The sequence below is a fragment of the Malus sylvestris genome, chromosome 4 (assembly GCF_916048215.2).
Source record: "Malus sylvestris chromosome 4, drMalSylv7.2, whole genome shotgun sequence".
Classification (NCBI taxonomy): domain Eukaryota; kingdom Viridiplantae; phylum Streptophyta; class Magnoliopsida; order Rosales; family Rosaceae; genus Malus; species Malus sylvestris.
The window spans coordinates 19,267,643-19,411,821 of record NC_062263.1 but is presented as its reverse complement, the minus strand read 5'-3'; the positions used below and the strand labels follow the sequence as shown (position 1 = coordinate 19,411,821).

The following is a 144,179-nucleotide window of genomic DNA, read 5'->3' as shown; positions in this document are numbered from 1 at the left end:
TCATCTATAAGTATGATTTTCATTTTTGAATCACTTGATTGTGTTGAGTATTGAAGAAGTTATGAACGTTTAAAGTTTACCCAGTTTCCAGTGAGTTTTCCAGTTTTCCCTCGGACCAGTCAACTTTGAGGCTATTTTCCGGCCATCTCTGAAATCCATTAGGCTTCCAAATAGGTATAATCTTATTCTATACTTTCCTATCTTCATTTTGATATATTATGGGTCGAATATGGTAAAGAAACGATTGAGTTACGAAGCTTTGAAAATTGCCCAAACTTCTGACCAAGAGCTCCGGGACACTTATTGGAGTTTTTAACGGAAGGACCAAAATGATGAATGGTGGATAATCTCAGAGACCACTTTTATCAATTTGAAATGTTAGGGACTAAAGTGATGAGTTATGCAAATCTCAGGGACCATTTTGGCTATTTAGCCTATTTCCAATGTATGACATTAGACTTCCTCTTGAGCAAAAAGTAACCAAACAGATGAATTTTGGAGTGACTCTAATTGGAGGATGTTTGTGAGTCTGTTGACTTGTTCGTGTCAAATTTTCAAAAGTTTCTACTAAGCCGTTTGACCATGGCAAAGAAAAGACGGCCCAGTGTGCAGCTTTCTCGAATTGATGTTTCTGGATGTTTTGGGTATTTTGAAGGTCAATATGGCATATTTTGAGGAAGATTCCTTTTATGGATTTGTTACAGACGTCTCAAGATTTAAAAAGATATATTTTGGGACCAAATCGGAGTTGATTTGGTTGGTCAAAAGATAGATTTTCTCTGCTGTCCGAATTTCAGTTTAAATAGGAAACCTTTTATTTCCTAGTTATCTTATTCTATTACGTTTCCTAGTTTTTAGAAGACCTTTTCTAGGTAGGATTTTATTTTGTAGTAGTATAAATAAGGCTTATTAGCTATTAGGGGAGGGAACACATCAATTTTGGAGAACTTAGTAAGGCTTTGACGATTTGTATTTCAAGGTGTTTTCTATCTTTTTTCTATTTCAATAAAATTCCTTTTGTTGTATGGTTGTTCATAACTATTTTCCGTTTGCTAGGGCGATGCCTTGAGCCTGAGCATGAATATGTAGTTTTATTTAATTTCTTATGATAGTATGCATGCATACTTTGAATTATTAATCACTGTGTTTAAACGGTCTCTATATCTTAATGCTTAGCTACCATTAGGATGTTTAGATAAGTAATTGGGTGCAATTCGGTTGGAATACCATTGGAGGCTTGAGTATTGCTTCTTGTGATTGATAGTTGTAATTTTGCCTAGGGTGAATGCCATGTCTTAGGGGTTGCATGGTTTTCAAAGGGTTTTCACAAAGCGTAATTAGTTATGCATGTTTATATTCGACAAGAATGCCATAGACGAATTGCATGTTTGATATACATTCTAGCTTGAATGCCACGAGTAGAATATGCATTAGGGAAACCTAACCTAATGTCCTTTAATAAGTAGAATATGCATCAACTAAATATAATTCATAAGTAATTGGTAAAACTACATAGGATTGTTAAGCTAGCGGCAGATCCCTAGTGTTTTTTTATCATTATCTTTTCCCTTTCAAATCAGTTTCTTGAATTAGTTTTTATTTATTTATTAAAATTCATTTTTGTTATTTTAAAATCCAGAATCTGTTGCAGTCATATTTAGAATAGGAATATGATTGTCTAAATCCTAGTGTATCTAGAGATATCTTGGAATATTCTTTTTAGTAGTTATTATCCTATTGGAGTTGTAATCCTATTAGGGTAAGGATTTAACCTATCCTACTACTATAAATAAAGGCACAATGGGGTGAAATACAATACACCTCACAATTAAATCTCTCTTCTCTCTCTTATTACCGCTGGCCTCCCCCTCTTTATTCCCTTAGAATAGTTCAATCAATTAGGCCTACAACATATTATGAGCACGCTCTTACCAGAAGCTAAGGAACTGAAGGATCGTAGGAGGAGGCTTTCTTCTACAAAATTCAAAGGCTTTTATTTGTTTTTTGCCAATCAGGTACACGTAAAATAAAGTAAGATATTTAAAACGTACATGAAGCATGAAAAAATTCCTTATGATGCATGAACGGGATATATATATATATATATATATATATATATATATATATATATATATATATTGTATATGTTGCATATATTTGTCAATATATATACGTTTCATGCATTACGCAATTATTATTTTGCTATGTGGAATTTTTTAGTCAAAGCATATAAATAAATAAGAAGTAATTTAGGGTTTTTTCAAACCCTATAGATGTCGAAAAAAGAAGAAGAAGAAAAAACTAGGAAATATGTGGCATGGTTGCGGCTCGCCGTCATACCACTGCTGGCGCCACCGCTAAGCACCGCACTAGCCTACAACCCAGCTGCATCGAGCACACTGCAACCCTTTGGGCTTTGCTGTACCTATACGGACACAAGGCCATCAGCCTGGGAAGGGTTACCTTGGGCATGCAGCCTCTCTAACCTAAACCCAACAACTTTTGAGTTGCTAGGCTTTGTCCCGAGTCCTTGATCCACACCTGCAGCAAGCTTGTTGCTTGCTGGGTCTAACCCGTGCACAAGCCTGCCTTCAGCAAGTCCGTGTTGCTTGCTGGGCTTTGCCACCCCTCGGTCCAACTCGCCATCAGCCCTTTGCGTTGTTGGGCTTGACCTGCACAGACCTTAAACCCAGATGTCATCCTCGGTTGGGATTCCCCGCACTAACCCGTAAGTTTGATGGAAAATTTCAAATATATCAAAAACATTGTTTGGAATAGTTGTGTATTAGCGAGCAATTGTGAGTGAAAAGGTATATCCATCACCGAATGGGTGTATAGATTCTTAAAGGTTGCTATTAAATTATGAAGTGATGCATCCTTCTACTCATATAACTGATTGAGTATAGAATTGGAGGGTGACAACTGTTGATGAAACATCGTCTAAAGTTCTATAAATACAACATGAATTCAACAATCAAAATATATCTTTACTTCTTTCTTTCTTGTCTCTAAATTTCAGATTATTTCTTAAGTTGTGCAAATCTTAAGAAATAATATCAAGTAAGTTTGAGTCCATAGTATCCTGGAGACAATTTGTTTTACAACTCTTTTTGCACTAATAAAGAGCGACAAATTAGTCTTAAAGAAAGCAAATTCAATTCGTGCTTTGGCTCAATGTTCTTATTTTTCTTCTTCACTACCATCATTAAATTCATATTATTTTTTTCTAACAATTTTAAGACTAATTTGATCAATGGAGGCATTAGCAACTACCGTTCAATCAATTCAAGACATGAATCAAGATTTGGTTCGTCTCGATCGCTTCAATGGTCAATTTTTCCAACAGTGGCAACAAAAGGTTTTGTTCTTCTTTACTACCTTGAAGTTGGCCTACATTATTCAAAATGATTTTCCAACAATTCCAGAAGAAACTACGGATAAGTCGATTGCTTTGAAGGATCAAAGGAATAAGAGGAAGGAAGATGATTTTTTATGCAAAGGACACATTCTCAATGCTTTGTCAACCGCTCTCTACAATGTGTATCAAAATGCTCCATAGGCAAAAGAGCTTTGGATGCGGTTGGAAAACAAGTACAAAACTGATGAGGTTAGTGCTCGTAAATTTCTTATCGATAATTATGTGCATTTCAAAATGATAGATAATAAGCCTATCCTTCCCCAAGTTGAGGAACTACAACTCCTTATGGATGATATTGCCATTGGAGGAATAATGGTCAATGAGGAATTCCAAGTTGGTGTAATTATAGCAAAATTACCACCAAAATGGAATGATTATAAAAAGAAACTCAAACACCAAGGGACGAAATTCTCTAGAAGAGATAACTCGACACCTTCGTATATAAGAAGAATCTTGTAAGCGAGACGGCGAATTAACTGAGATAACAAGTGAACTTTCTAGAGCAAATTTGATTGAAGGAGTGTGAAGTGACAAAAATAAAAAGTATGTTATTCCTTCTAAGGGAAAAAGTTTCAAAAAGAAAGGGAAGAGCATTAGTGATGTGAAGAAATGATGCTTCTTTTGTCAAAAAACCTGATCATATTATGAAAAATTGTCGAGGTTACAAGAAACATCTTAAGTCACAAGTAAATATAATCGAAGTGATAGAGGAGGTGAATACTTTCTGGAGCAATTAAAAAAATTTTGTGAAACTCATGGAATTAGACATGAGGTTTCAGTTGTCATATCCGGGCCCGGGCCCCCACCACATCCCGGGCTCAACTCAGCCGTAGCACGATATTGTTCGCTTTGGGTCTTGACCACACCCTCACGATTTTGTTTCTAGGAACTCACATGAGAACTTCCCAGTGGGTCACCCATCATGGGATTGCTCTCGCGCGAACCCACTTAACTTCGAAGTTCCAATGGAACCCGAAACCAGTGAGCTCCCAAAAGGCCTCATGCTAGGTAGGGATGAGAATATACATATAAGGATCACTCCCCTGGGCGATGTGGGATCTTACATCAGCCCCCTCACTCCACAACAAAATGGACTTGCTGAAAGGAAAAATAGAACCTTAACAGAAATGGTTAACTCATTATTAATAAGTTCAGGACTCCCAAATAATTTATTGGGAGAAGCTTTACTGACTTCATGTTATATTCTTAATAGAATACCACACAAGAAGTCCAACATGACTTCATATGAGTTATGGTTTAATAAGAAACCTAAATTGAATTATTTTAGAATATGGGGATGTCTTGCTTATGTAAGAATACCATATATTAAAAGATTCAGATTAGGGCCTAAGACCTTGTTGACCCTAAAAACTATCAAGCCTACGTGGCACGCAGGCCGAGTAATCTATAAGCTAACTATGTCCTTCGGTGAATGCAGGGCGTGCCAACTCGTCGGCCGAGCTCGGCCGAGGAGTAAATTTTGTTGATGTTGCGTTGGGTGCGCGGCTGACTTCTGCGTCTTGCGATTGCGGCCGAGAAAGGAACACGTCTCGGCCTCTTGGGCTCTCGAACCTGAAGACAAGGTTACTATTCTTACGAAGTTCAATATCAAATTCGGCTTTCAATATGCCGAATGTAATAACTTGTAACACCTCACTTCGCCGAGAAGGCTGATGAGATGACCTCGACCAATAAGGATTCAGGAATCCTTCTCGACCGAGACTTGGATAGGTAATCAACCGTCCTCGCCGCAGTGCTGTTGATGCCAACGGAAGATGCTGCGAGACCGACTGATTCTACGGTGACAGAGCTATCTATGTCGACTTAAGATATCACCGGTTGCTTTCACAGTGCTGTTGATGCCAACGGAAGATGTGTCAGTGAAAAGAGAAAATAAAAAATCTCAAAGTTGTTGAGAGGGTTTGCGCAGGGCAGTTTTGTGTTGAATTGGAGGGGCTTGAATGATGCACAGTCTATTCTATTTATAGCAACGGCCTACCCCAAGAAAGAATGCAGCAAAAGTGGACATCATGCGCCAGATCACCACAAAAAAGTAGCCGACCTTCTAGTTATTATAAAGGGAATGTGACGTCCGAACTTCTTTCTTTTTTTCTTTTTTTTATTTTTTATTATTTTTACAATTCGGTCAAAAGCTGCTTATATATATATGTATATCTATTTCGGCCGAGGCCGAGGCTTTTGTAAAGTAGCCAAGGCCGAGGCTAAAGCTGAAATTTTTTCTTCTCAGCCATCTCGGCCAACTAATATATATAAGCCTGGATTGCTTCTTCGACCAACTAATATATATATATATATATATATATATATATATATATTTGGATTGTTGCCCCCCTTATTTTCTTATGCATCGGCTTAATTAGCCAGATGATTAAGAAAATAATTTATTCTTTTTATTTTTTCTAAATGGAAATAAAAGTAGCCGAACCATGGTCAGGAGGAGGCCAACGATGCTTTATGCCAAGCCAAGATCTTGCAATAACAAAATTTTGAAATTGATTTTGCTCTAGGCCGAATAAAGAATCATCTCCAAATACTTTTGACTCGGCGAAATATTTTTCATTTTTGGCTGCCGAATGTATTGAACAATTATTATGCCCCCCAGGCATAACAATTTCGTCAATTTCGGCTTTTAACTCGAACAACTTAGCCGAACGGGATTTCCCCATATCAGCTTTGTCGCCAATAATCATATCAATTGGCGTAGTTTCTTGGGCTAGGCCAATATCTCGGCCTTGTTCGTCATTGGAGCATTCCTTTGACAAATCATTTTCCAAGTCAATTTTTGTATCTAGCTCAGGGACTTGAATTTTTTCTTCTAGGCCTACCATACTTTCAATATCGACCAAAACAACAAGTGGCCTAGGTTTTTCTTCGGCCGTCTCGACAATTTTCTTAGGTCGAATGTTGATTGTGGCCGGAGTGGAAATTTGCCCCCCGGCCTCTTGCTTTTTAGGAATTCTTCTCAAACTCTCAAGGAGTTGTTTTTGCTTCTTTAATAGGAGATGACACTCTTCCCATGAAGCCTGATCGAGATAGATCATGTGAACTTCGTAGTTTTAGCACTAGGTCCCACTGGGCGTGCCAAAATGTTGACCCTAAAAACTACCAAGCCTACGTGGCGCGCAGGCCGAGTAATCTATAAGCTAACTACGTCCTTCGGTGAATGCGGGGCGTGCCAACTCGTCGGCCGAGCTCGGCCGAGGAGTAAATTTGTTGATGTTGCGTTGGGTGAGCGGCTGACTTCTGCGTCTTGCGATTGCGGCCGAGAAAGGAACACGTCTCGGCCTCTTGGGCTCTCGAACCTGAAGACAAGGTTACTATTCTTACGAAGTTCAATATCAAATTCGGCTTTCAATATGCCGAATGTAATAACTTGTAACACCTCACTTTGCCGAGAAGGCTGATGAGATGACCTCGACCAATAAGGATTCAGGAATCCTTCTCGACCGAGACTTAGATAGGTAATCAACCATCCTCGCCGCAGTGCTGTTGATGCCAACGGAAGATGCTGCGAGACCGACTGATTCTACGGTGACAGAGCTATCTATACCGACTTAAGATATCACCGGTTGCTTTCACAGTGCTATTGATGCCAACGGAAGATGTGTCAGCGAAAAGAGAAAATAAAACATCTCAAAGTTGTTGAGAGGGTTTGCGCAGGGCAGTTTTGTGTTGAATTGGAGGGGCTTGAATGATGCGCAGTCTCTTCTATTTATAGCAACGGCCCCCCCAAGGTCGAGTTAAAAACCTACTCGGACTAGGTCTTCTTCTCCTGATCAGTACCAACTCGACCTGTCCTACTTTCACTAGGATTGTGAACCTAGTTTTTAACCGAGCCGGATTCGCTTCCGGGTCTTGCCGAGACTCCTCATTGCATTAGGACTCGACTTCTTGCGTTATGACTTAGCCGACCTAGGTTTGGAGGCCCACGTACTAAACGATCCATGGTATTCTTGTCGCAAGGCCTTCCGGGCCGAGAATGATTCTATTCTCGGCCCAAACTATTATTTTGGACCCAAACAGAAACTTTGCTCATTCAACGGCCTTGATTACACGGGTCGATGGTGTAAATTTGGGTCCAAACAGACCTATAAATGTGCATTCATAGGATATGCAAAAAATAGTAAAGCTTATAGATTTCTTAATCTTGGAACAAACGAGGTTATAGAATCAAGAGATGTGGAATTCTTTGAGCATATAAATGCTAAAGATAAACTAAAACAAAATGAGTTAAACATTGATGAGCCCTTTAGTTCGTATGATGATAGTACTAGTCTACATGAAAATTCAAACAATAATGAATCTATTTCACAAGATGATAATCCTAGATATCCTAAAAGAGCGAGAGTCACAAACTATTCATTTGGCTCAGATTTCTAACTTTATATTGTTGAAGGTTATATAGAAAAAATAACAAAGGAAATAAATTTTGTGATGAATACGGAAGGAGATCCATCATCTTTCCATGAAGCAATGGCTCCATCAGATGCTTTTTTCTGGACGGAAGCAATTGAAGATGAATTAGATTTTATTACATCTAATAGGACTTGGAAGTTATTGGATTTATCACAAGGCTCTAAACCAATAGGTTGGAAATGGGTATTTAAAAGAAAATTAAATATAGATGGATCAATAAATAGGTTTAAAGCTATGTTGGTGGCCAAAGGCTTTAGAAAAAATGAAGGAATTGATTTCTTTGACAGATATGCACTAGTGGCACGGATTAGTTCAATCTGATTACTAATTTCTCTTGCTTCAGTTCATAACCTAGTGATCCATCAAATGGATGTGAATACAGCCTTTTTGAATGGAGATCTGGACGAAGAAATTTATATGGAACAACCAGAAGGGTATGTTAAACCGGGTAAAGAACATAAAGCTTGTAAACTTATTAAATCATTATATGGTTTAAAGCAACCACCCAAGTAATGGCTTGAAAATTTTGATAGTGTCATTTGGTCGAATGGTTGTAGTGTCAATAATGCAGACAAATGAATATATAGTAAATTTGACACCAAAGGAGGAGTCATCATTTCTTATATGTAGACATGTTAATTTTTGGAATCAACTAGTATGTAATGAAAGCCAAAAAGCTTTTATCCACTAGTTTTGACATGAAAGAGATGGGGGAGGCAGATGTGATTTTGGGAATTAAAATTAAAAGAAACAATGTTTCAATAATGCTAGTACAATCTCACTACGTTGAGAATATACTAAAGGATTTTGATTATTTTAATCAAAAACCAGTTTCAACCCCGTATGACTCTAGTGTTAAACTAGTAAAGAATAATGGTAGATACATAGATCAATTATAATATTCAAGGATTGTAGGTAGTCTTATGTATCTAATGAATTGTATAAGACCGATATAGCGTTTGCCGTTGGGATGTTGAGCATATTCACTAGTAATCCAAACAATACGCATTGGGAAGGGATTTCTCGAGTATTAAGATACTTGAAAGGAACGATTGATTATGGATTACATTATCATGGTTATCCTTTTGTTTTAGAAAGATATAGTGATGCTAGCTAGAACATCGATATGGAGTCCAAATCAACAAGTGGGTGAATATTTACTCTTGGTGAAGGAGCAATCTCTTGGGGATCCAAGAAACAAGTATGTATTTCACACTCGACAATGGAGTCTGAGTTGATTGCATTAGGAGCAGCCTGTAAAGAAGGTGAATGGATTAGAGATATGGTGATGGAAATTCCTTTATGGAAGAAGCCAACTCCTTTAATTACTATCTATTGTGATAGTCAAGCAACTCTTGCTCGTGCAACGAGTAAGACGTATAATGGAAAGTCTAGACATATTGGTCTAAGACACAATTATATAAAACAACTCTTTCGTTGTGGAGTAATAAGTTTGACATATGTTAAATCAATTGAGAATTTGGCGGATTCTTTGATGAAATGGCTCGCACGAGACATGGATTATAAATATCAAATGTGATGGGACTAAGGTTTATTAAACGACAATCACTTCGACAAAAACCCAATCAAACTCTTGAAATATAGACTGTGGTTCAACGGGTAAAAACAAATCAAATGTGTGATTACGTAAGAATGCTAGACAATATTTGTAGTTCCATCTATATATGTTATATTAAGTTCTAGCAACATAAGGACACTTATCTGTTGGAGGTTGAGTATGGTATTATACTCTTAATAAATCTTTAAACGGATAGCGAGGATGTAAAGGTAAGGACATCCTAGATAGAATTACCTATATAAGTAAGGAAGTTTGGCTGCTTCCAAAAGAGATTAAATGACCTTTCTCTAGTATTACTTATGAAATAGGGTATGCGCACAGCCATAAAGCATGAATTACAGAATTGTAGAGACATCCATAATAAGTATGTTTAATATATCCGACTAAGTCATATAAGGTCCTTGGTTCAAAGTTGCGACTACCACAACACCTGACGAAGCTTTGATATATTTGGACTAACTAGAGGTTCAAGTCTAAGGACACCTCATAGACTATGTACTTATTTTGAAGCATCATAGAAGTACTACATATATTTGAAATTTGGGGGGAGCTGTTCGAAAATTTCAAATATATTAGAAACATTGTTTGGAATGGTTGTGTATTAGTGAGCAGTTGTAAGTGAAAAGGTATATCCATCACTGAATGGGTGTATATGATTCTTAAAGGTTGCAATGAAATTATGCATCCTTTTACTCATATAACCGATTGAGTATAGAATTAGAGGGTTACAATTGTTGATGAAACATCATCTAGAGTTCTATAAATACAACAATCAGAAAATATCTTTACCTCTTTCTTTCTTTCTTGTCTCTAAATTTCAGATTATTTCTTAAGTTGTGCAAATCTTAAGAAATAATATCAAGTGAGCTTGAGTCCAAAGTATCTTGGAGACAATTTGTTTTACAACTCTTTTTGCACTAAGAAAGAGCGACAAATTAGTCTTAAAGAAAGCGAATTCAATTCGCGCTTTGGCTCAACGTTCTCATTTTTCTTCTTCACTACTGCCATCATTAAATTCATATTATTTTTTTCTAACAAAGCCAGCCTTGGGCTGGGCTTGCTCCCGTGCCTGTTTTTGGCCCAAACCAGTAGCTTTTGCTGTCATGCTACAAGGTCCGTCCTCACATCGTAGCTAACCCATTTTTGGCTGGGCCGCGTTATTTTTTTTACCCAATGCCAATGTTTGGCATCCCTACATTATAAATCATGCCTAAATATTTTCTTAGGGTACTTTGGTTTACGCTAATTAATTCTATTTTAATTATCACTTGGTTTATCTCCAACCAAAGCTAATATGACTCATCTGTCATTATTTTGCTTCCACGATCAACCTCATTTGGTCTAGATCTTTTGAATTAATTAAAGTGACCAGCAGTCCATTAATCTGATAATTAATCTAAAATTATTGACCTGAAGACCACTTTTGGACATTAACGATTCAACAATTTATTTTTATACTTTGAACCATTTGACATCCTTTCATTGTCCCGAAACTCTCACACTTGAGCTCCCGAAGTAAGGTTGACAATGCCTTGGTAGAGGATTTAGGATGGAAACCTGAAGAGGTAGTTGAGCATATCATTCTTGACCCCCACCAGCCGGAGAAGACGACTAGGATTGTCAACTAATGTATACCCGAAAGGAGGAGAAGACGTGCTATGTTAGATTTAGGTGCTTCTATTAATGTCATGCCCTATTCCATTTATGAATCTATGAATCTAGGAGAGCTTAAAAATGATGGTGTTATTATTCAATTAGTTGATCGATCTAATGCATACATGAAAGAAGTTTTGGAAGATGTTTTGGTAGAGGTTAACCACTTGATCTTTCTAGCAGATTTTTATGTGCTTGAGATGGAGGATTTAGCCCACTCTACACCATTGCCAATATTACTTGGAAGACCTTTTATGAAAACAGCCCGAACCAAGATAGATGTGTTCAAGAGGATGTTAACAATGGAATTTGATGGCGAAGTTATTGATTTTAATATTTCTGAAGCTATGAGGTATCTTATTGATGACCATTCTTGTTTTTCTATTGATGTAGTTAATTCTTTGGCACAACAATATCTTGAATTCTAAATAGCGATGCACTTGAGACAACCATTGTCGAAGGAATTAGACTCAAAACCAATATGGCCGAGCCTAATCTTAGAGAAATTTTTGATATTGTGGCTGCCTTTGAGTCTTTGCCACAACATATTGGTAAGCCCCTTCATCCAGTTCCAATTTCCGTTTCTACTAACAAGTTGTTACCTTCAGTGATTCAGGCACTCATTCTTGAGCTTAAACCATTACCGAATCATTTGAAGTATGTTTTCTTGAGAGACAAAGAGACTTTGCCAGTCATAGTCACTTAATTACTCACGGCATTAGAGAAGGAGAAACTGGTTAGGGTGTTGAAAGAGTACAAAATAGCCATTGGATGGACTTTGGCCGACATTAGGGGAATAAATCCTACAACCTGCATGCATCGCATACTTCTAGAGGAGGGGGCTAAACCAAAGTGGCTCAATGCCGACTCAACCCTCCAATGATGAAAGTTGTGAAGAAGGAGATCATCAAGCTTCTTGATTGTGGAGTCATTTATCCAATTTCGGATAGTCGTTGGGTTTCACTAGTTCAAGTAATACCAAAGAAATTTGGAGCCATTGTGGTAAATAATGCAAAGAATGAACTTGTGCCCACTCGTATCCAAACAGGTTGGAGAGTTTGCATTGACTATAGGAAGCTCAATGCCACCACAAGGCAAAACCACTTTTCTCTACCGTTCATTGATCAAATGCTTGAAAGGTTAGCTGGTCAATCTTTTTATTGCTTTCTTGATGGTTATTCAGGATATAATTAGATTGTTATAGCTCCAGATGATCAGGAAAAGACTTCTTTTACTTGTCTATTTGGTACTTTTGCTTATCGTCGAATGTCATTTGGTTTATGTAATGTACCAGCCACCTTTCACAGATGCATGGTAAGTATCTTTTTAGATTTTGTTGAGAAGATTATTGAAGTTTTCATGGATGATTTTAGTATCTTTGGTGATTCTTTTGATGATTGCCTAACTAATCTCACTTTGATATTGAAACGTTGCATCAAAACTAACCTTGTTTTAAACTAGCAAAAGTGTCACTTTATGGTAAAACAAGGCATCGTTTTAGGTCATATAGTTTTGGAAAAGGGAATCGAAGTTGATAAATCTAAAATAGATCTTGTACACTACTAACCCTCTCCCATTTCAATGAGAAAGGTTCGTTCTTTTCTTGGACATGCAAGATTCTATAAATTATTTATCAAAGATTTCAATACCCTTGTGCTGACTTCTACAAAAGGACGTGCCATTTGTGTTTAATGAGGGATGTGAGAAGGCATTCAATCACCTCAAAGAGATGTTAATTTCAGCCCCTATCATTGTTCCACCAGATTGGAGTCTTCCATTCGAGCTTATGTGCGATGCTTCAAATTATGCTTTAGGGGCTATTTTGGGACAAAGAAAGGACAAGAAGCCACATGTCATCTATTATGCTTCTCGGACCTTGAATGATGCTCAATTGAATTACTCCACTACTAAAAAGGAACTCCTTGCTGGTGTGTTTGCTTTATATAAGTTTCGTTCTTATTTACTTGGAACTAAAGTTATAATTTACTCTGACCATGCAGCTTTGAAGTACTTACTTACGAAGAAGGAAGCCAAGCCAAGGCTTATTCGCTGGATGCTTCTTCTCCAAGAGTTTGATGTGGAAATTCGAGACAAAAAAGAAGCGAGAATGTAGTAGTTGACCATTTGAGTCATTTGGTACATGAAGAAGACCCATTACCTATCCTAGAGGTATTTCCTAATGAACAACTACTGACCATTAAGGTAAGTGAGCCATGGTATGCTGATATTGTGAATTATATAATGTCTAAACAAGTTCTAAACACCATAAACTGACACCAACGTGATAAACTTAAAAAAGAAGCATGTTTTTATGTGTAGGATGACCCTTATTTGTGGAAATATTGCCCTGATCAAATTATTCGTAGGTGTGTGCATGATTCTGAATTCAATTCAAATTTAACTTTCTGTCACACTTATGCTTGTGTAGGTCATTTTGGTACTCAAAGAACATCACTTAAAGTTCTAGAATGTGGATTTTATTGGCCTACTATATTTAAGGATGCTAGAATTTTTTGCATGACATGTGATTGTTGTCAAAGAATAGGGAGAGACCAAATGCCACAGACTCCTATATTTTCTGTTGAGATTTTTTATGTTTGGGGCATTGACTTCATGGGTCCTTTTCCTTCCTCTCATGGTTTCATTTATATTTTACTTGTTGTAGATTATGTTTCGAAATGGATGATGGGAGCATATTTATGCGCCTTAGTTTAGCTTGTTCTTGTGCATTTATAGTGTTTTTCCTTAGTAAAGTAGTCTTTTAAGCTAGTTTTATGTGTTTTCAGGTTCTAAGGGCAAAGTATGCAAAATGATGCATTTTGGAGTCTTTTGGAGCAATTTAGAGCTTGGAATGGACATCATATGCTTGGAGCCAAGAGGATGGACGAAATTGAAGATTTGAAGATGATGTTTCCTACTTGAAAAAGGTTTCCTAGTCGAAGTAGGAAAGCGCCTAATTAAAAGATGAAATCCTAATCAACAAAGGATTTCTAATTGAAGAAGGATTCCTAATCTACGAGGGATTCCTAGTTGGAGATGGATTCCTAGAAGAATGAAGATTCCTATTCAAACAAGGTTTCCTACTCGAAGTAGGAAAGTTAAATCCAAATGGCATCAAGTTGCAGCTACAAAGAAGATTTCCAAGTCCAAGAAGGAAAGGAATCCAGAATGAAGAAGGAATGACAAAGACAAGGTTTCCTAATCCCCGTAGGCAAAGTTTCCAAGTGCAATGAGGAGTCCTTATCCATTTAGGATACCTTATCCTTGTTCTAGAAACCTTATCCATCATTGCCGTGAGTTTTCCTTGCATTAGAGGGTTTTTAGAAGCCTTAATCTGCCCTATCCTTTAGTGCCGCACCTATCCCTTCTAGAAACCTGATTTCCTTGCCTTACAAGGCCATCTAGAAGCCTTATCCTTCTAATCCATTCCTGCCGCACCTAGGAGGACTTTTCCTACCCAAAATCTGATTGTTTTAAGCCCTTTCCTGATGGGATTTAATCCTCCAAGTCCTAATCTGATTTGCTAGACTTTTAGGACCCTATAAATACATGATGCCGCACCCCTTCACATTCACCACTCACCACAATTCACCATTCACTCCAAAAATTCGTCCAACCCTCTCCACACTCTTGCCGCAGCCACCAACCACCATTCCCCCTAGTTTTAAGTTCTTGCCGCACCATTCCCATCCCCTAAACACTACTACATTCCTCCATAACCATGCATCCATACACCTAAGGTCCTAAACCTGTCCCTAGACCCTTTACCGCACCAAGGAGGAGGAGAAGGAAGCTCGGAAGTTCATGCCATTCAAGTTCGCGTCGTTGGAATTTCTAGGTGTTTCTTTTCCTTTGATTTCAATGTTTAAATTCAATTCTCTTTGTTTTGTGCATATGAGGAACTAAACCCCCCCTTGGCTAGGGGGGGATTCGAAATACATGTTTATGCTTGCGTTATGATTTGATTACTTCTAATTGCGTTTCATAAGTTGTGAATTCAATTTACTTATCTATGTGAATTACATTGATTTGTGTGTGTTGGTTGAGAGTGCACGCTTAATTATCATGCATAAATTGAATGCTAGGATATAAGGAAATTTCACCTAATCGTTATGGAATTATATTCACAAGTAGTAAAGGTTGATGATCTCAATCGCGTTAAGTAAATTCTTGGCATAAGTTTCATGCAATCATAGTAACAAGTGCTTCGTCAATGCTTATGGTTTTCATAGAACTTAATGATTCTTGCTTGTATCTCTATTATGCAATCATGTAGGGGACTTGTAGGGAATGTTTTGGGTTGTCGTATGCAATCATCCAATTCAATAACGTGAGGAAAATCTGAAGGTTAATTTAAGCGGACCTAATTAACTTGGGGCATTGAGAATTCATGGTTTATTGAAAAGCAATTGGAAATCGTTTTGTATGCAAGTATAACATGTGTGGAGATGAACCCCTTAGCTAGCCTTCCATTCACCCATTTAACTCAAATTCGTTTTTACAATCTGTTCTAATTTACAAAGTTTGTTTTGTTTTTAAATTCGTCCAAAACCAATCCCCCTTTGTTTTAAAGTGTCAAATTAGTTAGTAAGTGTTTTAGTTTGTGTTTTTAAGTGTCTTAGGTCAAGTTAAAACCAATTTTCGTCCAATTTTGTGTCTAGTGTTCAAAACTGCCCAGATTGTGTTTTTAAGGCAGTTTTGAGTGTTTTGGGGCTGTTTTGAGTCTTTTGGTTTGTTTTGGTGTTTTAGAGTTTAGTTTTGCATTCTTTGAGTGTAGTTTAGTATTTTAAACTTGTTTTTACGTATTTGAGTCAATTCCAAGTGATTTTGCAATCCCTCATAATCCCCGGTCTAGAACGATCCCTACTTACATACATTGCTACAATTGATAAAAAGAGGGTTTAATTTGAGTGCTAGTTAATATCATATCAATGGATGGAAGCAAAAGCCACCCGTACTAATGATTCCAAAGTGGTTGCAGATTTTGTCAAAACTAACATATTTGCAAGGTTTGGAATGCCGCGAGTAATTATAAGTGATGGGGGTTCTCACTTTTGTAATCGAACCATAGAGGCGCTGTTCAAAAAGTACAATGTCACACATAAGGTTTCGACACCTTATCATCCTTAAACAAGTGGACAAGCCGAAGTTTCTAACCGGGAAATCAAGCAAATCTTGGAGAAGACAGTTGGACCAACTCGAAAGGATTGGAGCTTGCGTTTGAATGATGTATTGTGGGTATATCATACTGCCTACCAAACACCAATTGGAATGTCTCCTTTACGGCTAATTTATGGGAAACCATGTCATCTTCCAGCTGAGTTAGAGCATTGTGCACATTGGGCAGTCAAGACTTTCAACATGGACATTTGTGCTGCTGGCTTTCATAAGAAGTTACAATTGAATGAGCTTGAGGAAATTCGAAATGAGGCCTATGAGAAAGCTCGGATTTACAAGGAAAAAATAAAGGCTTTCCATGACAAGATGATCTGTAGTAAGACATTTTTTGTAGGGCAAAAAGTGTTACTCTTCAACTCCCGCCTTCAATTGTTTCTAGGTAAGTTGCGTTCTAAATGGATTGGTCCTTTTGTTGTTACTAATAATTTTCCTCATGGTGCAGTTCAAATTCAAAGTATAAAGACTAGAAATGAATTCACAGTGAATGGACACCGATTGAAGCCTTACTATGAGTGTTTTGAGGAGCATGTCATAGAGGATGTACCCCTCCATGCTGCAGGCCATAGTGAACCTTAAATGGAGGTATCGTCTGGCTGGAAGATTTTAAAGCAAGCGCTTATTGGGAGGTAACCCATGTATTCAAACAAAAAGACATTGGAATTTTCGGCTCCTACAACCAAATTTGCTCTCTTTTACCCTTCTCTTTATTGTTTTTACTTTGCCATGATAGTCTTGTTCGCTAGTTACCTTTTATTGCTTTCTTGTTTAAGTTTATTTTTGAAACATTGAGGACAATGTTTGGTTTAAGTTAGGGGGGGTAAACATAATGCTTTTCATGATTTCTCTTCGAATTTCACCACCTATCACTACTATGTTGTTATTCACTGTTTTAAAGTGTTTTATTGTGGGTCATAAAACAATTGAAGAAAAAAAATCGAAAAAGCTTGAGAAAAAAAATAAAAGAGTGATTTTTGTTGTTTGTTTGTGTCTTAGGGTACCTTCCAACATAATGATGAGGATTTGGTTTTTAAATGCATGACTGTTAAAGAAAGTTACAAACATGGGTGGAAGTTTGATTTGTTCTTTAGTTAACACTTAGTTGTAGTTGTCATTTATGAATTCACATGGAATCACAAGAAAAAAAATCAGTTTTTGTAACATGCTTGAAGGAAGAAACTCAAACTAACGCTACAACCCTATGAGACTTGAGCCTATTCTTTATTTGGAGAGTTATTAATCTGTGATATTCTTGTTTTCTAAAGTCGTTGCATGATCTCATTATTTCTTTACTTGGTTGCTACTTAGAATGCCTTTTCATCATTTTAGTTCCAAATACTAGAACTCATGTCCGTTTCATTCAAAGCATAAAATTGATTGCATAACAAATAACAAGATGAACGTGTTTAGTTACCACTAGAGCCACAAAGTCTTATCCCTTGCATATGTATTGTAGGTTTAACCCCTTTGAGCCTTATTTAGCCTATTTTCTTTGTTAGCCTGCATTATCCCTACCTAGCCTAGTATAGGAATATCCATACCCTTGTTCTTAAAGAATAGTGAAGCATGACTTGTTGGGAATTCCTTTTGATCTACGATTTGCAGAAAAACAAGTGTTGGGTAAGGATTTGTTCTTTTGAATCCGATGAAGTAGTGTTTATGCTTTATGTCAAAAAAAAAAAGGAAAAAAAGGTTAAAAAGAAGGGAGAATGAGTTCCTAAGTGTTGGTTGTTGAAGAAGGGTCCACAAATGTGAATCTGACCCTAAAGTTGTATGAATCTCCCCTTTGTGTTCATAGTTTGGTGCTGCAATCAAAAGTTGAAATCTAAGTGTTGAGTTCATTACTTTGCTTACTATCACTTTAGGAACCTTTGTTTATCCTTAACCTTTCTTTGTTAGCCAATACCGTAGCCCCATTACCACCCTTAGACTTTTATCTTGATTGTTATGTGTTTCAATATGTGGAGTTCGAAATTGGTATGAGCATATGGAATCCCTGGTTCTCGCTTCTAAGTAGTGGCATGCCGTTCATGAGATCATATACATGTTTGTATTAATAATTCTAGAAAGTGCCTTCTTTATTATAACATATGTGAGTGCTAGTCTACATGTTTACATCAATCTTCTCACATATACTTAGTATAGGGAGTGTAGTCAAAAAATCTGTGTGAAAATAGAGAGTATATCCAGTGAGGAATTGAGTGAATTCTCTAAGGCATGTTACTACATTCAAATGTTGTTTTAATTGATTAAATGTGAGCTGGTGGGTGGTTATTGCGGTTAAGTATAAGGTCAAGAGTAAGGATGGCTAAAATCTATGTGAGTAGCGATTTTTAACATGTCATGTTTCATTGGAAATCCCTGAGGCAATTGTTGGAAGGTTTAGGTTTTGTTTTGTTTTCTTTGTTTTGCTCGAGGACTAGCAAAAACTAAGTGTGGGGGAATTTGATAGGAGCATATTTATGCGACTTTGTTATCTTATTTCTTTGCATTTACTTAGTTAATTTCCATTTATTATAGTAATTTAAGTTATTTTCGTATTATTGTAGGTCCAGTTGGTAAAGAGGACAATAAATAGTAAAATGGAGCAATTTGGAGCAGTTTTGGATTTGGATTGGATAGCAGGCGTGGATAGCATATGGGCTGGACATTTTGGTGTTTAAAAGGTGTTAAACATGTGCTAAAATTTGAAGAAATTAAAGTTGAGGCTTGGAAGGCAAGGAATTATATAAGAAAGAGGAATCCTAGTTAGATAGAAGACCAAATAAAGAATCAAAGATGAATCTGGCTTGTTAAAAGACCAGGAACATAATGGGAAAGGAATTGGGATGTCTAGTCTGATTTGGAGGTGCCAAATAAGGCAAAAACGTGCAAAATAAAGGCTAAGTTGCTGGGATCACTTTGGAATATCTTGCAGCCTCTTTTACCCCATAAAAACTTGCCTTTTTGCCACTTTTACATGCCCTTTTTATTCTAGGCGAATTACCCAATTCTGATTACCTATTTTTCCTCTCTTTTCATACACAAACATGAGATATCTGATGAATGTAGTTAGATGTGTGAGTGCAAACATACCTGAATAAGTATCTCATTTACGTAACTTCCTTGTGATCGAAAATGTGAGAGAACCTTAGACTTCCTTGTGATCGAAAATGTCAGTATACCAGCTATATAAAGGCATGATTTGTGATGTTGCCTTTGTCAAGTTTGCTACAATACTCACCACCACCATAACTTTGAGAATTGAGTAAGCAAGAAAGCATGAAACTGCACAAATGTTTGAAACATGTCACTTTTATTCATTACTGGAAATATCCAGGTAAACCTGGTACATTCTTCAATAAAAGTAACATAAAACTTGAAACCCTTTATGGACAATGTAGGAGATGGTCCCCATACATCACTGTGAATGATTTCCAAGGGTTTTACAGTTTTATTTGTAGGAAAAGGAAATGGTGACTTGGTTATTTTGCCTTCTAAACAAGACACACACATGCCTAGATTGATCTAATAAAAAAGGAACCTGAGATTGGTTCAACATTCTTGCAGCAACAATATTAGAAGGATGGCTTAATCTGTTATGCTAAAGAGATGTGTTGACTTGATGACTAATAAGGCAGTGTTGTTGTTTAGGTAAGTGAGATGATTGATATGCTTGCTTAAGTATGAATGGATGTATGTGAAATGGAATCGGATACAATCCAACTCTATACAGTCCTTGAAGAAGTATTATCTCTATGATCTTGTCCAGAATCCAAAAACAAAACTTATCACATATAAACCTACAATGGTTGTCTTTACATAGCTGGTATACTGACAACAAATGTTGTGACAATTTTGGAACATGCAAGATTTCTGTCAATTGAAAAGCATATTTAGGAGCTCTTAAAGTGGATGATCCAATCTGAGATATTTGCAAACCTGAACCACTAGCTGTGGTTATAGTATCAGTGCTTGTAAATGAAGTTGCAAGATTGAGATTTGCCAATTCTTATGTCATGTAAGAAGTAACTCTTAAGTCAACTATCCAAAATTGCTCATGTGGGGCAAAAGGCTGATAATTGGCATTCATTGCAGAAAGATTTGTTGATGGTGACCTACCTTGATATGAAAAATTAGCCTTGTGGTAGCATTGAATTGCAGAATGCCCAAATTTCCAACAAATTTGTCACTACATAGGTGAAGATGAAACTGTTGTAGGAGAGTGTCTTTGAAAGCAATCAAAAGCAATATGACCTCTTTTTTTGTAGATCTGACAAGTTGGCACATCATTACCATGCTCAAAGCATGTAGAAACATAAGGTTTTGTAGGTCCAAGAATATCAAGACTATTGTTGAAATTGTTCCCAGGGAACCTTGAATTCCCAAAATTATTCTTGCCTCTAGTTCTACCTCTAAAATTAAAGCCCCTATATCTTCCAGAGTTATAATTATTGCTAGCATTATTATACCCTCCAAAATTGTAGTTGTTTCCACCATTGTCAAACCCTCAAGAATTACCATTGGAATATGAAGGATTTCCAGTTTGATACTGAGATGATTGATTTTCATTTGTATTAGAGGACGCCTCTACAAGTAGCAACCCCTTTCCTTTGGAGTCATTTCCTTGAGCCAACATAGCAGTTATAAAAGAACTGGATAACTGAGAGTTTTCAAATGTAGCTTCCTCAGCAAGCAACTAAGCTTGAAAATCTTTTAGTGAAATAACATTGTCTCTTCCTTGAATCAATGTCATCACCATCAAATGGCACTCCAACAACATCCAAATGATCACGGGCATCCTTGACCCTTTGCAGATACTGAGAAACTGACTCAGTGTCCTTCTTAATGTTGTGAAGCTCAATTTTCAATTGGACGATACTAGCTTTTCTAACAGTAGAAAACCTATCTTTGAGATTCATCCACATTTCACTTGCATTGGTGCAGCCAATTATATAAGACATGCCAGTAACAGATAAAGTTGCAATGATAAGTTGCATTAAAGCACGATCATGCATTTTCCATATTTGATATGCTTCAGTTTCTACACCCTCAACATCAGAATTATTAATAAACCGAGTTGGTCATTTTTTAGAACAATCCACAAAGCCAAGAATTCCATGGCTTTCAAGAGGCAATTGTATTTGATAATGCCAAACTAGGTAATTTGTATCATCTACTTTTACAGTCACAGAAGTGGACACATTAGGAATCAAATTCGTGATTAGAGATTGCACAATTTGTAGCTATGTAGCAGTAACCATATCTTCTTAAATCTTGTAAGCAAAGAGAGAGCAGAAATTAGGGTTTTAAGAACTTTCTTGATTGATTTTGAAGAAGAGATTACTTTCAATTTCACAGAGAAGATTATCACAGAAGAAGAATGCACATACACATTTCATCAAACATCTGATGTGCAGGAATCAAGATTCGAAATAGACTGAATTGTCATACATTTTAGCAATCAAGAAGACGAATCGCATACCACAAGGTTACAGATGTGAACGCGGAAAGCAGAGAAGATCAGGATCGAAGGAAAAAAGCCATCGCCGACGAGGATACCATGTTGAAGTGAGCAATCTTGAGCTTGAAGATCATCAATGGTGTTTTAGAGAAAGAAACTGTAAATAGAGAGAGATCGAAGAGAATGAAAGAATACTTCACTGATATTATTGCTTAATTGTCTGAATGAATACAAGGATTCCCTATTTATACTAGTTACATTCCTTACACAATAAGTAAACTAACTCTTAACAAACTAACAACTTTATCAACTAATCTCTTGATAGATGGCATCTTCTTGACCATTGGACTGAGCTTGCCTTTCTATAGCTTTACAGTTCAAAGATGGTCCAACCATTCACCAATTCACAACCATGGCATTGCCTGACCATACATTGGAGTTGACCCTTCATTGCTAACTAAACGAGAATATGAGGATGCTGATGGTGATAGATACAGTAATGACATGCAGTGGCAAACCCATGATTTTAGCTTGGAAAGGGCCCAAAAAATTCAATCTAAAATGCTCTCCTAATCTTACAAAAAATACTTTGTCATGTGGTGAGCAATCAACTCCCGTTGTTTGGGTCTACTATTTGTCATCCTTATCATCCTCTTCCTCAAACCTAAAACCCAAGCCTCTTTAACCTTATTCCTCTCTCTTTCCTCTTCAAAGCTCACGAGCAGAGAATTGTTTGAACTCCATAGGAGCCACCAATCTCAAATCAAACCCAAAGAAAGAAATTAACTAAAATCCTTGAAAATCATAAGCATATCACTAACTTTTTTGTGTGAAAAAACAATTCAAGATGGCCTTGGGACCATCATGGTCCCTTCATGGCTCCGCCTCTGATGACAAGCAAGAAAGGCCAATTACGAGATATCAGGTTGCTGGCCGCCCAGTCCAAGGAAGAAGATTGGAGCAATGCTTGGTTTCGGTGCTGCAAATAGGACTCTCATGCTTTGCAATATCACCATCAAAGCGGATGCTGATGGATGTTGTTGTCAACAAAATGAAGGCAACTAGAGAATCACTAGTTTAAGAATAAATCGAACCAAACCGGAATCGGCCGTCCCCAGTCACAACAACATAGACCAATACCATATTTTGGTGCCTTTACCTCTGAAAACGTTTGGCAGAAATGATGTCGATGTCCATGCTAAGCCTTCATGTTTGTTACTGAAATAACGTCCCCACATGTAACGTCTCCAACGCAATTGTCAATGATGTTTATGGATCTTGTTTCCTTTGGCCTTATCATCACTTCTGCAATCACCTCATACACTCTTATATGCAGGGCGATCTCTAAGATTTCGGAAGGTTAGTGAAAAATTTATATAGGGGTTTTCTTTAAGAGAGTCTTTCAATTTTTTTTTTCTTAAAATATATTGATGGTAGAAAGCAATAATCAAAACTGAAACAAATTTTAGAATTCACGCTAATTATCAGCTTTCCAATAGCATTACATAATCAGTAAAGAAACCTTAAAAAATAACCATTACTAAATAAAGTACAACATTAAAGTTTTACTTAAAGATGATTCTTCGTACATTCTTTGTTGCAACATCATCAATTAAATTGTACTTGTAAAGGCAACTAAATTATATTTAAATTGATGGGTTGAATGCATTGGCATCTACTTGCAGATTCTGCACATCAGCTTGTTAGTCTTTAATGCTCTTGCGATAAAGGGCGTTTCAGCTCTCTGGTGGCAGTCGATCAGTGATTTCCAAGAAAGAAAATGTCAATGCAGTTCTCCTTGTTGCAAGCCAGGTGAGACATATGTACATCTATCCTCTCAAAACCTTGCACATTTCTTTTTCTTTCTAAAGTTTACTTTCTCTGACCACTATGAAATATGTTTGCCCTCCAACTGTTGAACTTGCCATCCTTGGTGACAACGTGACTTGGTTTGCGATCTCTTGTAGGCCAAAATGACATTAATTAGGATAATTATCAACTTTTGTTGCTGTAAGTAGCAACTTACTACAAAGAAGTATCAACTTTTGTTTTGCTTATCCACTTACTGATGTCCAGAATTTCAAGGTACGGTGATGTTCTTATAGTGGAAAAACTTATATTTCAATTGTATATTGTTGGAGGTTCTATTCCTATGTATTAAGATTATCTTGTTTTACATTACTATTGTTGTTGAATAGTGGTTCTTGGGCGGAGGAGGAGGTGGGGAGAAGTAGTGAAACACGAAGGATTTACGCAGGGAGAAAAGCACAAAAACAGAGAGGAAGAGAAAGGGAAAAACGATGGAAGAAAATGGAAGAGCCTTCGAGCACCTTCCCCACCAAAAAACGAAAAGGGAGGATGGAGAACCGTTGGAATCAGATTAACATGTCGACATCGCTTAGAAGCAAATGGACACGTGGGTACCAATAAGGGAAAAGAATGAGAAGGCTGAACAGCACAAACGAAACGCGTGGCCAGAAAGGGTAAATCCGCCACTTCGCTGTACAGAAACGGAAAAAATAAGAACTCCAAAGAGTAATTGGAGGACAATTTCGGTAGTTCACTGTTAATGAACAATGTTTTTATGTTGGGTTTTAGTATATGTATAATATCTCGATTCAAGAAGAAGAAGATTGTTAGGGTAAAATTGGCTATTCCTAAACAAAACGCCTAAGTCTGTAATCTTAGACTAGTGCTTGTTTTCAGTTGTAATTATTTTAGTTTAAGTTTGTCTCACGTGCTCTCAATCACAAAATGGCAAGTGTTTTCAAAGACATCCACTCAGGTAAATTTGGCATGCATATTCATATAGTCTAAGTTTGCATTCAATGGGCCATTTAGTTTAACTATGCTTTAGTTTAAGCCCATAATTTTAAGTCAGCTTAAAAAACCCTAGCATATATACACACATATAAATAGGGGTCCTAATTACTTGGTTTAGCACGGCTGTAGAGATTAGAAAGGTTTTTTTTAAGTTTTGGTGTTGCCGTCGCATTCCGATATTGCTGCATGTTTTGAAAGACAAACAAAAGAGTTTTTGTGTTGCTGCCTTTGCGTTTTCGTGAAAGTGAAAAGGATGCTGCTGCTATATGAGAATAAGGTTTTTTAGTCTTGGATTGCTGCTGCACTTTCATTGTTTAAGTCATATATATATATACTTGCTGCATGTTTTAGAATACATATATATTCTTATATATTGCTGCATGCTCGGAAGGTATGTATTGTAGTTTTCATTTGATGCAGCACCATGCACTGAATGCATCGTCATTCATATAACAGCAGAAAGTTTGTTTTCCATGTCGGTCAGCAGCCTGTGTTTTCAAAAGAAAAATCGTATTTTTCCCGTGAGGTTTATGGTAGAAAAAAATCAGTTTGTATCCACGTATTTTTTCTTTTAAAGAAAAATTTAGTTTTGTTCACTGGTTTTTCATTGTGCTTCAATTGAAATCAATTATGAAAATGTGCCTTGTGATTTTCATAATTGATTGATTTTCAAAATCATTTCATTTCATACATTCTGCATGATCGCGTTAGTATCTGCAAAGTTCGAGGCGACAGTGATTGACGGGCCGCGTTAGTGTCGTGCCACTTCCACTCGAAGGCTGAAGAGAGATCGAGTAGCAAAGTGCGGAGACAAAATTGCCTACTAGTATGCGTGTCTAGTTGATGAGTTTTGTAAGTCTTTCTGTACTCATTTCTCTTAGTGTTTGTCCTGGCTTGGGAGCCCGAGGATTTTCCCAGTGGTGGGTTTTGCCTCGTTAAATCCTACATCTTGTGTGCACATTTTATTTATCTTTATAATTGCATATGTGTAGGATAGTTTATATGTGATGTGAATGTGGAATTAATTTGAGAACTGAAAATTAAATTGAAAATTGAATTGGATTTTTAAATTGGAACCTATTCACCCCCTCTAGGTTAAACTAGTACCATCCTAGAACTTTCAATTGGCACCAGAGCAGGTCACTAAAAATACCTAGTGAGATCCGTGGGTAGTCTAGGATGAATCGTGCTATGGGTTCAGTTTCTCATCCACCACATTTTGATGGTGACAACTATGCTGCGTGGAAGTAAAAAATGAAATCGTTTTTATGGGCGCAAGATGACAAGGTGTGGCTTGCTGTTGAAGAAGGTTGGGAACCTCCAACGATTGAAGAAACTAAAGATAAAGGAGAATCCTCTGTGTCGATATCTAAGCTTAAGCCTAGGAAAGAATGGAGCAATGATGAGCGTAGCTCTAGCACTTTTAACCAAAGGGCTTTGAATTCTTTATTCACAGCCGTTTCGCCTGAACAATTCAATTACATAAGTAAGTGTACAACGGCGAAAGAAGCTTGGGACATTCTTGAAGTTACTCATGAGGGTAACTCAACTGTTAAAGAATCCAAACTTCAACATCTCATCACAAAATTCGAAAATATCACAATGTCTGATGATGAAAGTTTCTCTGACTTTTATGCTAAGCTTAGCGTAATTGTCAATGGCTGTCACAATCTTGGTGACAGTATTCCTGAGCATAGGATTGTGAAAAAGATCTTAAGATCACTTCCTATGAGGTTTCATGCTAAGAGGACAGCGATTGAGGAATCGAAAGATCTAAACACCTACAAGCTTGAGCAATTGATTGGGTCTCTGCAAACGTACGAGTTAGAGCTTCCTGATTCTAAGAAGATGAAAAGCATTGCTCTCAAAGCTGTTAAAGAAGAAGAAAGTGATGGCTCAATTGAAGACTTGTCCGAAGATGAATTGGTTGAATTAACCATGCAAATTAGAAGGCTTCTCAAGTCTCAAAATTCCAAGGGTCGTGAGCAACGAACCAACTCAGGTTCGAACTCAAAAAACTTTCGTTCTCTAGATGTCTCACATGACAAAGCCTCTAGATCATCTAGAACTAGTGAACATAGGAGTTCTAACAATAGGATTCAGTGCCATGAGTGTCAAGGCTATGGACACATTGCTTATGAGTGTGCAAACACTATCAAGAGAAAAGAGAAAAAGAATAGGGCAATGAAGGTCACTTGGAGCGATAGTGATTCAGGGGATGCATCTACGTCGGAATCTGAGAAGGATACGATTGCGTTTATAGGAACTGTTGATGGATATGACACAGAAGGTTCATTTGTTGAAGAACCTGACTTGGAAGAAGTCTTGAGAAAATATTCTGATCTCTATGATATCAGTGTGCAAGTAAAAAAGGATAACTCTAACTTGAAGAAGAAACTTGCATTTGTTGAAAGTGAAAAGAAAGAAGCTGAAGTTGAGCATCAATCTCAGTTGGACAATGGAGAGAAACTGCGAGAGTCGCTGTTAGAGAAGATTCACATTCTACAAACCACAATTAACACTCTCTCGTCTGATAAGAAAGCTCTTGAGGACGAAGTGGTTGAGATGAGAAGAAAAGTTCATGAGTTGAGCATAGGTTCGGGGAAAATTGACAAGATGCTTAGCTATGGAAAAAGTTTTGGAGACAAAGGAGGTCTAGGATTCGAGTCTACAAAGACTGCAAGTTCTTCTTCTGTCACCAGATTTGTCAAAGCCTCTGATATTCCTAGTTTGAAAGTAGGTGACGATAAATGTTTAGGTCTTACTCCCGAAACATCTACAATCTTTGCACATGTGTCAAATCCTGTCAAGACTTCAATTAATCTTAACAAACCCAAACAATCTAGGAAGTTCATTCCTATATGTCATCTTTGTGGGATTCCTGGTCACATCCGGCCTAAGTGCAATAAGCTTAGAAAGAAAAATTCTTCTCAAGAAAAAGTTTCAAGGAACTTTGAAAAAGAAAATCTTAAGGAACAATTTGTGACTTATTTGAAAGAGATTAATCGGATTGCAAGAATTATATCTGTTCCAAGTACGGTAGTTCCAAAAGTAAGACAAGTTTGGAGAAGAAAAGAGAATCAAAGTGGTGTACTTGTCAATTTATCTCCACTTTCAAGTTGTTTATATTGACTAAGCTCTCTCTTTGCAAATGTTTTCATTAATGCATGCTTGCATGTTCATATAGCATAAATACTGCATTTTTTGTCTTTCTTCTTGTTAAAAAAAAAAAAAAAATTAAAAAAAAAATGTATGAGGAAAAATGGAAAAGTATGATTTCATATGAGTTCTAGCTTTGTTCACTTGATAACATGACCCTAGCATGATATGTTTGACTCTGTTGTGGACAATAGCCTCTTGTTGATAATATATCAATGTTAATGAGTTGAACATGTTTAACTTGAGTAAAACCCGCACCCATGTGAGCTTTTGTGCCTATATATAGTGTGTGCATTTTTCATACACTCTTATTTTTTTCATGTGTGTGATCTTATGTGTTTTGCTTCTTTAGAACTTGCTTTGAGACCTCTCAAAACTTTGTATCATATATTATTCTATTTTGGAGACGATAGTAGGCATTAGGACTTACCATCATTGCCATATATGGCAGTGCCTTATATGTTTTCCCCTAGTTAACCCTTTTGAGCCTATATGTAAGTCTTTTGTTCTTAAACCTACATTTTCCTTACCTAGCCTCTTACATTAAAAATTCCCTACCCTACTAAGAAGCTAGTAGAGTACGTTTTTCAAAGGAGAGAGTTCAATGTTATTTAAAAGTTGAAGATGCAAAATTTTGTGAAGAAAGCCAACAACACATGAAAAGCAAAAGAAGAAAAGAGGAAAAGAAGTCACTATGAATCATAAGTGAGCTGCCAGCATTATAAGAAATCAAGTGTGTTGGTCTAAATGAAGAGCAAGAATCATCTGAAATGAATTGTGCGGTTGTATGTCGTTCATGTCTTAAATCCAACCGGTCAATTGAGTGCTAAGTTACCTGGTTCGTTGTTGTATTTCTCTCTTGGTTTCATTTCCAACTACTCTATTAGTTTCTTAGACTTTGTGTTTCCTATATCCTTCATTTCTTTAACCGAGTACCTGAAGCCCCATTACAACCCTTCACAAAGACCTACTTGATCCAAATAAGGTAATTTTTGATGTGTGGAGATGAGATCAATCTGCAAGCCTATGGTAGAACATTCATGTAATGATCTTTTGAGCGTATACACTTACCCCCAAACACTTTGAATGAAAATTCGAGCGTATATCTTGTGAGTTTAAGGGTTAAAGTTAAGATGGTCCTGTAAGACTTAATTACATTTGTGTAGAATCAACTTTCGGCTATACTTGCAACTACACTCATACATGTTATGTTTTAGGGACAATGTTAGCTTGTGAATGAGGATTCAGAACTACATGTGTTTTTGCACTCTTTCATTCTTGTTGGAACAATTATATGCTTCTCATACAATTTAAAAAAAAGTAAAAAATAAAAAAAATAAAAAATCATATCATTTGTGTGTTGCATTTCATTAATTTTTTTAAGCATTTGTTTAGGGGGAGCTTAACAATATGAAAGATGCATTTCTTTTCATGTTTCTCTTTTCGACTATTGCACTTGCATTCTTTTCCCTCCCAATTTCGTCCCCACTTTTATTCTTCCGAAGAGGTCCTAGTTCATAGAAAGGAAATCTTTCTCCATCATATTTTGTTATGTTCCACTTATCTTCCGCTGACTACACCTGATGGTTACCTCTAAGGCCTTTGACCTTTCTAGACAAAAAGGGGGAGAAGTAGGAAGCTTATATTTAGGGGGAGAAATAGAAATTCGAAAACCTGATTGTTTTTTTGTTGCTTGCTTTCATAGATAAATACTTTTATTTTCAGAAACTTATATCTTTCGTGCGTCACAGGTTTTCTTGTTTGAGTGTGTGCAGGTTACAGACTTTGATGTTATGCATGGTCTTTAATAATATTATATGTCTGTAATATTGTGATTGAGGGTTTTGTCTAGGAAATGCCAAAGGGGGAGATTGTTAGGGTAAAATTGGCTATTCCTAAACAAAACGCCTAAGTCTGTAATCTTAGACTAGTGCTTGTTTTCAGTTGTAATTATTTTAGTTTAAGTTTGTCTCACGTGCTCTCAATCACAAAATGGCAAGTGTTTTCAAAGACATCCACTCAGGTAAATTTGGCATGCATATTCATATAGTCTAAGTTTGCATTCAATGGGCCATTTAGTTTAACTATGCTTTAGTTTAAGCCCATAATTTTAAGTCAGCTTAAAAAACCCTAGCATATATACACACATATAAATAGGGGTCCTAATTACTTGGTTTAGCACGGCTGTAGAGATTAGAAAGGTTTTTTTTAAGTTTTGGTGTTGCCGTCGCATTCCGATATTGCTGCATGTTTTGAAAGACAAACAAAAGAGTTTTTGTGTTGCTGCCTTTGCGTTTTCGTGAAAGTGAAAAGGATGCTGCTGCTATATGAGAATAAGGTTTTTTAGTCTTGGATTGCTGCTGCACTTTCATTGTTTAAGTCATATATATATATACTTGCTGCATGTTTTAGAATACATATATATTCTTATATATTGCTGCATGCTCGGAAGGTATGTATTGTAGTTTTCATTTGATGCAGCACCATGCACTGAATGCATCGTCATTCATATAACAGCAGAAAGTTTGTTTTCCATGTCGGTCAGCAGCCTGTGTTTTCAAAAGAAAAATCGTATTTTTCCCGTGAGGTTTATGGTAGAAAAAAATCAGTTTGTATCCACGTATTTTTTCTTTTAAAGAAAAATTTAGTTTTGTTCACTGGTTTTTCATTGTGCTTCAATTGAAATCAATTATGAAAATGTGCCTTGTGATTTTCATAATTGATTGATTTTCAAAATCATTTCATTTCATACATTCTGCATGATCGCGTTAGTATCTGCAAAGTTCGAGGCGACAGTGATTGACGGGCCGCGTTAGTGTCGTGCCACTTCCACTCGAAGGCTGAAGAGAGATCGAGTAGCAAAGTGCGGAGACAAAATTGCCTACTAGTATGCGTGTCTAGTTGATGAGTTTTGTAAGTCTTTCTGTACTCATTTCTCTTAGTGTTTGTCCTGGCTTGGGAGCCCGAGGATTTTCCCAGTGGTGGGTTTTGCCTCGTTAAATCCTACATCTTGTGTGCACATTTTATTTATCTTTATAATTGCATATGTGTAGGATAGTTTATATGTGATGTGAATGTGGAATTAATTTGAGAACTGAAAATTAAATTGAAAATTGAATTGGATTTTTAAATTGGAACCTATTCACCCCCTCTAGGTTAAACTAGTACCATCCTAGAACTTTCAGCACCTTCCCCACCAAAACGATGGAAGAAAAAGGAAGAGCCTTCGAGCACCTTCCCCACCAAAAAACGAAAAGGAAGAGCCTTCGAGCACCTTCCCCACCAAAAAACGAAAAGGGAGGATGGAGAACCGTTGGAATCAGATTAACATGTCGACATCGCTTAGAAGCAAATGGACACGTGGGTACCAATAAGGGAAAAGAATGAGAAGGCTGAACAGCACAAACGAAACGCGTGGCCAGAAAGGGTAAATCCGCCACTTCGCTGTACAGAAACGGAAAAAATAAGAACTCCAAAGAGTAATTGGAGGACAATTTCGGTAGTTCACTGTTAATGAACAATGTTTTTATGTTGGGTTTTAGTATATGTATAATATCTCGATTCAAGAAGAAGAAGATGATGAGTTTGTGACATATTCTCAGTATCTACATGCAAGAAATTATTTGAATAAGGATACTTCACGTATCAATTAATGTGTGTGATATATAGCATGCTTGTAAGTTTGAACTCCGCATTTTATATAGCAGAAACAAGGAATAATGTTATATTCCGCTTATGCCTGTTCTTCGTAATTGATTTTCCAGTACAAGAGGTCCAGTTCTGTCCATTTTTACCAAAACTATTTTCCACTTCAATCTGTTAGGCTTTCTACAAGTGAAGATCGAACTCGCTACGAAATAAATGTAAACAGATGATTAAAATGGTGGCCTGCTAGTTTGATTTGAAGTATAAATAGTGTGTACGGAACAATAATTAAGTTGTTATTTTTGGTCTGAATCACGATAAATTCTCCAGGATTCAACAATGTGCCATTGTATGTCCATGTTTACCAAACGCTCCCAGCTTTTTTTTATAGTAACTTTTTTTTCAAAATCACCTCAGTATCAAATCAGGATTAGATATAATAGATTGCAATGTCAGAAATTCTTTGTACAAGATTAAGGAACGGGACATGCATCGAGATTATAGAAACAGTGATTATTTCTCAATAAATATTTTAAAGGGAGTTTTAACGAAAAACTCACGGTACTGTTCACTTTAACGAAAAATCACATTTTTACACTAAAAAGTCAAACATGTTACTATTCACTTTACTCTTTATTTTATTCTTATAAATAAAACTCAAAGTTTTCAATCCGTTTTTATTAGTTTTTCTTATTTTAAAAGTAACAATTGTTTCTCAATTAATATTTTGAAAATGGTGACGATTTTTCAATTAATATTTTAAAAAATAGTGATTGTTTCTGAATTAGTGTTTTGAAATTAATGAAGTATGAATATTGTGGGTTTTTAATTTACCACGCTCATGCACTAATTTTTAATTTATACAAAACAAAAAGGTTATTGTGTTGTGGAGTGAGTGACGTGAGAGAGAGATGATTGTGATGGTTAAAAGAGGAGAGAGAGAGGGCTTGATGGGAACGGGTGAGAGAGAGAGAGAGAGAGAGAGTGGTGGGGATGCGCTAGGGATCCGCGCGTCAGATGCCAGGGACCTGTATCTCTTTGTTTTTTTAGGAGGCAGATTGTTTGACCTTCAGGTTGGATGCCGTCTGATCTTCTTTTATTTTATGTGGTCACAATTAAATAATATTAATATTTTATATTAATTTTTTTTATAAAGATAATAAGATAAAAAATAATAAAAATAAAAAATATTGATATAGTTTAGTCATGATCGCACAAATAGAAGGTAATTGGAAAGACATCCAAACAAGAGAGCAGACAATCTGCCTCTTTTTTTTATCCTTACTTTTAATAAAAGTTGAGTTAATGTGTAATTTGAATCTTTCCAATCAAGAAAAAAATTAAGTAAAATCTTTTAGATTTTTTTGATAAACAGAAAAACGATGTTATTAAAGAGAGATTTTTCAATATAACCGGTACAAGGACTGATACACAACGTGTTATTATACAAATTATGGGATATGTGTTCTAAAATGTTAATAACTTAAAAAATAAAATTTCTCACAATTCTTATTAAAACACGTAGTAAGATATATGATTAACTTTCGAATGTGGTGGCCTAGCAGTTTGATCGGAAGTTTAAGGTGTGGGTCTCACTATTCAGTACATGTTTTCCAGTCAAACAGACAATACATGTTTTTGGTCTGAATACAGTAAATGGATGGGGTTTCGACAAATTCTCTCTGTTTTGCATTGTACTAGGGAAGGGACAGATATAGTACAAATAAATACAATTTGTGTGAAAGTCGTGTGATGCCCCCTTGTCTTTCCATTTTATGTTCTATGTCATTTCCCTTTTGTTCATCATCCTACCTATCATCATTTTTAAAAATAAAAAGAGAGAGATGTGTAACTTTAGGCCATGCTTGGATGTGTAACTCTCATCTTCATATCACTAATCGTACGATGAGTTATATGAAGATTAGGAGTCGGCCAAAAAAAAAATCGATGAACTGAAAAACCAAACTAAATCGAGTATAAAAACTAAAGTTGACCAAAACTGGTGAAAAAAGAAATTTGAGATAGCTAACTTCTCCTGTAGAGAATTTTAGCTAATTTTTACAGTACATAGTCTCGTTGATGAGTGATAGAGACCTAAATACATTTTGTAACCCGCATATTCGATGAGTGATAGAAACCTAAGTACACTCTGTTAGACCGCATATTCTCTGCCTTAGGAGGCTCCGTGTACTAACCAATACAATGTTTTCATTTTGAAATAAAGGCATATATATAGTAGATGTGACACATCCCACTTGAAATACTTTTGGGGAGCCAAGGAAGCAAATCATACAACTACAAGGAACGCTCCCTGGAGGAGCTTCTTCTTGAAATCTTTGGTTCCAAATCTTATAGCTTTGAATTCTAGGTCTAATCCATGGATGACCAAGTCCGAAACCTAAGGCCTTTTTTAAATTTGTTTCCCACCATATGATCTTAAGATTCTTTTTCCTGGGTTTTGGTGTTGATGTGAGTGTTACACAACTCACACCCGCTCTTGACCATACATAGTAATGTCATGGCCACTGTTATAAAAATCTCCGTCTAGGCGCTAGGCCCCAGGCCACCACCCCGATTAATGCCTAGGCCCCAGCCCACCGCCTAGACCACCTAGGCACCCACCTAGCCCGCCTAGACCTGCCTAGGTTGCAACTCACTTAAACAGAAAATACATAACTTTCATTTTGCATTTTGTTTTTTTTTCAATAAATTGTAAGAGACTTGTTGCATACTTGAATGAACAAACATTGTAGCCTTATTTCACATGTTTTCATTATGTTCCAATACTTCATGATATATATGCATTCTATTTTGTAGTTTATGATGAAATTATATATATTTCAAGTAGAAGTAGACACTTATTTACATGAAATATGATCGATTTACTTAAATCCGCCTAGTTCGCCTAGGGCCCCGCCTAGTTCGCCTAGGGCCCCGCCTAGCCGCCTTGGAGCTAGGCCCCAACTCGCCGCCCGACTAGCACCTAGTGACTTTTAGAACCTTGGTCATGGCTATGGCTACACCTCATGAAACTTGTAAACATACATAGCTTCTGAGTTTGGCTAATTAAACGAGTCCTGTAGATTCGGTAGAACCTCCCAATTTCATGTCACCCAAATGCCCAGTTCGTATTAATGCTTGTTGTACAAGAAAACTTTATTTTGATGTGTTAGAATATGAAATAAAATCAAGTTGTTAGGACTATATTACGTATACTTTTTTTTCTTCCGTACAACTGATATACAATATATGTGCGAAGACTTGGTAATAATACAGTGATATACTAGCAATGGTTAACTTGCACAAATTTTTGTGTGAAATAATATATGCGGTTTATACATGTTATTTTCTATAACATCAATAAAAATGTAACAACATGTTATTAATGCATTTAAAACAATATCATAATAATATCGTTGCACACCCGATTTTTTTAATTAAAAACGGTCATCCTCAACTGATGGTATACATACAATGAACTACCTACAGTTGCGTGAGCAAATTTGATTTCAGTATTCATGCACTCAAAGATTTGAATTAAATCCTAGCTCGATCGTTTTCTGTACATGATATTCCAATCCAATTAGCACAATGCTGAAGGGTTTGTAAATTAAGGAAGACAAAGACAGGTTTATTGAGGGCTAATCATATACGTGTCTAGTATTTGCAAGCAATATGGGATGAGATTTGATGGTTAATTAATATATGAACAAAATCCTAACTAAGCCTGCAGGCCTGCCTAGGAAGTCCAATTAGTGTTTCGATCTGTTTTTTTTTTCTTCCTATTATTAAGAAGAGAGTCGAAGGTTTGAAATTATTACAATAATTTAAGAAACGAGACAAGTTTCGAACCCAGGACACATGGGTGAAAATTTAACACCATATTTGTTCAAATGTTGAACCACATACTAGTGTTTTAATCTTAGAATCATAGCCAATGTGCTTCTAGCATATGTTCAATTTTAGATTGATTAATTAAGGAATTTGAGATTTGTCAAAGTTTGACAGATAATTGCGGGCTTTCAAAAGCCATGATTGTGGATTTCTACCTATATAATCACACTTTAGTCCAGTCAAGCTGGCTAGTTAATTTTTGCTTTTAACTTTTGCTTTTAATTAATTATCATAGAACACTCCAGTAATTGGTAACTGAGTTCTTCCAATTAAGCATCATAAGAAGGAAAAAACAATCCCCTTCTTGTTTTTCTCTCTTTTACTTGTTAAGCAAACTCATACTTTTGAGGCTTGTGGGGGCTACGAGAGTCATCTCTCTTTTGACATGCTTTCATGAAAACAATTAAGAGTGCTACCACGCACACCGACTTTTTTTATTTTTTCAAGAGTCATAACTGTTATTACATCTATTTATTTGTCATATTTTCTCACTCATTAATTAGTCAAAATATTTAATAAAAATACATATAAAATGAGCAAAACAATACAACAGGCAAGTAAGATTGTCTGTCCTCCCATTTACATACTCTTCTTATCCCCTCCTGTTTTGTGTGGTCACGGTTAAGTCATATCAACATTTTATATTCCTATTACTTTTTGTTTTATTATTTTTATAAAAAAATCAATATAAAATATTGATGTGGCTTAACCGTGACCACACAAACAGAAGGGGATAGGAAGAGTATGGAAATAGGAGGGCAAACAATCCACCTCTAAGCGTAACAACACTAGAAATTTATTGCCCGAATTAAGAAGAAAAAAAGCAAAGGGGTAAAAATATCAAAGAGATAGGAAACGTCTTCATGATCACGCAAAAGGACAAGCAAATGTATAACTAGCTTTATTTGTCAACTAGGGGGGAGGGGAGGGTTTTGGAGACCACAATGATCTCCATGTTATGATGCTTTTTGCTTGGATTCCATATTTACACAGAAATAAAGGTATCAAGAAAAATCATGCAAGTTTTGGGGGACCGCTTGTTGGAGGGTCAGATCATGTATAACATGGCTACTTTGAGTTTTCTTTGTTTACAATTCATGACCATTGACATTTTCTAGCATAAAATTTAAGAAAAACTAAGATCTAAAACTTTGAATCTTAACCAATGCACCTTCATAATTTTATTTAATATTTAGGACAAATCCTTTTTTCTCCTTTCCAATATTAGATTGTTCAAAAGTCTCTCACACAGTAATGAAAATCACGCAAGGTTAAAGGCTACGAGTTTGTATTGACACCCTCTTTCTTCAAATACAAGACGCATACGTTGAAACTCAATGTTTAGGGAGATCAAGCTCTCCAAATGTGACGTTTTTCCGAACATTTTTGCCAATTTTTAACCAAACTTGACATAATTGGTTTTCAGCCCGAGAGAGAAGTTTAATCCTTTCCTTATGGTCTTCTTTTCCATGTAATTGCTTACTCAAAATTGATACTTTCATATTTGGATTTAGAAATAATGGCAGTGTGTAGTTCTATAAATAGTGGCAGTGTTCAATTCTACAAATAGTTGCAGTGTTCATTTCTAAAAACAGGTCAATATTCAATTCTAGAAATAGTGGCAGTCTTCAATTCTAGAAATAGTTGTAGTGTTTCGTTCTAAAAATAGTTGCAATGTTCAGGTCTAAAAATAGTGTCAGTGTTCAGTTCTAGAATTAGTTGTAGTGCTTAGTTTTAGAAATAGTTGGAGTGTTTAGTTTTGAAAATAGTTGCAGTATTTAATTATAGAAACAGTTGCAGTGTTCAATTCTAGAAACAGTTGTAGTGTTCAATTCTTGAAACAATTGCAGTGTTCAACTCTAGAAATAGTTGTAGTGTCAATGTTCAGCTCTAGAACTAGTGGCATTACTCAATTCTAGAAATTGTTGCAGTAGTTTGGAGAAGCCCTTTTCATTAAATTTTTGTGTCCTCTTCATTAAATAAAGTTATTATGGTGCTTTTGATTAAGAAAAACTTTGGAAAATCCCTTTTCATTAGAGCTTTGTGTCATTTTCATTAAATAAAGTTATTAGAATTTTTTTTTATTAATAAAAAGTTTGGAGAAGCCATTTTCATTAAAGCTCCCTAAAATTTAATGTTTGAGTATGCATGGTGAAATAGTAGCTAGCAAAACAAGCCAAAATCAACAATTACGTTATAACTTCATGAATTTTTGTTTTTGTTTTTTAATACATTGGAGGGAACCGACTTTTAACTTACTTAATACTAACTCTTTAAGTTTAAACTCGTTATGCACTAATTTTATATTACATGAATTAATAACATTACATACAATATGTCTGCTGCATTAAGAAACCATATCCTAGTTAATTAGGAAGAAAATTAGCTTTTCCATTTTTTAGTAGATCCGACAAGTGCCTAAGGTTGACAGATGTGGGTCATACCATGAATCTTGTATCAATCGAATTGAAGCAAATTTCTTTATGGGTAAATTATATAATAGCCCATCAGATTTGAGGTATATTACAACCTCATATAACATTTTTAAAACATTTTACTTTCATACCTCACGTACTATTTTATTTCAAAATAATACCTCCGTTACATTTTTCATCCATTGATCCGTTCAGCGCTGATATGGCTGCCACCTGTGTGCCACGTGGCAAAAATAATAATTTTTTAATTTTATTAATTAAAAAAACAAAAAAAACCCAAGCCTGAAAACCTAGAACCCCACCCCTCTTCTCCATCCCGAGCCTCCCAACCACCATCCCACCCCACCCTCACCTCCCCTGCAACCCCCCACCCCCACCTTCCCCGAGCCCTTTCTCCTCTTCACCCCCACCCCTTTTCTCCCTTCTCTCATCTGCAACCCCACCCACCCTTCTATCCTCTGCAACTCGAACCCTTCAAGATACAAAAAAGCACGGAAAAAGACAATCCACCATTAATGGTTTGAGCAGCACCCAAAAAAGCTCAAAAATTCAATCAAATTTTAGGGTTTTCAAGATTCTGAGCTGTGCGTCAATCAAATGGGTTCAACAATCCGGAGACTTATAGATTCGAAGAGCATGCAGTATTGGAATGAGGGCAAATTTTCAGAAGGCTAATCGGAGCCGCCCTGCCTTCGCTTTGAAAAGGGTTTGGGATTCGGATTCAAGTTGGCGGTCGCCATTGTTTAATTGTCAATAAAAGCATCGAATCAGAGAAAATTTGCAGAAGCTCCAATGATGATGATGCAGTCGATGAGAGCTACTGCCATTGAAATCTTCAACTTCTGCGTCTGTCATTGAAATAGGTGGTGCAGCAATCGCAATACCAACTGCTGCGACCTACCAAGCTTTTCGTTGAGTCACCGCTTTCGCTTCCGATCCAAGTCTGTGTCGCCATCATCAGCACCACTAGCTTCCACTTCGTCTCCGTGCTCTCCTTTCCCGTGCTCTTCAAAGCATTGATCATTTGCTTAGCACCCTCTATTGGATCTCAACTGCAGATCCACCCGCCCAGAACCTCTTTCAAGTCCGGCTAGATAGCGCAGCACAATGCTGGCGTGATGGTTGATCTTGATTTCTTTGTTAAGGATGAGGCGCTGGAAAGATCTCAATCTAGTACAACTTACAATCGAAGCTATCTCGTTCGATAAGGCCAAGTTGAGAATTGGGATTCAATGGAGCGATTCTGGGATTCAAGGGTGGGGTTCTAGGCCCTGGGTTTTCATTTTTATTTTTTCTAAGAAGATTCAGATTTAAAAAAAAAATTAAAAAATTATTATTATTGCCACTTGGCATACAGGTGGCAATCATGTCAGCACTTAACGGATCAATGGATGGAAAATGTAACGGAGTTAGTATTTTGAAATAAAATAGTACGTGAGCTATGAAAGTAAAATGTTTTAAAGATGTTGTATGAGGTTGTAATAGACCTCAAACCTGATGGGGTACTATGTAATTTACCCTTTCTTTATTTATTTATTTTAGCAAATGATATTTAAGACTTTTGTATCCATTCAATATTTGTTGGAAAATAATATTTAAATTTATTTTATTGTTTAAGATTTAGGCCCTGCACATTACAGTTAGGTTTTCGTTTTCTTGCTCATTAGGAATTATGGTTAGCTTATTATAAACATGATGTTTTGTTATTTAGTTGTGAACAAGTCAATCACAATGTAGTTCTTTGCTTTGTAGTCGTCTTGACAATTTTGTTTCTTTGTTTTTCACAAGTAAACTTATATTCGTATGTAGTCGATTTGTTTTTCAATTTGGTGGACTTTGATTCTTAACTATATTGAACCATATGTATTAAAATATAGGTCCAATTAAACAACATATGAATGAGATCAAGGTGAGCCATTTTCCATGCCCATATATTTGATAGACACAAGTCCGATGATTGAATGACAATTGTTTGCTACCCACCACAAAAGGGTAGGTAATTGCCTTAACTTCACAAACAAAACAAATTCCACAACCACAAGATTTTACCTCTCCTACACGTCCCTATGGGATAGGTTTGTTTAACGGGTCATGCTTATCGTATTCGTGACGTTTCGTGTCATACTTATTATCTTAACGGGCCGTATCGCCGTCAAACCCATTTTCTTAACTGGTTCTTAACATGTGACTTGATAACGAACTGACTTGTTAATGGGTTGGACCTAAAAACTGTTATTTTCGTGTCTTTTCGTATCAGGTTAATGAGTCGTGCAAGAAATTATCAGCCAACTATGAGTACCCATATCCTTATAATTAGCTCAAATTTTTTAGAATTAAAGATTCCTCTCTTTGTTTGGTTTGTGTCATTTTACATATAATAAAGATGATACAACCACATTCATCAAAAAAATGGAAATAAAATGTACAAAAAAGAAAAGAAAAAGAAAGATGAATTGCTTATGCCAGCACACAACAATATAAGGCCATCTCCAACCGAATGGGCTATGTTTAGCCCCATCCAGATTATAATCCTACAAGAAATTATTTTTTAATGAACAGTGTCATGCCATATTTATACACCATCTCCAACCGAAGAAGCTATTTTTTAGCCCCTCGATAATTTATTATTTTAAGTTTGTTCTTTAATTTTATTGGTTAATTAAATTAAACTACCATATTAAAATAAGGTTTTAGACATATTTTGAGTGCCACTTGTCGCTAAATGAATAAGTCTCCAGACATATTTTGAGTGCCACTTAAAGATGTGGCCATTTGAAAATTATTGAAAAAAAAAATAAAGGAAAGATTATTGGAAGAGGTAAGAGAGGAGTGTGTGTGAAAAGAGTGTTGAGGTAAATAAAATGTGAAGAATTGAAATAAAATGAGGTAGGATAGTATGGAAGAGTGAAAATGATGTGAGAAATGGTGTAGAAATGTCTTAGTGTTGTAGGCATAATTTACTAAACAATTATGGAGGCCATAGAGAGAGGGAAGGTGCGGCATAGAGAAAAGAGCAGAGAGATGTGTAATTGTGAGGTGTGTTCTATTCCACCCCATTGTGCCTTTATTAATAGTAGTAAGGAAGGTTAATTCCTTACCCTTTAGGATTACAACATTTAATAGGTAATCTACTCCTAATAGGAATATAAGATATATTCCCATATCTACTAGGATTTACACAATCACATTCCTAATTTAATAGGACTGCAACAATCCCCCTTGAGTGTGTAAATACTAAAGTAAATGGCGCATCAGGTCTTTAGTGATGAAGTAAGTATAGTTGATGAAGTCGTTGGCACAATGAGCAAATATGAGTCTCAAATCAACGGAAGAATACATAAAAAGTAAAACTCACAAAACCTCACTATGGTAAAACCCAAGGTGGGAGAAAAACCCATAGTCTAAGGAGAAAAGTGAGAATTTGCATTAAGTCAAAACTATACGTCTTTTGGATGCAAGTAGAAGAGCTCACAAGGGTATGATCAGCCCAGGATGGGTGCCTCGTTAAAACCTAGTTAGGTAGCAAAAACCCAGTGGAAAAAATGCTCCTCATCGTAGGAAAAAAAGAGTACATTAAGATCAAGTAAGTATACTTCAGGATACTCCTCCTGAGTTTGACATAACTTCCAAATGAGAACTACAAGCATTGCATATGAATAGTTAGGCATACCAATTCCTCGGACAAGCTTTTGGAAGGTTGACTTCGGCAGTGACGTTGTGTAGAGGTCAGCAAGGTTGTCTGGGATCGGCTTGCATGACTATAATCTCCTGATGATTCGCTAATGTAGATGTGGACGCAATATGTCTTGGTGTTGACTTCGTTGATGTATCATGGCTTGGTTGGGTTAATACATGCGGCATAGTCTTTATGGATCATCGTTGGGACTCAACGATGGATGAAAATAGCAAGTACTTCGAATATGCTCAACAAGAACTCTTAACCATGTCTCACTTGTGGCGTAGTGAAGTGAGGTGAGTCTTGGAACGATTCAAATATTTCACAACTAAGGTCATATTGTGGATATTCCAAGACTTTGCGATATCTCTAATGGTAAAGACATAACCATTCGAGGATTTTGCCTTGTGTGGGTTTGATAAGTAACCTGGGTCAGCATAACAAACAAGGCAAGCATTATTTCGAGGATTAAGGGGGTTGGATTCGTTGAAATACGTTGGGATTTGCCCTCGTAGTACCTTCAGGGTACGTTTTTAATACTAATTCAGTGGTTATGTGTAGAAGCGGTGCTGTATCTTTACCAAAATCAATGGCTAATGAGATGTCTTGTCTAAATACAATGAGCTAAGTACAACGAAGTGCAAAGTTGAACTTAGATATGGAATTTCGGATTCCATAACCTCTTAAAGGGTCTCATTTGCATATAACGTATGGACGATCAAAGGTATACTCAAAGGTGACATATTCAGGGTGTAGTTCGACTAGTAGACCAAAATACCATCAGAACAATGCTTCAACTTCAAGTCAAGGCATAAACGAGTTTTCCTAAGATCCTTCATGTCAAATTTCATCTTCAGGTGTGAGGTAGTTTTCTCCAGCTTTTTCGGAGTCATAGTGAGATTCATGTTAACGACATAAACTATAACTCTAGCAATTCGGAATAAGACTTCATAGTTTAACATGCAAGGACATGATTCATCCCTGACTGATCAAATAATCACTTAGACGGGTATACCACATCCATTAAATTGTAAGTGAACACCTCAAACAAGTTAAGAAGGTGTTCCGTGGTTTGGAACTATTTGAACCAGTCCATGTAATTCTTCGGGAATTTACATGTAAATCTCCGCATTAATATCCCCATGGAGAAAACACTAACCATATTTCATCATGCTGCTATCAATCACATGACATTTTGAGAGAAACCTTGCGCCATAAGGTGTGCATCATATCGCACTATTTCATTCATCTCATAACGTTTCCTTTCCCACTTGTAACACAATAGGGTTACCTTGGGCAGTGTAGAAACGATAGGTCCAAACACACTTTGGTAAGGAATTTGACCTGGATTGTAATTTCCGTTGTCCAATCAGTTCTACGTTGTCACTTAATTAACGGAACACAGTTTGATATCATCACTTTTCATTTATGTCAGTAGCTACCATATAAGTGAAAACATCATCGATGATAATCTCATTTCAATTCCATTTAGCTCGTCCAAACTAGTATACTGGACCAAGAACTTTAAGTCTCAGGAGAAATCCGGATTAATCTCATGAGATGGAAATGATTTGAGACAACAATCGAGTTTAGATTGTGCCATGTCTTCCTCTTCTAAGGAAGTGAATCCTATGAATCGAGTGATCTGGTGTGCTCCAAGCAAATACAGATTGATTGCCTATCTGCCGGTGTACCGGACCGTCCAACGGGGGTATCCAAACTGTCCAACAGGGGTGACACACCCTCTAGTGATGTTGACTTGACGTCCGTTAAGTACGTCTATCCTTGCCAGCATGTTTGTAGCTGGTATATGATCTCGTCACTTTAGCTAGATCACAGGAATGCGTTTGGAACAACATTTTGAAAGCTAGAATTCATTGCACTTACTTATCATACATGTGAGGTACGGGGATTGAGATAAGACATAGTGGGTAACGTCCATGTAAATTTGCGCTGTTCTGTGTTGATGTTCTTATCTCCCTTTAATGGCAGGAAGACTGTCTCATTAAAATGACAACTCACAAATGAGCAGTAAAAAGATCACATGCAAGGGCTTTAAGAGAGCTAGTGTGAATGAGAATCATGATTGACAAAAGATACACATCCTTCTTTGAGGACCCATAGCGGTAAGTTGCGGAGGCGCAACTTAGCACATGGAAAGCACACCTAAATGCTTAAATACGAAAATTGTCAGGTTCGTACCTAGTAACCAACTGTAACGTCATATAAGTTGGGTGGCAATGGGCCTTAAGGCGGACCAACATAGCTACGTACAAGATTGCATAGCCCTAGGCAGAAACCGAAAACTTGGTACGTTTACCAAAATCCGGGCGATCATTTAATTTTTGCTTTATGATCACTAGGCAAGGCTATTTGGGGTGAACATGGGAATTCGATGTTCAATTATAAACCCAAAATACATGCAATACTTTATCGAAAATCTTCATTGTAAACTCTTTGGCATTATCCAGTCTCCCAGATCTTATGGGATAAGGGTGGTGAACCTTTAATCGGCCAGGAGGTTTAGCAGCAATGTGTGTGGACAAACATGTGACCAGTTTGTCAATTCATCAACCAAAACTATAAGTATTTATATGGTCCGCATTTTGGCTGGATTAGTCCACATATATTCCCTTGAATCCACTGTGAAAAGGGTGATTTTGTATCTTTGCGAGAAATGATATAGAAAATCAATTTCTCTAATAAGCAGGCTTGGCAAAGTGTCTTTGTAGGCACAAAATCCTTACTTCGGGTAATGAGATGCGTCGTAGCATCATTGTTCGACCTAAATGTCCTAAAAGGTCGTGTTAAAGCAAGTAAACTGCTCAATCACCTGGCTCCATGCCGGCCACATGTGGTGTATTCCCAGTTGGGAGACAACCCATTGACCCCAAATCAATGCTTCCGGCTTATTTTTGGAGGTGGTGCAAAGATATTTCACTCTATTTTCTTCAGTGATTTCATTTATGATCATTGTCATCTCAAATATCCTTAAAAACTCAACGTCAAGGAGAATTTAAGGTCCCTTAAATGGTGATTCGGTACCATTCAGACAACGAGGAGCGTGCCAATGCTCTTAATCAAGTTGGATAGACATGAAGTCGTTGTTAGAGATGTGATTTAGGTGTAAAGTTAGTGTGCGTAGTACACATTCATCTAGACAACTAACTTTCCCACATTCTTACCTAATCACGTGTTTAATTGAATCGGTCACATGTATTAAGAAACATGATTCAATTAACTCATATTCACGTCCAAGAACATGGAAAAGTGTTCACAAAGTAAATGGTTTACTAAGGGGATTCGGCCAACAAGGCCATCCATGCCAAAACTCTGCTCTTCCAACTGTGTTTGGTGGAGCAAAATTAGTCTCACATATTGACTACTAGAATGGTACATCTTAACAACATTGGTAGGGGCACGAATAGGTGTATAAACAATGATCTATTCCATCGATATGGAAGTAGATGTTGCAGGGTTGAGGTTTGAGAATATTATCCCTTATTCTTGAAGTTTTAGGTCTTAGGTACCAAGGATCACACTTCGAGCATGATGCCACACTTTGGCAGGCCTAATTCTACCATATGTTCGTGGTAGTAATCAAATCTAAGAATTTGGTAAACTTCTGCTTTCTATACTTGTTGCTTCAGGAACAACTTAGAAACAAGGAAGAACGAGAAAAGTAATCTCTAGTCAAAATTCAATCGGATTTATAAACTTTAGAATTGTACTCATTCATGGACATAATCATGGTGTGCTTCAGGCAATGTTTTTCATGATTAGACGGTCCATAGGAGTAAGCCAAAGAGCCAGGAAATCCTTGTTCGGGAGGTAATTCCGTTTGTAATGCTTTGGGCATAAGTCTTTGAATGAAGATCATGGCGGAGGCTTATTTAGCTCTTCCATGCCATTGTTGGCATCATTGGTTTCTTAGCTTCTTGATAGTCAAGTGGAGATTCATGTCTTGTACCCTCCACATAAAGTGGTTTCTATTAGAAACATCCAAATTAGGAAAATCAAACTTGTGATGGTTTGACAATCCACTAAATTGGAGGGAACAAGATTGTGATTGGTGCTTATGGGAATGAATCATCCATAAACATCAAGGTTAGAACATTCGAGTTCTAAGACATGGTTTTCATGAAAAACGTCAGGTTTTCATGGGTGTATTGTTTTATGAAAACTTCGAGTTTCAAAGGCACTAAATTTGAAACTACAGGTTCAATTTAGTTTATGAACGTTTAGTTCATAAAAGAGAGGTTCCTGCAAGAACACAGAATGCAATATGCTGATTTAAATGCAGTGGATTTGGGTTGCTTCAGGAACTCAAGTGTGAGCGTTTCGGGACTACGAAAGCGAGTTAACGGTTTAAAGTATAAAAATAAATTATTGAATCGCTAATGTCCAAAAGTGATCTTCAGGTCAATAATTTTGGATTCATTATCAGATTAATGAACTGCAAGTCACTTTTAATTAATTCAATAGATTGGACCATACATGGTCGATTGTAGAAGCTAAATAATATTTAAATAATATTATTGGATCGAAAAATAGCATAACCCAAAAAAGGCTGGGTGCCATGAGCAAAAAAAAAAACTCTGGTTGGTTGCTAGAAGCAGCCTGCGGGTCTAGGGGGTAAGCCCAAAGGCTTACGAGAATGGGAGAGAAACCCTAGCCAAAGCTGGGTTTCATGTCTGGGCCAAGATAGGGGCACAGGCAAGTCCAACGAAAGCTGGCCTATGGGTTTGGGCACACGAGGGTAAAGCCCAGCTTTGTGGGCTGGTGCGGGCTGTGGGAAAAATCCTAGCCAACTAGGCTGGATTGGATAGGGGGCTACAGGCCGGGGTAACACAAGGCCCAACAAGCATAGGAGCTTGCTGGCAGGCGGGCCAAGGCAGCATGATTGGGCTCGTAGCTTTAGGCCTTGTCGAGATGAATCCCAGGCCAAAGCCTGGTTGCTGCGAGGGTCAGCTGGCTTTTAGGCCAGCAACCTTGCCAACTGTGGTGGTGCAGTGGTGCAGTGGTGTGCCGCACAATGTCCAATTCCCCCTTCTTTTTTTTTTTTTTCAAAATCCTCTAGGGTTTAGGAGACCCTAAATATGCTTCTAATTTAATTTGATACTTTGACTCACATTTTCCACAAAACAATTTAATTGTGCGATGCATGAAACAAATATATATATATATATATATATATACAAATATATGAACATATACAATATATATATCGGAAGGAAAATATAAACATATGGGGTTCATGCATCATGGGGAATGTTTTCATGCTTCATGGTCGTTTCAAAAATCTTACTTTATTTTAAACATACATGATTGGCAGAAAACAATAAAAACCTTTGAATTTGTAGAAGATTATTCTCGGAAAGCCGAAATAGCATCTCCAATGCGTTATATCATGTTCAGCATAGAAAAATTAAATTGAATCAATAGCATGTAGAGCAATTCAACGAAATAATAAATTAATCACAAAAAGAATGATTAAAACGTAATACTCCCCTGATTGAAGATCAAACTCTCTTGTTAGCGCAGCGTCAAGAGCGTGCTGATAACGTGTTGTAGGCATAATTTATTGAACAATTATGGAGGCCATAGAGAGAGGGAAAGTGCGGCATAGAGAGAAGAACAGAGAGATATGTAATTGTGAGGTGTGTTCTATTCCACCCCATTGTGCTTTTATTTATAGTAGTAAGGAAGGTTAATTTCTTACCCTTTAGGATTAGAACATTTAATAAGTAATCTACTCCTAATAGGAATATAAGATATATTCTCATATCTACTAGGATTTACATAATCACATTTCTAATCTAATAGGACTGCAACACTTAGGTATTTATAGAAAAAAAAAATTAGAATTTTAATTTTTTTTTAATTTCGTCTTTAAAAAAAAAAAATATGCTGAGCTCAACTGAAAGGGTTATCTAGCTGACTAAAGATGGTCAGCCCTCTAGCCATATGGCTGAATTTTGGCCCAGTGGATCCCAAGAATTTTTGGCCCAGACCTTCATTAGAGATGAGTTTTATGTAAAAAATGACTATCCTTTAGCCTATAGTCCTATGACCGATCTGGTTGGAGATGACCTAAGTATATAAGCCTCTATGTTAGAAAAAATTTATTTGTTAAAATAAATGATGTGCCACTCAGTACTACAGTCTGGTGATATTTCTTTTTACTTGAAAGTGAGAGGTCTTAGGTTCGAATCTCGTAGATGACGAATTTGATATCAAATTAGGTTGCCCATTGTGTGGCTTACCTGAGCTTTCCCTCCCCTTAATGTAAAAATATTGATGTACTAAAAAAAATGATGTAAATTCAGGTTTGGCGGAATATTCAATATCAGAGTGTGATACATTAGGGTTGGGCACGGGCCGGGTCGGGCCTAAATTTGGAGGAACCTGGCCCTACCCGTTTTAATATGTAACGGGCCGGGCTAGGCCGGGTAGAAGGATTTTGATTTTAGGAACCAGACCTAACTTGGCCCGTTTGAAACGTACCGGTTCGGGATGGGTCCACGGGTCCGATTACTTTTTTTTTCCTTTGTTTTTTTTTCGGTTTTGGAACGGCGCCAATCTGAATGTTATGAAATGCATTTGATCCCCATTTCAGAAAACCAAACCGTTCTTTGTTTCGCTGGAACTCAAGTTTCATATTTGTCTGCACCGCATTTTCTGATCTTGCAACATCTACTTGAAAGCGATCAATGACAAGATCTACTGGGACCTACATTCATTAGAAGCCAACATTGATACCCTTTGAAACAGTTAAAAGAAAAAATAAAATGGCATGCGTGTAATGCAACCGGAAAGACAATCAAGTTATTATAAACAAGAAATGCCAATGTTAAGCAACAATGCACGCATTTTTGTAGCTCACCAATGGGTTAATCTTGTTAGAATCCCCCTTTAGATTGTTCATGGCATCACACATACAAGCTAGATCAAAATCAACGACAGTTGGTACTCTAGTAAAGTCTTGAGAACCAGATAAACAACACATTGATAATCCACGTAACGCTAAACTGCGATAACTTCAAATTTCAAGACTGACAATCCACACACTGATTTACCTGAAGCAGGACTTCAGCTGGTGGATAGTGACTGTACCCATTTAGCGATAAAGATCCGAGCTTTCGGTTTCGATTCAATTTGAACTCGGGCTGACGATTCGAGAAAGTGAAGTGAAGGAGGAAGGGGAAACACTTGACAACGTGATATGTGCTACATGCAGCGCAGAGGTATATTCTTGAGGGTTGTTGAGCTTCGGAGGTGGTGATGGAGGTGAAGCCGACGACTCCGAGTCTGAGTCCGACGACGAGTCTCCGTACGAGGCAATTGGGGCCTCCATTCCAGTGACACTGTGACGGAGTTGAAAAGGAAAGAGATGGAGTGAGAGCGAAAGAGAGGGATAGAGATTAGAGAGGCAGCTGAGACTTGAGAGAGTGATGATTCTGGAACTTGGCTTGGACTCGGGTAGACCTAGGTAGAAATTAATGGTTGAGATTGAATGATAGGTTATCATTCAATCTCAGCCATCCATTATAATTTGAAACGGGTCGGTCAGGGTACCCGTTTTTCTAAGTATTTGGACCCGGCCCGCCCCGACGCGCCCCGTTTGTTTTCTAAAATATTAAGAACCGGCCCGTACCCGTCCCAAACCGTGATTACCCGCTCCGACCCGCGGTTTCTATACCCGTTTGCCCACCCTTATGATACATATTTAAATATTTTTATCAAGTTAGTTTGACAATAACATGGTATTTTTCCACGAGTGCTTCTAATAAACCTTACACTCACCCAACTGTACAAAATTATTTTGTTAAAATTAATGTTCCAAATCCCAAAAATCTGCAATCTTCAAAATATCATATGTACACAAAAGGCTAAAAGGCCTTTAAAAAGTACTATCGTGGATTGGTCTTTTATTTTATTTTAATTTTTTTAAAGCAAATATCATATGTACATCTAAGAAATTCAAGTGTTTTTACCCTCATGAAAGCGTGTCACTTTATACTAGTCCTTGCATTTTTTTTTATTTGTAAACAAGTATAATATTGAACTTAAAAATTATTATGATGTCGTACGGTATAGTTTTTTTTATTTTTATTTTTTATTTTTTAATATATTAGTAAGTGAGACGTGTTAAGTTCAATTTTTATAAATGACGAGTTCGATAACTATAAATTATGGTAAGTCTAATGTGCGGCTTAGCCAAAACACTAATCTCTTTAGTGTAAATAATATTGTTGTATTATAAATAAAATAAGAGTACAATGCTAGCAACTAGTACAACAATCTATTCATGTTGTTCTTCATGTTACAATGCTCAAGTAATACAACATGAAAAAATATGCACAACTCATCTCAATTGCAAAAACCATCCATACAAAGATCAAACATGATACTAAATATGAATAAAACATTTCCCAGTGATCAATCCCCACAATAGGGCAAGATTTATTCATTTATGAGTTTTACTTTATATTATAGAGATCATATACTATGAATGAGTTGATATGATTTAAGATATGGAAGCAATGTCCTAAACTAAGTTAGGGAGGGGGACTTGTATTCCACAATCACTTTGTCCTCCAATAAAGTTCCTAGCTATTTGGAAAGTCAAATGAATATTGACTTTCTGAAAATGCTGATGTATATCGCATTAAGGTTAGCATGGTCTTGTGCTATGCATGTTGGTTATGTGGTGTATATACAGGTGCTTGTATGTTGAACAAGTTCACTGAACACTGACTACCCAAGAATCTTAAACGTATGGATGATAACCTCATGTCAAACATTACAAAGCTTCATGTTATAGTATGCACATAGTTCTCAAACATAAGGCCTCATAGGTATCTTATACTTCTAAATATGAACTTTGATTTTACTTCAAATCCCTCATTGCTTCATAGGGCTCGATAGTTTGATACATGGGTTCATATGTATAAGTATGAAGATACATGAAGCACATTTAGAAATCTATCGCATTATGGCAACTGTTTAATAGAAGGAAATATCCCTCGAAGCCACTAGATCCATCACAGAAATCTCTGGCCCCAAGTAAATTGATCAAGTTATGTTTGTAAGAATTGTTTCAACATGAGATGCATTACAGGGGATCATAGATATCTATATGTGATTTGACATTATTCAATATCACATAAATCTTGATCGCTAATACCGGGATGATACAAGATATGTTGTTGTGGTGTAAGTATACCAAATTTCAGTCATTTTTAGGTTGACAAATTGATCTTTTAAGTACAAAGTAAGAGAAGTGAATCAAATTTTAGCCATTTTCGATCCTGACAAATTGATCTTTTTAGGTAAGTAGAGAGACATGTTTTTAGAAAAGTAGATTTGGTTATTGCCATTTTTGACGCCGACAAAATTGATCATTTAGGCACGTACAAAGTTATGTTGTTGTCAGAGAAGTGAATGAAATTTTAGCCTTTTTCGACGCAAACAAATAGATCATTTTAGGTAAGTAGAGAGAAACACTGTCGTTAGAGAAGTAGATTTGGTTTTTGCCATTTTCGACGCCGACAAAATTGTATCATTTAGGCAAGTACAATGATACGTTGTTTTCAGAGAAGTGAATCAAATTTTAGCCATCTTCGAACTCGACAAATTGATCTTTTAGGAAAGTAGAGAGATTTGCTGTTGTTGGAGAAGTAGATCAAATGGTTGCCATTTTCGATGTTGACAAATTAATCATTTGGACAAATACAAAGATGTGTTGTTGCAAAATAGACCAAATTTTAGTAAATTTCAATGCTAACAGTTTGATCATTCAGGCAAGTTGAGAGATGCAACGTTGTTGGAGATTATTTTTGGTCACGATGTTGACAATTTGGTCACTTAGGTAAGTATAGATCTCTTAGTTGAGTAGACTCAATTTTGGCCACTTTTGAGGACGACGGATCAATGTCAGAAAGGTAGCAAATTTTGGCTATTTCAGGGGCTACAAATCAAGATCTGAGCAAGTTTATAGCTACTTGTAAATAAGTTGTCATCCAAACGACAAATATGATCCGATCAGCTCAAACGTCTATATTACCGATTCATACTAATATTAATAACCCTAAGCCAATTGTAAATATGCAAATCCAAACCACCCGAAAATGCTCTCTCCTAACCCTAACCACTCCCAATTTTCTCCATCAAAGGTAAGATGCACCATGAAATTGTGAAAAAAACCCAAGCAAACAAAGAGTGAAGCCAAGAGGCCACGAAACAGGACAGTGACGTGGCCACATCCCAGGAACGACACCTGGAAAATGGGCAGAGTCATAGTCTGTTTCGCCTCACACCATCCTTACTGTAGTCCATCCACAGTCACACACGCTCAACTTGCCCGCGCAGAGCCTCAGCCCCTCCTGTCAGTATATCGGTATTTGAAAGTTCAAAAATCCCAAAACAAAACAAAACCCCAAAACGAACTTTCTCCCTTCCTCCCTCTCTCTCTCCCCCCCTCTCCCTCTCCCCTCTCTTTCTGTCTCCTCACTTTCTCTCTCTTCACACCCACCACCACACTCCCAGTCACCCCACTCTCTCTCTCTGTCTAGCAGTTCTCAGTAACGGACGCCTCTTTATTACTCTCTCTCTCCGTTTTCTGCTGCTTTCTCTCACTTTCTCTTTCCGTTCAAGATCTGTTTTTTTTTTCTTGATTCTCTCTTCAGAACATGGGGAGCTGAAATTTGGGGTTTTTTTTTTCCTTTTTTTCTCTCTGTAATTTTCTCGGAACATTCGCGTCGCGTGTGTCGCTGCGGAGTTTCCGATCTCCGTTTCTTCCGCTTTTAGTTTTGTTAAATTTTCAATTTTTGGGTTTTTAATGTGTGAAAATGGAGAACTTGCGGCCTCGGAGGTCTAAGGTGACCAGTATTGCTGATAGGAGCTCCGACGGAGGACGATTCACCTCCGCTGAGCGAGCTTACAGAGGTCTGGTTTTTTTTTTTTTTTCTGAATTTCGAAACTTTTTTATTTTTCGGGGTTTTAGTTTTGTGGTTTGTCTGAATTTCTGACCCTGTTTGGTTGCCGAGAAAAATGAAAGAATTGTGGAAGAGAAAATTTCAGATTTTGGCTGAAAGTAGTTATTTTTCTCCGGTGTTCCGAAAACAGAACGATTAAGCTAAATTATTCAGCTCACTTGAAGAAAATTACAAAATTCTGAACTTAGTAACTGGTTTTTATTGTTCTCAAAGTTTTTTCTATCAAATTATCCACTAAGGATAACAATTTATTTTCAATTGGCAGCTCTAATTTTAATTGAGTAATTTTTTTGTTTTTGTTTATTTTACACTAATGCTTATGCAATGCAGGTTAATTTTGGGGTTGTATCTGTAAATTTGGTAAAGTTTGTGACTTTTTCTGTAGTGGTTTTGCCATGATTTGCTTTGTTTCCACTGGAATGATGAGACATAATTCAATTGCTTCTTTTTGATGAGTCAAAGGGAACAATTGAAGCTTCCTCTGTTTTCTGCATGCTATTTTCCAGACATTGATTGCCATGTTTCCTTTACTTTTGATTGAAAGGGTACAGTTGAAATTTCATCTACTTTACTGGGTTGGATTCTAATTCATTTGGTGATTTCTAATCACTTGCAAAATTTTATGGAGTGTATACTTCTCAATTTGTCCATGCTTTGAAATGTTGATCCTGTTGTTGTTTGGGGGTTTTGTTTTCAGGAAACAGGCAGGTTCAGAAACAGAAACACATTCCGAAATTGGCCTCTGATTCGAGTTCTTGCAGTAGTGGCTCTACTGGTGAAGATTCGGTAATCTCTTTTTCTACTCACTAGTTGTGTGTAAGCCCTTCATAACATTGCACTTTAGAGAAAGAACAATTTGAAGCCAATAGTTAAGAAAAATAAACCCAATTGACTTGATGATGGGGGAAGGATTTCATTTGGATGGGGACTTTTCTTTTTCTCCAATTGAGGTAGTGAAGTGTTTTTCTATAAAACTTAGAGTTCTCGGGAGCAGCCTCTCCATAAATGGGGGTAAGGGTAGCCGACATTCACCTCTCCCAGACCTTGCGTAAAGCGGGAGCCTTGTGTACTGGAAACGACCTTTTTGTTTTTTTTGTTTGTTTTGTCAGTTCATTTTATATCTGGAGCAGAGTAGATTCCGCCTTCTTTGTTTTTTTCTAGATTTTCCCCTCCTTCGGATATATGTTGGCATTGAAAATAATGACATGTCAGAAAATAATTACAATGTGACATGCATGATGAAATGTGCCAATTTTGTCGTTGCAGTTCCCCTTTGAATTGGGCTGGAGATCTTCACAGCAAGCTGTTGGAACTCCAATAAAGAAGTTATTAGCTGAGGAGATGGTGAGAGAAATTGAACCCAGAAGGAGATCACCAAGCGTAATTGCCAAATTGATGGGTCTTGATGGGCTGCCACCTCAGCAGCCTGCTCATAGACAACCGAAAGGCATTTCGGAGAATTATTTTCAGAAGTCAAGATCGGAAGAGACAGAGCACAGAAACAGTATGTCTTATGAACGCCGCTCTTCCAGGAAGAACTCAAGGGTGCAGCAAGAATTCAAGGATGTGTTTGAAGTTTATGAAACTTCAAAGGGTTACTCATCACGAGGAACTGCTAACCCAAAGCTCAGTGATGCTGAAATGGCTTTTGTTCGACAGAAGTTCATGGATGCAAAACGCCTTTCAACTGATGAGAGGCTACAGGATTCAAAGGAATTCCATGATGCGCTTGAGGTGCTGGAATCTAACAAGGATCTTCTATTGAAATTCCTTCAGCAACCAGACTCATTGTTTGCTAAACATCTGCATGATCTGCACGGTGTTCCTCAATCCCGTTGTGGTCGCATAGCATCTATGAAGTCATCAGAAGCTCAGAAGTATGAAAACATTGACCTTGGCTTCACATCAGCGAGAGAGCGGAAGCATCGCTCTGAATCTCCGCAGAAGCATCGTGATTCTTTTCCTAGCCACTCTGACAGTAGACATGCTGGTCATAATCCTCCTAAATCATCTCTAAGCCGACCGGAAGTGAAAATTGAATCTGCCATTCATCCTACAAGGATAGTTGTTCTGAAACCAAACCTTGGGAAGGTGCTGAATGCTACCAAAACATCACCTTGTTCTCCTCATGCTTCTATGTTAGATGGAAGCAAACACTCTGAATTTCTGAGCATTAGAGATAGGGAGGCAGAATCACGGGGAAGGAAAAATGTCCAAGATAATGATGGGCATCTGAGGCACAAGTCCAGAGAATCTAGAGAAGTTGCCAAGGAAATCACAAGGAAAATGAGGAATAAATTTAGCAGTAATTCTGTGCGTCTTTCCTCCTCTGGTTTGAAAGGATATGCTGGTGATGAGAGTTGTTGTAGCATGTCTGAGAATGAGTCTGCAACTGAGTCAGAGGTGATGTCGGTGTCTTCCAGGCATTCATTTCACATAAGTAACCACTCCAGGCCTTCATCGTCGTGCTCTACTGAATCATCCGTGAGTAGAGAGGCTAAGAAGAGGCTCTCGGAGAGGTGGAAGATGACTCGCAAGTCCCAAGAAGTGGGACCCGTTAGCAGGGGCAGCACACTTGGTGAAATGCTTGCTGTCCCAGACAAGGAAACGCGAGCTGCTAATTTGAATGCCATGATTGGCGAGGCAGGATTCAGAGATACGTTTTCTACTGAAGATGCACCTGCACGGTGGGGTGGACCTCTGGGTATCAGCAGTAGGGATGGTTGGAAGGATGGATGCATCAATAGTTTATCAAGATCAAAATCTCTTCCTTCTTCATCTACTGCGTTTGCAAGTTTTAAAACAAGTATGTGGTGTGAAACTGTACATGATGACAAGTATCTGATGCCAAAGGAGAGAGTCCTGCACGAAAGACACTGCACAGTAACTGGTCATCTTGATCTTAGAGAAGGTGGCCATAAACTGTCTAGATCTAGCAACAAAATTTCTTATTCGTCTCACTCCTTAAGTAGGGAAGCTATTGACATTTCACCTGAAACTCATACTACTGAGAATAAAGATAGAACTGACTTTGAAGAGAACAATCAACCCCAGCAGAATGTTGCAGTCTTTGAGTCACCGCCTCGTAATGCTATGGATAAAAGTCCAGTTTCTGCAAATTTGATGGATGGGGATGCATCCATGCCTTGTGAAAGTCCCGATGTGTTACTTCCAGAATTATCATCTCATATGTCAGTAGAAGGTGATTATTCTGGTAGTCACCAAGATAACCTAATTCCCCAGGTGCGTGTTTAATTTTTCTGCTGGGCTTTTACTTGTGCAGTATGATATTATCAGTGCTGCAATGATATAGAATTATTGGAGGCCTATTTCTGTAGATATTTCAGGAACTGATTCTTAAAAAATCTTATATAATTTCATCTTTGATGCTCCTGAAAACATGTGTATGTTGCATATTACTCGTTGTCGGATGTTCACTATTTTATCACCATTTATACCAACAAGTGTATGCGTCATACTTTATATGTACGTCGCATCTGAAATTCCTTCCCTGCTCGGTTGAAAGCAGGGCTTTGTATTAAACATTAAAAATTTTCTCTCAAATATTCCATTAAATTTCCAGGAACCATCAATCAGGCCCCCTGATGAACAGGCAGTCCCCTCTAACCATTCCGTGCCTGGAATCGAATCTCCTGCAAGCTCCAAGGAGGCTGAGCAGCCCAGTCCGGTTTCAGTTCTGGAAGTTCCTTTTACTGATGATGTGTCATCTAGTTCTGAATGCTTTGAGAGTGTCAGTGCTGACCTTCAAGGTAATTGCCAGGCCATTTATTTTGATTATTATTTCTTTTGTTTCTAGTGTCAGTTTCCCTATGAATATGTAGGTGCTACAAAAAGCTATTGCCTTCTTCCAGTATCCATAGAATATGTTGGTGCTAATTCGTATCTAGATTATTGTGATGAAGCCTTGATAGTAAGATGATACATGCTAGCCAAGTAAAATGTTGCTATGTTTATATCAATACATCGTGTGCGAGAAGTCAGTTGATTTTTATTTTTTATAATGATTACTCATAAAGCACGCAATTTCAAGTGTAGGTGTTTGGTAAGGATACGCTTTAGTCATTGATGGGAGTTAATTTTTGTTTGAACTGAATCCGTGTTGAGTTTGCTTACAAATATGATTTACTTTTCCTACTGTGTTGTGCATTCCTTTATTTAATTGGCCTATTCCTTTTGTTTGCTTTAGTTTTCATCTTTTTGTTTGGTTTCTAGGGCTTCGGATGCAGCTTCAGCTACTCAAGTTGGAATCAAAACCCCACATGGAAGTCTCGAGTGATGAAGACGGTGATGGATCTACAGCGTGTTCAGATGCAAGAGGGCTTTGCAAAGATGAAGAGAGCTGGGAATCTGTATACTTGGCCGATATTTTAACTGAATCTGGTTTAAACAATGCTGGTCCGGCTACCTTCTTGGCAATATGTCACACTCCAGAATCTCCTATGAGTCCTTTACTATTCGAAGAACTGGAGAAGAAGTACTACGGTCAGACTTCTTGGCCAAAGCCCGAGAGAAAGTTACTGTTTGACCGAGTAAATTCAGGGCTCCTGGAGATTTTTGAGCAATTCACTGATCCACACCCATGGGCGAGGCCTGCGAACAAAAGAATTGGTCCCAAGTGGATTAATACAAGTTCACTTGAAGAGGATCTTCGCAAGTTTCTAGCAAGCCAAGAAGAGAATGCGAGTGAGGACAATCTAGAGAACGAGCTGCAACGTGACTCGCTGTGGATGGATTTTGGAGATGAAATAGACGTAATAGGTGGGGAAGTAGAGAGGAAGTTGATAGATGAGCTAGTAGCAGAGGTAGTGGTTATGTAGTGTAGAAGGCCAAGAATTTCAACTGAAGTTTTTCTTCTGTTCGTTTTTTTGGTCGACGAGTTTAAATAGAATATGTAAATGACGACTTGAAATTGTAGTTTCATGAGAAGATGAATAAATGGGATGGTCTTTGTTAGAGAAAAAAATTGTTGGTGGGTATGACTATAGGGGTAGAAAAGAATGCTCATCGACTACATAATTACCTTTTTTTTTATTTATTTATTTCTCCATATCACAATGGGGTCAATTACAACTGTTTATCGAATTTGCTATATATTCATGTGAGTCGAATTTGATATTTATTTATATACTCATGTGACACTTAAACACTCAGTGCTAACTAATGTGAGCAGCTATACCAGCGAAAGCAAAAACCCTGTGTTGTATTTCCCGCTGGCCACCATAATTTATTGTTGTCATTTGTAGTGATGTTGTCGATTGATGATGTGAATTGGGCGGAAAATTAAAGGCCAATTCATTATAATCTTTTCTCATATACGCCGTAATTCAAGTGAGTTGAAACGTGTACGAATAAACTAAAGGGTAGTTAGTCTTAATATTTTTTATACGCCGCAAATTCAAGTGAGTCGAATCTAGTACAAATAAATTAAAAGCTAGTTGGTCGTATCATTTCCTCCTATCCTTCCATAAGTTGTATATAGTTGGTGAAATTCCAAAGTTGCTAAACCTCAAAAGGAAAATTTTTTAATGGATTCATATGAATATACACACCAAATACAACAGAATACAAATTGATATACCACAAATCTAACATGGATTCAACGTGCTAATAAATAGCAAAAAACCATATAAGGAAAATAAATCTCTTATATGAGCACAACAACATAGCATAACTTTCGTTCAGAAACAGCAAAAACAAAGAGAGAGAGAAAGAGAAGCATTATCATGGGACTATCACTATCCTACCAAAACTTTTCATGGCTGGCCTTGCTCCTTTTGCTATCCCTAGGCTTTGCCTCTTCCTTCTCAGATGGCACCAAAGTGAAGCATAATCAGTTGCTCGGAAGATGGGCTATACCTAGACACATCCTATCGAACGGCTTTCCAATCCCACCATCTGGTCCTAGCAAGGGTAACCCTCTACTTGATCCATTTCCACCAACTTTTGGTGAATTATCAAAAGGCTCTCCAGTTCAACCATCTGATGCAGGAGCTACAGAGCATGGAGTTGGAGTGAGTCAAAACCGTTTTCCCAAAATATCATCGGGAGAATTCCATTTTGTTATGAAGCCAAAGGGTACAATAATCCCACCATCTGCTCCTGGTAAAAGACATAATGCAGCTCCACCTGAGACATAAGTACCAGACAATTAAACTTTTTTATGCTACTACCATTTTGTAGCATAAAATATTATGTTGGATGTTTGAGATATTATCAATAAAATGAATGCATATATTTTAGCTGCTCTGATATATATGACTGCACTAACAGCACTAAAATGAATGCATCAGTTTTAGAATATCTGATATATATGAATGCACTCTGTGCCCACATATAGTTATTTATTTATTTTTTTCAACTCACTAAAGAAAATTGTTAATGGAAGATGCAAAATGTCTTGAAATGTGTATTTTATGTTTTTGGTTGGCTGGAAAACTCTCATATGGAGATATATAAAATATCCATTTTGGCTGGAAAATGTAAACAAAAAACCTAAAGTTATATCTTGCTTTTACATCATTTGGTGCGGATTGATAGGGCGATATTATACTATATATTTTTCCTTATTCTTAGTTATAATTTATTGGTTATTTTGTGAGAATTTTGATACTTTGTTATATATTTTCGATGTAGAACATTCGACTTCCTCTGGAGCAAAGAGTATTCAAACAGATGAATTTTGGAGTGATTCCAATTGGAGGATGTTCGTGTGCCTTTCAAGATGATTGTGTCAAAATTACAGATTTTTCTACCAAGCCGTTTGACCGTGGTGATGAAATTAAGGTCCAGCGGGCAACTTTTCCTGATTGACGTTTCTGAACGTTTTGGGTATTTTGGAGGTCAAGCTGACATATTTTGAGGAAGATTTCTTCTGAGGATTTGTAGGTAACATCTTCAGCTTTCAAAAGAGATCTTTTGAGACCACATTGGAGTTGATTTGATTGGTCAAAAGACTAATTTTCTGACAACTCCGAATTCTAGTTCAAATAGGAAACCTTTTATTTTCTGTTTTATCATTTAATTATGTTTCCTAGTTTTATTCTAAGACCTTTTCAAGGTAGGGTTTTATTTTCTAGTAGTATAAATAAGACTTTTTAGCCATTAGAAGAGGGGAGAACGCACACACTATTTGGAGAATTGTTTTTGACAATTCAAGTTCATTTTCAAGGTGTTTTCTATCCATGTTTTTATTAATATTTTGTTTTATGGTTGTTCGTAACTAGTTTTGTTTGCTAGGGCGATGCTTTTAGCCTTAGCATGGATATGTAGTTTTTATTTAACTGTTTATGATATTATGCATGCATGCTTTGAATTATTAATCACTATGCTTTAAACCGTCTCTATATCTTAATGCTTGGCTACCATTAGGATGTTTAGATATGTAATCAGATGCAATTCGATCAGAATACTACCGGGGAATTGAGTATTGCTTCTTGTGATTAATATTTGTAATTTCACTTAGGATGAATACCACATCTTAGGGGTTGCATGGTTTTTCAAAGGGTTTTCACAAAGCGTAAGCGTAATGAGTTATGCATGTTTATATTTGATTTGAATACCATAGACGGATTGCATGTTTGATATACGTTTTAGCTTGAATACCACGAGTAGAATATGCATTAGGAAAACCTAACCTTCAAAGTTACATGGGTAATTTATAAGTAATTGGTAAATCTACATAGGATTGTTAAAGGGATGGTGGAACCCTAGGCTTTTACAATTTGGTTTTCAAAACGTTTTCCTTTGTTTTATTTACTTTGCTAATTTCTTTAATCGTTTTAATTTAAATTTCGTTTTTAATATTCTAGGTTATTAAATCACCTTTTTTCTAAACTTTGTTTTCAAATAATTAATTAAGATTTGATTTCAAAATAAAGTATTCATTCAATCCCGGCGGAAAACGACCTTGCTTGAGCTGCTATACTACGACAACCTTGTACTCTTGCAAATATTTTTAAGTGTTTTTATCCCTACTTTTGCAGGTGGTAAAAATCCCTATCACGGATCTTGCCAGTCGAAGAGAAATGAAATTGGATTCTAAATTTGCATCTTTGCTATTGTCGTAGAACTCCTATTTACACCTTCCAAAAATTTAATAAAATGGTAAGTAATATAATTTGTGCATCTCAAATTTGTTTCGTCACATTGAAGATGCTCTAAAATATTATGTGTACAAAATGAGGTGGGTAAAGACGTATGTGTGGCTAACAGTGTAGGTGAAAGGCATACTCACCCCCTTAGCCACTGATAAAGTTTTCACTCACCACATTCTTTATAACTAATACTAGTGGTTATTATCCAATTTTCTTGCAGTGAAATCATATGGCTCCATTTCAATTTCTCCTTTTTAAATTTGGCCTTTATTATGTTCTTGTATATCCAGACCTAAACCTATGCTATAAAATATCATACTATGGATCCTATAAAATCACTGATTCATACGATAATGCTCTCGTTTTAGGGAATTCAACAATCATGTTCTAGTGGCATACAGTAATTGTGTGAGCTCACCTGTTTGAGGTCCAATCAATAAAATGAATGCATCAGTTCAGGCATCTTGGTTTCGTTTTCTCTTTGGCCTGGAAAAACAAAGGGAAACTATTAATATTCAAAATCGGGTATCTTGATTAATAATATTCAAACTCACTATCATGATTAATAATATTTGAAGAGAAGTATTATCACTAGGGATGGGCAATGGTTATGCGGGCGGGTAACCGCGGTTAATTTACCCATAACCGTTTATGCTCATACCCGCATAACCGTTTACTCGTTGGGTAATTGCCTAAACGGTTATACCCATACCCATAACCGTTTATAAACGGTTAACCATACCCATAACCGCATACCCATTTAACCGTAACCGTTTAATACCCGTTTATCCATTTATCTTTTATAATCCGTTTATCTTTTTTTTTTACCATTACCCTTTTTTCACCCGTCTACATGTTTTTTAACAACTTGAAAATTAAAAAAAAAATTGTCATAATTTTTTTTTTGACAATTAAACACTGTTATAGGCATAATTTTTTTTTTGACAATTAAACACCGTTATAGGTACATTCATCATACATTTTCCATATTTTAATTTTTGAAGTCCTTATACCATTCCAATAATTGAAATAATAGTTTACGGACAATATTTTTAACTGTTACCAATGAAGGTAAATATAATATTTGCTAAGTATTATTGGGTTACAAAAATTGTTTAGAAGACATTTCTGTCAATTTCACGGTTACCCGCAAGGAATTTAAATTAATTTGACCAATTCCTTGATGATGAGAATCATCATTCCTGTAGTAGTGTTATTGAGAGAATGACCAATGAATTCCTTGCTAATTTATTGGGTGCTAAGTATTATTGGATCGAGAAAATGGTTTGTGTTAGTTTTACATATATAAAATAAATGGGTAAACGGTTACCCGTTTATAACCGTGGTTAATATCCATAACCGCCCATTTAAATTTCGCGGGTAAACGGTTATACCCATAACCGTTTATTTATCTAAACGGTTACCCATAACCGTAACCATTTAATTTAAATGGGCGGGTAACAGCGGTTACCTATAACCAATGGGTATTTGCCCATCCCTAATCATTACTCGTACTTTGGAGTGTATGTATACGCGATATAAAGTGCAACGTTGTTTAATTTTGGTAGTATGTTGTTGACGCAGCAGAAATATAAATATATAATAAAATATATATCAATAGAAGTATGAAGTGAAGTGAAGTGATGTTTTAGGGATTTGGATCCTCTCTTGAGTTAATGGAGAGGACCCTCCTAACCAAACATTATGGGTCGTTGGATTTTCATCTAACGACTATAGTTATTATAACTTTAAAGGGACCTCCCTGTTTGTAGCCATTGGATGAAAATCCAACGGCCCACAATGCTTGGTCAGGAGGATCATCTCCATTGGCTTAGGAGAGGATCCAAATCCATGTTTTAGTAGGATTTGATGATTTATATACTAGTTTTCGGGTTAAAATGAACACTTATACACGTGGCTTGCTCTACATCGTTTAGTGTTAGCAGTCCTACATCGGTGGGGGTAAAGAAAAAGAATGACTTTAAATAGGATTACTCCACATTAATTAATACTGAGGCATTTTGTGGTAAAACCCTACATCTGATGGATTTGATGGTAAAGTTGGGGACAATATCAATGTTGTTAGAGTGGGGCTCCCGGGCTTGTTGATCTAAAAAAAAAGTTGGGGACAATAGCGGTGTCACTAAAGTGGGGCTCCCCTGGGCCCGTCGATCTAAAAAAAAATAATTCAACATGGTATCAGAGTCCACGGTTACGGGCCCGTGCAAGCCAACGTGGTTGTCACCATAAAGTTTGGGCTTGGAAACAGCTTGGACTCTTAACATAAAACCGGCCTTTAAGTTCTTAAGAGTTATTTTCTGAAAAGATTGAAAACAAGTTTGGACTCTATATGGAGTCGATCTCTGAGTTTCAATTGCCAATGTGTGGACCTCCACGTGTGAACCACTAAATGGGGTTACATGTGAGAGGGTGTGTTAATAGTCCCACATCGGTGGGGGTAAAGAAAAGTAATGACTTTAAATAGGATTATCCCACTTTAACCAATACCGATGTCTTTTGTGATAAAACCTCACACCTAATGGATTGGGCAGGGGGCAGTATCAGTGTCATTAAAGTAAGGATCCTGGACCATTGATCTAAAAGAAAAAAAAAAAAAATTTCAACACCAAGTGGATTAATAAAAGTGCACTTGAAGATGTTCTGCGCAAGTTGCTAGCAAGCCAAGAAGAGAATGCGATTGAGGACAATCTGGAGAAAGAGCTGCAACGGGACTCGCTGTGGATGGATTTTGGAGATGAAATAGACGTAATAGGTAGGGAAGTAGAGAGGAAGTTGAAAGATGAGCTAGTAGAAGAGGTAGTGGTAGTGGTTATGTAGTGTAGAAGGCCAAGAATTTCACCTGAAGTTTTTCGTCTGTTCGTTTTTTTTGTCGACAAGTTTAAATAGAATATGTAATGAAGACTTGAAATTGTAGTTTCATGAGAAGATGAATAAATGGGATGGCTGGTATCGAGTTTCTATAGATCCATGTGAGTCGAATCTAATACTATTGCAATCAAATAAGACTACTTATAGCCGGAGACTTGCAGGTCCTTGCCTTGCCACTGCTTGAGTGGTAGCTCTCACTCGAAACTCCTGTGACATGTGAACGCTCAGCACAAACTAATGTGAACTGCTATACCAATGAAAGCAAAAACACTATGCCGTATTTACCGCTGGCCACCAGAATTTAATATTGTGATTTGAAGTGATGTTGTCGATTGATGATATGAATTTGACAGGAAAAATAAAAACTAATTCATTATAATATTTTTATTTATACGCCGCAATTCAAGTGAGTTGAAGCTTGTACCTATAAACTAAAGGCTAGTTAGTTATATTATTTCTTATACGCCACAAATTCAAGTGAGTCGAATCTGGTACAAATAAATTAAAAGCTAGTTGGTTGCAATATTTCCTCCAATCCTTCCATAAGTTGTATATGGTTGGTGAAATTCCATAGTTGGTAAACTTCAAAAGGGAAATTTTTTTATTGCCTTCATATGAATATATAGACCAAATACAACATAACACAAATTTATATACCACAAATCTAACATGGATTCAACGTGCTCATAAATAGCAAAAAAACCGTATAAGTCACAACAATATAGCATAACTTTCACTCAGAAACAGCAAAAACAAAGAGAAAGAAAGAGAAGCATATCATGGGAGTCTCACTGGCCTTGCTCCTTTTGCTAGCCTTAGGCTTTGCCTCTTCGTCCTCAGACGGCACCAAAGATAAGCACAATCAGTTGCTTGGAAGATGGGCTATACCTAGACACATCCTATCGAACGGCTTACCAATCCCACCATCTGGTCCTAGCAAGGGTTACCCTCCACCTGATCCATTTCCATCAAGTTTTGGTGAAATATCAAAAGAACCTCCAGTTCAACCATCTGGTGCAGCAGCTACAGAGCATGGAGTTGGAGTGAGTCAAACCCCTTTTCCCAAAATATCATCGGGAGAATTTCATTTTGTTATGAAGCCGAAGGGTACTATAATCCCACCATCTGCTCCTTGGAAAAGACATAATGCATTTCAAGGTTCTAAAAGACGCTAGGTTCTAGTCAGGCGGCGAGCTGGGACCTAGCGCCTAGGCAGCTAGGCGGGGCATAGGTGGACTAGGCGGATTTAAGCAAATCTATTATATTTTGTGTAAATAAGTGTCTATTTATACTTAAAATATATATAATTTGATTATAAACTACAAAATAGAATGACATATATATTAGGAAGTATTGGAACATAATGAAAACATGAGGAACATGCATATAATGTGTATTCATTTAAGTATTCAACAAGTATCTTACAATTTATTGAAAAAAATAAAATGCAAAATGAAAGTTATCTATTTTCTGTCTAACTGAGTCGCAACCTAGACGGGTGTCTAGGGGATCTGGATGGGCTAGGAGGGTGCCTAAGCGGTCTAGGTGGGCGCTTCAGCAGGTCTAGGTAACATTTCTTAATTTTTAAACGCTTAGACATTAATCGGGGCGGTGACCAACCTGAGACATAAATATTAGACAATTAAACTGTTTTATGTTACAAGACAACTCCTACCATTTTGTAGCTGTTGACCCTAAAAACTACTAAGCTTAGGTGGCGCGCAAGCCAAGTAACTAATGAGCTAACTACGTCATTCGGTTGTATACAGGTGTGCCAACTTGTCGGCCAAGCTCAGCCGAGGAGTAAAATATGCTAATGTTGCATTGGGTGCGTTACTGACTTCTCGATCTTATGATTGCAGTCGAGGAAGGAACACTCTCAGCCTTCGGGTTCTAGAGCCTGAAGACGAGGCTGCTAGTCCTGCGAAGTTCACAGATCGTTGGCACCGGGTTTGGTCATGGTGATTATATTCGTGAGAGTATAAGCACGTTGAACTGGCCCCAAATTGTACGGACACAAGTACTCAAAGGAAATATATGTCTTGATGGTAAACATGGTTTGGCCATCATAATGCAGAACTTTAAACCCTACTTGTGAGTAACCAATCATAAACAACTCTGCATTTAATGTGCCGAGCCCAGTAATTTGTAACACCTCACTTCGCCGAGAAGGCTAATGAGATGACCTCTATCAATAAGGATTCGAAAATCTTTCTCTGCCGAGACTTGGATAGATAACCAGTCGGCCTCGACGCAGTGTTGTTTATCCAAATTGAAGATGTGTTGGCGAAAAAGAAAATAAAAATATCAAGATTGTTGAGAGGTTTCGCGTAGAGCGAGGGTTTGCGCAGGGCAGTTTGTGTGTTGAATTGGAGGGGGCTATTTCGTTGTTTGCTGTTTTGTATTTATAGCAGTCAATCTCCTATTGGCCGTATCAGAACTATACTCGGATTAGGATTCTTTATCCTAATCCAACTAGGCCTCAATCAATCCTAACGTCGCTAGGACTCTGAACCAAACTCCTTATCCGGCCATCTTTACTTCTCAAATCTTAGCATCCTTATCCTACTAAGACTCCTTATCATACTAGGACTCGATCCATTCGCTCTTATCCAGATTAATCCTTCTTGCAATATGACTCGACCGCCCTGACTGGGTAACCTATGACCCTTGGCCGACCCACAATATTTTCGAAAAAGCTTTGGACCGAACTTAAACCTATGCTCAACCCAATAGTATTATTTTGGGCCCAAACATTGCCCCCTCACTTCTGAGGTTTTCGGCTTAGAACTCCTTAGTCGAGTTTCGACCTTGAAGAAGTGAACCCTAGGTATTTGAAAACTTCCCAATATTCCATCCATCAGGTGCATTCATGAAACACAATTGCACGGTCCTAATTTTGTCAGTCATCCTGCCACGTGGTGTCTTCTAGGCAGGTCTGTCCTCTAATGATGACACTTGAAATGTGCATGCATACGCTAAACATCACTTCGTCATTAATTTTGCCACTACACATACCCACGCCACATTGAACCACGAGCTGCTAGGTCACCGAATCGTCCCTTCATCATCAAAACCGTCGCCACACGTTACCATGTTGCCTCAATCCCCGAGTTCTCTGGTCCCTTCACACGGGTTTCCGAATCTCCATAACGATTGAGGAAATTGACTGCTTGATTTTACCATTTCTTTTCAAAATCGAACGATTAACCTCCTTCTAAAACTCTTATAAATTCCCAAAATCCTTTATTTTACCATTTACGCTCTCAGAACTCTTAAACCTTTTATTCCCAGATTAACCTGCAAAAACTCTTTTCCAACTAGAAAATTTCCTCCAAGTCCAAAACTTCTTCAAGCTCTCAACAATGGCTTCCAACACCTTCATCTCCAAACTTTCAGATGAATGCGCTAAGTGAAGGGACTTCATCAACCGGAGCGCCATAAAAACCTGCGATTCTTACTAGATCCTGAGACCACTCTTTAAAGACAATGTCCCAGTGTCCATTACGAACCTCCTCAAAGAAAACTGCCTGAAACCTTTGTTTCAAGGATATGATTGGTCGAAATGGGAATTGACCAAACCCCAAGGAACTTGGCCTTCCACTACTGCGACTTGGGTAGTGTGGGTCGAAAGGATGGAGAAGTTCTTCAACAAAGAATGGAAAGTTGTTGGAATTTATGATGCCATCAAGCTCTCGACCATCAAGATTACCATGGACAAAGAACTTCTCATGGCAGCTCTGGGTTTTTGGTGCTCGACCACCAATACTATGGTCCTTCCACTCGGTCTTATTGGCCCTACTGTTCTCGACATCTCAGCCATCATCAGGACCTCCCTTTTAGGTTTCCCAATTAACATCTCCCTCTCTGGATGTCCCTCCAACCTCGACCTCAAGATACTCTTCGACGAACGTGCGGTCGAGTCGCTAAGGAATAAAAATCAAAAGCCCTTGAAAGAAGAAGTTCAGAAGTTGCATAAGAACTTCTTCAACTACAACACCCTCACTCAACATTTCGCTGGCCGAGGGGAAGAGAGTCTTAGGAAGGGAGAACACGAAGCTTTTCTTTTCTATTGGCACAACAAATTCATTTGCTGTACCAAATCATATAAAAGTTTGGTCGAGAACATGCTGGTCGCTGAAGAGTTAGCCAATGGTCATGTCCTCGCTCTTGGCTCGGCTATCCTTACCAACCTCACACGCTGTCTAGTCGAGGCGACGGTTAACAAGATTGACCTCCACCAGACGGGCCCACTTTGGGTCCTTTAACTCTGGTTACAAGTTTATTTTGCCACCATCTGGTCATAAATCCCTAACTTCATACCCACCGAAGCATTGGGTCTGCAATTGGGCTCTAGACCCGTTCCTCCTCACTCGACTGAAAAAGTTTTTAAATACTTTTTTATCCTAAAAGATCTTTCTGATGACGAGTTTTTGATATGCCGTTGTCAAAAATATCCCCCTTCCATCAAGCTTCCATCTTCGTCTTGGACTGAAGTCGAAGACGCTGTCCTCCGAAAGAGCTGGGGACCGTTTGTGTTGACGTTCGACCTTCCCCTCGGCTGCAATGCCAAATGTGCAAGTTGGGAAGTCTACCATCCCCATTTCACTGCGTGGTAACTTGGCTACCTCCAAGGCTGCCCACTGCCTCTACTTACCTCCCGTTCTCTCCTGAGCCGACGATGCTTCTCTGGTTCTTCAGAAAGGGAATGCAGGGAGGTCGAGCAAGAATTTCAAGAAAGATGTAAAAAATTCCGCCTTCGGCCGAAAGTCCCCGAGACACTCAATACCGCCACCTTTGTTGAATGGTAAGCCGCCTATACTTAAGACTTTTTCGATGCACCAGTCGAAAACGTTATCAAGAAAATTTTTGGTGACCATTCAAAGAAAACTTTTGCCCCGACCCCTAAAGAAATGGCTTAAGGTATTTGTCTGTGTCTATCATTTTATTTTGGCCATTTGTTTAAGCTTGCTGTTTTAATTTTAGCTTTTTCAGGTAGTCATGCAAATGCAGTAGCGACGGCCGTGAGCAAGAAAAAGCTGGCCCCCTCGCTAAAGAAAACTACGACCGCCTCGTCGATTTTACCGAGCAAACGGTCTCGCCCAGAGGCTGAAACGGTTGGCGACACTCCCCTTCCTAAAACATGTGTCAAGAAGTTGGCGAAAAAAGGGGAGTGGGAGATTCATGTCATCTTTAGCTAGACTACAAGAGCCACTGCTGAATCTCCTCGCGTTCCTTCCATTTGAGTCTCGACGGAAATGCAAACGAAACATTCCACCGATCAAGCTCATGAGGTTTGCCCCGTTGAACAAGTCGTGGTCGAGCTGACCGTTGATCTGGTGGTTGAGGAATCTGCAGCTCCAGGGTCGGCCGTTGTTTCTGTCTCGAAGGAAGCGGCCACCTTGGTCGAGAAAATTCTCTCCTTGAATCCAAAACAAAAAACAACGGTCATTTTGGAGGAAGAGGTATGACTATGTTGCTGGTAACTTTTCCTTCCACTAGATTCTGAATCCGAAACAATTCTTATTTCAGGACGATGACAGTGAAGAACTCCTGCTAACGAGTCGCCCTCGACCAACTAGACTTCCTACTAACAATCCTCCACCTGTGGTTGAGGCGACTGACCAGGTTGATCCTCCTGCAGCCGACCGTGGAAAAATGCTCCTTATCGAGCCTGAAGTGACGACGAAGACAACAATCTACCCGCAAGATTAGGATCTTGGCATTCCTCCTCAAGAAGTTACTTCGGCTTTTGTAAGGCTCGATCCATTTCTTTGATTGATTTTACTCTAACAAGTAACCGAGAATAATACTAAATGTCAAGTGCCCGATTATTCATTTCACCGACAATTCTATGTGCCGAAAGATGTTATCTATATTTCCTGGCCACCTCAGTGGCCGTCGAACGTAGATAACCTTCATCAACCGCATGAGTTGAGAAGCAGTCTTAAATACTGGGCTTGGCCATTAAGCTCTCTAGGTTCGAGCAATGAACCAGAGGACCTGGCCGAAGTCTCATCCCAGCAGGTTTAAAGCAAATTCTCTCTATTATATTCTTTACGATTTTCTTTTCAACTAACACATTTTCATGTGCAGCCTTCTTGGGAATGCGAGTTCGACATTCTCCTTTTGAAAACTGTTGGAATAGCCGGATCATTCACTATGTCGACCGAGCCTTCGGCAATCGAGGCCGAATCCAATGCCCTCGCCAAGTTGTAAGAACTCTTATCCTTCTCTACTTCGTAAATCCTTCAATGCAAAGGCCTTGACTTCGTAAGATAATGCCTCAACGCTCTTGTCGCTGGTGGTCTGCTGAGTACCGAGAATGTTGTCCACCTTTTCGATATCTTGGAGCAGACTTGGCAATTCTTTATTATTTTTGAACGGGCTCCCCGGGCTGATGACGACCTAAAGGCTGCCAAGACCACTCACGAAGCCAGTCGGTCGGAGGTTGAGGCCATTAAAGCAAAGAAAACGCAGTTGGCTGACTTTGATCATCAAATCACCAAGCTGCAATGTCGAATCGCCGAACTTTAACGACAAAGGTTAGCCGTTGCTTCGAAATTCGAACAAAATTTTGAAGCAAATAAGGCTCGGTTAATGGACTTCGCGGTTGACACAAGGTAGATCCAGCAACTTCAGCTTAATCTAAGGACGAGGCAAGTTGAAGTCACAATGGGTGAAGTAAGGTGGTTAGAATTGAAGGCTGCTCTTGAATCCTTCCTTCCTCCGACCCCTTAAGATTTTGGTCTAGGAATCATTTGTAACTTCGCTTGTACATTTCTTTGCAAAATCAATAAAATGATCTTTATTCTTGCATTTTCAAAGTGACTGGATAGTATTTCTTTAAAAATTTCCCGTTGAGTGGTAACTTGTGAATTAAACCAGTTCGATCCTTGAGGTGGTATGCCCCATTGCCGAGAACTTTATGAACGATGAACGGTCATTCCTAATTCGGCGACCATTTTCCGAACCTGGGGTCTTTAATTCCTACGGGCAGCACAGTTTGCCAAACTAACTCGCCCTCTCCGAATGTTTTTTGTCTGATTCGCTGATTATAAGCTCGTTTGGCAATCTTTTTCTGTGCCATCAATAAATTATAAGCGTTAAGTCGATTTTCTTCCAAATCATCTAACTCTTGCTGCATGGCCTGACTGTACTCGGCACTGAACAAGCTACTTTGTTCAATCACTCGCAATGAGTTTATACTTAGCTCGAGTAACATAGCGTCGTGGCCATAGGTTAATGCGTATGGAGTCATTTTGGTTGCCGATCGGAGTGAAGTTCGATAAGCCCACAATGCTTCGTTTAACTTTTTAAATGCAACATACCAGGCTTTTCTTTTACCATTTTCTTGAGAATACCGATCAAAACCTTATTACTTGCTTCGGCCTGTCCATTCGCCTGCGCTGCTTGAGTCGAATTTTTAGATTTACCATGTACTCTTGAAACCTGCCAGATGTAAAGATCGTACCATTATCTGTTATGATTGTTTTTGGTACATCGAATCTAGTCACAATGTTTTCTTCTATAAAATTACAAATTTCTTTAGACGTTAACTCGACATATGACTTGGCTTCGACCCATTTGGTGAAGTAATCTGTTGCAACAAGTATCCATGCATGTTTTCCTATCCCGGAAGATGGTGCAATTTTATAGATTACACCCATGGCCCATCCTCTGAACGGCCATGGTTTGGTGATCGAATGAAGTGACTTGGCCGGAACCCTCTGTATAGGCCCATGAATTTGACACTACACACATTCCTTTGCGTACTCGATATAATCCTTCAGAATGCTTGGCCATAAATAACCGTGTCACCGAAGCAGCCAGCGCATCTTTCGTCCAGATTGATGAGCCTTGCAAATTCCTTCGTGTACTTCTGCCATCACTTGAGCGGCTTCTTATGGGCCGAGGCATAACAACAATAGCCCATCCTTACCTTTTCGATACAACTCATTTTGGTATGATACGTAGTTTGTGGAATGAACCCTTGTCCTTCAGTTGTGTTTTTCGCCTGGGTTATTGAGATATCGCATAATCACCATTCTCCAATCGTCTGGTAATGCCTTGACAGTACAAACCTTTATAGGGTTATTCCGCTCTAACAACGACGGTAAAGACATGACTCGTGTACGGATGACGAATCGCGTTTGAGAACTTGCTGATTAACCAAGGTCGAGTGTGCTTGTCATGACACATGTATTTCTCGGCCTAGTTTGTCCCCCATGGGTTGTGCTCCGGAGGCTATTTGAGCTAATTCGTCGGCGTCGGTGTTGTGGACTCGTGAAATGTGTTTGAAACTAATGCCGTCGAAAGATCCATCCAAATAGCTAGCAACCATGTGATAGGGTGCCAGAGTACAACTCATGCAACGAAAGGTCTGATTAAGTTAATTAATCATAAGTTCGAAATCACCAAGAATAAGGACACGAGTGGCCCGTAAATCATGTAAGACATCGAGATCGATGACAAGGGCTTCGTATTCGGTCTGATTATTCGTACAATCAAAATCGACCTTGAGAGAAAAATACCAGCGGCCATGATTTGGGGATTGAATAATGATCCCAACGCCAGCCGAGACTGAAGTACTAGAACCATCAAAATACATCGTCCAGTAATTATCACGTGTGTCTACCATGCCAATTTCAACGTCATGCCCCCAAACTCGTATGACAAGGGATGTTGGGCCAAGAAATCAGCAAACATTTGGCCTTTAACAGCTTTTTGGGGCACATATTGCAAACTAAATTCGGACAGTGCCATTGTCCACTTGCCGATTCAGCCCCTTACTATCGGTTGAGTAAGCATGTAACGAATGACATTGGTCTGGGCGATGACCTGAGTGACCAACGGGAGCATGTAATGTCTGAGTTTTGATGCAGCGAAAAATAAGGTGAGGCAAAGCTTCTTGACGTCGGAATAATTAATTTCTGGTGGGTTAAGATTTCGGCTAAGGTAAAAAATGGCTTGTTCTCACCTAGCATCATTGTCTTGTGCAAGAAGGCATCTGATGGATTCTTTGGTTGTCGAGATGTACAGCTTAAGAGGTCTGCCACGTCATGGTGGAACCAGGACGAGTGGAGTTATGAAGGAAACCTTGATATGCGTAAATGCTTCCTGGTGTTCTGCACGCCATTGAAGGTGTTAGAATCCTTAAGTTTCAATAGCGTGGATAAGGCTTTCATTTTCCCTACCGAATTGGTAATGAATTGACGGAGAAAGTTAATCTTGCCAAGCAATGACTCTAGTTGTTTCTTAGTCGTCGGGGGTGGAGCGTTGATGATTGCTCGAGCCTTATTTTCATCGATCTCAATACCATGACAATGTACAAGGAATCCTAAAAAATTGCCGGCTGATACGCCAAAAGCACATTTGGCGGGATTCATCTTAAGGTTATGCTGGCGCATATGCAGGAAAGCCTGATGAAGGTCATCTAGATGTGTCCGCCGATGTTCTGATTTGATTACAACATCGTCGGTGTAAACATCGACGATGGTACCAATTAAATCATGGAAATAGTATTCATGGCTCGTTAATATGTGGGATTGGCGTTCTTGAGGCCGAATGGCATGACGACCCATTCGTATGTGCCGAGTGCCCCTGGGTAACGAAAAACGGTTTTATGAACATCATCCTCGGCGATGAAAATCTAGTTATAACCAGCATGTCCATCCATAAAGGATAAGATCTTAACAAATCTGAAATTGGCATTGGATACTCGTCTTTAGGAGTTGCCAAGGTTAAATTTCAAAAATCTATACAGATGCGCAAGGCACCACTTTTCTTAAAAACGGGGACAATGTTAGCCAGCCATTCGACATATCAAGCTGTTCGAATAAACCCAACTTTTAAAAGTCAAACGAGTTCGTCTTTTATGCCAAGTTGTACTTCCGTTGAGAATCGTCGAGGTGGTTGGTGGAATAGTTTACACCCAGGTTTGATGCGCAATTCATGTTCAACTAGTGTGCGATTTAAACTAGGCATCTCATGGTAATTCCAAGCAAAACAATCTTTAAATTCTGTGAGCAAGTTACAAAGCTTGATTTTTACATATTGGGGTAATAACGAACTAATGAACAAAGGCCGTCGGTCTTCAACCGTTCCAAAGTTGATTTCCTCCAAAGGATCATTAACCTGAGGTTGATTATCCTCAAGCTCGGCTGGTGCAGCCTGAAACTAAGTTGACACCCGAATTTGGTTGTTTGGAGATAACATACCAATGGGCCAGCAGTCATTCCATGGTAGATGAAACCGTAGCCTGTCGTCTGTCTTGGCAGTCTTCAAACATCAGTATCTGTGATCAGATCGGCCAATCCAAGCTTCACCAAATCTGATGGATAGTTTCAGCGTCTACCTCGATTGCTTTCTATATCGAAATTCGAGTCGGTCATCCTTCCTCGTTCAAACATTGTAATACCATGCTTGAATCATATTGGCTTCAAAAGGTTGATTATCGACCGAATGCACCACAACGGTTTTACCATCCCAAAAAATGAGAACCTGATATAGTGAAGAGGGAATGCAGTTTGTTTGATGGATCTAATCCCAACCGAGCAATGCATTATACTTGGTCTTGGAGTCGACGATAAAGAATGCGGTCATGTGATTGCGACATTCCATGCTTACTTCCAAAGGAATCACTCATTTAGTCTGAGACTTGTTACCGACGAAGTTGCTCATAGTTATTCCTGATGAGATGAGTTCATCGTTGGATCGTCGTAGTGCTTTCATGACAGATACTGGCATGATATTAACCGTAGCCCCATAATCAACAAAGATTTTGGAGATTGGATAACCTTTAATGTAAGCTGTGACATACAACGGCTTCAAATGTTGAAGATTAATCGAAGAAGAGCGGGGAAACAATGTGGCCAGAGCTGCTTTAAGTTTGTCGCCTTCACTCGCTTGCTCATCGTCTTCGGTAGCGATGAAATCAACTTGTGTTGCTTCCTCGGCAACCACATCCCCATCCAAGGAATTTGGTTGGGGTGTAGTTGGTTGAAATTCAGCCGGTAGGACATGGACCATGCAAATTTCCATATTGTCGAGGACTAAAGGGCCCATCAAGTCTTGGTCGTCGTCCGTTGGGTTATCGAGTACAGTATCATGCTTTGGGTACCTGCTTTTGTGATGTGTCAACTGAACATGTTTCATTCTGGCTGTCATATTCGAGCTCGGTCGTTGCTGGGGCTTGGTTTTGTCCTTGCAGTGCTTTATGGGCTCGTTCTTCATAGACAATTCGAGCGTCCCTTATGTCTAGGTAGGTATCTAAACGCGCCATACGATCCTTCTCATCGGCTGTAAGGCGGAAAAGAGATACGGTCGAGAAGACTTCAAAATGATGTCCTAAGTACTAAAGGTCTTCGAAAGAGAAAGGGAGCTCGGCGGTCTCTATGTCCGTATATGGGTCGACCTCGAAGCCGAGGACTCGAGCCTTTCGTATATGCTGGAACCTGGCCTTCATTGCTGGGTTGGTAGTTTTCTGAATAATCTGTTCACCATTAGGGCAAGTGTGTGCCAGGTTGAGGGCTTCTTGTGATGCCTTGGGTAGGTCGTACAAGTCATTGGCAGATGTGTCTTGTGAAATTCTCGCATGTACTCCAATAATTCTCCAAGGAATGGAGGATGTAAATTCCATCGGACTCTTATTAACGGCTCTCGTTGGGGTAGTGGGGGAAGCTTGCTTTTGGCTTCTTATCTGAAATGCTAAAAATAAGCTTTCATCTTCCTGGGCTGAATGAGGAGTTTGATGCACTTTTCGAATTCTTCAATGGTGGTTTCAAAGTCGCGATCAATTACCTTTTTCCCTTGAAGTAATTTGGCCATGATTGCTGGGGTTTTTTGATCATTTCCGTTGCCTGCTGCTTCTTTCAGCTGCCATTTGGTAGTCGAAATAGCTTGTGCTACCTGCCATATAGCCATGCAGTCTATCCGTTGGCGTCGACGTTTATGAGATTTGGATAATGCAGTATACACGCCAGTAGGAGAATTGTAACTATACCAACGTTAGTCGTGTGGCTCACGTGGCTTGAAGGTTTTCTGATTCACCGATGAACTAGAGCTACTAGAGTTATGTGAGTAATAATCCTCATTATAAAATGGCGTGTCGAAATCAAGACGCCGTCTGGATGAGGAAGGGCCGTTCGTTTGTGTTTAAGGGCCGAGCCTATCGAACACCTTTTGGCACTGGCCTTCGCTGAGTTCTTTTGAAGGTGTTGCTGCAGCCTTGGACGATTGTCGTGGTGTCGGAACCTGAGGTAGTTTCTCCTTTGGCTCAGTTAGGACGATGCATGCTTTACAACTGCTACACAAAACCATCGATCCCTCAGTTTCCTCTACACTGGTGTTTGAGATGGATTCGATTATGGCCGATCCCGAAAACTCTGTAGGTGGCTCATTTGAAAATAGATCAATCTTGAGTCGTGGCCGAGAATTTTTCTTTGGGACGTGTCGTATTAGAACAAACTCGGCCTTCCCTTTCCTTTTGTTTTTGGGCAAATAAGCATTTACCATGCGAACTGTTGCCAAAGGAAAAGGATCAACGTCGACAATCATCTTTTTCTTAGGAAATTTTAACTTTCCTTTATCGATCTAACTTTGAATATCATCACAAAACACAACGCAATTGTTTGTGGTATGCTTATTCGAATTATGGTATTTGCAATACGTCTTTCCTTTCAACTCTTCGGCCTTAGGAATGTTGTGTTTTGGCCGAAGTTTGATGATCTTTGTCATCGGCAATTAGTTGAAGATTACATCGGCCTTGGTGATATCGAAAGTGTAAACTTTTGATGTTTTAACCGTCTCTTTAGAAACCAAACGGGTTTTAGCATCCTTGGAGTTAATGTGAGCCAATGCCTTGCAAACGTACTGTTTATCTAACACTATCTCGGCCACGTCTATACTGACATATTGGGGATCCTTGCCTTCGGCCGATGCGTAGCTCACTGTGGGATTTTTATAAATCATTCCCTGAGATGGGGGCTTCAAGATCTTTTCCTCTTGGAGCAAATAATCATATTGCTCAACGTGTTGGGCCAGTTCATACATATCTCAGAAGTTTGCTCCTAGGAATTTCTTTTTGTACTCCACGTCTAGCCCATTTAAGGCAAGCCTAACAAATTCAACTTCGAGTGGAGGGACTCGGCACCAATTCCTGGCCGATTTAAACCTTGTAAGGTAATCCATTGGTGACTCATCAGAGGCTTGAGCCATCCTAACCAATGAAGAAACTGACATTTCCATCCTCGATTGATAGAATTGCTCATCGAATTGCTCGACCAGTTCCTCCTAACTTTGGATAGAATTAGGTGGGAGGTTGATGTACCATGTGCATGCCGAGCCCGTCAATGAAAAGTTGAATAATCGTAGTTTATGAAAGTCACTATTGACATTTCCGCATTACGCAGTGAACCGGGCCACATATTCCAACGAGGACATGGGCGATTCTCCAGCAAAAAGGCTGAAATATGGGATCTTGAAGCCTTTAGGATATTCAAACTTTTCTACATAAGCTGGGTATGGATGGATGAATTTTAGGAACTTCAGCCCTTTTTTCAAGGCTGAATCGATCATTCTTTGGACCTCGATCATATCGACCAATGTTGCTTCCACTTTATGGTTGGATCTGTCTGATCTACTGCTTGATCCTCATTTTTTTCCAAGTCAATCGTTTTAAGCCAAGTAGATCCTGTTTTGACCTGTAGTGGATTACTTTTGGGTGGAAGTTGGCGGGACTAATCAGCAGGCCCCCCCATTCGAAAACTCTGCTCACTAATAATTCGAGTAATTTGGTGTGTGTGTATCACCATTACTTCGTATTACCTCAAGCAAATTGTTCATTTTTTGGATAACTGTTTGTTCAATCTGCCGAGATTGCTCATCAAGTCGTCTTCGAAGAAACGATCTAGTTGGAGGGTCAGAGCCTTCATCACTATCTTCGTTGCAGTCCTCCATTATCCATTCAATGAAAACACATGCGGTTCTGTTAGGGACTTCTGTGTTCCGAGGCTGGGTACCAAGACAAACTTCATTTTCTCGATGTGTCACACTTGCAGCCTCATGTGTCACAGCAACAAGAGGATTTCGTGCATGTGACACTTCTTGTCCAGGACTCTGAACTGGCAGATTAGTCGTTGACTTTCCCATGATCATTTTCTTTTTAACCGATCGTGTCTCGACTGTCATGAACTTTATAGTTTTAGCACTCGGTCCCACTAGGTGTGCCAAAATGTTGACCTTAAAGCTTACCAAGCCTACGTGGCGCGCACGCCTAGTAACTAATGAGTTAACTACGTCATTCGGTTGTATGCGGCGTGCCAACTTGTCGACCGATCTCGGCTGAGAAGTAAAATATACTGATGTTGTGCTAGGTGCGCTGCCGACTTCTCGATCTTACGATTGCAGCCGAGGAAGGAACACTCTCGGCCTTCGGGTTTTAGAGCCTAAAGACAAGGCTGCTAGTCTTGCGAAGTTCACAGATCGTTGGCACCGGGTTCGGTCACGGTGATTATATTCGTGAGAGTATAAGCATGCCAAACTGGCTCCAAATTGTATGGACACAAGTACTCAAAGGAAATATATGTCTTGATGGTAAATGTGGTTTGGCCGTCATAATGCCGAACTCTAAACCCTATTTGTGAGTAACCAATCATAAACAACTCGACGTTCAATGTGCCAAGCCTAGTAATTTGTAACACCTCACTTCGCCGAGAAGGTGAATTAGATGACCTCTACCAATAAGGATTCAAAAATCTTTCTCGGCCGAGACTTAGATAACCAGTCGGCCTCGACGTAATGCTGTTTATCCAAACTGAAGGTGATTCGGGGTCGGCTGATTCTACGGTGGCAGTGCTGTTTATCCAAATTGAAGATGTTCACCGGTTGCCTTCACAGTGCTGTTTATCCAAACTGAAGATGTGTTGGCGAAAAAGAAAATAAAAATCTTAAGGCTGTTGAAAGGTTTTACGTAGAGTGAGGGTTTGTACAAGGCAATTTGTGTGTTGAATTGGATTGTGTTGTACTAATGTATCTGTCCTTTTGTCTACTTCAAGATATTCAAACCAAGGAGATAATTGGGCGTGACACTAAGAGAGAGGGGTTGTACTAAGTGGATGACGTTATTCTTGGCAAAGCTAATTCTATTCAAGCGTCTCGTGCTAGTGATTTACAAAAAGTATGGTTATTGCATCATCGGTTAGGTCATGCATCTTTTAGATATTTAAGTCGTATGTTGCCCAGTTTATTTCATGAAATAAAAGAATCAAACTTACATTGTGAAGTATGTATTCTTGCTAAAAGCCATCATGCTTCGTTTCTTCCTAGTATGAATAAAAATATCTTTACCGTTTGATCCTGTGTACTCTGATGTTTGAGGTCATCTCCAGTTGTTACTTCTTCTAAAATTAAATGGTTTGTTGAGTTCGTGGATGATTGCACTCGTATGACTTGATTATATGTGTTAAAAAATAAAAGTGATGTTATGGTGTTCCGTTCTTTCTCTCAGATGATTAAAACACAATACTTTTCTATTGTTAAAGTTTTTCACTCTAACAATGGAGGTGAATATATTAATTTGGAGTTATTTGAGTTTCTTTGTGATCAAAGAATTTCACACCCCACAACAAAATGGGGCTACTGAGAGAAAGAATCGTCACCTTTTAGAAATTGGCCGTGCCGTACTCCTTGGTGCGGCCATGGCTAAATTTTTTTGGCCTAAAGTAGTCACTTATGTTGTGTATGAAATTAACCGTATGCCGTCCTATGTTGTTGGGTTTCAAACACCTTTACAAGTTCTTACTCAACATGCTCCAGTGATGTCTACTAACACCCTTACCCCTCAAGTATTTGGGTGTGTTGCTTATGTTCATATTTAGAGCATTCATCGTAGTAAGCTTGATCCGTGTGCTCTTCGATGTGTATTTGTTAGTTATGCATCTCACCTAAAAAGGTATATGAGCTTTCATCCTGAAACTCGGCACATATATGTGACAATGGATGTTACTTTTTTCGAATCTGAATATTTCTATGGTCCGTCCCTTCCGACATTAGATCATTAGGGGAGAACACTATTGGTGACCTTGGTTGGTTGGACATGAAAGGAGGTGTGATTCTCGAACCAAGTGTTTAAGGGGGAGAGGAACGAGAAAACCCAATTGCTGCCACCGAGAACCTTGCAGCAGGCATTCAGCCTGCAACTACAGAGAATAACATTGCAAGGCTTCTGCCAACTCCTGTCGAGAACAGGGCAAATACTCGACCAACTCCTGCTGCGAATAGTATTAATCTTCGACTAGTCCTTGCCGAGAATATCGATGACCAGCAGCCATCTGCTGTTGGACCAAGTAATGCCCAACCATGGCAGAGTCTTGCCAAGCTTATTAGTACGTTGCCCCCTCTCTTAAGCTCCACAGTGCCGTCTAATACATCTCCTTTAAGTATACCTGAGGTAAGTATAGTAGATGATTATGCAACTAATCTAAATAATGTTTTAAGTACATATAAGTTGCCACTAAGGCAAAATTGAGGTGTGCTTCTTGACAGGTTTTCTTCGGAAGGAAAAGTAAAGTACCCCATAACCAACTATGTATCATGTCAGAATTTGGTAGAACTTGACTTCCACTTGGTAGAACTTGACTTCCACTTGGTAAAACTTGACTTCCACTTCCCATTTGTTGATAGGGGTTAACCATATGGGGGTTCCCTTGGTATGTCCTTGCTTTAGTAGAGGCGTGGTTGTAAGCCTGTGCCTTCACCTCAGAGTAAGTCTTCCAAGTGTTGGCATTGATCATGTACTTGAAGAAACAATAACGTAGGCCTGCCGTGAAGGCCTTGAGGGCGGTCTTATCATCTGCCTCAGCGCAGCGATAATACTCATGGCTGAAGCGACCGGCATACTCTCGTAGTGACTCGTCCGGCTTCTGGCGAATAGTATACAAGTCATTTGCAGAATGCAAGTGATCGATCTGGAAGATGTGTTGAGAGACAAACAGTTTCCTCAATTCCTCAAATGAGTCTACTGTCTCAGGTGGAAGACGGCAATACCAGTTTAGAGCTCCGCCAGAGAAGGTGGAGGGGAAAAAAAGACATCGCTCTTCGTCGGTGTGCATCCGATATGCCATGGTGGACTCAAAGAGGTTAAGATGTTCAATTGGGTCCTCTATTCCAGTATAGAGTTGTAAACCAAGCTTTTGTTTTGTCTTCACTTGAAGGGGGTGTCGAGGATCCTTCTTGTGAGAGGGCCAGGCCTGGGTTAGTTTCAGTCAGGTATCTCAGCCTGACGTTCAGCCTTCAACTTGTTTACTTCCTCAAAGAGTTGTAGGACAAGGGGGTCATGAGTGGAGTTATGTACCACTGAAATTTTTTTTCGTAAGTTTCCATCGCCTTTTGGAAGTAGGAAAGTTTGAGTATAGGCGTGTGGTTTTTTCTTGGACTTGCTCTACTGACTTTTAGGGTGAGTCTGTCAAAATACCTCAGAGTCCCCCGTACCTTCATGTTCCTTCCCTAGATTGGCAGCTGGCCTGGGTCGTGGGAGGGGACCGAGTCTTTCAGAAACCCTTGGGTCATTAATCTTAGAGCATATGTGGAGGGGATTCTCTGGAAGTTGCTTTAGGAAGTCTCGGCAGTCACGATAAACAACTTTCGATCCTTCCAACCTTTCTGTAAGGAGGGGTCTTCCTCCATTTCTTCTACTTCGGGTCGAAGCATCTGGGTTAAGAGAAGTCTCATGTTGATCAATGTTTTGATGATTAGCTCGCTCCTCATCAGGGATACCTATGTCAAAGGGAGGTGACCCTCCGTGTTGGGGGGCACCCAGATGATGGTTGATGTCCACAGGGGCAACGAGCTCGCGTGTTTGAGTACGCCTAGTTTTGTGGAATGTCTCAAAGAGCTTCTCATACTGTTCCTGGAGGACCTCATTCTTCATTGCTATCTTGTTGTTCTGAGCTTCTAGCTCATCGAATTTAGCTTGAAGAGCAACCCTCTTTCCTTCATTGCTTCGCATTAGGTGCAAGAGGGGTGTCATTCTGTGTGATGTGGCTTCCTTCGCTCTTCATGTTGGAAAGGGATGCCTGGTCAAAAGAGAGTGTACGAATGGTGGAAACCAGCTTGGCAAAGCTGAAGAGAGTGGGAATAAGTGTCGTTCCCACAGACGGCGCCAAATCTTGATGCACAAAATCAGCGAGGACTTTGGTACAACAGAAAGTGTCAAGTTTGTGACCTTCGCTAGATTGCTCCGGTCGCTAGTGTGGATAAGTATGCAAATGGGTAGAGACAGGGAAGCAAACACAAGATGTATGTGGTTCATCCAGATTGGCTACGTCCACGGAGTAGAGGAGTTCTCATTAATTATGAATGGTTTACACAAGTACATAGGTTCAAGCTCTCCTTTAGTGAGTACTAGTGAATGATTTAGTACAAATGACATTAGGAAATATTGTGAGAGAATCTCTATTTATAGAAGAGAGTTTCTAGTTTCATTATGACATTGACAAATGTCGTGTTGTGATTGGTTTCTAATGTCGACACGTGTCGCGCTATGATTGGCTTCTGATGTCGACATGTGTCGCGCTGTGATTGGCCTCCTGGTTGGAGGGAAACTCTTCTGGGTCCTTGATGGTATAATGTTGACTGGTGCTCAGTAGTTTCGGGATTGGTCAAGTGTGGTACAAACATAGGTAAATGTGGAACATGAGGCAAACCCCAGACAGAGCAAAACCACAAAGGCTGCCGGTGAAAACTTTTGATATGTCATTGCCCTACTATTCATGCTTCTCTTCCTCTTCGGTTATGAATGAAAGACCAATCCCTGCTATATGATATTTATATAAGGACTAGATGATGTTTTCTTAAGAAATTATTTAGAATCCGATTTTTTTCATAGATGTTTCCGAGAGCTGCAGATTATTTAGAATCCAATCCGTTCCACCTTTTTGTTTTGGTTCACGCCTATAGTTTGTATTGATTTTGTATCCATATATAGTTGATTATAATTGTATAATTTGTAACATAAATCACTCAGTAAAAAGGTCGTACCCAGTGCACAAGGCTCCCGCTTTACGCAGGGTCTGGGAGAGGTAAATGTCGGCTAGCCTTACCCCCATTTTATGGAGAGGCTGCTCCCAAGTCTCGAACCCGAGACCTACCGCTCATAGGCGAAGGCACTTGCCATCGCACCAAGTGCGACCTCTAACATAAATCACTCAGTAATGAAGGAAAATCATTCTTTACACATTGGAACTACTTGAAACGTATAAATGTTGGTCGATTCTTGTTAGCTTTTCTGCCAAGTCATTTGTATCTGGTTTCTATTCATGTAGAGCAAATAAGATAGTGTTATGTATTCCTATTTGAATACAAAAGGAGTATTCTGGCCATCTGATAAAGTTATAAAATAGTATATTATACTATGTGAAATAAATATATGTTCCAAGTTTGTAACATAGACTAAATATGACAGAGACCAAAATAAATAGAATACAATATTTACTAGGTTAAACGAGAGTACCTACGGCCGTCCTTGCAGCATAAATAGTTCATTTCATCATTTAAAAAAATAGGAGTACATCCATTTAGTATTGCGGTATAGTGATATTCCTCTTCACTTATAACTGAGAGGTCTTAGATTCGATTTTCGCCAAAGACGAATTTGAACCACATTATTGCTAGCTCATTGTGAGGCTAAGACCCCCCCTAATATAGATAATATCATTTGTTCAAAAAAAAAAAAAAAACAATAGGAGTACAAAGTATAGTGTATATACTCTCCCTATTTTTCTTTCATCTCTAGGTTCAGGCGTAGCTCTCTTGCTCTCACGTAGAGAAACTCATTTGTAATTGGTGTGTATAAATCGTTATAACATGTCATCTATTATTACGGTCTAGTTTTCACTTGTAAGTAAAAGATGTTAAGTTCGAATCATGTAGATGTCAAGTTTAAAAATAATTTATTTCTCCACCCTATTGCAAATTTATTGTTGTATATACATATATGGACACACCAAGTGGTAATATTGTGCTGAGAAATAAAGACCACTGTGTGCACATATGTAGAGTAATAATACTTACTCTGCTTTGCAACTTTCACAGCCTTCATCTTTCAGTGTTTGGGCTTCCACGTATAACACTTTTCGTTAGATGTCTACATATCTCATTGCAATTTTGTCATGAGAAACCCAATTAATTGACAAAATAGAAGTATTGCAATTTTTTCCTATTCATGCTTCTCCTTTTTGGCTTATGAATGAAAGGCTAGTTGAAACATAAAATCGAGCACGTTGTGAACACAAATAAAAGCTAAAAACCAATACTTGAAGATATCAAACAAAAGCTTACAAATCAAGCAACCAAAATCCCACCAATAACAGAGTTGCATAATCTTAAAAATTAAATAAAAACCATAAACTCAATTAAAAAGCTAATTAATTGCTGCCCACAAATCTTAAATCTCAAAGGGTCCATAGGGATCAAGCTGTTTGCAAAGTCCCAAATAAGTGAGATACAAGACTCGATCTTTAGCGCCGGTCCTGTGATTCTTTGTGTGCTTACAAAAATACTTCAACTCAGAAAGCTTGCAGCACCCAAGCATTTGCCCCAGCAACAAAAACAACCAATTGATCGAACGCTTCTTCGAAATCACTGGCTTCATACAGTTGTTCTGATCACAAAACTTGCAATTGGGTAAGGTGGGATTCATCCAATCAGCTAGTGCCCTGTCATGCATGTCGCATTTGTGTTTCGATACGTAGCCCGCAATTTCCATGAATTTTTGGCGCAAATCGTACTGGATTTCGTAGCTTTGGTTGCATTTCTTGCACTGCATGAGGCCGTTGATCGTGTTCATGCCATTGGAGAGGAGATAATCGAGGTTGTGGACCATGGCACGTTTCGTTGTGGCCCAAGGGAATGGAGCTGGAATGTCTTCTGTCTTGCCTTGCTTGAGGGTTTGGACAGGGGATCTTCTGGCACGGGTAGGGCGGGATGGGCCGGAGGTTTCGTGGTGGGAGGCGGGAGGAGGGTTGTGTGGGAGATGTGAGAGATGATATTGGATAAGTGGCGGCGGTGGCGCTTGTGGGACGGCTTGTGCAAAGAGAGACAAGGGTTGTGATGGTGTTGTTACCAAGAGAGGAGGCTGGTGGAAGTTTGTAAGTGGAGGAGGCTAGTGGGGGTTTGTAGGCGTTGGTGGATTGTGGCCCGTTGAGAGTGAAAGTTTTAGGAAATCATCGTGTTCTTCATCAACTTTAGGGGGTTTTGTGGGGGTTTTCTCTGAGGATTTCAGTGTTTCTTTCGCAGCTGTTTTTGTCGGGGTTTTTGCCATGGCGGTTTATTCTACAATTTTTGGTGGAGACAAAGAAGGAGTGTGGCAAAGAAACGTGGAGAGAATGCAAGGCGGAGGAAAATTGAGGAAGACGAGAAGAAGGAAAACAAGTATTTTATTTTATTTTTTTTAAGAAAACCTCTTCTCAAGAAATATTACAGACTCAAAGATAGTAGGAAGTAGTGCTGAATGGTTTAGGAATAAAAATATTTCAAATTTTGAGAAGAGATAATTGTGTAAGATATTGTTGTAGAAATCTAGATTCTAACAACTTTGGATTAGTGAAACTCGGATTTGGGAACTAAGATGAGATTAGTTACTAAAAAATCGAGTTTTGCAAAATACTAAATTTATAGATAATTACTGTGGTACATATTTGTCTCATCACTTTTTGTACACATTTGTTTCAGGTTTTTCTTTATTTGCATTTTAACGTATAACATATAAAAAGGTACTTATACCATGTAAAAATTGCAACTGTCATTAATATGATGGTAGTGTAAGGGTTTAGGGTTTTCTTGTGAAAAGGGTTACGGTTGCACGACGGTGCAGGGTGTGCTAGGGTTTCATAGGGGTTTAGCGTGGGAAAGAGTGGTGATGCTCATAGTTTTCTATGATGTTTCGACTGATAGTAGTGGTATCGTGTGGGGACTTACGGTTGTGTGGCGGTGCTGGAGTCACGTATCACGTAGGCAGTTCGAGATTGGTGTGTTGTTGTAGGATTCATGGTGGGATATTGCTGGAGGGATCCACTGATACTAGGGAGCAATGGAGAGGGGAGCGAGACAGAATATGGAGTTGTTGGCAAGAAAGTTTGGGTCCAATTTATCATTGTTAGAGAAGGAGAGGGGTGGAATCAAAATTGAGAAGAAGGATACTGAGGGTGCCTGCCTTGCTGGGCTTCCATCACAGTATGGTGACGGAGGTGTTGTCGACTAAGGCTGTCAATGAGAATGGTTTTATTGATCAATTTACTAGTCTATGGGGAGGGAATGAGGGAGTCTCGATTAGGGCCTTGGGTGGGGCTCTGTTTATGGCTCGCTTTGTTGGACGTCTGGATATGAGCAGGGTTCTAGAGGCGGACAAACCATGGTTATTTCAAGATGACTTGGTATTGGTTGTAGATGGTGCTCACCATGCTAGGTGAGCGAAGCTTCTTGTCCTTGCTACAATGTGGGTGCAACTACATAATGTGCCTCTTTTACAATGGAGGCTGTAACATTTGCAATTGGTGGTTTGATTGGTACAGTTATCAAGGCGGGCAAAGATGATGGTCGAGACTACATTGGAAGATTTCTACAGGTGAAGATTTCCTTTGATGTTCGAGAGCCTCTTATGCGGGGAGCGATTGTAGAGTTCCCAGATGATGGAAAGATATGGATTGATTTTCTTTATGAGGGGTTGCTTAATAATTGTCTTATTTGTGGAAAAATGGGGCATGTTACTCGGTGGTGTAAGGAGAAAACTCTTGGAGAGAGGGCATCGACAGAGGATGTGGAGGCTATGTATGCGTTTAAGGGATTTGATACGGAGTTTGATTTACGGGGAAATTGGCTAGCGAGAAGAGGTCAGCATGTGAGGTCAAGGTTGGGTGAGATGCATATGGGAGCAAAAGGGAGCAATGGGTCGGCTTCTTCCTCATCTTGGAGGCGGCAATTTTACGGTGCTGGGGTAATTCAACAAGAACTTCAAGCTCGGAAGGCGGAGGAAAGGGAGCAGCAAAGGTTGACGTGTGAGAGGGCATTTGATGCGGGGCTTATTGGACCCGAGGTTGTCATAGCACCTGAGGCGGGGCCGATAGTGTTGGAGGATCATCCATAAGAGGGTATGGTTGAGGGAGGGAGGAGTGAGGTTGTTCAGCCTAGCCATGTCATAGATTTGAACATTCTCGTGGTGATGGAGCAAGAGGGCCAATCGACTACATTGGCAGAGATGGATGTGGTGGGTTCGGGTGTAGGGAATTGGTTGTTGTCTCAGGACTATGACCCTTTTAACCTGTTACCCATAATTAAGGCGGTTACGAGAGGCAAAGCTAAGAGGAGCCGTGAGAATGATGATGAGCATGTGGTGATTGTTGAGGAAGGTTTGTCTCGTGTGAAGAAGAATCCAAGGTCTGGGAAGGATCAAGCGAAGGCCACCTACGAGGGGTCTCTGCGATCGCAATGAATATCCTATGTTGGAACTGTCAAGGTATCGGGTGGGACCTGACAGTTGACGATCTCCTGGAGCAGAATCAGCTTCACTCCCCTGAGGTAGTGGCTCTAATGGAAACTAAGAATCAAAGTAGAAGATACCGTTAGTAGGCTCGAAATGGCGTGTATGCATGATATTGAACCTAGGGGAATTGTAATTAGTATGTGTGTATTTTGGAAAGATGCAAAAGATGTGGTGTTGGTTAAATATGGAGATTTTTTTATTGAAGTTTTGATTGAAGGTGTGGTTCGCCATTATAAGTGGCGGCTTGTAATTGTTTATTCAAGAGAGAATTAACCAGGCACTAGCTACAAATGAATGGGTGAATTGTTATCCAAATTCTTTTGTAAAACATGTGGTGCTGGAAGGGTCTGACCATGTGATGCTAATTCTTTTGACGGAGGTGGTACAACCCAAGAGGAAGAGACAATTTATGTATGATCCGCGATGGAACTAGGATGAACAGTGTAGTGAAGTGGTGTGACAGGGGTAGGGGAGTGTTCATGGTAGGTCTCCTCCCCATATGTTGGTGACTAATTTGAGAAAGGTCAAACGTGGTTTATTAATGTGGCGCATATGAACAAAAGGAAATTTGTTGTTTGAAGGAGGAGCTTCGAATTGCTTATCAGCAACCCTTTTTTAATGGTCTACGGATTCGGGAGATGGAAGCGGAGCTTACAAAGGCAATTAAAAACGAAGAAACCTATTGGCTTACGATGTCTAGAGTGTAGTGGTTGAAGGAAGGTGATAAAAATATGAGATTTTTTCATGCTTAAACTATGAAACGGAGGCTGCAAAATACTATCTGAGGGTTAGAGAATGAGGAAGAAAATTGTTGTACAGACTGGATGAGTATTCAAGGTATTGCAGTTCAATACTTTCAATCTTAGTTCACTATGGCCAGGGCATCTAATTTTATGGAAATTATACCATGTGTGCTGAGTAGGGTGGGAGGGTTGGAAAATAATCTATTGATTGCTCCAGTGACCAATGCGGAGATTGAGCATGCTATCTATCAAATACACCCAACAAAATCACCAGGTCCAGATGGGTTTAATGCCGGGTTTTTTCATCATCATTGGGAAACGGTGGGTGGTGTGGTGCTAGGCATGGTTAAAAATTTCTTTCAAACTGGCCGAATGCTAAAAGAGTTAAATCATACAAATTTGTGCTTATTCCAAAGGCCAATCTAAGGAAAATGTCCCAATTTCGGCCAATATCTTTATGTAATATGGTGCATAAGATTATTTCAAAAGAGATCCCTAAGGTAATTAGTCTGAATCAGTCAGCGTTTATGGCAGGGAGACAAATTTCAGATAATATACCGGTGGTTCATGAATTGCTTCACTCTTTGAAGCAAGGGAATGAAGACGAGATCAATTTCGTGACATTGAAACTAGATATGGCTAAGGCTTATTATTGTGTTGAGTGGCTGTTTTTGAATGATATGTTGCATAAATTGGGATTTGATGGGATTTTTTTTCAGTGGGTGATGGAGTGTGTACAAACTGTCTTTTTTAGTGTGGTGGTAAATGGGGAAGCTTCAGGGAACATCACACCATGTAGAGCAGTTCGCAAAGGGGATCCTTGTGCCGAAGGTCTCTTTGCCCTACTACAAAATGAAGAAAAGGTGGGGTGCATTCGGGGCATGACTGTTAGCCATGTTGCCAAGCCTCTTTCTCATGTATTCCTTGCGGATGAATTGGTGCTATTTTGTCAAGCTACGGAAACAGAGGCGTTAAATGTTAATGGTGTACTCCAAAAATATGCTGAAGGGTCGGGCCAATTCGTGAATTTGGAGAAATGCTCGGCATACTTTAGTTCTAGTTGTTTGTAAGCATTAAGGATTCATGTGACAACCCGTCCCTAATTTTAAGTTTTATAAATTTTAAAATAGTGATTTTATGAAAATGAACCTAGAGGCAAAGATTTTGACAATTGTTGATCATTGGTTAGGGAGGCGTAGGACTTATTCTTTTACCGTATCCTCGAAGCACTCAACGGTACGAACGTATTGGCGAAAGACGTTTGCGAGTTCGGATTATAACGGTATAGTTACAGACATTTGAAGTCATTTTACTAAACTATAGTTTTTAAATTAATTAAAACTCCCACTATGTGCGAATGGTAACCAATCAAAGGTGAATGCCGACCCAATCAGGTACAAGTTTAAGGGCACCAATCAGCTACAAGGACAAGTGACTAATCAAATTAAAGGAACTAAGGACCAATCAGAAAATAGAGGGAGAGAGAGAGAGAGAGAGCCAATCAGGAGAAAAAAAAAAGTGTACCCCTCCTCTTCCCATCTATCCATCCCCGCGACCTCTCATTTTCCGGTGGAATTTTTTGATGCCACCACCACCTTCTTGAAGCTCTCACTCCCCTCTACAAAATCCAGTAAGAACCACCTTGATTAACCTCTGTACGTGGCGGTGCGAGGCCACAAAACCTGATGAAAACCAATGGTGCTCCAGCCACCCTTTTCATTTTGCTAGTGAATCAGCAAAGCGAAAGCCGACACCACTACTTGGGTTTTGTATCCCATCATCCTAGGAGTAAATCTCGACCAGCCTTGACCCCGTTGGACCATCATAGGCGACAAATCGACGTCAGGAAGCTTTAGACACCCGCCGGCTTTATTGGTGAAATCGACCATCTTCCGTCCCTTTTTCGACTTCATGACAGGTATAAAACTTGTTCCTCTTGTTGAGATCTATCTTCCTAAAAAATTTCGTAGAATTTGAAGTTAGTCGAAAAGGTAGGTTTTCGGTCGTCAGAAACCACCGCATGGCGGCAGCGAGTTGGTCGAGACCTGACCTACCCATTCTAGGTTAATTTGGATGCCCTGATTCCATATTTGACACCTGATTGACAGAATTCCAATGTTTGAGTATAAATTTGTTAAGGTCCGCCACTCGAATATTATAACAATCGACAATCCGACCGTTAGATCGTCGATTGTTATTATAATTAACTTATAAAATGTTGTGTGTCACTTTACTTATTTTCTCATATTTTTCTTATCATCATAGGGTTTGAACTCCTTCAAATTAATGGCATTTGTGTTTTTTTGGACTAATTATTTTCTTAGGTTTGATCAGATTTCTCTAATTGTTTTTCACATTTGTATGCAAGCTTTACCCTATGTTAAAATTGCAAAGGTTTCTGTTTATTTTTTTATTTTAATTAATTAATTAATAGTTATAGCATAAAAACTCCTTTAAATCCACAAAAATCTTAACTGAATTCACTGCCTGACTTGCACAGATTGATGTCGAAGTCAGCAATAGCAGTGGTAACTATGTTGCAACACTCATGTCTCTGTTATAGCTAAAGCAATTCCATAATTTAATATGAATTAAGGTGGAATTTTCCTTTTTACCAGCAATGGTCTTTCAGAATGCTCCAAAACTTGTGCCACAGCTATCATTTAGCATCTCGACCATACAAAGGATAACCCAACAAAGAAACTTCAAGACAAAGTAGAAATTATACCTTGACAATAAGAAGACAACCTGAAAGAGTTCAAAAACCCGATGATCTTTCATAATGCTCCTTCAAATTATACCAGTCATAGCTCGGATGCCCTATAAATTATACAATTATATCAGATCAGAGTCTCCTCATGTAACAATTGTACATAAATCAATAGGGTTTGGTTCCCTTCCAATTAAAGTTATAAATTGCAGGAGACCATACTAATAGAATTGAATCAACTTGTGGTGAGGCAAAAAGGTCCCCGCAAATAACTGCAGTTAGCACTCCATCCCCCACAAATCCAGCGTGTGTAGGCTCATGCCCACTTCTACCTCCTTGTATCATCAAGATATTTAAATTAGAAAGCCTATCTCTGTTACATAGTTTACAATTCCATTTCATTCTAAAAGCCATCAACGAGGAAAGATTCATTTTTACAACGGAAAATAAAATTCAAAGCTTTCAATTTCTACATGTTCCTCGAGTCTTATCTAAAAAAAAAACCAAACAAATACACTAAATCAAAAGAAAAAGAAGTCATAAAAAAATAAATGAAAATTTGAAAAGTAGCAAAATTGTGGGGGAAAGAAAGCTCTCACCTTTGGTACGTTTTAATGGTTCTTCTGGCAATTGGGTTTTCTCAGTTTTGAGTGAAGTGTTAGAATTGGAGTGATGAGGGTGATCAGGGTGGCTATGGAGGTCTGCAGGTGAGGGAGAGAGTTGGGATGTCTGTATTTTTCCCTATTTTGTTCTGGCTTTTGACTTGTGTTAGAATAAATGACAGAAGGACAATAATTTCTGGTTTCACTTTGCGCGACGCGGGTGGGTCTTCGACGTCAAAACTGCTTTGCGAGACGCAGATGGGCAGTCATTGCACAAAACTGCTTTGTGTGACGAATGCTGGCGTCGCGCAAAGCTGTTTTAGGCAATGACTGCCCATCTGCGTCGCGCAAAGCAGTTTTGCGCGACGAAGGCCCACCTGCGTCGCTCAAAGTTAGGAAAAAAGTGGTAAAGATCCTTCCTTTGGGGCCAAAATCTTGCGCGACGCACAAGAGCGTCGTGCAAATGGCTTTTGTGCAACGAAACTTTGTGCGACGAAGGCTAGCGTTACGCAAAACTGTTTTGAGCGACACCACCTTCGTCGCGCAAAGTTCCGTTGTGCAAAAGCCATTTGCGCGATGTTTTGTGTTTAGCGTCGCGCAAACACACTTTGCACGACGAAATTTGCTCCATCACGCAAATTGATTTTTGTACTAGTGTTATTACGCGTGCTCGGGCGTGAAATAGGGTTTAGGAGGAGGGATATATAGTATGTGGGCGTGATTGGAAACCCTTCCTGTTCCTGAATACTAGTTAGGAGCTTCTTTAGGGAAGATGCTCTAAATTCCATATGATACTCTTTCAAATACTCTAATTCCAAGATAGAAGTTAAAAGGTATGATTTTGCTCGATGAATTTACAAAGAAAGAGTTTTAACCACAATAGAACTCTTTTAAACAACCTGATAATTACTAGATAATTACATAAAATAGATTCACAAAATTAAAACTCGATTCTTCACAGGATGAGGATCGGCTTTGGAACGAGTCTCACAATGCTGTGCTTCCAGCTGCAACAGCTTTGAAGCTGAAGGTTTTGAATTTAAATTTGGTGGGAGATTATGTTTATCACCATCTATCATCCACCCATGACACGATATGGCTATAGCTCCTACCAATCACAAGTAAGCATTATGGATTTTTTTTTTCTTTTTCTCTCTTTCCTCTTAGTTGCTACTAATCACAAGCGGAGGCAACGCCACTAAAATTGTGCATTGAAACACCAGAATTATCTGCCCTTCAACACCATTGCTGAAAGGAGTGATTTTCACAATTTTATTTTCTTACATTCCTCCTTTTTGTTCCTCAGTCTTTAACATAAATAAGGATGAATCAAGGAGAAAAAAACAATAAAGTGAAAAAGGAGAAAAATAAAGCGTGTAAATGACTACATTGTTGCAAACTAAAGCTTTTGAGTTCCCTCTAAAAAACTCAAATTATTTTCCAGGATTCTAATGTTTGACATGAATAACCAAAACATGTAAAGCAAAGTGTTCTGTGAGAGATATTTTTATGCGTAACACTACGTAACATTACAAAGATTGCATAGCCTAATTGTTGTGGCGTGCAACATATAATTTGTGGCCATCTGATTTTAAATTACTGAGAGCCTTTGGAAATCACTTTTAACCCAGCGTACAACAATACTGAGCGCATACTGTTGTTGTGTTGTTATATGATTTGGTGCATGGACCATGTATTTGATTGGACATATCAAGCCATAAATATCTGTTAGCAGTAAAGTTCATATAAGCTACCAAGTAAATATATCGATACTAGCCAAGTAATATACACCAATAGAAGTAACAGTTTTCCCCTGTCTGTCTCTTTCTCTACTCACTCCATCCAGTTCTCTGAGTTCTAATTTTTTCACCTTTACTTGGATCATTTGACTGAAAACTATGTTGAAGTCCCACATCAGTGGTGGGAAAGAAAACCAATGGGTTTAAATCTGATTATCCCACTCTAACTAATACTGAGGTTTTTTGTGGTAAAATCTCACACCTGACGGATTTGGCAGATGGTAAAGTTGGAGACAGTATTGTTGTAGTTAGAGTTGAGCCCCCTGGGTCCGTCGATCTAAAAATATTTCAACATGGTATCAGAGCTCCTAGTTACGGGCACTTACAAGCCATAGGCTTGTCATAGGAAGTGTGGGCTTTGAAACAAGCTTGGACTCTTAACATAGGGTCAGCCTCTGAGTTCTAAGAGTCACTTCCTGAAAAAGATTGAAAACAAGTTTGGACTCCATTGGAGCCAACCTCTGAGTTTCAATTGCCGATGTATGGATTTTCACATGTGAACCACTAAATAGGGTTACACATGAGGGGGAGTGTTAAAGTCCCACATCGGTGATGGGAAGGAAAACCAATGAGTTTAAATATAATACCCCACTCCAACTAATACCGAAGTCTTTTGTGGTAAAACCTTACACCTGACAGATTGGGCAGGTGGTAAAATTGAGGATAGTATCGGTATCGTTAGAGTAGGATTCCCTGAGCCCATCGATCTAAAAATATTTCAACAAACTAATATGATTTTGGAATGGTAAGTTGGTACTGAATGGTAAGTTGCCCTCTTGAACATGTATTTTCTGTCATGTCCATGTGAATCTGCAACCTCTTTTATGAGTCAACTCAAGATCAATTAATTGGTGCCACAAGTGAGAAATTCTCATGTCCGGCAGCCTATATTGAGCACCGCCCTCACAAGAATTCTTCCATATAAGGTCGGCTGGACACACGTATATGTCTTTCCTCTCTAGAGGGGGCTTCTAGTTTTTCCTGACCTTAAAGTAGCAGCACCTCTTTCCAGCCTAGTGATGAGTGCGCTTCAAAACTATTTTTGACGTAAGAGTTGTGTAATACAAATTAAGACCCATTTAGATCTGTTGTTTACTTCTTTTCAAATACAAAAAGTAATTTGGTAACATGGTTCAATGAAATATGGGGTGTCTTATGTTGGTGTAAATTTGATAATTCCTAAGTGTATGAGTTTATAATGTCTTAGACTAATTCATATTTTCAGTTGTAATTATTTAATTCCAAGTTTGTCTCTCATGCTCTCAATCACAAAAATAACAAGCATTTCAAAAACATCCATTCACGTAAATTTGTCATGCATAATGCACTCATATAGTGCCGGTTTTGGTTGGTTCAAATACAATTAGTTTGGGGTTTTAGGTTTACGAACTGGCTGATTAGGTTAAGTTTGGACTTAACTATTGTTTTTGGATTTGGTGAAAGATTAATGGATCAGACCAATTCTGTTATTTTGCTGTTGTTGTACGAGATGTATCGAGAGCAAAAAATTCTGATAAGCAGCCCGTGAGCATAGGGAGGAAATTTCCAGAAGAAAACCAGTTTTATAGCCGTGTGATTTTAGAGAGAGATTTAGTTTTTAATCACTGAAATCAATCAAAAGATGGTCCATGGGCTTTTCTCGGTTGGTCTACTACAGTCGATATTAGATCATTTATTTCATACATTCTGCATGATCGCCTTAATTAGTATTCTGCAACTTCGAGATGAAGGTGATGGCCACGTTAGTGTCTTGCCTCTTCAACTCGAAGGCTGAAGAGATGTAAAGTAGCAATGAGTGGAGATAAAACTACCTACTAGTATGTGTGTCTAGTTCCTGAGTTTTGTAAGTCTTTGTGCACTCATTTCTCTTAGTGTTTGTCTTGACTTGGAAGCACGAAGATTTTTCTAATGATAGATTTTGCCTCATTAAATCCTACACCTTGTGTTCACATTATTGCTGTGTAGAATATTTTCGTATGTGATGTGGATGTGAAAATTTAAGAATTGAAATTGAAATTGAATTTTTAAGTTGGAACCTATTCACCCCATCTAAGTTAACTAGTATCCATCCTAAAACCAAGGGCAGCTCTAAGATTTCAAGGACTGTGTGCGAAAATTAAACTAAGGCCCTTTCAGGTACATGACCTTTTTTTTGGGTGTTTAAAACCTTTTTTTTTCCTTTGTGGTACATGTATGAGTACGAAATATAATATAAAAGTCAACTTTGTAATACAATATAGTCTGCTGAACAATAAACATAGAAGAATTTTAAGAAAAGTATATGTCAAAGAAATGAATTTTTTTAACCAAGATATAAGAAAGTATATAAAAAAATCCAGTAATCTCCAAAACAAAAAATAACTTAGAAATAGTTATATGCATATATAACTTAATTAGTTATATGCACATATATATATATAAATCTTTTTGAATATATAGAACTGAAATATATATAATTAAAAGTTGGGGGCCCCTTGTAGAGCTGCTCCGACACTCTTCCAAAACCTCCACTGCCTAAAACTTTCATCTTATTTATTATTTTTACCAGTTTACTGATCTTTACAGCTTCCAAATGACATTCTAAAAAGAAACGAGTTGTTGGTTTTACCCGGCTGCGGATGTCAGATTCTAATCCGAAACACCAAGAACCCAAAAATATGGCCCCTGAGCCAGCAACCCAACACTCAGGATCTTACAGTTTCCTAAGCACTATTTAACTTAGCATAAACTATGGTAAAAAAGAAAACGAAATAAAATAGCTTTTACGAAGCACAGATTAAACAAAAACATGAGGACTTGTAAAATAAAATTGAATGGGGGCCATAGATAGTTAAGAGCATCTCCTGTCAAAAGAAAATTATCAAATGTTAATTTGATGACCGATATGGTTGTTCATCTGGAGGAATTTTCGATGGGGACGTTTCCTGGCCTACGAGCACACAGCTGTGGAGCCAAAAATAATCACAAGGTGACACGTGGATTTTTGACAAAAGAAGACAAAATTACCCTTGAGGCATACCGGGATTCCTACGTGCAAGCAGCAGGCAATTATCCCTCAACCAAGTCAAAAGTGCCCAAACTAGGTATCAACTTAAAACCTAATTTATTCATATATTTCCCATTTCATTATTTAGCTAATCAATTAGCTAAATAATATACTTATTCCTTTCATATTTCCTAAAATCATAATAATTGACTAATTAAGGGATTAATTACCTAATCAATCCCTTAATTATCAATTGAAACACCCATCCAAACCTAAAACTACTAAAGTGGCCGGCCAATCCCATCAAGAAAAGTAAACCATCTTATTCTCCACCTTTTCCACTATTTTGCTTTTTTAATTACCCTAATTAACTAGCCAATTAATTCCAAAAACCACCAAAACATTCATTTTATGTTTAATAGCCAAATAAATGGGCTAATTAAACCTAAATCAAACACAAAAACCCTAGCTAGGCCGGCCACCCCTATCCCTATAAATAGATTCCCATTTTCACCAAAAGATCATTCCAATTCTCTAACAAAAAATCCCAAATACTCTAAACACTATTTCTCTCTAAAATTCTAACTTTGGCATCGGACGTTCTTCGGCCAAAGCCCCCCCCATTCATCGTGGGCGCGTGAGGCTTTTGGCCTTAACCTAAGGTGCTAGTTGTTTTGTAGGTGCAAAATTGTCCAAAATCGAGGAAGAGAAAATTTGCATCCACAAATTGGTGCTTTCATTGAGAGTTGAAATCCATACTCGTAGAAGACTCTCGCACAAAAAGGTTTTTTTCTTTATTTTCTAGTCCATTTGAATATTTTTCATACGTTCTTATTGTTAGAATTTTTTACTTGCAAAGGTTCTTTGATAAAACGTATAAGCAAAATATAATGGGTAGAAATTTAGAAAATTCCATAAGTGAAAATTCTAATGTTCAAGAAATGGGATTGCGGAGATCCGTGAGGCTAAATGCGACAATAAGTGGAGCCGCACCACCACCACGAGTTTCCACCATGGGAACCACCACGGTGGCTACCGAGGTAGCCACCCGTGGCGAGGTCCATGGTGCCTTCACCACGGCCCAAGTCGTGCCATCCAAGTTTGCACGGGCCCGGGCCCAAGCCTCGCATTCGCATGCATCACATACTAAGCAGCCTGCTCCCGCCAAGCAACCTGGTCCTGCGGCCCAGCCTACTCCCGGCAAGTAACCTGCTCTTGCGGCCCAGCCTGCTCCTGCCAAGTAGCCTGCTCTCGTGACCCAGCCTGCTCCCGACGAGCAGCCCACTCCCGTGGTCCAGCCTGCTTCCGTCGAGCAGCCCACTCCCGTGGCCCAGCCTGCTCCCGTCGAGCAACCCACTCTCACAGCCCAACATGCTCCTGCCGAACAGCCTGCTCTCGTGACCCAGCCTGTTCCAGACGAGTAGCCCACTCCCGTGGCCTAGTCGAGCAACCCACTCTCACGACCTAGCATGCTCTCGTGGCCTAGCCTGCTCCCGTGGCTTTCTAAGCAGCCCAAGACTATCTCAACCATCCGGACCTACCATCGAGCTGGGGGCATTCTCACCACATTTTTTCGCGGATTTGACATTTCCCAACTCAAATTTCGCTCCCGGAGTCTACCACCCTTCCACTGCCCAAGGAGGCGCATTCATTCCAAGCTCTTCCAATCCAAATGGCGAACAACACTTGTCTCGACAAGTCATAGAGTTGACGAGCGCCCTTGCACAACACGCAACTTTGGTGAATCAACTTTTGCAACGCATCGGGATCCAACGTGCCCCGGACGAGGTATCCCGAAGTAGGACAAGGGCAGACGGACATTTCCAGCAGTGTCCCGGCAAGCAGCCACTCGACCAGCCACGAGCCGAACGTTTGGGCAGTGTACATTCCTGTTTTAGCGCGCGAAGGAGCATGCACTCTCGACTAGGCTCACGGATGAGCATACATTCACGGTTGGGGTCATACTCCGATAGTCAACATGAGCAACCTTCCGGGCAAAGTGTCCATTCGCGACTAAGCCTACAAGGAGCATCATTCACCTCACATCAGAATAGGCAGCACGACGGACAGAGAGAAGCAGTCACTCAATCCAGCTCAAGTTCAACCAGCAGCCTGCGAAGAACTCGCTCGCCTGCTAGAAACGCACCACATGCACTGCATCTGCGGCATAGACGAGTTAAACACATGGAAGAGCAGCCTAGACCAGCAAGTTATGGCTGAGGGCAGCCGAGAGCTCCGCTACCCCAACAAAGGTAAATTCAGGAAGAAGTAGAGAGACTCTTGACCAAGCGATTGCATGATTTCCAACGCAACGAGGTCACCGACGAGGCACTACAACGGAACATGACCAACATAAGCAGGTCACCATTCACCGACGAGATCGAGTAGGCAGAGCCTCCACGCGAGTTCAACATGCCACATTTCATATCTTTCAAAGGGGATGAAGACCCGGAGAGACACTTAAAGCGCTACCGAAACACAATGATCGTTTATCGAAACAACGATGATCTCATGTGCAAGATATTTGCCACCACTCTACAAGGCGAGGCGCAAGATTGGTTCTACACCCTGCCGCCACAATCCGTCCGAAATTTCTACGAACTTTCTTTGGTTTTCACCAAAGAATATTCATCCTATCGCTCGATCAAAAAGAAGTCTGACCATTTGTTCGACGTCAAGAAGAACCCAAAAGAGTCGTTTCACGACTATGAGATGAGGTTCAAAGTAGAAAAGGCAAAAATAGTCGGAAGCAACGACTCGATAGCTAGAGCAGCATTCCAAAAAGGACTTCCAGCAGACCACCCGCTATTCGGAAAATTGATCATGAAAGAAGATCTAACTCTGGCAAACTCTTTTGCTTTGGTAGAGAAGCATGCACTTTGGGATGAGGCTCGCCAATGCACATTCAAGGACTTGAAGAAGTACCCGACATCACCTCCCTAGAAGCAACGGATGACTTATTCGCATGTTTGACGGTATCTAAAGTAGCAATAAGCTCTACCATCATGCGAGAAGAGCTGGGGGCCCGACTACCTGTATTCTACAGTTACCTGTATTCTACAGTTCAAAAGCTCTCCTCGATGCTATTAAAAATTCAAAAGCTAACTTTGGCGATAATTGTTGTAACCCAAAAGCTTAAGTTTTACCTTCAAACGCAAGCAGTCATCATCATGACGCACTATTCCGCCGAATCCAAACCAGCGACGATAAAGGCGTAGACCCTGGCAGATGCAAATTTTTTTACGAACGCAACAACTAGGTCCAACAACGCCCCGAAGGAAGCTGAGCACACTTTAGCCACACCTGCTCCCTCAGTGGAGATTTCTGGCTTTTGCATGTCGACGGCGCATCCAACTACGAAGGCTCGTGAGCAGCCGTGGTTCTTGCCACCCCAGACGTTTCAATGCTCAAGCAGGCGATCACTCTAAGCTTCAAAGCATCTAACAACGAAGCAGAGTACGAAGCCCCACTAGCAGGCCTTCGAATGACAAAAGACTTGGTGGTGAAAAAGCTTCAATTCATTCCGAGTCCTAGCTAATCACCAGCCAGACTACTAGGGGCAAAGGCATGACGATCGTGGCAACCGACTACTTCACGAATAAAGGTCGTACCCAGTGCACAAGGCTCCCGCTTTACGCAGGGTCTGGGAGAGGTGAATGTCGGCTAGCCTTACCCCCATTTATGGAGAGGCTGCTCCCAAGTCTCAAACCCGAGACCTACTGCTCATGGGTGAATGCACTTGCCATCGCACCAAGTGCGACCTCTACAAGAAAATGGCCAGACGAACTCCAAGGATGTCTATGGGCATATCACACAACCAAAAGACAAGCAACCGAAAAGAGATGGCCACAAGCTTAGATCTGGCAGAAAAGAGGCACGAACAGACTATCACTCGCATCGCAGCCTACCAGCATCAGCTCTTCTCCAGCTACAATAAAAGGGCCAAGATCCGGCAGTTCCAGCCTGGAGATCTGGTCATAAGAAAAACCTTCATCACTGCCAGCAGAAAAGGCTCCAAAAATATGGATCTCATCTAGGAAAGTCCGTACAAGATCAGCAGAGTAGGTGGCAAGATCCGGCAGCATCAGCTCCTCTCCAGCTACAACAAAAGGGCCAAGATCCGGTAGTTCCAGCATGAAGATCTGGTTGTAAGAAAAAAGCTTCATCATTGCCAGCAGAAAATGCTCCAAAAATATGGATCCTATCTGGGAAAGTCCGTACAAGATCAGCAGAGTAGGTGGCAAGGACAATTACACCCTCGCCACCATAAAACGACAAAAAGATTGAAAAACAGTGGAACACCTACAATCTGAAGAAGTACCATGTGTGACCTCTCGCTACATCAAAGCCCGAAGACTCAAGCAGCTCGACGGGCACTACCTCACCAGCCGAGGATTATCCAGTTGTTATGCAGTTCTTACCTTACATCTAAGTTCTCGTTCGTTTAACTTGTTTTTCAATGAGGAATTCAGAAGTAATCACGACTTGGCTTGGCTGCATGCTTACAACAACTGATCACTCCTGCACTTTAAAAGAAGACCGCGCCCTTCTTAGGGACTTACCGCAGGAATTGCGCCCCTCGAGGGACCAACCATGCTCTCCAGTGCTAGAGGGTAAACTAATTGCTCTCCAACGCGAGAGGGTAAACCAATTCCCCGACACCCACATGGGTCAGCTCTCCAAGAACGGGAGGATAAACTCTACACTCTGAATATCCAAATGTGGATGAGTCGGGCTGCCCTAGTATAACTAGATGCACGATGGCTTACGCCGGGATCCCTAGAAGTAACCGCAATGGTCTTTTTCAAGGCTTAGCTAACTGAAGGATTTTGGGTCTCTTGGCTTAATCCGTGTGGAATCGGGCCCTAGAGACGGAGATGGCACATTACGCAGTACATCCAATGGATGGCTACCCTGGAATCCTAAAGCTGCTACCGAGTGCACTAAGGTAGCCTACGGATTCCGGAAAACTGCCTACGGCTTGCCCTTCGAGCAGTAAAGCCGCACTAGACTTATACAACCGCACATTCTTGTGAAAGGTTAAACAAGCTAGCACGCATATACGAAGTTTTATCCATTGCCGACATGCTACGTAGTCGATAAGCTTCACCTCTGCCAAGCGCGGAACAACCTACACCAAGTCCTAAAGTGTTGTGATACTTGATACGCAACCTACAGAATTGGAGAAAGTCAAGGTTAACAGCCTAGTGGTTACGCGGACTTGTCTATTTCTGTAAGTAAGGCATCCGGCTGCCAACCCAATGGCTAACAACTTTACAAAGTTCTACACCAACACCTATGGCTGCATAGGCTACGCGAGCTTGTCTGCTTATAAAAAAATAGCATGCTTGCCACTGGTCTATCAAGTCTAAAGGTTAGGGCATGAACAAAAGAAGCAAAAATGAAGAAAAGCTAAGGAAAACATGTTTATAAACAACTAGCAAAGGCCGAAGAAGTTCAAGCAAAAAAAAGAGCTACAAGGAAAAACAAAGAAAATCTTAAATGCTACCTAGATGACTACACTTTAGCAGCCTGGACATCCCACAACTATTCGGTCGCCACACCTTCAGTAGCCGCGAAGCTCTTAGCAACGGCATCACCCCCAACTGCTCCAGCCTGGGCACCAACTTCTCCAACTACTTCACCAATACCAACATGGACGCGCTGCAGCTCATCCACTTCTTTCTTCAAACTTTCGTTGATCTTCAATACACCTTGAAGTTCCAACACTTGGGGTTCAAGCCTATCGACGATTCTCTTGAAGTGGATCACTTGATTATAAGCAGCAATCAACTTTTCATCCTTTGCATAAGCAGCGAAAGAAGTCTTTGGTTTTTTCTCAGCCGGCATCTCTTGAGCAGGCAGGGAAGATCCTTTTTCCCACCTTCACTTGCAGCAGGATCCACAACGGTGATTGGACTAACCAATGCATCCGCCTTGATCCTATTCACCTCTTATTTTGGGAGCAGCCCACGTTTCTCTTGACGAAGAGAGTTAAAGTAGCCAACGCCATTCGTGGTACCCAGCAGAGGAGTTCAACCCAACATTCCAGTAGCCCATGAGATCCACAATCTCCTCATTGCTCTCAATCGCCAGCCTAGTCTGAGTCAGGTCCAAGAGCCCAAAGGACATGAGCCATGCGGCTCGCCTAGCACTGCGCCCCAACGTCACAATCCGCGACCCCAGCCGTACAAGCTGCCCTTGGCTCAAGCCAAGCCAAGCTGCCCAAGCAGTGGTCCCTGCCATGACATCTCATCGACCTATGCCGAGCAAATTCCTGGCCCCTGCCAACCGACATGCCACACCACCCCGACGGCTGCCTTGCAATAGCACTATCCAAGAAGAAGGCAAGAAAAATTAAATTTTTCTTACATCGGTGCGGCACGGAGAAGACGAAGAAATCAACGAAAGACGGTCCTTTGCACGGGCAAGATATAGAAGATTGCTAAAGAAGGGGGAACAAATATCCTCTAACTTTCTCTCTCTTGTTGGGTAGAATAAATCGCTCTCTAAAGTTGATTTAATAACCCACTTAAGGTGGACTTAAATAGGCTTTGAGAGAAATTTATTTCCCTTTCCTAGAAGGATTTAATTTCCATTTACAGAGAGAATCAACATCAAAATAGGAAGCAATCTTAAGTTTCCTAAAGCAAGAAAATCTCTACACATGTTGCCCTTTCCTACAAGCAGCCCAACAGGTGTGGGGGCATTTGTGGAGTCAAAAATAATCACAAGACGACACGTGGATTTTTGACAAAAGAAGACAAAACTACCCTTGAGGCATACCGGGATTCCTACGCGCAAGCAGCAGGCAATTATCCCTCAACCAAGTCAAAAGTGTCTAAAATAAGTATCAACTTAAAACCTAATTTATTCATATATTTCCCATTTCATTATTTAGCTAATCAATTAGCTAAATAATATACTTATTCCTTTCATATTTCCTAAAATCATAATAATTGACTAATTAAGGGATTAATTACCTAATCAATCCCTTAATTATCAATTGAAACACTCATCCAAACCTAAAACTACTAAAGTGGCCGGCCAATCCCATCAAGAAAAGTAAACCACCTTATTCTCCACCTTTTCCACTATTTTCCCTTTTTAATTACCCTAATTAACTAGCCAATTAATTCCAAAAACCACCAAAACATTCATTTTATGTTTAATAGCCAAATAAATGGGCTAATTAAACCTAAATCAAACACAAAAACCCTAGCTAGGCCGGCCACCCTATCCCTATAAATAGATTCCCATTTTCACCAAAAGATCATTCCAATTCTCTTACAAAAAATCACAAATACTCTAAACACTATTTCTCTCTAAAATTCTAACTTTGGCATCAGAGGTTCTCCGGCCAAAGCCGCCCCCATTCATCGTGGGCGCGTGAGGCTTTTGGCCTTAACCTAAGGTGCTAGTTGTTTTGTAGGTGCAAAATCGTCCAAGATTGAGGAGGAGAAAATTTGCATCCACAACAGCTTCCTAAGAGGTTGGCGCCAGTTAATATTGTCTGTCAGGCTTCTGCTTATTGGCGGGCTGTAAGAGAAGGACAAAGTTAATTCTGAATTGTGCCTTTGTGTGGCCTTAGGTGTAGGCCTTGAGGCTCATAATCAAAATTAACTTTAGGTGTTCAAGCGTGCCACTGCCATCTTTAGCATGACAGATGTAAAATAGATGTTTAGTTTAATTGTATATGCGCGAGAGACCAAGTTAGCTATGAAAGGTGCCTTTGTAGGGCCTTAGGTGCAGACCTTGAGGCTCGCAATCAAAACTAACCATGTACTTGAACATATAGTGGTTGTTTCATTGTTGCAAAAGTATTACAACTATTATACTTTAATCACCCGAGCCCGCAGAGCAAAACAAACCCAGATAAGTGCCTTTGTAGGGCCTTAGGTATAGGCCTTGAGGCTTCCCATCAGAATTAATTCTATACTCAGGCGTTCTATGGCAATCATAATAAAACAAAAGTAAAACTAAGAAATAGGCTGATTACTTGCGCCCCAAGTAACGTCGGACTTCTTGTTATCAAGGATTGTCGTGGATAGGTTAAGTCCACATAAAGTTCTTTTTTTTATGCCTTGAGACCAAGGGCTTTTGATTGATAAATCTTGCATGCCCGAAAGGTTAGAACTTAGATCTAGTCAAACATGGTTGGGCACCATTAAACCGACCAGATCCAAGAACAAAGAAGCCTTTTAATCATAAACTTGCTAGAAATAACTTGGATACAGATGGAAATATATATCATATTACTAGATTTATGAATGAAAAGACAGAACAAAGAAGGTCCGGTAAGGCTGATCATCTTACAACTTCCTCTCTTTGTGATTTACAAAGGGTTTGAGTGCTAGAATGAGAGATTGAGAGATGAGTTTACAGGAGGGAATCGACACTACAGCAAGATTTAGACAAGGTAGCAGAGCTTTTACAAAGGCTTTTGGTGAAGGTTGATCCTGAAAATGATGAAGGCTTAGTGCTAACTACAGCTTCGTATGCAAATCTGGCTTGAGCAGAGTTTGTGTGTTTGTTTGTTTGATTGAGTGTGTCTATCTCTTATTTCTCTTTTCCTTTTTATAGATGATTTGGCTTGGCTACCTGCAGCATCGATTTTGCCCGAATGCAGCTGAAGGGTAGTGACTCATCAACTTTTTACTTGTACTGCCATTGTAAAGTACTTTTTGGGCTGATTAGCTAGCTAGTCTACACCACTTGATTTCTAGGTAGGTGAGCAAGTGGCTCAAGTGATCTGCACTTAGTCGAGAAAAGAGCCTCTTCCTCCTTCTGGGCTTCGGCTAAGCCTTGGGCTTCCTTCCTTCTGGACCTTCTTCTGGGCTAACTCCCTTTCGAGCCCAAAGTTCCAGTTTTAACCCAAACAATGGTAATGTTAGATTTTTTTCTTTTTCCAACTAATATGCTTTTTTGTTATAAATGATATTTGTATGACCCATTTTTAAAAGAAATCAATTAAAATAAATTTCAAGATTTTTAATTAGTGCAATAATGGGATCCAAGTAATAAAATAATTAAAAATTAATTTGACATATCAGTTGGAGTTTGCTCCTACCTTCAAATTTGAATACATGACATTCCACTTAGGATTTGACATCTCATTTCGAGATGATCTAAGCAGGCTTTTAATTTGTTGGGTACTCTTAAAGAGAACGAGAGAAATTTACCTACAACGAGAATGCTATTATATTTGTATCTCAAAATAATCATGTATTTTTATGCATTTTAAATTTCGCATGACAATACATGACTGCTAATTAGGAGAAATTTTTCATTGTGACATACAGGTGGTACACCATGTGTTTTAATATAAGTGGTGAGAAATTTTATTTTTTAAGCTATTAACTTTTTAACACACATATCCTATCATTTAAACAATGACACAGTGTACCACTCAGTATTTCGGTCACACTGAAAAATCTCTCCGTTGTAAGAAAGTTTCCCTCCAAAAGGTACCGCCTTTTCTTATAAGAGTACAGAAAGCAAAGGTCCCAAACTAAAAGCAACGCATATGATAAGATGAGTTCTATTCTTGATTCTTCTACTACTCGCTCAACTTCTTCCTAGCTAGTTCCTGCCAAGCAATACAGAATCTGGTTCCTCCACTCACTCATGCTAACAGTGCATTTACACTAAGATTAAATTTTAACTAATAATTAATAAAATTCACATCCAAACCATACATCTAAAGAAACTTCCCAGTTGTCGGTTTTTTTTTTTTTCTTCGTCTCTCCTGCTCTCTCTCTCTTCAGTTACCTGTTAAATTAGTGGAGAGGCACGTGATGCTGATGACACAGTAGGCCAAAACTGAGCGTTCTTCACCTTTGAGACACTGGCAAGGACACTCAATGGGGTTACATCTCCAGTGACTGTCACCTTCTTTGCTGCAAAGTCTATGTTGAATGATGTCACCCCTGCCAACAAAATTCACAACAATTAACCTTGAGTTTATATATTCATTGGTAAAACTAAAATTGCCATAAGTGGATGTTAAATTTACTGAATGAGCTCTTATTACAGTTGAGAAATGGAATTGATTTCCACACAACCTTTTCTCCTTTCTGCACACCTTTATTTATTGTTGTGTCTTAATTTTCTTATAGTTTATTCAATTTAAAAGCAAAAATAAACATGAGAGTGCATGAAAAAAAAAAGAATTGGTGGATATCACTTCTTTGAATGATACAATCTAGTAAAAAAGTTTTCAGCTTTAAGGATTTAAACAAATTACAAAATGGTAAAAAAGCAATTACCTTCCATTCTGGATAGATGTTTTCTCAGTTTTCCTACACACCCTTTGCAGTGGAGAGACACCATCAATACAACAACCTGCAAAAGAAAATCATTATCACAAGTAATCGTTAAAATAATTACTCAAGGCTTTGATTATTCCTCGACCTGGGATTCACACTCCCGACTATTTAAACCAAATTTGGAACCATCAACATTGTTTAGTATTACTCCTGTGCATATAAACTAACAATTTGAGCAAGAAAAAACAGAAGAATTTGGACATACCTGGTTGGAAGGGGGGGGCGGCAGAGGCGGTGGTTGTGAGTCTTTTGTCAGAGATGAGGAAGAGCTAATTGGAGAAGTAGTAGATTCATTTTCTTTGAGTATTTTTACTGCATTTTGGCTCTTTTTCTGCCCAACTGGAACCAATGCCGAAACCGGATCGTAATCGGATAACCCATCAAAGATCACAGTATCACTCAAAAGGTATCTGGTGGAGCCAGGAGGAGTGATGAGATCAGTAGGGTTTGCAGAGCTCTTCCTCACAACAACACTCTCACTTGGAACAGAAGAAAACTTCTTCACATTTTCATCCAACTTTCCTTGTAAAAGATTACTACTCTTCCTCTTCTGGTCGTTTTCTTTTGTGGAGCTCTTTTTCTTGTTTTGATGATCAGTGCTTGGTCTTGGTGATGAGGAGGTTTTTTTCTTGCTCTTTGGGATTTGGTGGTAGGCTTTGGGATTGATGGGAGATTGGGAAGAGCATGGAGCAATGGGAAGGGTTCTGGAGCTTGTGCTTCTTCTTGCATCTTGGATGATGGGGTTGTGGCGGTCGAGGGCTCGGCCTCCAAGTTGAATGACGGAGGAGGAAGAGGAGGATGCTTGATTATCCATGCTCATGCATATGGCTGTCGAAGCTTGGGATGCACAGAAGATGTCTATGCCCTTCATCTTCATATTTGATATTGATAACAGAGAGTGGGAGCTAGTGGTTTAGAGAATCTGCATAAAAGAAGGAGAGAGAGAGAGAGAGAGAGAGAGAGAGAGAGAGAGAGAGAGAGGTTTAGAAAGATGGTCGGTAGTTTAATTTCTGCTTTTGAGCTTGAAGCTTCCTCTTGGAGATAAAGGAGATGTTGAAGAAACATAATGTGGTTGGAGATTCCAAGCAAGTTAAAAATATATATATGATTTTTTAGTAATAAAACTGATTTAATTGTATGATACACTGGAAAGATAATGTTGAAAGTTTTTCACAAAGTGATTTTCGCACTTTCGGTAGTTTTTCCGTTGCACTACTCATCTCTTTGCTTTTGTCTATTTTAATCTGTTCAAATTTATTACTGTTAGAATAAAAATTAGAGTAGGAGGAAAACAGAAAAAGAGCGCAAAAATCACTTCCATACAGTGCCAATATTAAATTAGACTATTCCAATACCAAAAAATGAAATGAAACTCCCACATCATGGGGCAGTACAAGTTGGACTTGGTGCTGAGACTCTGGTTAAAAATAAAAAAACAAAAAAAAAAAATTGAGGGGAGGAAGGAAAGCAAAAAAGTAGTAGAAGCATCCTTTATGATATACAGCTAACTTATCTGCGGAATCAATGGATGAAAATGATGTGTAGTAAGTGCCTAGTTTTATTTCATTTCCATGTATGTGTTACCATGTACCAGTTGTATTATAAGTCATATAATTTTCGCATTGTCTCATTATTATATTTAGAGGAAGACACATGCAATTTCGACCTAAAAGTGAGTCATATATTCTTAAAATTTTCAAAACAAAAGTATCCACTCAATTTTCACAAATCCACCTCAAACTCAATTTTGGTATTCTCCAATCACATATCTACAGAATACAACAACACTTTCTCACTACAATGTGTCAGTTGTAACTAAATATTAAAGACACTAAAACGTCTAAAACTGGATCGAACTTGAGATCTCTTCCCCTTGGTAACAATCATTGTGAGATAAAAAACAAGCTAATTGATGAACCTATAGTTGCGGTATAGTTGTTTTTTTATTTTTTTATTTTTTCTGAAGTAGAGCAGTGCCAGCCCTGAGGGTGTGCAATAGGTGTCACCGCATAGGGCCCCCAAATCAGAAGGGCCCCCGATTTTTCAAATTTGCATGCATTTACATATATATAGCAGCATGTGTAGAATGTTATAAACTCGAGTCTTAGCGCAAGTGATATTATTGCTTCTTTACAATTGAAAACTAAAATTATTATTTTGAACAAAAAATAAATAAAATTCTTAGTGTTTTTTAGGACCTTCAATTCACTTTCGCATAAGACCCTTGAAATGTCAGGCCAGCCCTAAAGTAAAGTATGACATTCATTAATGGAGGTAAAAATGAATAGGAACAAAGAGAGTGAGTGTCCGCACCAAAATACAAACTAATTTACATCCTTTAATAACAAGTCGACGATCAAATCAGGCAGTTTTTTAAACTAAATGGTCTCTCGTTCTTCTCCGACTCCATTTCGAGTCAGTCTCTCTGCAATTAGATGAAGTAATTTATGAGTGTCGGTGTGCCATTACATAGGCAGTTGTATAAGGCAGTTGTATAACTCGTATTTTGAAATACTATTATCTTTTTGGTATTCCTTCATTTGGAATCATTTTTTTCTTTCAAGTAATTAAGGGATTGCATTAGGAGAGCATCAGATATTGCAGATGGTGCACTAGGACCAATATAAATACATAATTAATTAGGGCATTTGATGGTGTAATTACAGAGCTAAATATCCTAATTTTGGCTTGGATAAGAGTGGAGGACCCGTGACATTTTCCTTTGGATGCTTTAACCTTAAGATTTATATAATATTGGAAAGTGAAAGAAATTGTATCCTGCAAATACTAATTTATTGTATAGTCTGATAAACTGTTGGCCTGGGGCATACATGCCCTACAAATTTATATTCACTACTTATTCACACGCTCGGCAGCAACTTGTCCCCATGAGATTAGTCTTTGAAATGAAACAAACAAAAGATCAGAAGAGACAGACCAACGGCTTCCTCAGTTTCAGCGTGACTCTTAATTTTATATTATAAATTCACTTAAGTTATAAAACATGCGTATCTGCTTATTAAGATTGTATTTCAAATCCGTGATATATCAATCATGTTGCACTTCGTGTTATAACATGTGGCGAGGCAGTCACACTCATAGCAACTTACATGTCGTGAGTTCAAATCATATTGAAATGGCTTTTTAATTAAAATAGTCCTTGAGATTTGCATAACACATAACTTTGGTTCTTAAGATTTAAAATCAATAGAAGTGGTCCTTGAGATTGTCCACCATCTATTATTTTGGTCATTTTGTTAAAAAAACTCTGTTAAGTTGAGGGTGTAACACATAACTTTGGTCCCTGAGATTTGCACAACACATAACTTTGGTCCCTGAGATTTGCATAATACATAACTTTAGTCTCTAAGATTGTCCACCATCCATCATTTTGGTCATTCCATTAAAAAGCTCAAGGACCACTTAATGGAGTTTCTTAATGGAATGACCAAAATAATGGATGGTGGATAATCTCAGTGACCATTTCTATTGATTTTAAATCTTAAGAACCAAAGTTATGTGTTATGAAAACCTTAGGGACCATTTTGACTAAAAAGCCTATTGAAATTGCAGGATTTTGTAGCTCACTTAACTAAAACCATTTCCCTTTGCAAATGAGGTTACAAGTAAAATTGAGATTACGAGTTTAATTCCACTTCTCTCGTATCGCTTGTCTTAAACAATCATATTATATTTAAAATTGCAAAGAAAAATATAAGGGTTTGAAGAATTAAAGAACAAGAAGAAGAAGGTCCTACAAAAACGTTCTTAAGAAGCCAAGCATAACAGCAATGGAACAAAGATATGAAAGGAAAGAAGGAAAGCTTTCCAGATGATATTTATCATGCAATTATTTAGATTCCTATGGAATAAATGTTGCCAGCATATAAATTGAATAAATAAATAAAAGAAGGGAAAACCATTTGGAATTTTGCTTTCTTTTCTATGGATGGATGAGACACAAAGTTCTCACTGTGAGAGATATTTCTACTCCTCAAGGGTTGTGGAATCAGATGCTTATATAAATGGCTACCATCACTCATTAACTCCTTTCCTTTTCTTCCTTTATATCCCCCTGCCTACTCTCCACTTTCACCAATTCAGACTCCCAATTCCAAACGTTTCCATCCTTTTTTTCAAATATATATATTTATTTTTCCTGTTGTCTGATAATCTTGATTAAGTGTCTCTCCCTATCACTTTGTCATACGTAGCTTAAATCAATTGGTTAAGACAAGGTGTCTACTCTTATGCAATCAAGTTCAGTCTCTTTCCGTGTAAACCGTAGTTTAAGAGAACAACTTACGTGGAACAAGTTCATAGTTATCGTGGCACTTGGGTCTAATAATTATTATACATGTCAATGTGTTAATGGATGAAGACGTCACATAGTGGTGAATCATTTCCATGCAAGTCCAAATAAAATAGATAGACATTTCTCTTCATCTCAGGTCGTGATGGATCTTCTCAATTCAAAGATCTCTCGTAAGTCATTTAGGAGAGTAGTTTACATAAAATGAGTTTATCAATGATGTCCCGATCCAATAATGCATTAAACACATCTTAATGAATTATTGAATCAAGACACCCCATAACTCGGTAATCCCATGTCTTTTGTTTTTTGACTTAGTCTAGAACTTCAATTGGACTTGCATGGAGGTGGAAAATGGGGGGGTTGTTTAGAAGGTAAGCTTTCTTCTTTTTTGCTTTAAAGTTCGGTCAAAACTTTATTAGAAAATTATAGATGTGTTCGGTAAGTGAGAGGGCAGCTTTTTCGTGCCTTAGATGAGATGGTCCCAGGAAGGGACTTGTGCAAACCATGCATGGCAATATGGCATGGAATTTGATCCCAAGTTCCAAACTTTTACCTACCAAGATTTCAAAAGGAAGAAAAAGGCCAAAAAACATAAAAACAAAACTTTATTGGATTTTAGTCGGCCGAACAAAGAGTTTGGGATTATAATTTAAAGGGGTTTTCCTGTATATAAAAAATTATCTGAAGTTTGAAGGATTTTTGTCATTCTTGCTAAGCAAGTAAAATAGTTATCATTCTTTACCTTCATACCAAATGTTATCTCACTTATCACCCACTAATAGCACCCAATTCTAAAAGCACTTGTAACTTGGAGAAATTTGTGTCACTGGATGAATACTTCTCTATGCCTATACATCTCGTTATGTGATCAGAAATACAAATAGAACAGCTCTATAGATCCAGTGACACAACAGAATCTCTCATTAGTGCGGCACAAACCGAAGCCAATGCCAGACATCAGTGGCGAGCATGGACTTGATATGTTGGTCGATTTGCTGGCCAAGGTGACAGTACAATGACTTGGAGTGATTTATAGGCACTCTAATGTTATGATATTCGTTCTACACACCCACAACATTTGACAAATATACTAAAAGCAAACCTTAAATGGAAAAATCAAGGAGGGAGGACTGAGGAGCCAGCAAGTCTCCGTCTTCCCCACTCCAATGACCCATTTTCCTCAATTCCGGTCACCCCCTCCATATCATCTTTCAAGCTTCGACCAAGTTGAGAGGAACAGAGGAAGGGGTTCGCGGTGGTGACAAGAGAGGGGGAAGCACGGACCTAGAAAGGGTGGTCGAGGTGAAGCGGTTTCATTTTCTTCGTTCTAGTTTAGTTTTAAAAATGTCAAAAATAATTCAGACTGCCAACTCTTATCAGTATTAGAATTTTCTGCAAGGAGAATCAACTTTCGTTTCAAGATACCAAAAAAAATGTCAAAAAGAATAAAAGAAGATACATCCTGCCCCCAACACAATGTGTGCCAGAAAATGTTGTAAAAAAATTCATCAAAATCTAGTGACTGTAGACTCTCTGCTGATCAAGTACGGTCGTTAAACAGATACATTTCCTACAGTGGCATTTTGCTTGAATTGCCAAGTAATGTGAACTGAGGATGACAATAATAAACGAATCGATTTGATACAGTCATGCTTCACTATACATACCGGTTCTCCTCATTCTTAGTTAATCCCTTTTCCTTCATCTTCATTTAGAATGCGATTCTGGAAATCACTCACCATTAGGGGCAGTCCTTCCCTCAGTGAGACTTTCGGCTCCCAGTTCAATAACTCCTTGGCTTTGCTAATATCGGGCTTCCTCTTGTGTGGATCATCAGCAGTGTTTGATCTGAATTCTATTGTCGCACTAGAATCAATTGTTTCTTTGACAACCTGTTCATCAAGAAAAACAGAAAATTCAGAATGCCATAGTACATTCACTCAGTTGCGAGCATAAAAATTACTTGAGAATACCAAATATTGTAACAAACATACAGAAAAGAGCGCAAAATGCTAAAGGTGCTTTATAAGAATTACCTCCCAAGCATCTTAATATCTTATGGCATTTCTATGTCTAAATGGAGTGTCTAAAATACATTCAAACTATGGAAACATGATTAAGACAAACCTCGGCCAGCTCTAGCATAGTGAACTCCCCTGGATTACCCAGGTTGAAAGGTCCCACATGTTCTCCATCCATCAATGCCATCAGTCCATTGACCTGTCATTGTAAGAAGTGTTTTATAAGACCATCCATCACATCATTTCACTAATTTATTCACTGCCCTTAGGATTCAAAGTCAAGACAAAATGGATATTAAAGCTTTGCAAGCCTTCAGAATTCAGATCATGTCCTAAACTTTAACTGCTTCTAGAATTGCCTGGTGATCATGAGATCTATTGTTTCAGCCATACAATGTACATGTTTCTAAGTACAAAAATAAAATGCGGCAAACATGAAGAATATGCATAAGTAACGCGGCATGTGCAAAAGCTGCAAAGAAAGAACTATATAATGATACAAAAAGTCTGGCATACCAAATCAGAGACATATTGGAAGCTTCGTGTTTGTTTACCATCACCGTACACAGTCAATGGTTGTTTGCGGATAGCCTGCACAGACAGCCAAAGTAGTTAATAAAACAATGAGAATCACATTGCAAAACATTTAGTCCTCATGAGTTATTTCATTGAACAAATTTCAAAATCACTTTAAAAGAAAAGGGTTGTATTAACCTGAGCAACAAAATTGCTAACCACACGCCCATCATCTAAACACATACGCGGCCCATAAGTGTTGAAAATTCGAGCAATACGCACCTGAAAACAGAAATCTTTATGTGAGTTTGACAAGTCAATTGTGGAAAATAAGTCGATGAATATCCTTACTTTTAACCACATTAGTTAAAACTTCTGCATGATAGAAAAGGATTTCAAAAGGATTTGGATGAGAGAAAAGGTTTAGAAATGGAAAGATGACTTGTATGCTTCACTCAAGGATAAATTAAAATTGAAACCGGTGCAGGGTGAAAATTTGCATCAAACAACCCATACATGGAAAAAACCCATATAACAAAATTCACTTGGCTAGGGTTAAAGTTGGCATTATCATATAGTTCAAGATACCGTAAAAGGAAAGCCCATGTAACACTTGACTACTTGCAACCCTTAATTTTACAAAATCCTAATGCGTGTGCAGTTTTTGGTAGCTTTAAAAATATGGCATATTTCAAAAAGTCCACCGAATCAACATTTAAAATGACAATTAAAGTATAGAACAGAACAGTTTTCAAAGGGAAAGAATATGTATAAAGTAGAATATGTGGAATGAATTAAAAGAACAAACAAGGTCACCCAAAGTCGAATTTCACTATAAAAGCTCCCAATGCAAGGGGGGTAATGGCGGGCGGGTACCACTAAAGTGAAAAGGCATGCAGTTTCTCAAGAATAAACTGGTTATGGAATACCAGATCGGAGATATCAATACAAAAATCCAACATAATCCTACTCAAATGTAAAAGAATGACATTAACATTCAACATCCGCATGCCTAACAATCCAGACACCAAGTAATGGATTTCAAAACAACTCATTTACAGGTAAACATCAGAACCATAATTTCAGTTACCTCAACATCTGCACCTCGATGATAATCCATTGCCAATGTCTCTGCTGTCCTCTTTCCTTCATCGTAACAGCTCCTCTCACCTACTCTTTCCAACCACATATGTGCATAATCATATTAAGCAACAGAAATGCATTGTGGACACAAACATCTAACATACAAAAAGAAACTAACAACACACCTATAGGATTCACATTTCCCCAGTAAGTCTCCTTCTGAGGATGCTCCAGCGGGTCGCCATAAACCTCACTGGTACTAGTAAGCAAAAACCGTGCCCCAATTCGCTTGGCAAGTCCCAGCATATTAAGGGTACCCATCACATTGGTCTTGTAATCACAGTCAAGGACCCGAAATTTCAGAATTCAACCCAAAAAATCAAGCAAACAACAACAATCCAAATGCCAAAATTCAATAAAAACTACGATAAAAGCATAACTAGTTCAAAAGGATATAATTGTCTTGACTGGGTTATACTTGTAATGAACAGGGGAGGCAGGGCAAGCCAAATGGTAGATCTGATCCACCTCCAACAGAATCGGCTCGACGACGTCATGCCGAATGAGCTCGAACCTCGGGTTCCCGAAATGATGCACCACATTGTTCTTCCTCCCAGTGAAGAAATTATCAATCACAATCACATCATTACCTCTGTCAAGAAGCTTGTCAACGAGGTGGGACCCGACGAACCCAGCTCCGCCGGTGACGACGATGCGGAGCCTCCGCTTGCCGAGGCCAACAGGGACGCGACCGACCTTGGCATGAGTGGGCTTGGAGACGAGGTCGTGGGCAGTGGAGAAGGATCTGGAGACGGTGTTCATGGCGGAGTTGGGATCGGAGGGGCCGAAGCGGGAGAGGGTGGGCTGGAGGATGAAGAAGGTGGAGCCGATGAGAATGCCGACGAGGATGAAGAGGAGGCGCTGCTCCTTGAAGAGGTAGTTGATGGATCTGGGGAGGGATCGGGGGTGCTTGAGAGCTTTGGGGGAGTAGGGGGAGCTTAGGGTCGATGGGGTCTCTTCGTCCCGCCGGTGGTTCACGCTCGATTGCTTGTGCAGTTGCTTCATCATTACAATTTAGGGATTTGGGGATTTGGGGGTTTGAGGATTGGGGATTGAGATTTTTTCTCTGTCTCTTCTGGTTTTCTGGGTTTGGGGAGAAAGACAGAGACTTTCTGGTCCAGGTGAAAAGGATTGGTTGGGGACTGCGTGTGTGTGTTTTGGTATTTGGGCGAGGAAGGTGAAGGGTCTGTTTCTGAGAGGTGGTTATGGTGATGGCGATGGAATACGATGAAATCTTTGGGGTTGCTTTGAGTAATTAGGAAGGGATTTGCATTTTGATTGGACCCAGATTTGATGATGAAGCGCGCGGGTGGCAGTTGCCAGTTGGTGTGTGGGAAATTATGCTACGATAAAGGGCATGAGTTACCTTAGAGCAACTCCAGCGTATCGAGGGTCTAGGGCAACTTCCTATTGTATAACTTTAAGTAAACAATAATTGTTTTTAATTAACAGTAATTGTATTTTGCATCTTCATCCCTAAGAGTAGCTCCAGCGTGTAGGAGCCCAAGGGAAAAGGGGGTGAACAGGGCCAGAGAGCCCAACAAATTTGGTCCAGTATGTGGCAACCCGAGGGACAGGCTCAACCTGAGGGAAAGGTCTGGCACGAGTTGTTAGCTTGAGAGCCCGAAGGCATTTTGACGCAAGGCTGACGTCGTCCAGACGTCAGGCACATTTTTTATTTTTTTTCCTGACGTTAGCCACATTTTTTATTTATTTTGTTCTATCATGAGTGTGGCACTCAAGCGAGCATATGCGTGGGTCATCCAACAAGATTTCAGAAATTGGGGCCCGCGGCCCATTGAGAAATGTTACCGTTGGGAAGCCACATGGCTTCCCCTTGTTCGTTGGATTTCAACGACAACAATTTTTGGATCGTTGGATTTCCAACGGTAAAAAAAATTTAAAAAAAAAACCTTATTTAATATCATCCGTTGGATCTGAGATCAACAGTTCACGTTATTCGCCTTTATAAATTAAAAAAAAACAGTTTTAAAAATCAGAAATGTTACCGTTGTACCACGTGGCACAATCAAGAGTATTGGAATTCAAATTTTTTTTAATCCAACGGCAGAGATTAATTAGTTGAATAAAAAAATTTAAAAATGTAAAAAATGAATAAAAATCAGAAAAAAAAAATTGATTTTACTTTTCTACAAATACCTTTTCATTATCTTCTACCTTACACCACAATTTCATATTTTATCAACTACTTTCAACCACATTCCTATCTTTCTCTCAAAGTTTCAATCCAATTTTTTTCCAACAAAATGACTAATGATGCAGGTACGCATTGGACGCTTCATGAAGATGTTGCGTCGTGTACCAACTGGGTTGAAGTTACTCATAATTCGTTTACGGGTAATGAGATGCAGTTGCGAGAAATGTGGAGTCTTATTCATACCAATTATCTTGAGAAAATGGGTGGGCAAAGAACCAAAGAATCGATGTACAGTCGTTGAAAATTACTTGGCCAATCGTTTAGACGTGGAGATACGCCTTGGCACAAGCTAGTGCTAATCTTCGAAGTGGGGAAAATTTAGCGAATCATGTAACAATATATTATTTATTTGTTTGTATTATTCAATTGTTAGCTACTTTCATTATAATTATTTGTTTGGATTATTTATTTGTTACCTACTTCATTATAATTATTTGTTTGTATTATTTAATTGTTAGCTACTTTCATTATAATTATTTGTTTGTATTATTTATTTGTTACCTACTTTGATTATAATTATTTGTTTGTATTATTTATTTTTTACCTACTTTCATTATAATTATTTATTCTCCTACATTGTGTGGGAACTTCAAGCACAAGCTTGGTATAATGCCAAAACCAAAAGCAAAAACAAATCATTCACCCGGTGGAAATGTTGGAATATTGTCAAAGATTGTCCTAAATTTAGAGTTGTGCCTATCGGTCTAGAAGTTTTCATGAACAGCACCCCTCTACACTCTACACTCAATCATGCCTCGCATTCATGAAGATGGCGTAGAAGAAAGAATGACTCAATGAGATCGTGACATGAACACGCCTTTAGAAGGGAAGTCTCCAAATTCTAAATATTTTTGGAAGTTGGAGAAAGCAGAAGTGGTGCGAAAGGGTGTGCAAGAGAAGCGAGAGCAAAAAGAGATGGTCCTAGCACGACAAGAGAAGATCATCCTAGCATGACAAGAGAAGATCATCCTAGCACCACAAATTGGTTAAGTGATGATGAATAAAGTACTTAAGTATCTTGAGCTTGTTTCAATTCCCATTGGTGCTCTATCAAGTCAATTTGTCGAGCATTGTGCATATATGGCCTTTGAAGTGCAGTATATCGTTGAACAATCAATTCATTGTAACGTCCATCCCTTTCTAATGGCTCACGTTGCACGGGTTCTTAGGTGGCGTCATGAGCACAATATATACATGTTCTTGAATTGTTCATCGTGTTTGGCTCATATTCATCAATGGCATCATAATCGTACTCATCTTCCACAATCATGTTGTGAAGAGTGATACACATCATCATGATGGATCCAAGCAACTCTACATCAAACATTCTTGCAGCACCCCTAACAATCGCCCAGCTAGCTTGGAGGGTACCAAAACAATGCTCAACATCCTTCCTGCATCCCTTTTGATAGCCTGCAAAGTGTTTTCCTTTGCACTTCGCGGAGACCTTAGGTAAATGTCGTCTGCTAGGTAGTATAGGTCGTCGTACATATGTCTGTTGACGTAGTACGTCACTTTTGGTGCCTTTCTTTGGAGGATATCGTTGAACACTGGGGATTAGGCAAGGACGTTGAGGTCATTTTGAGCTCCCGGAACCCCGAAAAAGGCATGCCAAATCCATGTATCAAAATATGCCACCACCTCCAAAATGATACTTTTTGCTCATTTTCTATCCCCGTAAGCGCCTTGCCATGCACTTGGACAATTTTTCCATGTCCAGTGCATACAATCGATGCTTCCAATCATCCCAGGAAAACCTCGCATCTCCGCCTTCTTCAAAAGCCTTTGCAAGTCTATGTTAGTAGGTTTTCGAATGTACTATGCGGTGTAGATAGATTCGATTGCTCCGCAAAACCTCATCAGGGACTCAAGAATAGTTGATTTCCCCATCCTCGTTATCTCATCCACTTGGTTTGCAGATGCTCCATACGCAAGCTTTCGCATTGCAGTAGTAATTTTTTGCTCAGAAAGGTGACCCATGGCACCAAAAGCATCATTCTTTTGCACAAATTTCATTCCATTCTAAAACGACATCTGAAGTACGTATCAGGGAATGCATTGTTATGGACAAAATAATTGTCCAAAAGCTCCTCACCTCGTCGTTGCCTGTTTCTATCAAGGTTTTCGGAATGGCTGGGCCTGGAGATCTGAGCCACAGCTTGGATGACTTGACGGGAATGTGAGGCTCTAGCGATTCTTGCTTCATCATCTCTCCTTTTACGCTCCTCATCCTTTTCCATCTCATTTTGGGCCACCTGGAGATTGAACATTCATTCTGATTAGTTAAACAATTCTTCCTCTTACTGATCGATTTCCCACATCATCCTTGAGGAAGAAGACATTGTAAGAAGGAAACAGAAACTATGAATAATGATAGAGATCTTGAGAAAATTGGTGTGAGATTTCAGATGATGGATTATATGGAGGATTCAGAAAGGATTAGGTTGTAGATAGTGTCACGTGGCATGCCGTCATTCGTTTAAAATCTGATCAAAATATATCCTCAAAGATTATGAAAAGGTAACGACACGTGGCATGACGGCATTGGATAAAAATCTTATCGAAATCTATCACCAATAATTATCTTTTCGGATAATGACATGTAGGGCAACAAGAACGATTTAAAATTTGATTGAAATCTATTCTCAAAGATTCTGAAAAGGTAATTACACGTGGCACGACGGCATTGGATAAAAATCTCATCGAAATCCATCACCAATAATTGTCTTTTCAGATAATGACACGTGATGCAATGAGAACGATTAAAAATCTTATCCGAAATTACAAATAAAATTATTTTGTATTCTTTAAAAAATAATAATAATAATATTTTATTGCCTATTGCTAGGGCTATTCAAGTGCAACGGTGGAGATGTAAAAGGTAATTAATTAGGGGTGGTTATTATTCACTGGGTGGATTAAATATTGAATAGCCTGGGGGGTTTCCCACGGTGGAGTTGCTCTAACTAAATAGTCATGGCAATAGACAATAAAATATTAGTATTTTTTATTTTATCAAATAATACAAAATAATTTTATTTGTAATTTCGGATAAGATTTTTAAGCGTTCTCGTTGCGTCACATGTCATTATCTGAAAAGACAATTTTGGGTGATAGATTCCGATAAGATTTTTATCCAATGTTGTTGTGCCACATGTCGTTACCTTTTCAGAATCGTTGAAGATAGATTTCCGATAAGATTTTTAACCAATCACGTCGCGCCACGTGTCACAATCTGTTTACAATCTTTGAGGATAGATTTCAATCAGATTTTTAACGAATGACGGTATGCCACGTGGCATTATCTACAACCTAATCCTTTCTTTTTCCCCCATATAACCCATCATCCATCCTAAGAAATCACACACCAAAATCAAAATCTCTATCATTATTCATAGTTTCTGCTTCCTTCTTGCAATGTTTTCTTCAAGGATGTTGTGGGAAATCAATGAGCAAGAGAAAAAATTGTTTAAGCAAGGGGAAGAAATATTCAATCTTCAGGTGGGCGAAAATGAGATGGAAAAGGAAAATGATGAGAAGCATAAAAGTAGAGATAACGAAGCAAGAAGCCAAAGAGCCTCACATTCCCGTCGAATCATCCAAGCTATGGCTTAGATCTTCAGGCCCAACTGTTACGCAAACATTGATAGAAGCAGGCAAAGACGAGGTACAAATCTCTTGGACGATTATTTTCTCCGTAACAGTGCATTCCATGATATGCACTTTAGACGTCGTTTTAAAATGGAACGACATTTGTTCAACAAAATCATGATTGTTGTTTGCAACAATGATTCTTACTTGTTGTAAAAGAAGGATGTTTTCGGTGTTATGGGTCTCCTTCCTAAATAAAAAATTACTGATGCCTTATTGATGCTTGCATATGGAGCATTGTAGACCAAGTGGATGAGATAACGAAGATGGGGAAATCAACCATTCTTGAGGACTAACGAGGTTTTGCTCCATAATCGAATCTATCTACACCACAGAGTACCTCCGGAGACCTACTAAGATAGACTTGCAAAGGCTTCTGAAGAAAGGCGAGATGTGAGGTTTTCCTAGGATGATTAGAAGCATCGATTGTATGCACTAGACCTAGAAATAAGAAATTACAAGCCAAAGTCTTTATTCAATATGTTTGTACAATACTTGACCAATCCCGAAACTACTAAGCACCGGTCAACGTTATACCGTCAAGGACCCAGAAGAGTTTCCCTCCAACCAGGAGGCCAATTACAGCGCGACACGTGTCAACATCAGAAGCCAATCATAGCACGACACGTGTTAACATCAGAAGCCAATCACAGCATGACACGTGTCAATGTCAGAATGAAACTAGAAACTCTCTTCTATAAATAGAGATCATTCTCTCAAAATATTTCCTAATGTCATTGTACTAAATCATTCACTTGTACTCACTAAAGGAGAGCTTGAACCTATGTACTTGTGTAAACCCTTCATAATTAATGAGAACTCCTTTACTCCGTGGACGTAGCCAATCCGAGTGAACCACGTACATCTTATGTTTGCTTCCCTGTCTCTATCCATTTACATACTTATCCACACTGATGATCGGAGCAATCTAGCGAATGTCACAAACTTAACACTTTCTGTTGTACCAAAGTCCTCACTGATTTTGTGCATCAACATTTGGCGCCATCTGTGGGAACGACACTTATTCCCACTCTCTTCAGCTTTGTCAAGCTGGTTTCCACCATTCGTACACTCTCTTTTGACCAGGCATCCCTCTCCAACATGGGGAGCGAAGGAAGTCACAACACACAGAATGACACCCCTCTTGCACCTAGTGCGAAGTAACGAAAGAATGAAGGAAAGAAGGTTGCTCTTCAAGCTAAAGTCGATGAGCTAGAAGCTCAGAACAACAAGATAGCAATGAAGAATGAGGTCATCCAGGAGCAGTATGAGAAGCTCTTTGAGACGCTCCATGAAACTAGCCGTACTCAAACACACGAGCTCATTGCCCCTGTGGACATCAACCGTCATCTGGGTGCCCCCCAACACGGAGGGTCACCTTCCTTCGACATGGGTGTCCCTGATAAGGAGCGAGCTAATCATCAAAACATTAATCAACATGAGACTTTTCTCAACCCAGCTACTTCGACCCGAAGCAGGAGAAGTGGAGGAAGACACCTCCTTGCATAAGGGTTGGAATGATCGAAAGCCGTTTATCGTGACTGCCGAGACTTCCTAAAGCAACGTCGAGAGAATCCCCTCCACATATGCTCGAATATCAATGACCCAAGGGTTTCTGAAAGACTCGGTCCCCTCCCACAACCCAGGCTAGCTGCCAATCTAGGGAAGGAACGACATGTCCTAGAGGAACGTAAAGGTACAGGGGACTTTGAGGTATTCCGACAGACTCGCCCTAGAAGTCAGTATGGCAAGTCCAAGGAAAAATCACACGCCCTTGCTCAAACTTTCCTACTTCCAAGAGGCGATGGAGACTTACGAAAGAAAATCCCAATGGTACATGACTCCACTCAAGATCTCCTTGTCCTACAGCTCCCTGAGGAAGTAAACAAGTTGAAGGCCGAACGTCAGGCTGAGATACTTGACTGGAACCAACCCAGGCCTGGCTCTCTCACAAAGAGGATCCTCGACACCCCCCTTCAAGCGAAGATAAAACAAAAGCTTGGTTTACAACTCTATACTGGAAGGGAGGACCCAATTGAACACCTTAACCTCTTTAAGTCCACCATGGCATATCGGATGCACACCAACGAAGAGCGATGTCTTCTCTTCCCCTCTACCCTCTCTAGCGGAGCTCTAAACTAGTATTGCCATCTTTCACCTGAGACAGTAGACTCATTTGAGGAACTGAGGAAACTGTTTGTCTCTCAACACATCTTCCAGACCGATCGCTTGTATTCTACAGATGACTTGTACACTATTTGCCAGAAGTCGGACGAGTCACTACGAGAGTATGCTGGTCGTTTTAGCCATGAGTATTCTCGCTGCACTGAGGCAGATGACAAGACCGTCCTCAAGGCCTTCACGGCAGACCTACGTGATTGTTTCTTCAAGTACATGATCAAAGCCAACACTTGGAAGACTTACTTTGAGGTGATGGCACAGGCTTACAACTATGCCTCCGCCGAGGCAAGGACATATCAAGGGAAACCCCTCACAACCACCCCTTATCAGCAAGTAGGGAGTGGAAGCAAGATCCAACCAAATGAGAAGACATCGACCTTCCAAACAGCAGCAGTGCCTCCCCCTGCCTTACTTAATACTTTGCCAAGTTAACAGACGTATCAATCTCAAGGCAAAAGGAAAGATTTCCATCCTCACCAATCTCATTTTAGTAAAAGGAGTAAAGGACACTGCCGCGATAACCAAGGGTATTGCCATGATAATCCCCGACCCCGGGCAGTCAACATAGTGGGTCAAACACATGTCAAGACAACCCTACCCCGAGGTATGAGGCATACACACCTTTGAACGCCACATGCGTGGCCATTTACCCCAGCATAGCACACCTGATACCAAAGCCAAATCCAAGGCACTCGGATTACAAGCCCACGAAGAACATGGGCACGTTTTGCTGCTACCACGAGCATAACGGCCATGGCGGCAAGAAGTGTATCACCCTTCATGATCATATTGAAGCTTTGGCACGTGAAGGAAAAATTAATCAATTCCTCCTTCACCCTCTAAAGGGTAACCGTAACCAACGCCAGGTGAATGTGATATATTCCATAAGTGGTGGCATACCCATATCTAAATCTTCCAACAGGGCCATGTAAAATAGCGAACGTGCTTTAAGGTCTGGCCATCAAGTGTTTCGCGTGGAAGACATCAGGCGAGGTAAGCATCAAAAGCCTAACTGGGATCCAATATGTTTCTACCCTAAAGAAGAAAGAGGTATCATCTACCCTCATAACGACGCACTCATCGTGGAAGCTCACATAGCCAACTTTGAAGTACGACGAATCCTGGTAGACACGGGGCTTTGGTCAATATCATGTTTGCTGAAGCTTTCAGGGCACTTAATGTAGCTGAACACTTGCTCGATTGCTCGATTTCCCCTCTAATAAGCTTCTCCGGTGATATCGTGCAACCTTTGGGGAGCATACATTTACCTTTCACCATTGGTACAGGCCCTTACACAACTACCATTACCACTAACTTCCTGGTGGTTGATTGCCCAACGGCATACAATGTTATCTTTAGACGCACAGGCATCAATGATCTCAAGGCTATGGTATCCACACATATGTTGTTGATGAAATTTCCAATCCCCTATGGCAATGGTTACATCAGAGGAGATCAACTTAGTGCACGATCATGTTACAATACTTCGGTCAAGCAACAACACATGTATGTGCCCAAGGAAACCCTTTCTATACATGACCAAGTCATAAAGATCAGCCCAAACGAAGCCAACTTGGATCTTCACGGTGGCAACAGTTAACCCGATGATCCTCGAGATGACTCTTTCACCCAGCAAGCACAACCCGCTGAAGAGTTAGAGAAGATCTCTATCTCAAAAGATTATCCGGATCGTGTGGTGAAGATTGGCACCACCTTGTCACCACACATTCGGTTGGCATTGATATCTTTTTTGCAAGAGAACACTGAGGTCTTCGCCCGGTCATACGAGGACATGCCAGGCATCTCTCCCAATATTATCTGTCATCACTTAAATATTGACCCCAAAACCAAGCCAGTGAGACAAAAGCGAAAATCTTATGACGTTGAACGGTACAAGGCAATGAAGGCAGAAGTTGAAAAACTCAAAGGCATAGGCTTCGTCCGCGAAGTTAATTATCCAACGTGGGTAGCAAATGTTGTCCTTGTTAAGAAGAATCTGACCAAGGAAAGTCTCATGCTCCAAAAGGTCTTGTGGAGAATGTGTGTCGATTACACTGACCTAAACAAAAGATGCCCGAAGGATAGTTTTCCTCTTCCTTTCATAGACAGACTTATAGACTCTACGGCAGGGTATGAACTTCTGAGCTTCATGGATGCTTACTCAGGATACAACCAAATCCTCATGAACCCTCCGGACCAAGAACACACAGCCTTCACTACTGATAGATGACTATATTGTTATAAAGTCATGCCTTTCGGCCTAAAGAATGTAAGAGCGACTTATCAGAGACTGGTCAATTCAATGTTCGCCGAACAGATTGGGAAGAGGATGGAAGTTTATGTTGATGATATGCTAGTCAAGAGCAAACATACTGACCAACACATCACCAACCTATCTGAAACTTTCACCATTCTGAAGAGGTATCGAATGAGGTTGAACCCCAACAAATATGCCTTCAGCGTAGGCTCTGGCAAATTCTTAGGTTTCATGATAAGCCAACGAGGCATTAAGGCTAATCTTGAGAAGATCAAAGCAATCCTCGACATGAAGGAACCGATAACTTCAAAAGACATCCAGAGCCTTACTGGCAAGGTGGCAGCCTTAACTAGGTTTATCTCTAAGGCCATAGACAGATGTGCTCCTTTCTTCAAAGCACTTAAGGGAAGTAAGAAGTACATTACATGGACTGATGAATGTGTTGAGGCATTCAAGAACCTCAAAGACTACATGAGTAAAGCCCATTTGCTCTCCAAACCTGAGGTTGGTGACACTCTCATTATATATCTGTCGGTATCGGCTTCAGCAGTAAGTTTTGTTCTCATTCGAAATGATGGTAATGTTGAACGGCCTGTCTACTACGCTAGCAATGCCTTACAAGATGCGGAGACACGATACTCCAACATTGAGAAATTGGCTCTAACATTGGTCATGTCTGCTCGAAATCTTCGCCCTTACTTCCAAGCACACTCCATCATCGTGCTTACCAATCATCATCTTCGACAGATACTCCAAAGTCTTGACACTTCTAGGTGAATGATCAAATGAGCGATAGCATTGGGTGAGTTTAACATCTCTTACCAACCAAAGCCAGCTGAGAAGGGCCAAGCAGTGGCAGACTTCATCACCGACTTCACATATCATGTTGACATTGTTTCTACTCTTAAAGAAGTGGTTTCATTACCCTCGGAAGCTTAGAAAATAGAACCAACAACCTCAGCATGGAGTCTATATGTTGATGGCTCGTCCAACCAACAAGGTTGTGAAGCAAGAATAGTCCTTATGACCTTTGACAAAGTGGCAATGGAGTACGTTATTCGTTTCAAATTCAAGGCATCGAACAATAAGGTCGAATATGAAGCCCTCCTAGCAGGCTTACGTTTGGCCAAACACCTTGGGGTTAAACGAATTGATATCTTCAATGACTCCTAATTGGTGGTTAACCAGGTCACCAATAACTTTGACGCTAAGGATAGCTCTATAACAGCATATCTGGCACAAACACAATTGTTGCTCAAGCACTTCCACTACCAGATCACCCAAATTCCTCAAGCGGCAAACAGTCATACAGATGCTTTGGCTCACCTCGCCTCAACGGTGGAAGACAAGATTGGGAGAAAAATTCAGATCGAATTGTTGGCAGCACCAAGCACCATGGTTGCGGAAGTATGCAACTTACAACAAGAAGATAGTTGGATTACCCCGATTTATAGATTCCTTGCTCATGGCACTCTTCCAAATGACAAAGTCCAAGCTAAGCAGATTCGATACAAGGCTACCCGTTACTTGATCATTAATGACCAACTCTACAAGCGGAGTTTTAAACTACCATACCTGAAATGCCTTACGCCAGCAGAGGCGGAAACTGTCCTTCGGGAAATACATGAAGAAGTCTGCGGAGATCATGTTGGATCTCAATCCCTAGCACACAAGGCTTTTCGCTAAGGATATTACTGGCCAACACTCCATCAAGATGCCATTAGAATATCCCGCTCATATGATAAGTGTCAACGCTACGTAACTATTCCTCACTCCCATCTCGAGCCGCTCACTCCTATGATCAGCCCTTGGCCCTTCGCCCAATAGGGACTTGATTTGATCGGCCCAATGCTTGCAGGGAAGGGCAAGGTTCGCTATGTAATCATTGCAGTTGACTACGTCACAAAGTGGGCCGAAGTAGAACCTTTGGCAACCATTACTGAGGCAAAAATAAAAGACTTCATATGGAAGAACATCCTTTGCAGATTCGGTATTCCCAATGCGATAGTCACTGACAACGGGCGACAGTTCAACAACAATAAGTTTAGGATGTTCTGCTCTAAGTTAAACATCAACTTATGTTTTGCTTCCCCAGCTCATCCCCAATCTAATGGACAAGTTGAAGCCATCAATAAAACAATCAAGCGAACTTTGAAAACCTACTTGGACAAGGTTAAAGGTTGTTGGCCAGCATTTGTACCCCAAGTTCTTTGGTCATACCGTACTTCGTATCGGACATCAACAAGAGAAACCCCATTCTCACTTGCCTTCGATACAGAGACAGTTGTCCCAGTTGAGCTTGAGCAAGCAACGTTCCGAGTCCAGAACTATGTGCAAAGCGAAAATGACAAACAACTTACCCTCAACTTAGATCTAGTCGAGGAACACAGAAACCAGGCTCACTTGAGGAATGTCGCCTACAAGCAACGCATCTCCAAGTACTATGACTCAAGGGTCAAACCTCGTTCTTTCAAAGTGGAGGACTGGGTATTGAAGAAAAGATTACTCTACGACAGAGTCCCGAGTAAAGTAACACTTAGTCTAAACTGGGATGGACCGTTTGAAGTTGTTGGCATCAGTTGCCCTGGCTCCTACAAGCTTAGAAGCTCCGATGGCAAGACCCTTGGCAATCCATGGAACGCTGATCACTTGAAGTACTATTACAAGTAAACTCACATTGTACAAGTGTTAAGCTTCAGCCGTTCGGCATCCTATGTAACGAAGACTATTTGGCATGAATTCAATAAAGAGGTGATTTAGACAACTTGATCTTAATCCTCTTACATTCCTAACAATGAAACACTCGGTTTCAAAGCTTCAACATGAATGCTTCCAACATGAAACAAAGCCTAAGTATATGTCAACAAGACTATACAAATAAACGAACAGCTTCACAGTATATTTGTTCAATCATACATTCCAACATATTCATACATAAGCCAACTGTGCTTTGAAAGGGTTCAACATATTTTGTGTCATTCGACACTTGCTACAATGTGCCTAGACACCTTGCCTTTATTCTCACCAACCAGGTGATGAAATGTGAAGAAGGAACTAATCTTCATGCCACCAACCAGGTGATGAAATGTACAACTCGTACTCTAATATCATTTGGCAACTTGCCACTCATGCCACCAACCAGGTGAAGAATGAACTCATCTTCGTGCTACCAACCAGGTGATGAAATGTACAACCTGTACTCTCCTTTATGCCACCAACCAGGTGATGAAATGTGAAGAAGGAACTAATCTTCATGCCACCAACCAGGTGATAAAATGTACAACCCGTACTCTAATATCATTTGGCAACTTGCCACTCATGCCACCAACCAGGTGAAGAATGAACTCATCTTCGTGCTACCAACCAGGTGATGAAATGTACAACCTGTACTCTCCTTTATGCCACCAACCAGGTGATGAAATGTACAACTCGTACTCTAATATCATTTGGCAACTTACCATTCATGCCACCAACCAGGGGAAGAAGGAACTCACCTTCGTACCACCAACCAATTAATGAAAGCAACTCATCATTCATTCCACCTACCAGAAGACAAGTGGTACAACTTGTACATGTGAACTCCTAGCATTCACAAATAATCAAAAACCCCTAAGCTTGACAACTCAACTAGGGGAGCACTTATGCCCAACAAGAGTTATAGTCACCAACAAAGTCTTATTGCAAGCCAACAGCAACTTCAGTGCATGGCATACGAAGATCAAGCTATTCAGCTCTCTTGCATCTGCTTCAAACATTTCCCCTCTGTAACAATGCAAACACTACAACTCGTAGAAAGCTTCACACACTCTTGATCAAGACATTGTGAAGCAAAACCAATTTATGGTGCCAACAAGAGCTTCATCAATTGAGGGCAACCATAATTCTCAAAAGCTTCGCACACTCTTGATCAAGACAGTGTGAAGCAAAACCAATTTCTGGTGCCAACAAGAGCTTCATCAAAGGAGTTCAACCACAATTCTCAAAAGCTTCACACACTCTTGATCAAGACAGTGTGAAGCAAAACCAATTTATGGTGCCAACAAAAGCTTCATCAATGGAGGGCAACTACAATTCTCAGACCTTCGAAGCAAATTCAATTTATATGGTTCATCCAAACCTTCGACTACTACAAGGTGTGGCTTGCATCACAATCTCTTGCTCAACAGTGTGGAAGTAAAATTTGTATAAGTTGTCTCTCCCACATTTTCAAATTTCTAGTTTCCAAAAAAAAAAAAAAAAAAGGAAATTCAACAAAGCTTCATCAATGGAGGACAACTACAAATTCTCAAAAGCTTCACACTATCTTGATCAAGATAGTGTGAAGCAAAATCAATTCATGGTACCCAACAAAAGCTTCAACTCCAAAGCTTCACCTACAAAGCTTCAACTCCAAAGCTTCACCAACAAAAGCTTCATCAATGGAGGACAACAACAAATTCTCAAAAGCTTCACACTATCTTGATCAAGATAGTGTGAAGCAAAATCAATTCATGGTACCCAACAAAAGATTCACCAACAAAAGCTTCAACTCCAAAGCTTCACCTACAAAGCTTCAACTCCAAAGCTTCACCAACAAAAGCTTTATCAATGGAGGACAACTATAAATTCTCAAAAGCTTAACATTATCTTGATTAAGATAGTGTGAAGCAAAATCAATTCATGGTACCCAACAAAAGCTTGACCTGCAAAAGCTTAACCCACAAAAGCTTCACCTACAAAAGCTTGACCCACAAAAGTTTGACCCATAAAAGCTTCACCTACAAAAGCTTCACACTATCTTGATCAAGATAGTGTGAAGCAAAATCAATTCATGGTGCCCAACAAAGCTTGACCCACAAAAGCTTCACCTACAAAACTTCAACACAAAAGCTTCACCTACAAAAGCTTCACACTATCTTGATCAAGATAGTGTGAAGCAAATTCAATTCATGGTGCCCAACAAAGCTTCAACCTCAAAGCTTCACTTACAAAGCTTCAACACCAAAGCTTCACCTACAAAGCTTCACCTACAAAACTTTAAAATATATATAAAATATTTTTTTTTCGGAAATTCGAAAATTCAAAAATTCGGAAATTCAAAAATTCGAAAAAAAATAAAATAAAATAAAATTGCCTAGGCCTCCTCTTTTTTGGGCCTAACAACTTTCATAACAAATATATATGAAGAATGAGTTTTGGGCTACCACTTAGAAAGGAAATGCCATATTCGTCAACTCTCTTGACCGGAGACTTGAGAGACTCCTACCATATGCTACTACACCTTGATACTCGGAAGTCTCATGACCACTCAGTGACTTATATTTTTTAAGTCTCTAAACGAGAAGTTTTCCTCACTCGGGAAATTAAGGGAGCACTACCTCAACCTACATGCTTCACTCACAAAGCTTCAACATACAAGCTTCAACAAAAGGAAAAATTCAAAGAACTTAGTGAATAAGGCCTTGGTGTATTTAACACAATACGTTGAAATGAAGTAAAACTTGTTTATTGATATCTCCCATAAGTTACAAATATGTACATATACATGAATCAAAATAAACAAACAAGAGGGAGCCTTCATAAAGGTTGCTCAAGAGAAGTCTCAGCAGTCGGCAGAGCCCCAGATCGAGGAGGCACCAGAGGGTGATTATTCGGAGCCTCAGTACTAGGCAGAACCCCAGAAGGAGGAGGCACCGAAGGTTGATCATTTGGAGCTTCATTACGCGGTACATTCCTAGAAGACGAAGGTAATAAATGCTTTTGGAACAAACCCATAAACCTCTGATGATCAAGTAAAATCTGACCATCAGATTCCTGCAGCTGGTCGAACTTCTTCTTCATGTTTGTAGCATAGTCATGTGCGAGCCTGTGCAACTGTTTATTCTCATGCTTGAGCCCTCTGATCTCTTGTTTGAGACTTATCACTTCAGCCGCCAATGATTCAACTTGGCGGGTTCGAGCAAATAGGCGTTGGGCCATATTAGACACAGAACCTGCACACTGAACATTGAGAGCTAGAGAATCCTTAACAGTCAACTCATCAGACCGTTTGGAAAGTAGTCTGTTATCTTTAGGAGTGAGAAGGTTCCTGGCCACCACCGCAGCGGTCATATCATTCTTCATCACAGAGTTCCCAACGGTAAGAGGACCAGTAGGGGATAAGAAGGATGGGCGACATATGTTGTCTTGAGAAGGCATGGCTGCCTCTTTACCAAAGTTCAAGTCAAAACAACGGTTGGATGGGCCAGACATTCTCAGAAATGATGAAGGAGAAATGAGGTGCAATAAATCTCTGAAGTAAAGGGAAAATTTCTACAAGCAATAACTCTCTGAATGTACTCCTTGCACACAGTTGGTGCCCTTATAAAAGAAAGGGCAACAGGGCCGTTGATTCAAAAATTGAAGTGGCACCACTTTCCTGATTCCAAAAAGGCACCACTCTCCGGATTTCGAAGAGGCACCACTTTCCACACGCAACATCAGCTCCTCGGGTACCACAAATAACTTTGCCAAAGATCTCTGACAAAGTTTAGACACATAAATTTTGAAGGTCCAGCTACCCTACTATTGCCCACAAGGGTAAAGGAACAACACCACTGCTTGATAACTAAAAAATCCCAATGTGTGTCAACTTCCGTGCTCCGTGGCAAGGCAGACTGGCAAAAATGCCCAACCTTTACTCACATTCAAGAAAACACTCCCAACAAGATTGCTTGCTCAAAAATCGAAGAGGAACCACTCTCCAAATCTCGAGATCCAAACTCCCAACAGGATTACTTTCTCAAAAATCGAAGAAACACTACTCTCCGAATCTCAAGAGTCAGACTCCCAATAGGATTGCTTTCTCAAAAATCGAAGAGGCACCATTCTCTGAATCTCGAGAGCCAGATCCCCGACAGGATTGCTTGTTTGAAAACTGAAGAGGCACCGCTCTCCGAACTTCGAGAACCAGATTTCCTTGGATAAAGCTTGTCTGCAATCTTCACACGTAACATTAGCTTTCCAGATACCACATACCACTTTTTCAAAGCGCTCTGACAAAGTTAAAACATGTGAAGCTTGCAGCTCCTACTACATTGCTATGACCAAGAAGGGTAAAGGAATAGCATTATTACTTGCTCAAAAATCGAAGAGGCACCGCCCTCCAAATCTCGATAGCCAAACTCCCAACAGGATTACTTTCTCAAAAATCGAAGAGGCACCGCTCTCCGAATCTCAAGAGCCAGACTCCCAACAGGATTGCTTTCTCAAAAATCGAAGAGGCATCGTTCTTCGAATCTCAAGAGCCATATCCCCGACATGATTGCTTGTTCGAAAATCGAAGAGGCATCGCTCTCTGAACTTCGAGAGCCAGATTTCCTTGGATAAAACTTGTCTGCAATCTTCACACGCAACATCAGCTTTCCAGATACCACATACCACTTTTTCAAAGCGCTCTGACAAAGTTAAAACATGTGAAGCTTGCAGCTCCCACTACATTGCTACAACCAAGAAGGGTAAAGGAATAGCATTACTACTTGTTGTTAGGGAGACTTCTATATATGTCGACCTCCATCCTCCATGGACAGGCAGACTTGCAAAAATGCTCAACCCTTCCTCATATCTGAGAGGGCACTCCTAACAAAGCTTTTCGAAATACTCAGCTTTCTTCCCCCCCCAATAATACCTATGCAAACCAGCCACACCAGAGCAAGAGTATCTCATATCATCAGGGTTAAAAGCAAGAGTATCCCATATCATGTTTTTTCCCTGTCTTTTCATTTGCCATTGTTCTTACCTGCAAGACAAGGAGAAAAAGAGCAATCAGTCAGCACTTGGAATCAAGCTTTCAGTCAGAAACTGACTGCCTAAAACCCCTTGCCTGATTACTTACTTGGTATTGCTCTCGAGTACTTATTTTCAACATTTTATGCTTCCAAAGACAATACCACATCTGCCTGAGGAACAGATAGGGCAAGTGAGAAGGATACAAGGAAGCATGTGGAGATAAGCGTAACAGAACACGTGCCGATACATCCACTACTTTGTCAAAAGTAAAAGTATCACATATCATCAGGGTCGAAAGTACTTTAGATTTGATGGACTTATTTTGACCCTCAAATTCTTGAGTCGGCCTTATACTCTTGAGGAAAGCAGAAAACCCTCCAGCCAAGTTCAAGAATAAGCTTGTGGAAAGTTACTTCTTCAAAAGCAAAAGTATCTCATATCATCTCTTCTCCATGTGCTTCTCCTTATCCTTGTTGCTGTTTACGACACAAGGAGAAGGAGAACAATCAACCAGAAGCCGAAGTCGAACATCCGATCCAGGTTGCTTGCTTGGAAGTCTGATTGTTTACCTTGTCTGTTACCTCTTTCGGCAAATCTCCTAGCTCGGCGACTTGGGGGACTCCTACTATAGGGTTTTGTATCGCACTTGACCAAGCCTGAAACTACAAGTAAGCTTCAAGTGAAATTGATACATTACCTTGTGCATCTTCATCGATTAAAGATATCACCCTTGGATGGAGGAAAAATATTTCCAGATAAGATGCCACAGCTACGTATGAGACAGATAAGGCAAGTGAAAATGATACCACACTTCGGTACTTAGAAGTTTCGTGATTACTCAATGGCTTGGATCTTGCAAGTCCCTAACCGAGGAGCTTCCCTCACTCGGGAACTTAGGGGAGCACTGTTTGTACCATACTTGACCAATCCCGAAACTACTGAGCATCGGTCAACGTTATACCGTCAAGGACCCAGAAGAGTTTCCCTCCAACCAGGAGGCCAATTACAGCGCGACACGTGTCGACATCAGAATCCAATCATAGCGCGACACGTGTCAACATCAGAAGCCAATCACAACACGACACGTGTCAATGTCAGAATGAAACTAGAAACTTTCTTCTATAAATAGAGATCATTCTCTCACAATATTTCCTAATGTCATTTGTACTAAATCATTCACTTATACTCATTAAAGGAGAGCTTGAACTTCTGTACTTGTGTAAATCCTTCACAATTAATGAGAACTCCTTTACTCCGTAGACGTAGCCAATCTGGGTGAACCACATACATCTTGTGTTTGCTTCCCTGTCTCTATCCATTTACATACTTATCCACACTAATGACTGGAGCAATCTAGCGAATGTCACAAACTTAACACTTTCTGTTGTACCAAAGTCCTCACTGATTTTGTGCATCAACACAATAAATAAGAAATTACAACCTAAAGTGACTAGAAAATCATGGGCTTCGATTAAAAATAAATTCCCTAGTCCCTCGTGAATGGAAAATCATCACCTAACCAATTTGTGGTGCTAGGACCATCATCATTTGTGGTGCTAGGACCATCACCATTTGTGGTGCTAGGACCATCTCCTCTTACTCTCGCTTCTCTTGCACGCCTCCTACGCACCACGTCCCCTTTCTCCGAATTCCAAAAATATTTAGAATTTGGAGACATTGCCTCTACAAGCTTATTCATAATGTCACGATCTTGTTGAACCCTTCTTTCTTCTTTAAGCTATTCCCTTTCTTGCCTAAGTAGCTCTCTTTCTCTCTCATTAGCTTGAAGCAGCTGCAGCTTTTGCCTCATCTCTAGCCTTATCAACCTCAAATTTAGCCATTTCTTACGCCAAAGTCAATTCACCTTGGCGAGCAAGTTCTTCCATATATTTTGCATAATCATTCTTGGAAACACTCTATTTTCTCTTTGAAGCTTTCTTACCTTGAGGCCTAATTGAATAACGAGTCAACCTCGACCCTTGTTCAGGGGTCGCTTCCGGCACTTGTTCTGTGTCGATTTCATGAACATGCGAGTCATGATCAGGCGTAGAGTGTAGATGAGTGTTGTTCATGACAACTTCTGGACCAACATGCACAACTCTAAATTTAGGACAATCTTTGACAATATTCCAACATTCCCATCGGGTGAATGATTTGTTTTTGTTTTTTGTTTTGGCATTATACCAAGCTTGTGCTTGAAGTGTTTACACAATGTTTGACAAGAAATAATTATAATCAAAGTAGCTAATGTAAATTTGGGTATAGTACAAAAAAATAAATAATATATTGTTACCTGATCCGTTAAATCTTCCCCACTTCGAAGATGACAACTAGCTTGTGCCAAGGTGCCTCTCCAAAGACTAAACGATTGGCTGAGTATTCTCCAACAACTGGACATTGATTCTTTGGTTCTTTTCCCACCAATTTTCTCAAGAAAAAGGGTATGAATAAGACTCCACATTTAGAAGATAATGAGAAGGTATTTATAAAAAAGTAAAATCAATTTTTATTTTTTAATTTTTAAAAAAAATTGATTTTTTATTAATTTTTAACATTTTTTATTAACTTAATTAATTTCTACCGTTGGATTAAAAAATATTTGAAATCCAACCCTCCAGATTGTGCCACGTGGCATAATGGTAACATATCTGATTTTTTTTTTAATTTTTAAAGGCGAATAATGTGGACCGTTGATCTCAAATCCAACGGCTGATATTATGCCACATCATCTAGCCATTTGCAAAAAGTTTGAAATTTTATTTTTTACCGTTGGAAATCCAACGGTCCAGATAAAGTATCTGTTGAAATCCAACAGATGAGAAGGTGCCACGTGCCCCATCGACTAAAAAGTTGTCGATGACGCACCCCCACGCGCATGTGTACGACACACGTCTGACGCAATTTTTTTTTAAACATGGCTGAGGTCATCCTAACGTCAACCATGCATCATTTGGCCTCAGACTCTAGGGCCACTAATTCGAGTCGAGTCTCTCACTCGGGGACCCCTCAACCCAATCGCCCGCATGGGTTGGAGTAAGGAGCTGGGGATATTGGGTAGGAAATCTCGCCAGTCCATTGGGCTAGAACTCCCCGTGGAGTTGCTCTAATTGCTTAGCTATGTTTTGAAAAATGAGCAGTGAAGTAATACACTTATTATCTATAGCATTATTTATATTATTTATTAGAGAGATGATACAAATATATAGTAAGAATAGTATTTTTGTATAACAAATATTATTTTGTTCAAGTATAGGCACGACTATAACATCACGTGAGTGTAAATTGTAAGAGGAGCTGTTGATTTCTCCCCTGAACTTTTACTTAATTTTCGATTTCCCCCTTAAACTTTTCAGTTGGAAAATTAAGGACTTAAACTAATTTGTTTGGCCAATTTCCCTGCTGGAAGCATGTGCACAACATGTGAGGATACTTCGGTCACTTTTTTCTTTACAATAATTAAAAACCCTAGATTTCTAGAATGTCAACCTATGCAAATTTGTGCGATTCCATCATTCTATAGTTTTTGTGTCTGAATGTCTAGCGAAGTGACACTTTTGTCCTCAAATGAGAGTCACGTAGTGTGCATGTGATAAGAGTTAACGTTAATTTAAATGGAATATGAAAAACTAACGGTAAGGGGAAATTGGTCAAAAAAAATTAGTTTAAGTCCTTTCCAATTAAAAAGTTTAGAGGAAAAATCGAAAATTAAGTGAAAGTTCAAAGAGGAGATCGACAGTTATTCTAAATTGTAACACTGTGTGAGTTAGTATTACTATGTTACCATAAATTAGTGAATTAATTATTATATTTTGATTTGACCAAAAAAATTTATTATATTTTGAAAATATTATTGTGTGGATACAAGAGTGATGCAAATTATATAACGTAAGTAACTATATGGTTTTATTAATTTATTCAAATTATAATACAATGACACACAAATTATTAAACATGTTGTAATAATATTGTTACGACCCATTCCAATAATTATTCTTAGGGTTTTTATCACAAATAGTCCCTGACATTGATCAAACACATCATTTTGGTCCCTGACATTGAAAATCAATAGAAATGGTCCCTGACATTGATCAAATACATCACAAATGGTCCTTCCGTTAAAAACGTTTTGGGCAATTTTCAAAGCTTCGTAACTCAATCGTTTCTTAACCAAATTCGACCCATGATATATCAAAATGAAGATAGGAACGTGTAGAACAAGATTATTCCTATTTGGAAGCCCAATGGTTGCTGGAGATGGCCGGAAAATAGCCTCAAATGTGACTGGTCAGCAAAAAAACTGGAAAACTCGCCTGAAATGGGGTAAACTTTAAACATTCATAACTTCTTCAATAATCAACGAAATCGAGTGATTCAAAAACGAAAATCATACTTCTAGACGAGACTAAGAGAATGGTATCTTTCGTGATAACTAACTCATCGTAGTTTGACCGGAAAACGACTCGAAATTGGCTAACTCGAAAATGGTTATCCAAGTTCGAGCCATTTTCCGGTCAAACCACAGTAAATTAGCAGTCAATAAAGGTACCATTCTCTTTGTCTCGTTGAGAAGTATGATTTTTATTTTTGAATCATTCAATTTCATTGAGTATTGAAGAAATTATGAATGTTTAAAGTTTACCCCATTTCAGGCGAGTTTTTCAGTTTTTTCACAGACCAGTCACATTTGAGGCTATTTTCCGGCCATCTCCGGCAGCCATTGGGCTTCCAAATAGGTATAATCTTGTTCTACACTTTCCTATCTTCATTTTGATATATCATGGGTCGAATTTGGTTAAGAAACGATTGAGTTACAAAGCTTTGAAAATTGCCCAAAAAGTTTTTAACGGAAGGACCATATGTGATGTGTTTGATCAATGTCAGGGACCATTTCTATTAATTTTCAATGTCAGGGACCAAAATAATGTGTTTGATCAATGTCAGGGACCATTTGTGATAAAAACCCTTATTCTTATGGGCCTAAAATGACCAAAAATCCTCTAGAAGAGAAAGTGTTGACTACTGCGTCATAACATGTATGGTGAATTATTTTAACATATTCGTGTGGTATTCGTCGTCACGAACGTGCGAACGCAAGCTGAATGGATTTTTAGAGTTCGAATGAGGAAGTTAATTTTTAAGTTAGTTAAAGTTTGAGCAATTTGCCAATAAAATTACGTAGACCTTTTGGAGTCACTTTTGGAATAGTTGGATAGAGTTTGATTTCATAAACGCTTATGTGCAACCATTTGCAAAATAAAGTTGTAACGAAGGAGAAACAAGTGAGCAAAAGAAGAACGAATTGGTCTTTTGGACCTTCAATATATATAGCAATCCTGGTAAGTTGGAGCAGCCTTTCCAATTTTGGAATGCCAACTCGAATAGCTGACCCAAATTCCCCCATTGACCCTCGAACTTACCCCAGTTCGCTCGACCATTTTCAAGCACGTTTTCCGGTCGATTTCGAACGAAAATTGTCACCACCACGACTATTAGAATTCTTTCATTCCGACGAACAAAGCCTACTTAAGAACCACCTCGTTGAACCACCATACGTGGCGGTGCTGGTCACGAAGTTCGATGGGTACCCATGGTTTTACCTTTTTTCTACTAATCCAAAAAAGCAGTGACTTATGACACCACCTGGGCTTTATAGCCCATCACTCAAAAAGTAAAACTTGACCAGTTTCACTTTCATTGGACCTTCGAAGGCAGCACGGTGAGCTTCAGAAGTTTTGGACACCCGCCACCTTTACCAGCGAAATTGACTATCTTCCATCTATTATTGGACTTCCTTATATGTATGAAAGTTGTTTATTTCAGATCTACCTTCCTGCAAAATTTGGTAGAAAGTGGAGTTAGTCGAAAAGCTGAGTTTCCTTTCGCTAGAAACCGCCACGTGCGGCATCATGTGATCAATGACCCGACCTTGTAAGTTTGATGCTCTGAATTCGTTTTTGATATTCTTTTCATGTAATTCCATTGTTTAAGCCTAGTTTCGTAAACAGCCGCCATTTGACCTTTAAGGTAGGAAAAGACCGGCCGTTGGATCAATAAAAAAATGTAGTATGTTATTGTGTAAGTAATATAAAACTTGTGGATCAGCAATCTGATGTGCAAATCTTTGGGATTGGAATAGTTACGAGTGTTCACTTTAACGGGAATCACCCTAACCGAGGTTTGAGGCTTGGCCAACATGTTCTAAATTTTGAATATTGAATTTAGCATTACTAGAGACCCGATAAAACCTAGCGGGCCTAACTCAGTCAATGTGCCACCTTGGGTGAGGTGTAGCTTGATTTGCTTACAAAAGGCACCATACCTTGATTTTGTAGATTAAATGATTATATAATATGAATGCCCTATTGAACTTGGCGCTATATACTAGTATGTGTTAGAGATGAATGTAGTGATAATGTGTGATTTTTAGTATGTTAGACGAGTCAGGGACTCTATTAAAAGTTCAATAAAACTAGTATATAAGAGCATTCCACGTACCATGCTTCGTATAACAAGATACTTGGTTGATATGAAGAATCGACATGTAATGCTTATAAATGTGATGTTTTGGTCTATGATGCATGATGTGTAATAATTAGCATGCACCATATAGCAATGTGGTATATGAATGGCCTTGCCTGATCAATAAGCATTGGGGACTATATGCATTCTAGGGTTTGGGTTTCATTGAGTTGGTCTTGCACCTTACATTATTAGGTTTTCCTGAAATTGGTCTGGAATCTTGGTTATTAGATTGATTCGTCGAGCAATTTTGGAACTCTATACTTTCATGCTAGATAATTTCAGAAGAATTTTAAAAGCCATTCCAAATACAAGATTTGAGTTTAATACGTAGGCAGTCTAACTCGAAAGTTAGATGTAGCCATAAGATTAAATATAATTTCAGTTGCGTTTACAGGAAAACGGACTTTACGAGTTAATATCAGATCGTATTATGTGTGATTATATTTTTGGCTTACATGTGTATGATTTGTATTCAGTTTTTCCATACTACGACATGACATCTAGATTGCACGTGTATGATAGATATATTCAGCTTGTTCATGCTACGAACATGACAGTCAATGTATGTTGTATATTCATACACGTGTAAGCTGGATGTCATGTTCGTAGAATGGACAAGCTAAATATAAATCATACACGTGTAAGCTAGATGTCATGACATGATTATACACGTGTAAGCTGAATATAAATCATACATGTGTAAAGAGATAAAGAAGTCATTGCAATTGCCGAAAATACTAGGCCCACTAAAGGCACAAAAATAGAGGGGAGATTGTTGAGAGTTATCATAAAATGGGTACCTCGATTTAATATTTGTACCTAGTATTTATTGTTTTATATTTTAACCTTGTCCTTATATTGTTATAAAGATATCTTATAATTCATATATAATTGTTATATTATACTAAGTATACATAAGTGAGAATATATATACTTAATAGGGATAGGGAGCAGTGTTCTAAAACGCGGTCTAGGCGGCGCCTAGGTGTTTGGCGACGGTGCTTCGCCGCGATTAACTAGAAATCGTTCACTAAATCGGCAAGGACATTAAGCGGTGTAAGGCGGCTGCCTGGGCGGGCTAGGCGGGCTCGGTGGACGCTGGGCGGTTTGGGCAGCCTGGAAAAGAAACTTCAGTCGTGAGACTCACAACCTTTTTGTCTCCCAGAGTCTCGCCGTCTACCTCTTTGTTTACTAGAAGAGAAGTCGAATATCTATGGTGGCGCAAGTTGGATTTGAGATCCAATTTTGAGATTCTGAAAGGGCAAAGAAGAATATGAGGGAAGAGAGTGAGAGGGAGAAAGAGACTAAAAGAACCAATTTTGAGGTTCTGAAAGGACCGGTTGCGTGAAATCCTATTTTTCATGCAAGTTGAAATCCCTGCTTTTCATGGTTGTAATCATGAAAACCACCCCACTTGCGTGAGCTTCTGAAATCCCTGCTTTTATGCAAGTTGATATTTTTGAAAACCACCCCACTTACAAAGGGTCAGATGGTTTTATCATGCCACTTGTGTGGGTTTTTATATTTTAAAAGTTTGGGGTCTATATCTATATCATATGTATATAAATGTTATATAAATTATTTAGATAATATTTTGTTTTTTCCCTAGGCAAGCATATTATATATGTACATAAAACATTCACATATGTATGTTCTTCTATAAGAAATAACATATTATTCAATAATTATTCACATCTGATATAGTAAGTTTAATTAATTCATATAAAATATAAGAAATTTACCTAAATCCGCTTAGGCCGCCTAGGCGCCCGCCTAGCCGCCTAGGCGTTAGGCGCCATCCCACCGCCTGACTAGCACCTAGCGTTTTTTAGAACCTTGATAGGGAGTCTATAAGTATATGTTCTAAGAAATATAATATTTAAATTCTTCTTTGTTTAGTAATTGACACACCCCGTCCCGAAGGAGGGCATGCTGGCCGTCACGTGAGAGTGACGTAACCATTTGCACAGTACGGAAGCTTTAAGATACAATTTAAATTGATACACCCGAAGGTGAGTCCTAATTTTGTCCAATCTGTCAGAACACCGTCGAATTCCTCGTAGTCACCACACCTTTGTGATTCCTGAACCTGGAGGGGCGCAAAACCAAAATTGAGTGGGTCAGTAAAACAATTCTTTTCCAAATCCAAACATTTCTCAAAACGTTGTAACCCCTCTCCGTAAAACCTGTATACTTTCCCAGAAATGTAAAATATAAATATACATATATATTCTCAAAACTTCATTTTTTACTATCTCAACATTATCTCTTTATCAATCATGCCATGCCATGTCATCTCAACATTTCTCATATTAATTATGCCATGCCACATCATCTCAACAGTAATAAGGTATGAATGCATCAACATAATCATATCAGGTGCAAGAAAGTAATCAACCGTAGGCCCTCTAATAGCCCTATACGGTTGAACCTAGAGCTCAAAATCTATCATTATCACTCTACCGGAGTCACCTCTGTGACCCGTCCGGCCTTCTGCACACAAGTTACGCTCTAGTGCTTCTCATAAATCATCTGTGCACATAATCTAAGGTCACCCACCAGTCGGAATCTCACTAACACTCTCGCGACTGGTCTGTCGTACCCACTCCGCGTGGACTGTACGACTAGCATCTACTTGGATCCAAGGCGAGCGTGCGATGCGGTGAATACTATAAGCACTAAACCATGGTGCAGGATTTGAGCTCAATATATATCATCATCATCATAACAGTAATTAAATACTCATATGTGCGTCCACCGCACCATTTCATACATATGCATCATAAATCAATTCTTACCTGTGCGTCCACCGCACCAATTCATACATATGCATCATATATTAATTCATGCATGGCATTTCAACTCACATTTCTATATACTTTTCATATCAATTCTATGCATAGTATTTCACTTCCCGTTTTTCCACATAACTCATATGCATTTCATTTTAAACATAATTTCATGCATTTTCAATTTCTGGGAAAACGTTAAGTATATATATATATATATATATACGGAAAACAAAACTGCCCACTCACCTGGAGTTCGCCCTACAACTCCCTAGCACAATACGCCAAGGCGTCATGACGATCGGCGCCTAAAACAATAATCAATTCCAACCTCAGAATTCATATCGATAGAATATATAACTTATATAAAATACGTCACTACGTAGATTGATCCGGAAGATCCACCCCTCAGATTTTAAATCCATAACTTCCAGAGGTCCACATTATACCTCTAGGACAACATCCTAAAATTTCATTACCATCCAACGGTCGGATCTCCGTCAATTTCCAAAACTAAGTGACGGTTAACATTTTATATTATGGACTTACAATTCCAATTCCGGAAGATCCGTAACTCGGATTCCCAATCCGTAAGTTCCAATAATCCTCAAATATTACGTATTACAACGTATCAAAGTTTGGTGACGATCCAACGGTCGGATCATCAATTCACATTTTCACCTAAATGTGAAAACTATAAAACGTTATTTGAACACCTAACCAACAATCTTCAATAACTTTCTCATACGGTGTTCAATTTAGGTATATGAATATACCACAGCGATCTACTCGACGTCACGGACGTCGACATATTTTTAAAATAATTTAATTTTTATTTTTTATTTTTACTGTAGCACCTTCTTCTTCCTTGGGTCGCCGGACTGGTTTTTCCGGCGGCCGTTTTCTGGGCAGTTTTTCAAATTGCCATAACTTTGTCATTTCTCAACGAAATCAAGTGATTCAAAAACGAAAGTTGTAGCCCTTGAAGAGACAAAGAGAATGGTACCTTTCCCAACACCTAGTTCGCCGTAGTTTGGCCGGAAACTGCCTCGAAAGCCTCAGAGGTCGCCGGAAACTGGGTATTTTTCAAATGAGTATAACTTCTTCAATACTCAACGAAATTGAGTGAAACAAAAAGGAAAGTTGTAGTACTTGACGAGACGAAGAGATTGATACCTACCTCGACGCCTAACTCGCCGGGGATTCGCCGGAAAATGCCTCGAAAGCTCCGGCCAAACTTTGAACTTATCGATCTCCGTGTTCTTACGTCCAAAAACTTCCAACGAAGCACTCCGAGCTTCCTTGGAACCTCACTAAGCTCACTGTGAGCTTGGATTGTCCTAAAACAAAGTCAATTCGAAGATCATGAACAGTGCACTTTCACGGGGAGTTTAGAATCTAGGTTTTCCGAAGTAAAACTTACCTGAAATTGGTGTCTACGTGATCGTGGAGTCTCCAGGAGTTCGATGGTGGTCTTAACTCCGTCGTTGGTGGAAGTTTAAGGTTGTTTTGTGGTTGGTTTGTTCGAACGGAGAAGAAGAGTGACAGAGAGAGAGAGATTCGTGAGGGAGGAGAGAGAGAGACAGTATGCAGAAAATAGGGAGAGGATTGAGGGGTGTGGGGATCCCACGTGTCCAACTCAATCCAAATTGTTAAATTTTCGCCCCTTAGTCCCGTTTAAGGGCATTTTCGTCTTTTCATGTCCTCGGAATTAAAATTCCGGGATGGGCTGTGACAATCTTCCCTCCTTATAGAATTTCGTCCCCGAAATTCCAGCAACCAACTAAATCAACCATACTCCAACAATAGCTTCGGGTAAATCTTTCTCATCCGATTCTCTTTCTCCCACATACTTTTCTACTGAATGATTTCCTTCACAAAGCTTTTACTACTTACTCTGTCTTAATTCTCAGGACCTTCTTTTTCCAATCCAAAGTCGTCCTTGATTCCTTATCAAGTCGAATCCAATTTAATTCTCAATAGTTACACCAGAATCTCATGTGACGAATCTGCCACCTAGTGACAACGCATCGAATCATAAAATATGTTTTGCACCTTAACCAATTCTGAGGGCATCACAAGCTTGTAAGCAACTTCACCAACTTTTCGATAATCACTTAAGTCCGATTAACTTAGGATTTAACTTACCTTCTTTCTCTACCTTGGTTAATTCTTAAATTTCTTCGTCAAGCATTTAAGTTTCAAGTACGACCTTACCAAACAGGCCTAACTTGAAATTTAACAAGTATAACTTCTTCTCGATCTTCCATTCTTAATTTTTCTTCCGTTGGTTTTCAATCCACAAGATGATACTCTTGGCAAACGTGCCAGACATTAATCTTACTGTAGTCTTCTCACCAAGTGCTTCAGTTAGAACAAACTTTACGATCACCCTGATCGTACAATCATGTTCATTAAGCAATACAATTCACTTTCGCTGCCTCATATCAAAATCCTTCCAAGTAATGGATATTGAAGACTTTTTGGATTCGTAAAAATCTTGCATTCTTACCAAATATAATGCCTTCATAACTTCACAGCAAGAATGGTAATCATGATTTCTAAGTCACCCGTAGGGTAATTCATCTTATGAGATTCCATTTATCGTGAAACGTATGCAATCACCCTAACATTTGCATCAACATGCATCCAATACCATTCAAGAAACATCACTAAAAATTTATGATTACCACTATTCTCTGGGAATACCAAAATACGTGCATGAGTGAGGAAATACTTCAGTTGTTGAATCCTTTGCTCACAATTTCCTTCCCAC

At 39.1% G+C, this 144,179-nt stretch overlaps 4 protein-coding genes and 2 long non-coding RNA genes across 8 annotated transcripts in view; 1 reads left to right on the top strand and 5 right to left on the bottom strand.

Moving 5' to 3' along the window:
* The first annotated feature begins 51,757 nt into the window (after nt 1–51,757).
* LOC126620183 (uncharacterized) lies at nt 51,758–57,321 on the top strand. 2 transcript variants are annotated; one of them, XM_050288677.1, is made up of 6 exons: nt 52,215–52,287; nt 52,668–52,882; nt 53,035–53,123; nt 53,604–55,580; nt 55,921–56,107; nt 56,571–57,321. In XM_050288677.1, exons 4-6 carry the CDS (start codon nt 53,679–53,681, stop codon nt 57,173–57,175), a joined length of 2,694 nt encoding a protein of 897 aa, XP_050144634.1. In that variant the 5' UTR covers nt 52,215–52,287; nt 52,668–52,882; nt 53,035–53,123; nt 53,604–53,678; the 3' UTR covers nt 57,176–57,321. The 2 variants fall into 2 exon arrangements, with proteins under 2 accessions (XP_050144633.1, XP_050144634.1); XM_050288676.1 differs by lacking the exon at nt 52,668–52,882 and having other exon boundaries at nt 51,758–52,287.
* A 26,325-nt stretch (nt 57,322–83,646) lies between these two features.
* Nucleotides 83,647–84,659, bottom strand: LOC126618174 (uncharacterized). Its single transcript, XM_050286257.1, has 2 exons — nt 84,582–84,659; nt 83,647–84,500 (listed from the first exon to the last, which is right to left on the bottom strand). Exons 1-2 carry the CDS (start codon nt 84,657–84,659, stop codon nt 83,784–83,786), a joined length of 795 nt encoding a protein of 264 aa, XP_050142214.1. The 3' UTR covers nt 83,647–83,783.
* Nucleotides 84,660–95,506: 10,847 nt separating this feature from the next.
* LOC126620182 (uncharacterized) lies at nt 95,507–102,934 on the bottom strand. Its single transcript, XR_007622269.1, has 2 exons — nt 102,803–102,934; nt 95,507–96,049 (listed from the first exon to the last, which is right to left on the bottom strand). It is a non-coding gene; the product is annotated as an uncharacterized LOC126620182 (long non-coding RNA).
* Nucleotides 102,935–105,169: 2,235 nt separating this feature from the next.
* On the bottom strand, nt 105,170–107,213 carry LOC126620181 (protein SODIUM POTASSIUM ROOT DEFECTIVE 1-like). Its single transcript, XM_050288675.1, has 3 exons — nt 106,250–107,213; nt 105,985–106,060; nt 105,170–105,645 (listed from the first exon to the last, which is right to left on the bottom strand). The coding sequence occupies exons 1-3, from the start codon at nt 106,919–106,921 to the stop codon at nt 105,491–105,493; spliced, it is 903 nt and encodes a 300-aa protein (XP_050144632.1). The 5' UTR covers nt 106,922–107,213; the 3' UTR covers nt 105,170–105,490.
* A 4,534-nt stretch (nt 107,214–111,747) lies between these two features.
* Nucleotides 111,748–115,384, bottom strand: LOC126620180 (UDP-glucuronic acid decarboxylase 1-like). The gene is made up of 7 exons (XM_050288674.1): nt 114,431–115,384; nt 114,165–114,307; nt 113,987–114,066; nt 113,095–113,178; nt 112,897–112,971; nt 112,487–112,579; nt 111,748–112,251 (listed from the first exon to the last, which is right to left on the bottom strand). Exons 1-7 carry the CDS (start codon nt 115,045–115,047, stop codon nt 112,042–112,044), a joined length of 1,302 nt encoding a protein of 433 aa, XP_050144631.1. The 5' UTR covers nt 115,048–115,384; the 3' UTR covers nt 111,748–112,041.
* A 25,087-nt stretch (nt 115,385–140,471) lies between these two features.
* Nucleotides 140,472–144,179, bottom strand: part of LOC126620179 (uncharacterized) — a 9,020-nt gene continuing 5,312 nt past the window's right edge. For both annotated transcript variants that reach the window (XR_007622268.1, XR_007622267.1), the window contains exons 5-9: nt 142,827–144,179; nt 142,584–142,743; nt 142,410–142,478; nt 141,653–141,711; nt 140,472–140,703 (exon numbers count right to left, since the gene is read on the bottom strand). The exon at nt 142,827–144,179 is cut by the window's right edge and continues 2,860 nt beyond it. This is a non-coding gene — a long non-coding RNA (uncharacterized LOC126620179). The remainder of the gene's footprint in view (nt 140,704–141,652; nt 141,712–142,409; nt 142,479–142,583; nt 142,744–142,826) is intronic.

What these genes read in the sequence shown, in the direction of transcription:
- LOC126620183 (XM_050288676.1), top strand. Translation starts at nt 52,191, where the DNA reads ATGGAGAACTTGCGGCCTCGGAGGTCTAAGGTGACCAGTATTGCTGAT. An exon ending in GCTCTACTGGTGAAGATTCG is followed by an intron (nt 53,124 to 53,603) that starts GTAATCTCTTTT and finishes TTGTCGTTGCAG; the next exon opens with TTCCCCTTTGAATTGGGCTG. An exon ending in TGTCAGTGCTGACCTTCAAG is followed by an intron (nt 56,108 to 56,570) that starts GTAATTGCCAGG and finishes TTTGGTTTCTAG; the next exon opens with GGCTTCGGATGCAGCTTCAG.
- LOC126618174 (XM_050286257.1), bottom strand. Translation starts at nt 84,659, where the DNA reads ATGGCAAAAACCCCGACAAAAACAGCTGCGAAAGAAACACTGAAATCC. An exon ending in CCCCCACAAAACCCCCTAAA is followed by an intron (nt 84,501 to 84,581) that starts GTTGATGAAGAA and finishes AACCCCCACTAG; the next exon opens with CCTCCTCCACTTACAAACTT.
- LOC126620181 (XM_050288675.1), bottom strand. Translation starts at nt 106,921, where the DNA reads ATGAAGATGAAGGGCATAGACATCTTCTGTGCATCCCAAGCTTCGACA. An exon ending in CGCCCCCCCCTTCCAACCAG is followed by an intron (nt 106,061 to 106,249) that starts GTATGTCCAAAT and finishes TTTCTTTTGCAG; the next exon opens with GTTGTTGTATTGATGGTGTC. An exon ending in ACATCTATCCAGAATGGAAG is followed by an intron (nt 105,646 to 105,984) that starts GTAATTGCTTTT and finishes TTTTGTTGGCAG; the next exon opens with GGGTGACATCATTCAACATA.
- LOC126620180 (XM_050288674.1), bottom strand. Translation starts at nt 115,047, where the DNA reads ATGATGAAGCAACTGCACAAGCAATCGAGCGTGAACCACCGGCGGGAC. An exon ending in CCAGTCAAGACAATTATATC is followed by an intron (nt 114,308 to 114,430) that starts CTTTTGAACTAG and finishes TGATTACAAGAC; the next exon opens with CAATGTGATGGGTACCCTTA. An exon ending in TTAGCAATTTTGTTGCTCAG is followed by an intron (nt 112,972 to 113,094) that starts GTTAATACAACC and finishes CTGTCTGTGCAG; the next exon opens with GCTATCCGCAAACAACCATT.